This window comes from Carassius auratus, chromosome 24 (genome assembly GCF_003368295.1).
Source record: "Carassius auratus strain Wakin chromosome 24, ASM336829v1, whole genome shotgun sequence".
Lineage (NCBI taxonomy): Eukaryota > Metazoa > Chordata > Actinopteri > Cypriniformes > Cyprinidae > Carassius > Carassius auratus.
The window spans coordinates 1,539,795-1,676,366 of record NC_039266.1 but is presented as its reverse complement, the minus strand read 5'-3'; the positions used below and the strand labels follow the sequence as shown (position 1 = coordinate 1,676,366).

General features: G+C 37.3%; 3 long non-coding RNA genes and 24 gene segments (V, D, J or C); 7 read left to right on the top strand and 20 right to left on the bottom strand.

Moving 5' to 3' along the window:
* Positions 1-3,217, bottom strand: part of LOC113042040 (Ig kappa chain V region 3547-like) — a 15,416-nt gene extending 12,199 nt beyond the window's left edge. Inside the window, 1 exon segment of the V gene segment in view lies at positions 3,049-3,217. Coding sequence covers positions 3,049-3,100 — 52 coding nt within the window.
* Positions 3,218-5,740: 2,523 nt separating this feature from the next.
* On the top strand, positions 5,741-7,174 carry LOC113041811 (Ig lambda chain C region-like). The segment is given in 3 exon segments: positions 5,741-5,749; positions 5,839-5,890; positions 6,685-7,174. Coding segments are annotated over 3 exon segments (378 nt in total).
* A 5,805-nt stretch (positions 7,175-12,979) lies between these two features.
* Positions 12,980-13,829, bottom strand: LOC113042017 (Ig kappa chain V region 3547-like). The segment is given in 2 exon segments: positions 12,980-13,317; positions 13,424-13,829. Coding segments are annotated over 2 exon segments (435 nt in total).
* A 4,756-nt stretch (positions 13,830-18,585) lies between these two features.
* LOC113042729 (Ig kappa chain V region 3547-like) lies at positions 18,586-19,421 on the bottom strand. The segment is given in 2 exon segments: positions 18,586-19,126; positions 19,216-19,421. Coding segments are annotated over 2 exon segments (384 nt in total).
* Positions 19,422-21,402: 1,981 nt separating this feature from the next.
* Positions 21,403-21,926, bottom strand: LOC113041810 (immunoglobulin kappa variable 1D-13-like). The segment is given in 2 exon segments: positions 21,403-21,749; positions 21,829-21,926. Coding segments are annotated over 2 exon segments (396 nt in total).
* Positions 21,927-22,463: 537 nt separating this feature from the next.
* LOC113041977 (uncharacterized) lies at positions 22,464-24,404 on the top strand. Its single transcript, XR_003275498.1, has 2 exons — positions 22,464-22,635; positions 23,945-24,404. It is a non-coding gene; the product is annotated as an uncharacterized LOC113041977 (long non-coding RNA).
* Positions 24,405-29,756: 5,352 nt separating this feature from the next.
* On the bottom strand, positions 29,757-30,261 carry LOC113041973 (Ig kappa chain V region 3547-like). The segment is given in 2 exon segments: positions 29,757-30,122; positions 30,212-30,261. Coding segments are annotated over 2 exon segments (387 nt in total).
* Positions 30,262-30,681: 420 nt separating this feature from the next.
* LOC113041809 (Ig lambda chain C region-like) lies at positions 30,682-32,044 on the top strand. The segment is given in 3 exon segments: positions 30,682-30,690; positions 30,780-30,831; positions 31,626-32,044. Coding segments are annotated over 3 exon segments (378 nt in total).
* Positions 32,045-32,575: 531 nt separating this feature from the next.
* Positions 32,576-33,274, bottom strand: LOC113041972 (Ig kappa chain V-III region VH-like). The segment is given in 2 exon segments: positions 32,576-33,071; positions 33,152-33,274. Coding segments are annotated over 2 exon segments (396 nt in total).
* Positions 33,275-35,096: 1,822 nt separating this feature from the next.
* On the bottom strand, positions 35,097-35,619 carry LOC113041808 (immunoglobulin kappa variable 1-8-like). The segment is given in 2 exon segments: positions 35,097-35,422; positions 35,517-35,619. Coding segments are annotated over 2 exon segments (381 nt in total).
* A 6,431-nt stretch (positions 35,620-42,050) lies between these two features.
* Positions 42,051-42,514, bottom strand: LOC113041807 (Ig kappa chain V region S211-like). The segment is given in 2 exon segments: positions 42,051-42,376; positions 42,466-42,514. Coding segments are annotated over 2 exon segments (375 nt in total).
* Positions 42,515-42,764: 250 nt separating this feature from the next.
* Positions 42,765-44,065, top strand: LOC113041979 (uncharacterized). 2 transcript variants are annotated; one of them, XR_003275501.1, is made up of 3 exons: positions 42,765-42,780; positions 42,867-43,173; positions 43,637-44,065. It is a non-coding gene; the product is annotated as an uncharacterized LOC113041979 (long non-coding RNA). The 2 variants fall into 2 exon arrangements; XR_003275500.1 differs by lacking the exon at positions 42,765-42,780 and having other exon boundaries at positions 42,788-43,173.
* An 836-nt stretch (positions 44,066-44,901) lies between these two features.
* Positions 44,902-45,385, bottom strand: LOC113041974 (Ig kappa chain V region 3547-like). The segment is given in 2 exon segments: positions 44,902-45,236; positions 45,326-45,385. Coding segments are annotated over 2 exon segments (384 nt in total).
* Positions 45,386-50,437: 5,052 nt separating this feature from the next.
* On the bottom strand, positions 50,438-51,139 carry LOC113041806 (Ig kappa chain V region K-25-like). The segment is given in 2 exon segments: positions 50,438-50,769; positions 50,874-51,139. Coding segments are annotated over 2 exon segments (384 nt in total).
* A 6,135-nt stretch (positions 51,140-57,274) lies between these two features.
* On the top strand, positions 57,275-58,684 carry LOC113041978 (uncharacterized). Its single transcript, XR_003275499.1, has 3 exons — positions 57,275-57,310; positions 57,511-57,609; positions 58,500-58,684. It is a non-coding gene; the product is annotated as an uncharacterized LOC113041978 (long non-coding RNA).
* Positions 58,685-59,578: 894 nt separating this feature from the next.
* LOC113041976 (Ig kappa chain V-III region PC 2485/PC 4039-like) lies at positions 59,579-60,051 on the bottom strand. The segment is given in 2 exon segments: positions 59,579-59,913; positions 60,003-60,051. Coding segments are annotated over 2 exon segments (384 nt in total).
* A 5,890-nt stretch (positions 60,052-65,941) lies between these two features.
* Positions 65,942-66,593, bottom strand: LOC113041975 (Ig kappa chain V region 3547-like). The segment is given in 2 exon segments: positions 65,942-66,309; positions 66,399-66,593. Coding segments are annotated over 2 exon segments (384 nt in total).
* Positions 66,594-81,022: 14,429 nt separating this feature from the next.
* Positions 81,023-81,483, bottom strand: LOC113041804 (immunoglobulin kappa variable 4-1-like). The segment is given in 2 exon segments: positions 81,023-81,345; positions 81,435-81,483. Coding segments are annotated over 2 exon segments (372 nt in total).
* Positions 81,484-84,551: 3,068 nt separating this feature from the next.
* On the bottom strand, positions 84,552-85,018 carry LOC113041803 (immunoglobulin kappa variable 4-1-like). The segment is given in 2 exon segments: positions 84,552-84,880; positions 84,970-85,018. Coding segments are annotated over 2 exon segments (378 nt in total).
* Positions 85,019-85,563: 545 nt separating this feature from the next.
* LOC113041802 (Ig lambda chain C region-like) lies at positions 85,564-87,093 on the top strand. The segment is given in 3 exon segments: positions 85,564-85,572; positions 85,662-85,713; positions 86,578-87,093. Coding segments are annotated over 3 exon segments (378 nt in total).
* Positions 87,094-97,741: 10,648 nt separating this feature from the next.
* On the bottom strand, positions 97,742-98,382 carry LOC113042728 (immunoglobulin kappa variable 1-27-like). The segment is given in 2 exon segments: positions 97,742-98,244; positions 98,334-98,382. Coding segments are annotated over 2 exon segments (402 nt in total).
* Positions 98,383-103,127: 4,745 nt separating this feature from the next.
* Positions 103,128-103,911, bottom strand: LOC113041801 (Ig kappa chain V region BS-5-like). The segment is given in 2 exon segments: positions 103,128-103,453; positions 103,557-103,911. Coding segments are annotated over 2 exon segments (378 nt in total).
* Positions 103,912-106,648: 2,737 nt separating this feature from the next.
* Positions 106,649-107,210, bottom strand: LOC113041958 (immunoglobulin kappa variable 1D-13-like). The segment is given in 2 exon segments: positions 106,649-107,019; positions 107,099-107,210. Coding segments are annotated over 2 exon segments (396 nt in total).
* A 2,896-nt stretch (positions 107,211-110,106) lies between these two features.
* LOC113041961 (Ig kappa chain V region 3547-like) lies at positions 110,107-110,672 on the bottom strand. The segment is given in 2 exon segments: positions 110,107-110,524; positions 110,614-110,672. Coding segments are annotated over 2 exon segments (384 nt in total).
* Positions 110,673-131,214: 20,542 nt separating this feature from the next.
* LOC113041800 (immunoglobulin kappa variable 2-29-like) lies at positions 131,215-132,050 on the bottom strand. The segment is given in 2 exon segments: positions 131,215-131,543; positions 131,638-132,050. Coding segments are annotated over 2 exon segments (384 nt in total).
* Positions 132,051-132,142: 92 nt separating this feature from the next.
* Positions 132,143-133,585, top strand: LOC113041799 (Ig lambda chain C region-like). The segment is given in 3 exon segments: positions 132,143-132,151; positions 132,241-132,292; positions 133,167-133,585. Coding segments are annotated over 3 exon segments (378 nt in total).
* Positions 133,586-136,154: 2,569 nt separating this feature from the next.
* Positions 136,155-136,572, bottom strand: part of LOC113041960 (immunoglobulin kappa variable 3-20-like) — a 6,086-nt gene continuing 5,668 nt past the window's right edge. The window contains 1 exon segment of the V gene segment in view: positions 136,155-136,201. Coding sequence covers positions 136,155-136,201 — 47 coding nt within the window.

The window sequence follows — 136,572 nt, the reverse complement described above, 5'->3', positions numbered from 1 at the left end:
TCAACCGGTTTATTAAATCGAACTCTCTGAAAGAACCGGTTTGCGGAAAAGAACCGAACTTCCCATCGCTAAAAAGGAAGAAGTAAAACAACAATAACATTATGATATAACATTGTAACATCTTTAAAAAACATTTTTAAAAAAAGGTCTTTCCAGCATTATGGTAATAGCATTACTGTTTTTTTTTTTATCATCTTGTCCAAGATATAAATTTGCAGGGTGCGATTTGCCGGGAGGGATGCGTGAGATTTCTCCCTTTCTGGTCAATGTGGCCTGCTTCTGCTTATTTTGATCTAATATAAATTTATCCCCCCCTCAAAGTGATCAGAGCTACTACACAATTGGCGAGACGGATCACAAAACTTATCACGGATCCATGGTTTGATTAAAGTCAATTTTATTTTGAAATGCGCTACTTTGGCTGGCGCGCATCCTCGCTGTATTCACCACTCTGCAGACTTGTCCCGCCCACGGCGCTATCTGATTGGTTACACCTCATGAGTAATAGCCTATCAACACTTGCGAGACGGTTGAAGCGGGGTCCGCTGGTCAGTGGAGTTGCTAAGTTGGCGACTAGCGACAAATCTAGCGACTTTTTGGACAATCATTATTTAATCTCTGAGACTCTCTGGTGCTGCCACACGAGTGCGAGGTCTCTCTTTCCCAGTGCGAGCCTCTCTCTCTGTATCTGCTGTGTCTAGCGAGCGCAGAGAGGAAGAGCACTTTCAGTAAAAAAACAAAAAAACTAACAAATATATATATATATATATATATATTCTGTTGCTTCTAACTCTATTTTACAAGCAAGTATAGCCGACATCAGTCACGACACAACCACTGACTTTATCGTATATGTATTTGATTTCATTAGTGCAGATTAATGTTTGAGAGCTGGTTGTGTAGTCTTAATGGATTTTTAGTCCATATGCTATCGCCCAGCCCTAAAAGCAAGTAAAGAAGGCTTCATTTAAAATCACTTAAGTTGACAATTAATGAAGCTCTTTTTTTCATTGTGTGCATTTTGCTGATTATAAAGAGAGAACTTGAGTTTAATCGTGAGGACGTTTTATTAATCCATCCATTCTTTAGAGTTTCAAAGATTTAGTTAATCGTGCAGGTTTAAAATATAAGCACAGGCTCAGGCACAGGCTTGACATTTAACGCTTGAATTTGTTCTAAAAAATGCACATAACTTTATAAGTACCAAACTTTCATCTGTGAATATTAAATATTAAATGTATTAAATATTTTAACTATAGTGTTTTTCATTCATTTTCCCTGACTGAAGCCGTCAAATGTAACACATCAGTGAGGCAAAACTGACGTCTATTTGCGAAAATGTGCTTTGATGCGCTTGTTTGATAACTTGTAGTTAAAGCGCCACTCAGCGGTCAAAAGTTGCAAAAGCACTTTACAAACGCCGCAGCGGCGGTACCCACGGCAGTAAAAGGGGCGTTTTGGATGCCCCCCTTCTGTACAAGAGCACTTCTTCTGAATATCAGACCAACAGCATGATTGTGAATGTGATATTGCTTTTATACATTTATTAAACAAAAAGTTACTACTGATTAATTTACTTTTTAGTGAATGAGTCATCTGGTGAATTAACTGAATAAATTGGAATATCTCATGACTGTCAATAAATTGGTCACTGATAAAATTAGAAAAAATAATTTTGGTGAAAGGATTTGATAAAGATTGGAGTCACTTTGATGAATCAAAACCGCCAGAATAGAGTTGAGTTTGTTGCATCGGAACTGATTTGTCCGATTTCTGTTTGCTACAAACAAACAAACAAACAAGCTAAAAAATTCTGTTAACTGAGACAAATGGATCTACTTTACTAGATTTAGAGTGGAAGTCAAGATTTCTCTAATTCAATTCTGTATAGGCCACTCACACATGGATTCAGAAGTCATAAGTCATGTGAACTACTTTTATGAAGCTTTTTTTCAGTTTAGAGTTTGACATCCAGAGTCATCAACTGCCTTTGTGTGGAAAATATGAGAAGCTTGAACTTCCTGCTAAACTGCTAAAATATTAAACCACAACACTATTTGTGTTCCCCACAGGCATGGGTTTGGAGTGATATAAGACAAATTATTATTTAACTGTCACTCAACCTGCAGTCTACATTTTTCATATTGAAATCACCAAATTATTCCAAGTTACATCAAAGCAAAGATAATTTTTGTTAGATTTACGATAACTTTATACGTTACGTTAACAATACCTCCAATCCAAACTAATTGTCAATCATCTTTGCCAATAGCGGTTCTGGCACGCTGAAATAATGTGCCATAAGACAAAAATCAGGCCCATTTTGTTTGTATACAGATATGTTTGCTCTAGTGGATTGTGATGGAAGAGAAAACTTTTGAAATCTCTCCCTGTGTGTGTGTCTCTCTCTCTCTCTCTGTGTGTGTGTGTGTGTGTGTGTGTGTGTCTCTGTGTGTGTGTGTGTGTGTGTGTGTGTGTGTCTCTGTGTGTGTGTGTGTGTGTGTGTGTGTGTGTGTGTGTGTGTGAGAGAGAGTGACGGTGTATGATCAGCTGCAGCATCAGTTCAGTCACTGTGACTCTGACTGACACAGGTTTTTGTACGACTCTTTATCACTGTGTGAACACTCGTTGACTGTTGATCCAGTGGTAACTCTGACAGTAATAATGTCCAGCATCTTCAGTCTGGACTCCACTGATGGTCAGAGTGAAATCACTGTTAGATCCACTGCCACTGAATCTAGATGGAGTTCCTGACTCAAGATTGTTTGCAGCATAAATCAGGAGTTTAGGAGCTTCTCCAGGTTTCTGTAAATACCAGGATAGAGGCTGAAAACTGTAACCCTGGTAAACTTCAGGACTGGTTTTACAGGACATAGTAACTGTGTCTCCTGGTTGAACAGGTTTCACTGCAGGCGTCTGAGTGACTGTCACTTCACCTGCTGATTCTATATCAAGAAAATGAACAAACATTCAGAATACAATATTTGTTGAATGAAAGTATTTCCAGCACAGATGATCCGTTAGAAAAGAGCATGTCTATCTCCTCACCTGTGAAACAGCAGCTAGTGAAGATCCAGATGAAGATGGTGATGAAGCTCATGGTTGCTGTTGGTTCAGATTCTCAGAGTTCAGACTCACAGAGATATAAAACCTGCTGAAGCTTGTGCTGCGATGCAAATCATCTCGATGTAAATCTGTGTACGAGATACAGCTGATAATAACATACGCACATAAATCATAACAGTGTTTAGGATCTCTTCTCCTGTTATGAGTCAAAAACATGGAGTCAAGTGTCTGAAGCTTCAGGCTTTTTGGTGATTCAAACAATTGAGTTGCAAACAAAAATCTATTATTAAACCTGCTTTAATTATTACCAATGCATTGAGAAATGCATGATCATTTAGAAACCAAAGTAAAGACACCTTTATTTCTATAGCACTTTTAACAATGCAGACAGTTTTAGAGTATTAAAAAGGAAAAACAGTGTGTGATAATGCAAACAGTAAACATTCAATTTTCAGTTTAAGTCAGTTCATTATTGATTTAGTGATGTCATCATCCAGCTCAGTTCAGTTCGTTTAGTATCTGTGCAATCAAGTTGACAAGCAGTTTAATTCTAAGCAGCAGCGAAGTCAGATTGTGCAGAGGACTCGACTGGTTCCCGTGGTCTTGTGCCGATGGCCGTCTAGGTGACGTGGTCTTAGATGGGGGTGTCTCTCTGGGGCTTATCTAGTTGTCCTGGTCTCTAAGCTTAGGATGTCTAATGAAAATGTGATTAATAGATAAATTTTAATTTTAATTTACTTTTTTTTATTTTATTTAGAATGAACTAATGTTCATGCATCAAGAGACATTTAAAATGAGGCTGTTTTTGTAAAAGAGCTGGACGCTGGACGGGTCAGAGGTCACCGAGGGGGTTCAGACCAGCGCAGAGAGCGAGCGGGACGGACGCTACAGCCGCAGCAGCGTCCTGAGCCTCAGCAAAGCACGCTGGGAAGCCGGCGAGCGCTTCGTCTGCAGAGTAACACATGACGGAGCTGATCACGAGACCTCGTTCCTCAAGAGCTCCGAGTGCTGATGTTTCTCCAGTGAAGAGCAGCAGGATTCACAGCAGTCTCCTGATTTACAGCTCAATACTCAAGCAGTCTTTCAATGTGCTGCCATTGCTGTTCATTCAATAAAGCTTCTGAACGCCTTCCATTTGTGTTCGACTGCATCATTGATCAGTGTGTCCTTCCTTCACTAAAGTTTCAGCTGCTGCTGATGGATTGTAATAGTTGAGAACAGCTGTGTTTAGCAGTAAATGTGAACTGAAGCTCTTGGGGTTTGAACATGGTCTCTGGAGACGGAGCTGCTCTATTCTGAGACCATCAGAATCACTAAAGCTGTCAATGCAAATCTGATTTCAGCTCAAACTCACAGTTTCACTGTTTGATCGGTTCAACGCTCTGAACTGAAACACTTTCACTTCTGCTCATGCACTGATGAGACAGTTATGAAGATTGAGTGATAGTTTCATAACATAAAGCAGTTTATCAGTATGATTGTAAGTACTAAAAAAAACATAAAACTAACAAACTGTAAGAGAGAAAACATTTGTGTGTTTTTGGATTGATTTGATATCAATTCATCACAAAATCAAAGCATAATTGAGTCAAACCCGTCTGTCCCAGGACAGATCTGAGTCTAATAGAGCTGATGTGAGTCCTAACTCAGTTGTGAGCTCATGTGTAGTTCTGTGTTTGGTCTCTGTGTGTCAGTAGTGAGTGATAGTGTTTGATCAGCTGCAGCATCAGTTCAGTCACTGTGACTCTGACTGACACAGGTTTTTGTAACACTCACAATCACTGTGTGAACAGCCTAGTGCTACCCGGCCAGTGGAAACTCTGACAGTAATAATGTCCAGCATCTTCAGTCTGGACTCCACTGATGGTCAGAGTGAAATCACTGTTAGATCCACTGCCACTGAATCTAGATGGAGTTCCTGACTGGAGGGTGCTTGCTTCATAAATCAGGCGTTTAGGAGCTTCTCCAGGTTTCTGTAAGTACCAGCTAAGAAAGTGTGTCCCAAAGAGATTCCTGTACACATCTGTGCTGGTTCTACAGTTGATCTTCACTGTTTCTCCTGGTTGAGCTGCTGTCGTTGAGGGACTCTGAGTGACGCTGATCTGTCCTCTACACTCTGAAACACACAACAAGAAGAAAATCAACTCAAAACTTTGTCAATATACTTGAAGAAATGAATTGATATCAAACTTGTGCTCCAAAACCTTGAGCAAACGCTGTGAGAGTCCAGATGAAGATGATGATGAAGGTCATGTTGATGAAGATTGTTGTGTGTGTCAGTGATGAAGTGTTAAACTCACAGCACTATAAACACTCTCAGAGCACTGAAGCATCTGATCAATATGCAAACACACTCACATCATTTACCTGGAGACAGTCGCTCATTAACAGACACAAAATACAATTACTATTAATTTTCTCCTGTAAGACTCTGAGAATATTTTTGACTGTAGTTTGATAGAAACATGATTAATGTTAATTCATTAATTTGATGTCAAATCCGTGGATGTTGTGCAGGTTTTTCCAGACATGAGGATCATCACACGTGTCTCTGTCAATCACTGAATCAACTGAGTTTGATTGTGAGTCACGTCACACTTGATATAAAAGTGAATTTCTTTCAATAATTGAGGTTGATGTTTTAGTAATAAGACAGATGAAGTAAATGCAGGTGATGTGTGCTGTGAGTGTGTGTTTGTTGGAGACTCAGTTGATGTGTGTTTGTTCAGTTAGTGAAGCGTTCAGGAGGTTTTTGTTCAGCTGCTCTATTAGTTTGTATCACTGTGGTGGACTTTCGGCAGCGGCACCAAACTGGATGTTGGCAGTAAGTCAATCATCATTTCATTATTAATACAACAACTGACTGACAAACACTTTGTTACGCTATAGAAATTATGCATGCTTTTGTATTTTTATATTTATATATATTTGTATTTTTAGTTCACACAATGTTTAACATTGTAAAGATGGTTTTGATTGTCATGGCATTTTTGTTTTCATCCATTGAACTATAATCATTTCTGTTATTTCAACTTAATCTGATGACTTTTCAGAGCTTCAGCTCTTTTTTCTTCTTTGTTAATTAAATTCTAAATGTTAAAAATTAGTTTGTCATTATGACACAATTTTCATTTTACTTGAACATTTCTGACCGTAATTAAACTTATATTTTCAGATTAGTGTGCTGATTTTCAAGTAAAGCCTGCAGATATTTTCAATCTGGAAATTATTTTTACTTTAATTTATTTTTAATATTTGTTAAATTAAATACCAAAACTTTAAATTTTGTACCCAATTTTCTCATCCTGCCATCAAAAATTTACGATTTTCTATTCTGTTTTCTCCACATCTGATCTTTAATGATTTTAATCAAAGGGACCGTCATTGAAGTTGTGTCTCTGTGAAAGAATGTGTCTTTAAATCAATATATTTCACCAAACTTTCATTGCTTTACTGATCACAATTTTGTAAAAATTTATTCAGTTGACTTGCAGTTTAATATTGCTAAAATGACTAATAAAATCATCACTGTATTAATTGTTCATATATATTTTCTATGAATCTGAAAGTAGAGAAAAGCTTTGTTCCTGACTGAGGTGAGTGTTGTGTGTTTGTCAGGCGTCACTCGTCCTAAAGTGAGCGTCCTGCCGCCCTCCAGTGCAGAGATCTCCTCAAAGAAGACAGCGACACTGGTGTGTGTGGCCAGCAAGGGCTTCCCGTCAGACTGGAGCCTGAGCTGGAAGGTGGACGGGAGCAGCAGGTCTCAGGAGAGCAGCGCTGGGCTCCTGGAGAAGGACGGTCTGTACAGCTGGAGCAGCAGCCTGACTCTCTCTGAGCAGGAGTGGATGGAGAGCGTCTCAGTGAGCTGTGAGGCCACACGGAGCGGTCAGCCTGCGCTCACTGGACACGTGACGAGACAGCAGTGTTCAGAGTAGATCTGCTGCTCTTCTCACTCATGTCTCACATGGAGACTAAAAGCACATGAGCGACTCCTTCATTCTCCACATCCAGCTTCAGTCGCTCGCATCTGCATCTGCTCTGCTTTGTGTGCTTCATACAAGAACAGATGTGTCTGCTTTATCATTCAGTTATGATGCTATTAAAATTGACTCAATAAATAAAATACAACAGAAACTTTAATCTTTGTGTTCTATTTTGTTATTTTTGTTTCAGGTCTTTCTTTTGATCAGTGCTTTAACTCACATTTAAATAAAAAACTGAAAAACTTAACTCAACGGACCGTGAAAAAACACCAGCAGATAGACGATGAAACAACATGAACTTAGACACATTTAATAAGATTAAGTGGGTTAGATTAAGTGTAAAACTGAATAATTTCTTTATATATTTTATTTAATATCCATTAAAATTCAAACTCACAGTTTCACTGTTTGATCGGTTCATCTCTCTGAACTGAAACAGTTTCACTTCTGCTCATGCACTGATGAGACAGTTATGAAGATTGAGTCGTAGTTTTATTAGACAAGTTCTGAGCTCATGAGGAAGTTTCTCAGTATGATTGTAAGTACACATAAAAACATAAAAACTACCTAACTGTAACAGAGAAACATTTGTGTGTTTTTGGATTGATTTGATATCAATTCATCACAAAATCAGAGCATAGTTGAGTTAAACCCGTCCGTCACAGATCTGAGTCTAGTAGAGCTGATGTGAGTCCTAACTCAGTTGTGAGCTCATGTGTAGTTCTGTGTTTGGTCTCTGTGTGTCAGTAGTGAGTGATAGTGTTTGATCAGCTGCAGCATCAGTTCAGTCACTGTGACTCTGACTGACACAGGTTTTTGTACCACTCACAATCACTGTGTGAACACATTAACACTGTTGATGACATGTACACTCTGACAGTAATAATGTCCAGCATCTTCAGTCTGGACTCCACTGATGGTCAGAGTGAAATCTCTCCCAGATGATCTACTGCCTGTGAATCTAGATGGAGTTCCTGATCGCTGATTGATTGATGCATAAATCAAGAGTTTAGGAGCTTCTCCAGGTTTATGTAAGAGCCAGCTAAGAAAATGGTTTCCATTATTACAGCAGTCTGCATCTCTGTTAAATGTACAGGTCACAGTGACTGATTGTCCAGTTTGAGCGAGCAGCACTGAGGGAGTTTGAGTCACTGTCACCTGCCCAATAGATTCTGTCAAATGAGAAAGATCAGAAATCACAAACACTTTTACAATCATATATCTTCACTACATTAAAAATATCAAATATATCTTTCCAGACACAAACCTCTACATAATACAGTCAGAGTCCAGATCAATATGGTGATGAAAGTCATTTTTGTTGGTTGTAGGTTCAGTTCTAGTGAGAAACAGTTGTTGATCATGTTTGATGTTTGTCAGAGTTATAAACACATGCAGAGCACTGAAGTGTGTGTCGCTCATGTAAAACACACTCTCTATGCAAACACTGCAGGAGAATTTCAACAAGTTGAAGTTGGTTTATTGTGCTGAGACTTAAGAAAATATTTAACGAGTTCACATGTTAATATTATCAGTTATTGATATTCATATTGAAATATGATTTTCACACACATTCTCCTTTCACATACATATTTTCTTTCTTTCACACACTTTCATTCTTCTCACACATGCACACATTTTTACTCTTACACACACATACACTCTCCTTTCACATACATATACAATTATACATATATAGAATATAGAAGAGAAGAATGTATGTATGTTTGAGAGAGAGTATAGTAGAAACTGAAGACTTTTAGTTGAAACGGAAGGTGTTTAGTTGAACTAAAATTACTAAAAATAACTTTAAAAAGGTGTGTGAACTTGCAAGCACGATGTCAGACACTGTAATATGCTCTGGTCCCCTCCCTGCTTACCGTGGTGATGAGATGCATAGCAGATTGTCATCACTCAATGGCTGGATGTCTAAGTGGTGCCCACAGAATAACATAGGTTTCATAGACAATTGGACGAGCTTTTGGGGCAGACCTGACCTGTTGAAAAGAGATGGTCTTCATCCCTCCTGGGGTGGCGCCACTCTTCTCTCTACAAATATGGCACATAGTCTTAGTGTTTATACACTGTAAAAAAATTCCTGTAGAAATTACAGTAACTTACTGGCAGCAGTTTGCCAGTAACTTACTGTAAATTAAACTTACAGTAAAAATACTGTATTCATATTTACAGTACCATTTAACTTGCTGTAAATGTATTTGCAGTAATATATTTTTTTACTGTAAAACACAATTATGTTTTTTTTCTCCTTTTATATATTTTAATACAATAAAATATTACTTTACACTGTGAAATTTACTGTAATTGGTTCACTTTTATTATGTATTGTAAAACTTTACAAATTATTGTATTTCAACAGGTCTCATGTCTCAGTAGTAAAAACTATAAAAAGAAACAAAAGACTGTTTAACTTCTTTTATTGGTTTAATAGTTAAATTGTAATACTTGAAATAACATTTTAATATTCTTGCAGATTGTATTTTCAGTTTTCCAAAAACTTGAATACATTTCATTTATACATAAAAGTTTCATATTAAGAGCATTTTAAAACAACAGACATGAACAGATTCAGTCATAAGAACAATCTTACAAATTTACTAATTCAGAAAACTCCTGTGTATAATGTATTTGCTCTTAGTAGCTTAATAGTTTTGCCAGCTGAAATCCAGAAACTCCTTAAAGGGATAGTTCACCCAAAAATCTGAATTAGGTCATTAATAACTTACCCTCATGTCGTTCCAAACCCGTGAGACTTCCGTTTATCTTCAGAACACAGTTTAAGATATTTTAGATTTAGTCCAAGAGCTCTCAGAGTTCCATCATCAAAGTAGTCCATGTGACATCAGAGGGTCGGTTAGAATTTTTTGAAGCGTCGAAAATACATTTTGGTCCAAAAATAGCAAAAACTACGACTTTATTCAGCATTGTCTTCTCTTCCGGGTCTGTTGTGACACAGTTCAAAACAAAGCAGTTTGTGATATCCAGTTCATGAATCATTCGATGTAACCGAATCTTTTTGAACCAGTTCACCAAATCAAACTGAATCGTTTTATACTGTTCGCGTCTCCAGTACGCATTAATTCACAAATTACTTAAGCTGTTAACTTTTTTAATGTGGCTGACTCGTGAACTAGTCAGTATTTTGTTCGTTATCTGGCTCGGCTCGGTGTTCATCTTCAGTTCTCTCCTCACAGCAGTTCAGTCAGTGTACTTTTTGAGTAAATGAATTACTCCGGGATATTGGTTTGTTCGAACTCAGAAGTGTCAGCCACATAAAAAAAAGTTAACAGTTTAAGTAATTTGTGGATTAATGCGTATTAGAGATGCGAACCGTTTAAAAGGATTCAGTTCGATTTGGTGAACTGGTTCAAAAGGATCCAATTACATGGAGTGATTCGTTCGCGAATCGGATATCACAAACTGCTTTGTTTTGAACTCTCTCTCACAACAGACACGGAAGAGAAGACAATGCTGAATAAAGTCGTAGTTTTTGCTATTTTTGGACCAAAATGTATTTTCGATGCTTCAAAAAATTCTAACTGACCCTCTGATGTCACATGGACTACTTTGATGATGTTTTTCTTACCTTTCTGGACATGGACAGCAGACCGAACACACAGCTTCAATGGAGGGACAGAGGAGATAAATGGAGGTCTCACGGGTTTGGAACGACATGAAGGTGAGTTATTAATGGGTGAATTAATTTTTTGGGTGAACTATCCCTTTAATGAAGGAGGATACATGAGGGTTCAGACCAGAGTTCTTCCTTTGCACCATCTTCCCACTTCTTTTGATGACGTGGAACTTTGAAGAGCACTTGCTGTTGTCAGGGTTAACATTTAACCTTTACATAACAGAAAAAAAAGTTAGATCATTTGATGTGAAAAATGTCTAACAAAACAACCAGATACTCACAACACAACCAAATACAGAAATGCACTGCAAATGGCACAGAACACAACGGAAATATTTCCAGGGGACCCAATATGTGACGAACCCGGATGGAGCATGTTTAGTACTCAACGTCTACTTTTGTTTTCTTGCAAAAAATACAGAGATTACATGTTTATGACATACAACTTTATATACAATATACAAAATGTAAAAAGAACATGAGGGTGAGATATTAATCTATACATTAGTAACATTGTAAAAAAAATTGTAATGTTATGTTTAAATAAGTTTCATAGGTAAGAAATGTAAGGTAATGTAGGGTCCAAAGATGAAAAAGCTAATTTTAAAGTTGAGACACACACAGATAAATAAAGCATATTACGAAAACTTTTTTTGTATAAAATGTATTTATTTGCAACAGTTATATTAACAGCAAAAATAAGACATTTATGTCCTAAGTACAGCTATTAAACTGATAGACACCATGCTGCTTTGTCACGAGAACATCCCAGGTTAAAATAATGAGGAAATTACGTTGGCTAAATCCGAAATCGCCCCCTTAACACTCATTCACTAATTTCTACATTAGTCCACTAATACGGTTCACTTGAAGCTGTGAATGAATTCGGACAGCCGTTGATCGCGCATTGGATGTACACAGTCGGGTTCGTCACTTATTGGGGTCCCCTGAAAACATTTCCATTGTGTTCTGTGCCATTTGCGGCCCATTTTCGCGAACGAGATTATGTTATTCTCCCGATGCTGATGTACAGAACAAATGTTACATTTGAAGTAGACATATTTTTCTCTTGGTTGTTTAGTTTCCTTAACTTTATGTGTTTGCGGTAACGTTAAATGTGAGACTGAGGGACGGAGAGGCTTTGGAAAGTGTATGAGCATTCAGGAACTGCACACGAAAACCTTAAATTCGCCGTGTTTTTATGCCCTTTGGCATGATTAATAAAAGCGTATAATGTTTCCACAGAGACGCCAGTGTTTGCACACGACACGAACATTGCGGGTTTTACTCTAGCACTACAAGCATGACGTGCATTTATATGGGGTAATCAGTTAACAGCAAGCGATAATAGCGGGAAAAAATCCGACTGACTTTAAGCTAAATCCACGAAAGCTTTGTTGTTCGGCTAACAGTTCACATGAACACTCACCAGCTCCTGGAGTGGTCAAACCCAAGGCAGAGACCCGTTAATGTCCATATTTTGACGGTGAAACGTTCAGAAAAGGGAAAGAAAGGAAAGAAATATGAATGTTTGCACAGTGTCACCACAACTCTCTCTAGCTCTCTTCACAGCATATTGAGCATAAATGTGAGGTGACTGCGCGCCGTTCAGTGGCAGCGTTTTTTTATTTATATTTTTGTTTTAGTTAAACCAAAGATATAATATATTTAAAGTAAAAGAAGTAATATTTGTACCCACCTTTGCATCTGACTGGTTCTTTTCGCATCTGTGTATCTTGTTTTCTTCTTTCTCCAAGTGGGAAATAAAACTTGATCTGTGATTGGTCAGGTTTCGCGCTCATTTTCTCTTTACTGTATTTAGATTTACAGTAAATTAAAAATACTGTAATTTAGTGTCGCCAAGAGGGTATTCCCCAAAATGTAACTTTAAAATACAGTAATATGCTGTATAACTGTCCTACAGTAAAATACAGTTCATTTTACAGTTAAATACTGTTAAATTTACAGACATTTCTAACAGTGTAGACTATCTTCGCTGAGGAGCATGCTGTGTGGTCAGGAGAACTGGTCCAAAGTTGACTTTAGCGATGCGAGCAAAACAAGTTTAGTATATTTTGCAATGATAGGAAACTTGTTCACCGTCACACTGGAGAATAGCTGAATCAGAGCTGATGTGAGTCCTAACTCAGTTGTGAGCTCATGTGTAGTTCTGTGTTTGGTCTCTGTGTGTCAGTAGTGAGTGATAGTGTTTGATCAGCTGCAGCATCAGTTCAGTCACTGTGACTCTGACTGACACAGGTTTTTGTACCACTCACAATCACTGTGTGAACACATAACTACTACTGATATAGTGAGCACTCTGACAGTAATAATGTCCAGCATCTTCAGTCTGGACTCCACTGATGGTCAGAGTGAAATCACTGTTAGATCCACTGCCACTGAATCTAGATGGAGTTCCTGACTGGAGGCTGCTTGTTCCATAAATCAGGAGTTTAGGAGCTTCTCCAGGTTTCTGTAAGTACCAGCTGAGACACTGCTTTCCACTACAACAGCAGGTAGGATCACTGCTGGATTTACAGGTCACAGTGACTGATTGTCCAGTTTGAGCGAGCAGCACTGAGGGAGTTTGAGTCACTGTCACCTGCCCAATAGATTCTGTCAAATGAGAAAGATCAGAAATCACAAACACTTTTACGAACATAAATCTTCACAACATAGAAATAACAAGTTAAAAACACAATAAATCCTTCCAGACACAAACCTCTACATAAAACAGTCAGAGTCCAGATCAATATGGTGATGAAAGTCATTTTTGTTGGTTGTAGGTTCAGTTCTAGTGAGAAACAGTTGTTGATCATGTTTGATGTTTGTCAGAGTTATAAACACATGCAGAGCACTGAAGTGTGTGTCGCTCATGTAAAACACACTCTCTATGCAAACACTGCAGCAGTGAACAGGTGTAAGTTGGTTTAATGATCACTGAAACCTCACTGATAGATGTGCTCTCGTGTTCACAATATAACTGATTGCAGTTTTTAATACTTTATAATGACTAATCCAAGGAATCATAGTAATCATATGAAAGGCACAAGTTGTAAGAAATAGAAAATGTGCATCACATGTGATGTCAAACTAACTTACTACATGCTATGATTGTGTGTGTGGACAATTGGGGAAGTTGAGCAATGTGATGTAGGAACTATTTTAGACCAGGGCTGCAGGGTTTCTATTAACTACAGATGTGCCTTTTTACAGTACAGTTTATTAACACCGTACTGACCCGTTAGGATCCACTCGGACCACAGGATGAGCTCCACCTGCTGTCCTCTCTAACATCTCTTCCAGCAGAAACCTGGTCTTCTCTGAAGGTCTCACATCCAGATACAGATCAGACTCAACTCTGCTGAGCTTCAGTGTGTGTGCAGGAGAAAGCTTGTGTAGCAGGACTCCTCGAGCATCACAAATACATCTGACCCAGAGCTTTCCAGAAACAGACACTGATGGACTTCAGCTGTTGCTCTCGACTGATGGTTTGACCTCAGTGATTATTAAGAATGACCGATTTATTTAGATGATTTTATTTCAGATGAATTTGTGATGATGAGTTTAACCCTCTTCATTTCACTGTTTGACTCTTTATTCTGTGAAATTAATCAGTTTGACTAATAGAGAGACAAGTGGTTGTGGATAAGTACAACTAAACATGTAACAGTTCATGGTAAAACTGTAAATAAAAATTCTTATCTTGTCCTTATCAGTTAAAGACACCTTGATAACAGTTTGATGAGCTCATGTGACAATGTTTAACAGCTTTAAAGTGGAAAAATGGCTACTGTTTTACGTACTGTTTCAAAAACTGCATTGTCTTCTGTGAATATCGAACTCTAACAACAGGAAGCAGCTCACTGTGATTCCTGTAGTGAATCACTCATATTGGCAGAGGTCAGAGGTCATCTCAGAGGTCACAGGTCAAGCTGGAGCTGTGATAGTGCTTGTATCTGAAGGCTCTGTAGACACAATCATGAATTATACAGAATCAGATCTCATTTGGTGATTCTGCATTTCCAGAAGCATCACACCTCTGTCTCTAGATACACATTTTTGTGCCTTTATTGCCTCTTGATTAGATTTTTTCACAGTGTTATGAAAATGAATGTCTGTTATTAATAAAAAATATATATAATAATAAAAAACTGGAATAAGTCAGATCTCACTCGTGTCTCTAATCTATAAAAGCACAAAATCTCAAAGCTGTGCAGATTCAATCAGTCCAGTTTCCAATATACTTTTATTCTCTCTACAGAGAGTATGAATATGAGGAAATAATATAAACACACAATTTTAAAGTGTGAGAGAAGTAAAGGACAAAATAATAATCAAAGACCAACACGGCTGAGTCTGTGTGTTTGTGTGTCTGATAGAGACTCTACAGAAACACTGATGGACTTGTGTCTAGATGTTTCTCTTGACTAATGCTTTGACCTCTGACCTCCATTATTAAGAGTGAAGGATTCATTTTATTTTCAGATGCATGTGTTATGATGTTGTTTCAGATCCTCCTTTGATCAGCTGCAGCATCAGTTCAGTCACTGTGACTCTGACTGACACAGGTTTTTGTACGACTCACAATCACTGTGTGAACACACTTTTACTATTGATATAGTGATAACTCAGACAGTAATAATGTCCAGCATCTTCAGTCTGGACTCCACTGATGCTCAGAGTGAAATCACTGTTAGATCCACTGCCACTGAATCTAGATGGAGTTCCTGACTGGAGGAGGTTTGTATAATAAATCAGGCGTTTAGGAGCTTCTCCAGGTTTCTGTAAGTACCAGGCTAAACGATTACCACTGTACACATCTCTGCTGGTTCTACAGCTGATCTTGACTGTTTCTCCTGGTTGAGCTGCTGTCGTTGAGGGACTCTGAGTGACGCTGATCTGTCCTCTACACTCTGAAACACACAACAAGAAGAAAATCAACTCAAAACTTTGACAATATACTTGAAGAAATGAATTGATATCAAACTTGTGCTCCACAAACCTTGAGCTAACGCTGTGAGAGTCCAGATGAAGATGATGATGAAGGTCATGTTGATGAAGATTGTTGTGTGTGTCAGTGATGAAGTGTTAAACTCACAGCACTATAAACACTCTCAGAGCACTGAAGCATCTGATCAATATGCAAACACACTCACATCATTTACCTGCAGACAGCAGATACATCATTTACTGTTTAATATCCTTCTAATAAATTATTTCTATTGCATTTTCACAAACAGACACTTTTATTTCAGGTCGAGCTTCTCTCTCCAAACACTGTTTTATGTTAAGTTTCAGTCAGTTTTTCACGCTGAGATCATTTAATACCTGTGTTACAGATTTGATGTCATCCATGATAGGTCTAGTATGATACTGTATAACAGGTCAAAGGTCATTCAAGGGAATCACCTTCTAAATCTTGGTCATCACAAAGCTTTAAATAACAGGTGTTTTGTAAATATGATGATTTTTGGGACTGATTATGAAACAAATGATTTGATTTTAGCCTTAATGTAATAACAATAATTAATTATTAAAGATGAAGATTTTGTGCTGTTTTTTATAATAATTGCTGAGTGCTGTTGAGAAGAGCTGCTGTTGAGTCTGATATCAGTGTGTGAGTCTCTTCTCTCTTTCTCTGCTGGAGTTTGTGTTTATTTGAGTGTGACGGAGGTTTTTGTACGACGCTTTCACTAGAATGAAGCACTGTGGTACACTTTTGGTGGAGGAACTAAACTGACCATCGGTAAGTCTCTTCAATTCTGTCATTAAAATATATGATATTTGATTCATTCATTTTAATTCATTTTTAGATTATTTCTGCAAAAACATTTTAAAATTAGTCCTTTTATTATAAAAAAAATGTGTTTTTAAAGTTTCTTTAATAATTGCAATATTGAATTTATTTCATCATTTACTTAAGTTGTATATTTCGTATGGTTTTTAAATCTTATTTATCATTTTACATGAATAATTTAACTCATTATCAGTAAAAGAATATTTTATCTTTACATGACATGATATATAGTCAATTAATTCTTGATATATATTATTTTGACTACAATTAATGGTAAATATAACAATTAGGATGTTTTTAGATCCATGAAAAAGTCTGATAATACTAAATGTAATTGTGTAGACGTCGTCACCAGACAAAGAGAAATGTAGTTAATGAACATGTTCAGAATCAAGTTTGCGTCTGCTGCTGATCATTTAAAAACAACAACATCATAACATACATTTACAATTACACTGAAAATTATAATTCATTGTTAGTGTCATATAAGAATAATAGTTTTAAAATACAAATAATATTGCAATTAATATGTTTTCCATACCTTTTGACAAAATCACAATATACTAATTATTTTTCAATTGGACAGTATTTTTTTATTAGATTGAGATTAAAAGTTAAAAGTTCACATGATCTGTAACTTACTATTTCTGAAATTAATCTTATTAGTGTATTTTTTGCATTTATTTCATCCCTTGTTTACATTTTATAATATAACATTATTTTTAAACTTTATTTTTCCATATTTTGATATGATTTTGTCTAAAATCTTGGCACATTTAACAATAAAGTGTTTGTCATCAGACAACAAGGAACTTGAAGAGCATTTAGAAAATTAATCATTTAAACTATTTAAACTCTCAAGTTTGCTGATATTCATGATTGTGAGTCTGAATAGCGTGAATATTTCAAAAGTACCATTAATAATGAAATGAAGATTTTTTTTCTGAGTCATATAGCGACATCATAATATAAACATACATTTTCTTGAATAATGTTTTTTCAAAATTCTGAAGATTGTTTCATATGTATCTTATAAAATTAAACTCCACTGATCAGTTTTTCATTTATCTTTCTGTGTGTGTGTGTGTGTGTGTGTGTGTGTGTCTCTGTGTGTGTGTGTGTGTGTGTGTGTGTGTGTGTGTGTGTGTGTGCGTGTGTGTGTGTGTGTGCGTGTGTGTGTGCGTGTGTGTGTGTGTGTGTGTGTGTTGCAGCTGGTCCCGCAGTGAAGCCCTCCGTGTCTCTGCTGCCTCCCTCTTCTCTGCAGATCTCTGGAGACTCAGCCGCACTGCTCTGTCTGCTCAGCTCTTACTCTCCACAGGGGGCGCAGGTGAGCTGGACGCTGGACGGGTCAGAGGTCACCGAGGGGGTTCAGACCAGCGCAGAGAGCGAGCGGGACGGACGCTACAGCCGCAGCAGCGTCCTGAGCCTCAGCAAAGCACGCTGGGAAGCCGGCGAGCGCTTCGTCTGCAGAGTAACACATGACGGAGCTGATCACGAGACCTCGTTCCTCAAGAGCTCCGAGTGCTGATGTTTCTCCAGTGAAGAGCAGCAGGATTCACAGCAGTCTCCTGATTTACAGCTCAATACTCAAGCAGTCTTTCAATGTGCTGCCATTGCTGTTCATTCAATAAAGCTTCTGAACGCCTTCCATTTGTGTTCGACTGCATCATTGATCAGTGTGTCCTTCCTTCACTAAAGTTTCAGCTGCTGTTGATGGATTGTAATAGTTGAGAACAGCTGTGTTTAGCAGTAAATGTGAACTGAAGCTCTTGGGGTTTGAACATGGTCTCTGGAGACGGAGCTGCTCTATTCTGAGATCATCAGAATCACTAAAGCTGTCAATGCAAATCTGATTTCAGCTCAAACTCACAGTTTCACTGTTTGATCGGTTCAACGCTCTGAACTGAGACACTTTCACTTCTGCTCATGCACTGATGAGACACTTATGAAGTTTGAGTGATAGTTTTATGAGGAAGTTTATCATTATGATTGTAAGTACACATAAAAACATAAAAACTACCAAACTGTAACAGCGATAACATTTGTATGTTTTTGGATTGATTTGATATCAATTTATCACAAAATCAGAGCATAACTGAGTCAAACCCGTCTGTCCCAGGACAGATCTGAGTCTAATAGAGCTGATGTGAGTCCTAACTCAGTTGTGAGCTCATGTGTAGTTCTGTGTTTGGTCTCTGTGTGTCAGTAGTGAGTGATAGTGTTTGATCAGCTGCAGCATCAGTTCAGTCACTGTGACTCTGACTGACACAGGTTTTTGTACGACTCACAATCACTGTGTGAACACCCAGCTACTACTGATATAGTGAGCACTCTGACAGTAATAATGTCCAGTATCTTCAGACTGGACTCCACTGATGGTCAGAGTGAAATCACTGTTAGATCCACTGCCACTGAATCTAGATGGAGTTCCTGACTGGAGGTAGTTTGTATAATAAATCAGGAGTTTAGGAGCTTCTCCAGGTTTCTGTAAGTACCAGGCTAAAAGATGAGCTGAACCACTCTGTAGAACATCTCTGCTGGTTCTACAGCTGATCTTGACTGTTTCTCCTGGTTGAGCTGCTGTCGTTGAGGGACTCTGAGTGACGCTGATCTGTCCTCTACACTCTGAAACACACAACAAGAAGAAAATCAACTCAAAACTTTGACAATATACTTGAAGAAATGAATTGATATCAAACTTGTGCTCCACAAACCTTGAGCAAACGCTGTGAGAGTCCAGATGAAGATGATGATGAAGGTCATGTTGATGAAGATTGTTGTGTGTGTCAGTGATGAAGTGTTAAACTCACAGCACTATAAACACTCTCAGAGCACTGAAGCATCTGATCAATATGCAAATGAACTGATGCTGTATTTAAATGAGCTTCTAAATGAAGATTGCTCGTTCATTTCATCCTGTCCATCATTGCAGCTGCACATCAAACTGTTTAATCTTTGTTTTGTATAATTATGTTGACTGGTGTTTCATCATCTGTCAGTTTATTAAGGATTGACTATGATTATGGATATATTAAAATGTTCAACATTTTGATCATTCATGGTTTTTGTACATGAATTAAACACATGTATTGTGTTAAGAAACATCACTACAGTGTTACACCCCGTCTAGGGTAAAGGCGTATCATGAAAGAGTTTCTTATTGAAAAGCAGGACATGAGGCTGGAGCAGGAAGTGATGAAGGAGGCCTTTATAAGCAGCTAGGAGTCAGCTGACCAGGCAGAGCGTGTCACTAATTAGACTGCAGGAACCAATCAGTCTTCTTCCTGGACAGAGACACACAAACTCCTCCCAAAGCAAAAGAAAACACTTGAAAAAGGGACACAACAACAGACAGCAGTGATGCACACTGGCTTTCATGGTGCATTGTGGGAATGTTTTGGGCATGAGCATTATGTGATCCCTGAGCAGTGCACTGACTAGTGAACTAAGGAACTGACTGAGACACACTCTTACTGACTGAATGATGATTGATGCACAAATCATGGTTTATAAATAAGAGTGAACTTTAAACATTTAAACATTTACAACCAATTGAAACCACATGAAATGAGAATAAATGTTCTGATAAATAGTGGTAAATATCTGTTTAAAGATGATGTCTAATGCTATTTCATGCATTCTGACTTATTTATTCTGCTAAAGAGTTGGATTATCATGCTAAAGAGATGAAAAATGAAAATTCAGTCATTAATTACTCACCCTCATGTCGTTCCTCACCCATAAGATCTTTATTCATCTTAGGATCATAAATTAAGATATTTTTGATGAACTCCGAGAGCTTTCTGACCAACCATAGACAACAAGGATCCTACCACGATCAAGACTCAGAAACACAGCAAGAACATTGTTAAAATAATCCATGGAACATCAGTGGTTCAACTGTAATTTTAAGAAGCTATGAGAATCATGTTTGTGCACAAAGAAAAGAAAAATAATGAATTTGTTCAACAATTTGTCTCCTCAGTGTAACCCTGGTATCATTTTGGTCTCATGATGTAAAGTATAGTGTGCATTATCCTGAACATAAAGTATGTGTGTGCTGCTGCTGCCACAGAAACAGTTTACGTTCAGATCAAAGCAGACGCATACGTCGAGATACCATAATGGTGCCATGGTGATGTGGAGGAGACAAATTGTTGAATAAAGGTTTGTTTTTGTTTTTTTGCACAAAAATGATTCCCATAGCTTCTTTAGATGAGACCAATTAACAAGTATTGTTGTTGCCAATAGAGTTCAGTGGAGCTTGTGACCAAAGTAAGCTGATGATGGTTTTGGGAAACATACCCCAGAGTGTCTGTGCATCAACACGTATCATATGGGTTACGAAAGTTATTTCTGGATGGAATATATTATGACTGGATATGATTTTTGGCCATAGTTAATTTTAATCAATAAAGTTTCCATTCCTGTTTTATTTACGTCGGTGTCACAGCTTGCAGACGATTGCAATTGAAATGCTTTGTACGCTCGTGACTATTTAGCTCCGCTCACAGCACGCCTTCAGGAGAGAAATGGTAAAGCTGTATTTGTGTTTTATAAATCTGATAAAACAGCTTTAAATCCCTGGTAATACAAAAAGAGGGTTAAAAAATATATTCTTAACAAAACACAAAAACTACAACACTGGAACGGAGAAATATGGCACCATTCTTTTTTGTTTGATTTTATATCACTTCTGAGCATAACTGAGTCAAACCCGTCTGTCCCAGGACAGATCTGAGTCTAATAGAGCTGATGTGAGTCCTAACTCAGTTGTGAGCTCATGTGTAGTTCTGTGTTTGGTCTCTGTGTGTCAGTAGTGAGTGATAGTGTTTGATCAGCTGCAGCATCAGTTCAGTCACTGTGACTCTGACTGACACAGGTTTTTGTACCACTCACAATCACTGTGTGAACACATCACCACCCACACAATCACCAACAGAATTTTGTCTGCAGTTAAAACCCATACAGTAATAATGTCCGGCATCTTCAGTCTGGACTCCTCTGATGGTCAGACTGAAATCAGTCCCATCTCGTACTCCATTCCCACTGAATCGTCTGAAACTCTTATCATAGAGTTCATTTATTTTTTTAATGATGAGTTTGGTGGCTTCTCCAGGTTTCTGCTGATACCAAGCTAAAGCATCGCCATATATTCCAGGATCAGTTTTACACGCTATAGTGACGTCTCGTCCTTCAGAAACAGTCAGAACTTCAGGCTGAGTCACAGTGATTCCTCTGGATGCTGCTGACAACAACATTATATGAGTTAATCAAATTAAATCAACAATAAAGAGTCAGAAATGAGCATCTTTCTCTTCTGTTACCTGGAAGAAAAGCTGTCAGAATCCAGATGAAGCTGCTGAAGAGATTCATTGTGTTTGCTGGTTTTGTACCGTGGTAAACAGCAGTGTGTTATAAAGTGTGTGAGTCTGAACGCTATAAACACTCGGAGCGATGAAGCTTGTGCTGATGCAAAGTGACTCTGTGTGTGTGGAAAAACCCTCCTGGAGGAAAACAGACATGACATACACATGGAAACAGTTCCTGTTTTTGTGGCCTTTAAATGTTTTTAAGTCTCATGATCCAATGATGAGTGTTTCACTACTTTAAAAATCTGGAAATCATTTATTTATCATTCTGTGTGAGTCTCTGGTTCAGACTGCAGGCTTTCTGATGATTCAGTGACAGAGTTGAATCATTCAGAGAATCAAGTTTGTCTCTGTGAACTCAATGAGAGGGCAAAGGTCATTCCAGAGGTCACAGGTCATCAAAACATATTAAAATTGCTTTGAGAATTATGTATAATCTTATATAGAAGCCAAATTAAGACGTGTAAAGAAAATGTATCATAATAGAGACTTTCTGTTTATATTATTTATTTAGATTTAATTCCTAGTTAAGAGACATTTAGAGATGATGAAGCTGTTTTTGTGAAAGTCTCTTTAGTTCAATAATTGCTGAGTGCTGTTGAGAAGAGCTGCTGTTGAGTCTGATATCAGTGTGTGAGTCTCTTCTCTCTTTCTCTGCTGGAGTTTGTGTTTATTTGAGTGTGACGGAGGTTTTTGTACGACGCTTTCACTAGAATGAAGCACTGTGGTACACTTTTGGTGGAGGAACTAAACTGACCATCGGTAAGTCTCTTCAATTCTGTCATTAAAATATATGATATTTGATTCATTCATTTTCATTCATTTTTAGATTATTTCTGCAAAAAATTTTTTAAATTAGTCCTTTTATTATAAAAAAATGTTTTTGTAAAGTTTCTTTAATAATTGCAATATTTAATTTATTTCATCATTTACTTAAGTTGTATATATTTTTCATATTTTTTTTAAATCTCATTTATCATTTTACATGAATAATTTAACTCATTATCAGTACAAAAATATTGTATCTTTAGATGACATGATATATAGTCAGTTAATTCTTGATATATATAATTTTGACAATAATTAATGGTAAATATAGAAATTAGGATGTTTTTAGATCCATGAAAAAGTCTGATAATACTAAATGTAATTGTGTAGACGTCGTCACCAGACAAAGAGAAATGTAGTTAATGAACATGTTCAGAATCAAGTTTGCGTCTGCTGCTGATCATTTAAAAACAACAACATCATAACATACATTTACAATTACATTGAAAAGTACAATTCATTGTTAGTGTCATATAAGAATAATATTTTTAAAGTAAAATTAATATTGCAATTAATTTGTTTTCCATACCTTTTGACAAAATCACAATATACTGATTATTTTTCATGTGGGCAGTGTTTTTATTAGATTGGGATTAAAAGTTAAAAGTTCACATGTTCTGTAACTTACTATTTCTGAAATAAATATTATTAGTGTATTTTTTGAATTTATTTCATCCTTATTTACATTTTATAATTATAAATTCTTTTTAAATGTTATTTTTTATTTCTATGATTAATTACATGCAATTACATGTATTGATAGCAGTACTTTAAAATCTATTTAATTATTTCTTGATATGATTTTGTCTAAAATCTTGGCACATTTAACAATAAAGTGTTTGTCATCAGACAACAAGGAACTTGAAGAGCATTTAGAAAATTAATCATTTAAACTATTTAAACTCTCAAGTTTGCTGATATTCATGATTGTGAGTCTGAATAGCATGAATATTTCAAAAGTATCATTAATAATGAAATGTTGATCTTTTTTTCTAAGTCATATAGCGACATCATAATATAAACATACATTTTCTTGAATAATGTTTTTTCAAAATTCTGAAGATTGTTTCATATGTATCTTATAAAATTAAACTCCACTGATCAGTTTTTCATTTCTTCTGCTTGTGTGCGTGTGTGTGTGTGTGTGTGTTTCTGTGTGTGTGTGTGTGTGTGTGTGTGTGTGTGTGTGTGTGTGTGTGTGTGTGCGTGTGTGTGTGTGTGTGTGTGTGTGTGTGTGTTGCAGCTGGTCCCGCAGTGAAGCCCTCCGTGTCTCTGCTGCCTCCCTCTTCTCTGCAGATCTCTGGAGACTCAGCCGCACTGCTCTGTCTGCTCAGCTCTTACTCTCCACAGGGGGCGCAGGTGAGCTGGACGCTGGACGGGTCAGAGGTCACCGAGGGGGTTCAGACCAGCGCAGAGAGCGAGCGGGACGGACGCTACAGCCGCAGCAGCGTCCTGAGCCTCAGCAAAGCACGCTGGGAAGCCGGCGAGCGCTTCGTCTGCAGAGTAACACATGACGGAGCTGATCACGAGACCTCGTTCCTCAAGAGCTCCGAGTGCTGATGTTTCTCCAGTGAAGAGCAGCAGGATTCACAGCAGTCTCCTGATTTACAGCTCAATACTCAAGCAGTCTTTCAATGTGCTGCCATTGCTGTTCATTCAATAAAGCTTCTGAACGCCTTCCATTTGTGTTCGACTGCATCATTGATCAGTGTGTCCTTCCTTCACTAAAGTTTCAGCTGCTGTTGATGGATTGTAATCGTTGAGAACAGCTGTGATTCTATGAAACCACATGTCTTTCATATACTGTATATTCACAGATATATAGTGTTTCACATGTACGCGAGTGTTTCAATGGGTTTCATCTCAAACGGCCTCCCATACAGTTAGCCTAATTCACACAAGGTCTCTCTCTCTCTCTTTCTCTCTCTCTGTGTGTGTGTGTGTGTGTGTGTGTGTGTTTCTGTCCCTCTACCTCTCTTTCTAATAACTTAATTAATAACTGCATTAGAATGCTATCAATGGCTCAAGCCTCCACTATTAGCTTTAAAATTATGTTTTGGTACTAGCAAAAGAGGCATTGGATGAGACACGAAAGAAATAATCCTACTCACAATAGCGATTTAAGTACAAAAACTGGACGAATCCCTTTAAATATATCATCTGATTGATGTCTTGAGGTGTGGTAAACGTAGTATAAGCAGAATAATTGACTCCGGCCAGTTGAAAATTAGAAAAATCATTTGCGTTGTGGCCGCATCACCACCGCGGGTGTGCATTATTTTTCTAATAATTCAACGGCCCGTCGTCAATTATTCCTTACATACATTGCTGTATATTGAAACATTTTTCACAAGTTTCCAAATATATCGAAATGTATTATGCAATATATTAGCATTATATTTTGTTCTGTAAGGGGTTTTCAGTCATCTGCTCTGCTTTTTCCATTTCAAACAAGACTGTATGTCAATTCACCTTTATTTATATAGCGCTTTAAACAAAAAGATTGTGTCAAAGCAACTGAACAATATTATTTAGGAAAAAAGTGTGTCGATAATGCAAAATGACAGTTAATGTAATCGTTTTGAAGAATAAACATGCGTGACAGACACATATCATTCATCTCTCACTGTTCTGATGTTTAATGGTTATTTGAAGTGTTTCTGGTGTTACAGGAACATCAAACTCCTCTGAAGATGATGAAGATCTGCTCTATTCTGAGAGGAACATCACTCACTGTTTCACTCTTTATTCTGTGAAAGGGTCAGTTTGACAAACAGAGAGACCAGGTTTGCTCATATTCATCAGTTTACAGCTTTATCTTCTTATCATCAAATACTGGTTTGTATACTTTCTTATAGTTTTAGGAATAAGTTCAACAAAAATGGCTAAAAGTTCTGGTAAAACTGTAAACTACAATTCTTGTCTTGTTCTTATCAGTTAAAGACACGATGATGACAGTTTGATGAGCTCATGTGACACTGTTTGGCACTATAATAATGATAATAATAGTAATAAAAATCTGTCCTGATTTATAAAATCACATAATCTCTAAAAGCTACACAGATTCGATCATTCAAATTTCCAAAAATTTTCATTCTCCTTACAAAGATGAAGATGAAAACAATATTAACAGCTGAGTCTGTGTTTTTGGGTCTGATAGAAACTCTGCAGAGACACTGATGGACTTGTGTCTAGATGTTTCTCTCGACTAATGCTTTGACCTCTGACCTCCATTAATAAGAATGATAGAATCATTTATATGTTTTTATTTCAGATGCATGTGTGAAGATGTTGTTTCAGATCCTCCTTTGATCAGCTGCAGCATCAGTTCAGTCACTGTGACTCTGACTGATGGAGGTTTTTGTACCACTCACAATCACTGTGTGAACACAACATCACCTGCACAAACACCATGAGAATCTGTTCTGCAGTGTAAACTCAGACAGTAATAATGTCCAGCATCTTCAGTCTGGACTCCACTGATGCTCAGAGTGAAATCACTGTTAGATCCACTGCCACTGAATCTAGATGGAGTTCCTGACTGGAGGCTGCTTGTTCCATAAATCAGGAGTTTAGGAGCTTCTCCAGGTTTCTGTAAGTACCAGCTGAGACACTGCTTTCCACTACAACAGCAGTCTGCATCTCTGTTAAATGTACAGGTCACAGTGACTGATTGTCCAGTTTGAGCGAGCAGCACTGAGGGAGTTTGAGTCACTGTCACCTGCCCAATAGATTCTGTCAAATGAGAAAGATCAGAAATCACAAACACTTTTACGAACATAAATCTTCACTACATAAAATAAGTTAATAACACAATAAATCCTTCCAGACACAAACCTCTACATAATACAGTCAGAGTCCAGATCAATATGGTGATGAAAGTCATTTCTGTTGGTTGTAGGTTCAGTTCTAGTGAGAAACAGTTGTTGATCATGTTTGATGTTTGTCAGAGTTATAAACACATGCAGAGCACTGAAGTGTGTGTCGCTCATGTAAAACACACTCTCTATGCAAACACTGCAGCAGTGAACAGGTGTAAGTTGGTTTAATGTGCTGTTTCACCGAGACTTAAGAAAATATTTAATGAGTTCACATTTTAATATTATCCATTATTGGTATAAATCAACAGCACACATACAGTCGGTTGACAACCAAAATGGGTATTACCGCGGTGCTAACTGCAAGTCAGTCACGTCTTAAAATCATTCACGAACTACCGCCAGGTGGCACAAAGGAACGGATTGCAAAATGAATGTAATTGTAAAATGAGATAAAAGGATTAGTGATGTTTGATTCGCTAACAAATCATTCGATTTAACCGGTTCTTCTTGGTGAACTGAATCATTTGAAACGGTTCACATCTCCAATAAGCATTAATCCACAAATGACTTAAGCTGTTAACTTTTTTTATGTGACTGACACTCCCTCTGAGTCAAAATAAACCAATATCCGATGAACCGGTTGCATCGGTTTTCGGATCATCAGTACACTGAACCATAAACCGTTTCTGTCAGACGCGTCCAATTTGAGACCCGAGGAGCTGATGATACTGCGCAGCGTGATTCAGCATGAATCAGACTGACGTGGGCAAACCGAAGGCTTGAATGAAGCGCAAGCTGGCTAAAGTTAAGATTACTGACTTTATATATTTGAATGTTTGATAGACTTGACGCCATTACATCATTGCCAATGACGTCATTACGTAGAGCGTAAAAGAACCGGTGAACCATTTTTTTCAACCGGTTTATTAAATCGAACTCTCTGAAAGAACCGGTTTGCGGAAAAGAACCGAACTTCCCATTGCTAAAAGGGAAGAAGTAAAACAACAATAACATTATGATATAACATTGTAACATCTTTAAAAAACATTTTTAAAAAAAAGGTATTTCCAGCATTACGGTAATAACATTACTGTTTTTTTTTTTTTTTATCATCTTGTCCAAGATATAAATTTGCAGGGTGCGATTTGCCGGGAGGGATGCGTGAGATTTCTCCCTTTCTGGTCAATGTGGCCTGCCTCTGCTTATTTTGATCTAATATAAATTTATCCCCCCTCAAAGTGATCAGAGCTACGACACAATTGGCGAGACGGATCACAAAACTTATCACGGATCCATGGTTTGATTAAAGTCAATTTTATTTTAAAATGCGCTACTTTGGCTGGCGCGCATCCTCGCTGTATTCACCACTCTGCAGACTTGTCCCGCCCACGGCGCTATCTGATTGGTTACACCTCATGAGTAATAGCCTATCAACACTTGTGAGACGGTTGAAGCGGGGTCCGCTGGTCAGTGGAGTTGCTAAGTTGGCGACTTTGTCGCTATATTAAAAAAAAAAGTGACTAGCGACAAATCTAGCGACTTTTTGGACAATCATTATTTAATCTCTGAGACTCTCTGGTGCTGCCACACGAGTGCGAGGTCTCTCTTTCCCAGTGCGAGCCTCTCTCTCTGTATCTGCTGCGTCTAGCGAACGCAGAGAGGAAGAGCACTTTCAGTAAAAAAACAAAAAAACTAACAAATATATATATATATATATATATATATATATATATATATATATATATATATATATATATATATATATATATATATATATTCTGTTGCTTCTAACTCTATTTTACAAGCAAGTATAGCCGACATCAGTCACGACACAACCACTGACTTTATCGTATATGTATTTTGATTTCATTAGTGCAGATTAATGTTTGAGAGCTGGTTTTGTAGTCTTAATGGACCGCGTTTCAGTCATTGTAATATTCATTATGTTGTCTGACTGTTGTCTGCAGTATGTGAGCATAGGGAAGCAATACAATACGACGCACTTACGTCATAAATATGCTAATTAGCGCATGACTAACTGACGTCTATTTGCGAAAATGTGCTTTGATGCGCTTGTTTGATAACTTGTAGTTAAAGCGCCACTCAGCGGTCAAAAGCTGCAAAAGCACTTTACAAACGCCGCAGCGGCGGTACCCGCGGCAGTAAAAGGGGCGTTTTGGATGCCCCCCTACTGTTCAAGAGCACTTCTTCTGAATATCAGACCAACAGCATGATTGTGAATGTGATATTGCTTTTATACATTTATTAAACAAAAAGTTACTACTGATTAATTTACTTTTTAGTGAATGAGTCATCTGGTGAATTAACTGAATAAATTGGAATATCTCATGACTGTCAATAAATTGGTCACTGATAAAATTAGAAAAAATAATTTTGGTGAAAGGATTTGATAAAGATTGGAGTCACTTTGATGAATCAAAACCGCCAGAATAGAGTTGAGTTTGTTGCATCAGAACTGATTTGTCCGATTTCTGTTTGCTACAAACAAACAAGCTAAAAAATTCTGTTAACTGAGACAAATGGATCTACTTTACTAGATGTAGAGTGGAAGTCAAGATTTCTCTAATTCAATTCTGTATAGGCCACTCACACATGGATTCAGAAGTCATAAGTCATGTGAACTACTTTTATGAAGCTTTTTTTTCAGTTTAGAGTTTGACATCCAGAGTCATCAACTGCCTTTGTGTGGAAAATATGAGAAGCTTGAACTTTCTACTAAACTGCTAAACTATTAAACCACAACACTATTTGTGTTCCCCACAGGCATGGGTTTGGAGTGATATAAGACAAATTATTATTTAACTGTCACTCAACCTGCAGTCTACATTTTTCATATTGAAATCACCAAATTATTCCAAGTTACATCAAAGCAAAGATACTTTTTGTTAGATTTACGATAACTTTATACGTTACGTTAACAATACCTCCAATCCAAACTAATTGTCAATCATCTTTGCCAATAGCGGTTCTGGCACGCTGAAATAATGTGCCATAAGACAAAAATCAGGCCCATTTTGTTTGTATACAGATATGTTTGCTCTAGTGGATTGTGATGGAAGAGAAAACTTTTGAAATCTCTCCCTGTGTGTGTGTGTGTGTGTGTCTCTCTCTCTGTGTGTGTGTGTGTGTGTGTGTGTGTGTGTGTGTGTGTGAGAGAGAGAGAGTGACGGTGTATGATCAGCTGCAGCATCAGTTCAGTCACTGTGACTCTGACTGACACAGGTTTTTGTACCACTCACAATCACTGTGTGAACAGCCTAGTGCTACCCGGCCAGTGGAAACTCTGACAGTAATAATGTCCAGCATCTTCAGTCTGGACTCCACTGATGGTCAGAGTGAAATCACTGTTAGATCCACTGCCACTGAATCTAGATGGAGTTCCTGACTGGAGGCTGCTTGCTTCATAAATCAGGCGTTTAGGAGCTTCTCCAGGTTTCTGTAAGTACCAGCTAAGAAAGTGTGTCCCAAAGAGATTCCTGTACACATCTGTGCTGGTTCTACAGCTGATCTTCACTGTTTCTCCTGGTTGAGCTGCTGTCGTTGAGGGACTCTGAGTGACGCTGATCTGTCCTCTACACTCTGAAACACACAACAAGAAGAAAATCAACTCAAAACTTTGACAATATACTTGAAGAAATGAATTGATATCAAACTTGTGCTCCACAAACCTTGAGCAAACGCTGTGAGAGTCCAGATGAAGATGATGATGAAGGTCATGTTGATGAAGATTGTTGTGTGTGTCAGTGATGAAGTGTTAAACTCACAGCACTATAAACACTCTCAGAGCACTGAAGCATCTGATCAATATGCAAACACACTCACATCATTTACCTGGAGACAGTCGCTCAATAACAGACACAAAATACAATTACTATTAATTTTCTCCTGTGAGACTGTGAGAATATTTTCGACTGTAGTTTGATAGAAACATGATTAATGTTAATTCATTAATTTGATGTCAAATCCGTGGATGTTGTGCAGGTTTTTACAGACATGAGGATCATCACACGTGTCTCTGTCAATCACTGAATCAACTGAGTTTGATTGTGAGTCACGTCACACTTGATATAAAAGTGAATTTCTTTCAATAATTGAGGTTGATGTTTTAGTAATAAGACAGATGAAGTAAATGCAGGTGATGTGTGCTGTGAGTGTGTGTTTGTTGGAGACTCAGTTGATGTGTGTTTGTTCAGTTAGTGAAGCGTTCAGGAGGTTTTTGTTCAGCTGCTCTATTAGTTTGTATCACTGTGGTGGACTTTCGGCAGCGGCACCAAACTGGATGTTGGCAGTAAGTCAATCATCATTTCATTATTAATACAACAACTGACTGACAAACACTTTGTTACGCTATAGAAATTATGCATGCTTATGTATTTTTATATTTATATATATTTGTATTTTTAGTTCACACAATGTTTAACATTGTAAAGATGGTTTTGATTGTCATGGCATTTTTGTTTTCATCCATTGAACTATAATAATTTCTGTTATTTCAACTTAATTTGATGACTTTTCAGAGCTTCAGCTCTTTTTTCTTCTTTGTTAATTAAATTCTAAATGTTAAAAATTAGTTTGTCATTATGACACAATTTTCATTTTACTTGAACATTTCTGACCGTAATTAAACGTATATTTTCAGATTAGTGTGCTGATTTTCAAGTAAAGCCTGCAGATATTTTCAATCTGGAAATTATTTTTACTTTAATTTATTTTTAATATTTGTTAAATTAAATACCAAAACTTAAAATTTTGTACCCAATTTTCTCATGCTGCCATCAAAAATGTAAGATTTTCTATTCTGTTTTCTCCACATCTGATCTTTAATGATTTTAATCAAAGGGACCGTCATTGAAGTTGTGTCTCTGTGAAAGAATGTGTCTTTAAATCAATATATTTCACCAAACTTTCATTGCTTTACTGATCACAATTTTGTAAAAATTTATTCAGTTGACTTGCAGTTTAATATTGCTAAAATGACTAATAAAATCATCACTGTATTAATTGTTCATATATATTTTCTATGAATCTGAAAGTAGAGAAAAGCTTTGTTCCTGACTGAGGTGAGTGTTGTGTGTTTGTCAGGCGTCACTCGTCCTAAAGTGAGCGTCCTGCCGCCCTCCAGTGCAGAGATCTCCTCAAAGAAGACAGCGACACTGGTGTGTGTGGCCAGCAAGGGCTTCCCGTCAGACTGGAGCCTGAGCTGGAAGGTGGACGGGAGCAGCAGGTCTCAGGAGAGCAGCGCTGGGCTCCTGGAGAAGGACGGTCTGTACAGCTGGAGCAGCAGCCTGACTCTCTCTGAGCAGGAGTGGATGGAGAGCGTCTCAGTGAGCTGTGAGGCCACACGGAGCGGTCAGCCTGCGCTCACTGGACACGTGACGAGACAGCAGTGTTCAGAGTAGATCTGCTGCTCTTCTCACTCATGTCTCACATGGAGACTAACAGCACATGAGCGACTCCTTCATTCTCCACATCCAGCTTCAGTCGCTCGCATCTGCATCTGCTCTGCTTTGTGTGCTTCATACAAGAACATGTGTGTCTGCTTTATCATTCAGTTATGATTCTGTTACAATTCAGTCAATAAATAAAATACAATTGTAACTTTATGCCTTTGTGTTCTTTTTTTCATTTATGTTTTGGGTGTTTCTTTGGTTTAGGGCTTTATCTCACATAAAAAAAAAAAAAAATGGAAACTTAACTCAATGAAGCATGAAAAAACACCTGCAGATAGACGATGAAACTTCACAAAACTTCACAAATATTAGACACATTTAATATGTTTAAATGGGTTAGATTAACATTTAGCAAGTGTAAAACTGAATAAATGCTTTACATATATAAATATATTTTTTATATCCATGAAAATGAAAGCTCAGAAACACAGTTTCACTGTTTGATCGGTTCAACGCTCTGAACTGGATCAGTTTCACTTCTGCTCATGCACTGATGAGACAGTTTTAGAGTTTGAGAGATAGTTTTATAAGACTTACACAACTTATGAATTAACTGGTTGGGGAAAGATCAGACGGAAGATGATAAAAATACATTTAATAATCTTAAAAAAGAATGATGGAGCTCAACATTGTGTTTCTTCTCTGTAGAGTGTGTGATAGTGTTTGATCAGCTGCAGCATCAGTTCAGTCACTGTGACTCTGACTGACACAGGTTTTTGTACGACACACAATCACTGTGTGAACACACGATCACCCACACAACCACCATAAGAATTTGTTCTGCAATGAAAACTCTGACAGTAATAATGTCCAGCATCTTCAGTCTGGACTCCACTGATGCTCAGAGTGAAATCTGTTCCACCTCCTGCTCCATTCCCACTGAATCGACTGAAACTGTTACCATAGCGATCGTTTACTCCAGTAATCATGAGTTTAGGAGTTTCTCCAGGTTTCTGCTGATACCAAGCTAAACCCCAGCCAGCTATTCCAGGATCAGTTTTACACTCTATAGTGACGTCTCGTCCTTCAGAAACAGTCAGAACTTCAGGCTGAGTCACAGTGATTCCTCTGGATGCTGCTGATAACAACATTATAAGTGTTTCCTCAAATTAAATCAACAATAAAGATTCAGAAATGAGTATCTTTCTCTTCTGTTACCTGGAAGAAAAGCTGTCAGAATCCAGATGAAGCTGCTGAAGAGATTCATTGTGTTTGCTGGTTTTGTACCGTGGTAAACAGCAGTGTGTTATAAAGTGTGTGAGTCTGAACGATATAAACACTCGGAGCGATGAAGCTTGTGCTGATGCAAAGTGACTCTCGCTGTGGAAAAACCCTCCTTCAGTCGGTCCATTTCTTTCTTCATACGACTCTCATCATCAACACATTATACAGAAAATGCCCACCTACAGATGAAAACTGATTTGTTTTTGTTTTTGTGATTTTAATTGTGTTTAATGCTAAAATTAATTTTATTCTACATCAGTCTCTGGTGTCTAAAGAGTTTTTGTGATGTGTTGCAAATAAGGTTTGCAAAAAAGGTAAAAAATTTTTTTAAAAAAGGTATTTTAATGAAGTATAGATTCATTGCATATTTTTGCAAATGTCATTTATGAATTCTCTTCAACACCAAATAATAATCAAACCTGAGCATGCTAATCAGTGTCTTCAGGATGATTCGAAAATCACAGGAGGATGAGTTTGATCAAAGTTTAATGAGCCAGGTTCGAGGATCCCTGATACAGGCGGATATGCTTTTCAGAGACAGTTAAAAAATGCTCATTTCAGCCGAGTCCTCCTGATTCTGAAGCTGAGCGTGAGATAAAGATGTGGATGCAGAATTCAAGAGACAGAGACGTGAACGAAAGGAGCGCTGTCAGCGTCCGCTGAGACTCAGGAGAAGAGAGAGCGTCACCAGTGAATACTTTAGCACATCAAAACACATTTCCAGCAGAGGTCAATGTAATCATTTCATATTTTTTATTTTTAAGTTAATTTGTAGTATTTTTATATTTGTATAGATAATACGTAGTCCCTTTCACAGTGTTAAATTAGCTGTTTTAACCTGAATTGAATGTTTTCTATTTTGTGTTTAATAAATCCTTTCCCATTTGAAATTCTTTTGACTACTGTATTGACAATACAGACATTAGTTATGGTGACTGCATCCTTTACAGATGTATAATAACTGTTTTCCCAAAGAAAAGTATTTATAATGAAATAGATTTATTGTAGTACATTAATAGTGTGGGCCTAGTGAGGGTTTCCTGGGGGTTAAGTGAGGGCTGCCCGTGTAGGGTCAGTGCTGAAGAGCCAATGTTTTGCCAATGAGCAAAAATCTCTGCGCTGGCAGCCTGCTGGGGCCCTTAGACTTGCCCTTAGAGGGCCCATAATGGGCCACTGCAGGCTTGTTTGCGGGGATATGTTTATCTCCTCCCCTGTGAAACAGCAGCTAGTGAAGATCCAGATGAAGATGGTGATGAGTTCAGACTCACAGAGATATAAAACCTGCTGAAGCTTGTGCTGCGATGCAGTGTCACTCTGATCTCCGTGAGGGGCCAAAGGTCATTTCAGAGGTTACAGATAATCAAAACTTATTAAAATTACATGAACAATTAAAAATGCATTAAGAATAAAAAAAAAAAAATTAAAAAGGGGAAACAATTAATACAAATGTGACCAATATATATTTTTTTGATTCATTAGTTATAAGAAAAGATTAATGATTAATAATGTCATTATTAACTTGAGATGAAAAAGATACTTGAGAAACTGCTCAAGAACATCTTTATGTTGCTGTATGATAATATATGAGTGTAGTGTACAAAAGGATAAAAAAAGAGGAAAAATTTATCGTTTGTTTGATTTTATATCAATTTACAAACACAGTTTTCTCTGATTCTGAAAATATTTGAGTCAAACCCGTCTGTCCCAGGACAGATCTGAGTCTAATAGAGCTGATGTGAGTCCTAACTCAGTTGTGAGCTCATGTGTAGTTCTGTGTTTGGTCTCTGTGTGTCAGTAGTGAGTGATAGTGTTTGATCAGCTGCAGCATCAGTTCAGTCACTGTGACTCTGACTGACACAGGTTTTTGTACCACTCACAATCACTGTGTGAACACACCACTACCACTGCTGTGATAACTCTGACAGTAATAATGTCCAGCATCTTCAGTCTGGACTCCACTGATGGTCAGAGTGAAATCACTGTTAGATCCACTGCCACTGAATCTAGATGGAGTTCCTGACTTGAGACTTTTGGTCAAATAAATCAGGAGTTTAGGAGCTTCTCCAGGTTTCTGTAAGTACCAGGACACACAGGGTGGGCTGCAGGATGGAGCAGAACTAAATCTACAGCTCATCTCTACATTTTCTCCTGGTGTGACAGGTTTCACTGAAGGAGTCTGAGTGACTGTGATCTGAGCTTTACACCCTGAAACACAAACATTTATAAGTCCATAAAATATTTATCTGACATATTTTAAAACAATTTTGTTTAATATTAATTCAAAATATTCACTATTTACCTTGTAGTATAAAGCAGTATGAAAGTGTCCAGATGAAGATGATGATGAAGGTCATGTTGATGAAGATTGTTGTGTGTGTCAGTGATGAAGTGTTAAACTCACAGCACTATAAACACTCTCAGAGCACTGAAGCATCTGATCAATATGCAAACACACTCACATCATTTACCTGGAGACAGCAGATGCATCATTTACAATATAATATCCTTCTAATAAATTATTATTTTTCCATTTTCAGAAACAAACACTCATGATTTATCGCATGTTATTTAATTATTTATTTCAGGCCGAGCTTCTCTCTCCAAACACTGTTTTATGTTAAGTTTCAGTCAGTTTTTCACGCTGAGATCATTTAATAACTGTGTTACAGATTTGATGTCATCCATGATAGGTCTAGTATGATACTGTATAACAGGTCAAAGGTCATTCAAGGGAGTCACCTTCTAAATCTTGGTCATCACAAAGCTTTAAAAAACAGGTGTTTTGTAAATATGATGAATTTTGGGACTGATTATGAAACAAATGATTTGATTTTAGCCTTAATGTAATAACAAGGATTAACTAGATAAAAAAGTTCGTCAAGACAAACTTTAAGTTGGCTTGAGAAAGCCTGACCAGAAAGTCTGAAAAAGTTTGAAAAGTTTGAAAAGTTTGAAAAGATTGAAAAGTTTAAGTTTAAAAAGTTTTAAGTTTGATGGTTTTCAGTCTGAGATATATAGATAGATAGACAGATAGACAGATAGATAGATAGATAGATAGACACAGTCAGAAGATAGATAGATAGCTAGATAGATATATAGATAGATAGAGAGATAGATAGAAAGATAGATAGATAGATAGACAGTCAGAAGATAGATAGATAGTTAGATAGATATATAGGTAGATAGATAGTTTGAAAATGTGAAAAGTTTAAAAAGTTTAAAAAGATTTAAGTTTAAGAAGTATAAAAATGACAGTGATTAACATATTGTTAGCATTACAAGCAAGTGACTATCATGTGACAAGCATGTACTTAGCATGATTAGCAAGGTATCTAGCATGTCGCTAGCATAATTAGCAAGTGACTAGCCATGTCGTTAGCATGATTAGCAAGTTACTAGCATGTCGCTAGCATGATTAGCAAGTTACTAGCATGTCGCTAGCATGATGTTAACATGATTAGCATGTTTCTAGCATGCGACTAGCATGTTGCTAACATGATTTTAACATGATTAGCATGCGACTAGCATGTTGCTAGCATTATTTTAGCATGATTAGCATGTTGCTAGCATGATTTTAGCATGATTAGCATGCGACTAGCATGTTGCTAGCATGATTTTAGCATGATTAGCATGTTGCTAGCATGATTTTAGCATGATTAGCATGTTGCTAGCATGATTTTAGCATGATTAGCATGCGACTAGCATGTTGCTAGCATGATTTTAGCATGATTAGCATGTTGCTAGCATGATTTTAGCATGATTAGCAGGCGACTAGCATTTTGCTAGCATGATTTTAGCATGATTAGCATGTTGCTAGCATGATTTTAGCATGATTAGCATGCGACTAACATGTTGCTAGCATGATTTTAGCATGATTAGCATGTTGCTAGCATGATTTTAGCATGATTAGCATGTTGCTAGCATGATTTTAGCATGATTAGCATGTTGCTAGCATGATTTTAGCATGATTAGCATGCGACTAGCATGTTGCTAGCATGATTTTTAGCATGACTAGCATGTTGCTAGCATGATTTTAGCATGATTAGCATGCGACTAGCATGTTGCTAGCATGATTTTAGCATGATTAGCATGTTGCTAGCATGATTTTAGCATGATTAGCATGTTGCTAGCATGATTTTAGCATGATTAGCATGCGACTAGCATGTTGCTAGCATGATTTTAGCATGATTAGCATGTTGCTAGCATGATTTTAGCATGATTAGCATGCGACTAGCATGTTGCTAGCATGATTTTAGCATGATTAGCATGTTGCTAGCATGATTTTAGCATGATTAGCATGTTGCTAGCATGATTTTAGCATGATTAGCATGCGACTAGCATGTTGCTAGCATGATTTTTAGCATGACTAGCACGTTGCTAGCATGATTTTAGCATGATTAGCATGCGACTAGCATATTGCTAGCATGATTTTAGCATGATTAGCATGTTTTTAGCATGATTAGCATGTTGCTAGCATGATTTTAGCATGATTAGCATGTTGCTAGCATGATTTTAGCATGATTAGCATGTTGCTAGCATGATTTTAGCATGATTAGCAGGTGACTAGCATGTTGTTAGCATGATTTTAGCATGATTAGCATGTTGCTAGCATGATTTTAGCATGATTAGCATGCGACTAGCATGTTGCTAGCATGATTTTTAGCATGACTAGCATGTTGCTAGCATGATTTTAGCATGATTAGCATGTTGCTAGCATGATTTTAGCATGATTAGCATGCGACTAGCATGTTGCTAGCATGATTTTTAGCATGACTAGCATGTTGTTAGGATAGATAGATAGATAAGTTTGAATAGATAGATAGATAGATAGATAGATAGATAGATAGATAGATAGATAGATGAGTTTGAATATAGATAGATAGATAGATGAGTTTGAATATAGATAGATAGATAGATAGATAGATAGATAGATAGATAGATAGATAGATAGATGAGTTTGAATATAGATAGATAGATAGATAGATAGATAGATAGATAGATAGATAGATAGATAGATAGATAGATAGATAGATAGATAGATAGATAGATAGATGAGTTTGATGATAGATAGATAGATAGATAGATAGATAGATAGATAGATAGATAGATAGATAGATAGATAGATAGATAGATAGATAGATTAGTTTTAATATAGATAGAGAAGTTTGATAGATAGATAGATAGATAGATAGATAGATAGATAGATAGATAGATAGATAGATAGATAGATAGATAGATAGATAGATTAGTTTTAATATAAATAGATAGATGAGTTTGAATATAGATAGATAGATAGATGAGTTTGATTATAGATAGATGAGTTTGATTATAGATAGATAGATAGATAGATAGATAGATAGATAGATAGATAGATAGATAGATAGATAGATAGATAGATAGATAGATAGATAGATAGATAGATGAGTTTGATTATAGATAGATAGAAACAGTTAGATAGATAGATAGATAGATAGAGTTTGATTATAGATAGATAGATAGATAGATAGATAGATAGATAGATAGATAGATAGATAGATAGATAGATAGATAGATAGATAGATAGATAGATAGATTAGTTTTAATATAAATAGATAGATGAGTTTGAATATAGATAGATAAATAGATGAGTTTGATTATAGATAGATGAGTTTGATTATAGATAGATAGATAGATAGATAGATAGATAGATAGATAGATAGATAGATAGATAGATAGATAGATAGATAGATAGATAGATAGATGAGTTTGATTATAGATAGATAGAAACAGTTAGATAGATAGATAGATAGAGTTTGATTATAGATAGATAGATAGATAGATAGATAGATAGATAGATAGATAGATAGATAGATAGATAGATAGATAGATAGATAGATAGATGAATATATATGATATGATAGATGAGTTTGAATGGGTTAGTAATAGTACATACAATATGTACATAGTACATAGACTATGAGTTTAATGGGCTTCAGTGTGTTTAGATTTGAATTTTTGACAGTTGGAGTTTGACGGAATGTTCAGTTGAGCAGAGGCTTTTCAATGTAAGTCTATGGGAGTTTTTATGATTTTTAATCTTCAGTTTTATGAAAAGTCTAAGTCCGATCAGTCTAAAAAGATATAGCAACTAACTTCAGATCAGTCTGAAGAGCTGGGCTGAGTTTGGAGTTTGTAGAGTTAAAGCTCTAGGAGGAGTAGCAGTCAAAAGTTTTAGTCTCAGAAGAATAATAATAAGAAGTTTAAATACAATATCAGTAAGTTGGCTCTCTCAAGCCAACTTAATTATTAAAGATGAAGATTTTGTGCTGTTTTTTATAATAATTGCTGAGTGCTGTTGAGAAGAGCTGCTGTTGAGTCTGATATCAGTGTGTGAGTCTCTTCTCTCTTTCTCTGCTGGAGTTTGTGTTTATTTGAGTGTGACGGAGGTTTTTGTACGACGCTTTCACTAGAATGAAGCACTGTGGTACACTTTTGGTGGAGGAACTAAACTGACCATCGGTAAGTCTCTTCAATTCTGTCATTAAAATATATGATATTTGATTCATGCATTTTAATTCATTTTTAGATTATTTCTGCAAAAACATTTTAAAATTAGTCCTTTTATTATAAAAAATGTTTTTGTAAAGTTTATTTAATAATTGCAATATTGAATTTATTTCATCATTTACTTAAGTTGTATATTTCGTATTGTTTTTAAATCTCATTTATCATTTTAGATGAATAATTTAACTCATTATCAGTAAAAAAAATATTGTATCTTTAGGTGACATGATATATAGTCAATTAATTCTTGATATATATAATTTTGACTACAATTCATGGTAAATTTAACAATTAGGATGTTTTTAGATGCATGACAAAGTCTGATAATACTAAATGTAATTGTGTAGACGTCGTCACCAGACAAAGAGAAATGTAGTTAATGAACATGTTCAGAATCAAGTTTGCATCTGCTGCTGATCATTTAAAAACAACAACATCATAACATACATTTACAATTACACTGAAAATTATAATTCATTGTTAGTGTCTTATAAGAATAATAGTTTTAAAATACAAATAATATTGCAATTATTTAAATTTGTTTTCCATACCTTTTGACAAAATCACAATATACTAATTATTTTTCATGTGGGCAGTATTTTTTTATTAGATTGAGATTAAAAGTTAAAAGTTCACATGTTCTGTAACTTACTATTTCTGAAATAAATCTTATTAGTGTATTTTTTGCATTTATTTCATCCTTGTTTACATTTTATAATTTAAAATTCTTTTTAAATGTTATTTTTTATTTCTATGATTAATTACATGCAATTACATGTATTGATAGCAGAACTTTAAAATCTATTTAATTATTTCTTGATATGATTTTGTCTAAAATCTTGGCACATTTAACAATAAAGTGTTTGTCATCAGACAACAAGGAACTTGAAGAGCATTTAGAAAATTAATCATTTAAACTATTTTAACTCTCAAGTTTGCTGATATTCATGAGTGTGAGTCTGAATAGCATGAATATTTCAAAAGTACCATTAATAATGAAATTTGGATTTTTATCATAATATAAACATACATTTTCTTGAATAATGTTTTTTCAAAATTCTGAAGATTGTTTCATATGTATCTTATAAAATTAAACTCCACTGAATAGTTTTTCATTTCTGCTTCTGCTGTGTGTGTGTGTGCATGTGTGCGTGTGCGTGTGTGTGTGTGCGTTTGTGTGTGTGTGTGCGTTTGTGTGTGTGTGTGTTGCAGCTGGTCCCGCAGTGAAGCCCTCCGTGTCTCTGCTGCCTCCCTCTTCTCTGCAGATCTCTGGAGACTCAGCCGCACTGCTCTGTCTGCTCAGCTCTTACTCTCCACAGGGGGCGCAGGTGAGCTGGACGCTGGACGGGTCAGAGGTCACCGAGGGGGTTCAGACCAGCGCAGAGAGCGAGCGGGACGGACGCTACAGCCGCAGCAGCGTCCTGAGCCTCAGCAAAGCACGCTGGGAAGCCGGCGAGCGCTTCGTCTGCAGAGTAACACATGACGGAGCTGATCACGAGACCTCGTTCCTCAAGAGCTCCGAGTGCTGATGTTTCTCCAGTGAAGAGCAGCAGGATTCACAGCAGTCTCCTGATTTACAGCTCAATACTCAAGCAGTCTTTCAATGTGCTGCCATTGCTGTTCATTCAATAAAGCTTCTGAACGCCTTCCATTTGTGTTCGACTGCATCATTGATCAGTGTGTCCTTCCTTCACTAAAGTTTCAGCTGCTGTTGATGGATTGTAATAGTTGAGAACAGCTGTGTTTAGCAGTAAATGTGAACTGAAGCTCTTGGGGTTTGAACATGGTCTCTGGAGACGGAGCTGCTCTATTCTGAGACCATCAGAATCACTAAAGCTGTCAATGCAAATCTGATTTCAGCTCAAACTCACAGTTTCACTGTTTGATCGGTTCAACGCTCTGAACTGAAACACTTTCACTTCTGCTCATGCACTGATGAGACAGTTATGAAGATTGAGTTATAGTTTCATAAGGCAGTTTATCAGTATGATTGTAAGTACACATAAAAACATAAAAACTATCAAACTGTAACAGAGAAACATTTGTGCTTTTTTGGATTGATATGATATCAATTTATCACAAAATCTGAGTATAACTGATTTAAACCCGTCTGTCACAGGACAGATCTGAGTCTAATAGAGCTGATGTGAGTCCTAACTCAGTTGTGAGCTCATGTGTAGTTCTGTGTTTGGTCTCTGTGTGTCAGTAGTGAGTGATAGTGTTTGATCAGCTGCAGCATCAGTTCAGTCACTGTGACTCTGACTGACACAGGTTTTTGTACCACTCACAATCACTGTGTGAACACATTACCACTGTGATAACTCTGACAGTAATAATGTCCAGCATCTTCAGTCTGGACTCCACTGATGGTCAGAGTGAAATCACTGTTAGATCCACTGCCACTGAATCTAGATGGAGTTCCTGACTGGAGGCTGCTTGTTCTATAAATCAGGAGTTTAGGAGCTTCTCCAGGTTTCTGTAAGTACCAGGCTAACAAATAATAAGCACCATTGTAAAACACATTTGTGCTGGTTCTGCAACTGATCTTCACTGTTTCTCCTGGTTGAGCTGCTGTCGTTGAGGGACTCTGAGTGACGCTGATCTGTCCTCTACACTCTGAAACACACAACAAGAAGAAAATCAACTCAAAACTTTGACAATATACTTGAAGAAATGAATTGAAATCAAACTTGTGCTCCACAAACCTTGAGCAAACGCTGTGAGAGTCCAGATGAAGATGATGATGAAGGTCATGTTGATGAAGATTGTTGTGTGTGTCAGTGATGAAGTGTTAAACTCACAGCACTATAAACACTCTCAGAGCACTGAAGCATCTGATCAATATGCAAACACACTCACATCATTTACCTGGAGACAGTCGCTCATTAACAGACACAAAATACTGTTACTAATTAATCTTTCAATATTAGATCTTCTAATAGCCATTCTGTTATAAATGTATCACTTCTGAATAAATCTTCAACAACTTTAGTATTTGATCCTGACTCTCTCCTGAGACTGTGAGAATATTTTTGACTGTAGTTTGATAGAAACATGATTAATGTTAATTCATTAATTTGATGTCAAATCCGTGGATGTTGTGCAGGTTTTTACAGACATGAGGATCATCACACGTGTCTCTGTCAATCACTGAATCAACTGAGTTTGATTGTGAGTCACGTCACACTTGATATAAAAGTGAATTTCTTTCAATAATTGAGGTTGATGTTTTAGTAATAAGACAGATGAAGTAAATGCAGGTGATGTGTGCTGTGAGTGTGTGTTTGTTGGAGACTCAGTTGATGTGTGTTTGTTCAGTTAGTGAAGCGTTCAGGAGGTTTTTGTTCAGCTGCTCTATTAGTTTGTATCACTGTGGTGGACTTTCGGCAGCGGCACCAAACTGGATGTTGGCAGTAAGTCAATCATCATTTCATTATTAATACAACAACTGACTGACAAACACTTTCTTGCTCTAGAGAAACGAAGCACTTTTACACTTAAGTGTTTTCATTTTATTTTTTGTTCACATTGGATAGGGTAATAATTAATAGTAGGCATGCAAGACATAAATTATAATTTTTATTTTTTTTAAACAAACTTTTGTACCTAATCTTCTCATGCTGCCATCAACAATTGTAATGAATTCCTGCAGTTATTATGTTTATTCACATCAGATCTATGATGCGTGACTAACATTGAGGTTTATAATGAAAATGGTTCTTCAAATCATTATAATTCACCAAACTTTCTTTCCTTTGCTGATCACAAGCTTTGAAAAAAATAATTCAGGTGACTTGCAGTGTAATGTTGCTAAAATGACTAAATATATAATTGTATTAAAAATGTCTGTTGATATATTTTCTATGAATCTGAAAGTAGAGAAAAGCTTTGTTCTTGACTGAGGTGAGCGTCCTGCCGCCCTCCAGTGCAGAGATCTCCTCAAAGAAGACAGCGACACTGGTGTGTGTGGCCAGCAAGGGCTTCCCGTCAGACTGGAGCCTGAGCTGGAAGGTGGACGGGAGCAGCAGGTCTCAGGAGAGCAGCGCTGGGCTCCTGGAGAAGGACGGTCTGTACAGCTGGAGCAGCAGCCTGACTCTCTCTGAGCAGGAGTGGATGGAGAGCGTCTCAGTGAGCTGTGAGGCCACACGGAGCGGTCAGCCTGCGCTCACTGGACAAGTGACGAGACAGCAGTGTTCAGAGTAGATCTGCTGCTCTTCTCACTCATGTCTCACATGGAGACTAACAGCACATGAGCGACTCCTTCATTCTCCACATCCAGCTTCAGTCGCTCGCATCTGCATCTGCTCTGCTTTCTGTGCTTCATACAAGAACATATGTGTGTGCTTTATCATTCAGTTATGATGCTATTACAATTCAGTCAATAAATAAAATACAATTGTAACTTTATGCCTTTGTGTCCTTTTTTTTTCATTTTTGTTTTGGGTGTTTCTTTGGTTTAAGGCTTTATCTCACATTTAAAAAAAAAAAAATGCAAACTTAACTCAATGAAGCATGAAAAAACACCTGCAGACAGACGATGAAACGAAATGAACTTCACAAATATTAAACACATTTAATAAGATTAAGTGAGTTAGATTAACATTTAGCAAGTGCAAAACTTGTATATATGTTTTTTTTTTTGTTTGTTTGTTTTATCCGTGAAAATTCAAACTTCAAACTCACAGTTTCTCTGTTTGATCGGTTAAAGGCTCTGAACTGGATCAGTTTCACTTCTGCTCATGCACTGATGAGACAGTTTTAGAGTTTGAGAGATAGTTTTATAAGACACAACTTATGAATTAACTGTTTGGGGAGAGATCAGATGGAAGATGATAAATAAACTATTCAGGAGCTGCATCTTTATGTCCTGCTGATTATGGTTATATAATTAGAAAGAAGAAAGAAATTTTGCATCATAAAAATACGTCATGGATTGAAAAATTTGTGAGTGGAAAGTAGTATAGATAAACCATAAAAGATAAAAATTGTTTTTATAAAATACATATAATAATCTTAAAAAAAAATGATGGAGCTCAACATTGTGTTTCTTCTCTGTAGAGTGAGTGATAGTGTTTGATCAGCTGCAGCATCAGTTCAGTCACTGTGACTCTGACTGACACAGGTTTTTGTACGACACACAATCACTGTGTGAACACACTTTTACTATTGATATAGTGATAACTCTGACAGTAATAATGTCCAGCATCTTCAGTCTGGACTCCACTGATGGTCAGAGTGAAATCACTGTTAGATCCACTGCCACTGAATCTAGATGGAGTTCCTGACTGGAGGCTGCTTGCATAATAAATCAGGAGTTTAGGAGCTTCTCCAGGTTTCTGTAAGTACCAGGCTAAACAATGATCTGAACCACTCAAGTACACATCTGTGCTGGTTCTACAGCTGATCTTCACTGTTTCTCCTGGTTGAGCTGCTGTCGTTGAGGGACTCTGAGTGACGCTGATCTGTCCTCTACACTCTGAAACACACAACAAGAAGAAAATCAACTCAAAACTTTGACAATATACTTGAAGAAATGAATTGATATCAAACTTGTGCTCCACAAACCTTGAGCAAACGCTGTGAGAGTCCAGATGAAGATGATGATGAAGGTCATGTTGATGAAGATTGTTGTGTGTGTCAGTGATGAAGTGTTAAACTCACAGCACTATAAACACTCTCAGAGCACTGAAGCATCTGATCAATATGCAAACACACTCACATCATTTACCTGCAGACGGCAGATTCATCATTTACTATTTACAGTGTTGGGGAGTAACTAGTTACATGTAAGGGCGTTACGTAATTTAATTACAAAATTAATGTAACTGTAATTAGTTACAGTTACTAAGAAAAAATGAGTAATTAAATTACAGTTACTTATGAATTTTTTAACGATTACAAAGGGGATTACATTTGAATATTTACACACATCCACATACAGATTTAACTGATTTCTTTCCCAAATTGCACTGACTATTCTAAGACATACGCCCTAGTAATTTCCGGGATGCGGAAACACAGTCTGGTTCGTAGAATCCAGTCAGAAAAATGGAATGCCTAACGCGGACGGAATATGCCACATTTTGGATGACTAAATAAAAACTAGGTCAGTACACTTGAATCAAAATATGACATGGACTGGTGTCTGTGAATATCAAGCCCCCAAAATGCAATATATGACTCCTGCACGTTCTGCGTGTCAGTTGAAATCACGCGCGGACTGGACACCGGGAGAACCGGGACAATTCCCGGTGGCCTGCCAGCTTCCTCAGTCTTCCTCAACTTGTCCCAATATTTTAATATCATTATTGTATAATTGCCTGCCGAATGTACTAAAGCGATCATTTGCGAATCCGCCATTTGATAATTAAATCTCTAATAAATCTGTTAGTCGCGACTCGCGCGCTCTCCGCGCCTCCGCCAAACGGTTTGGATCAGACTCCAAGTAATCAATGCGAAAGAGAGATAAAAGAGTGGACTGTGGAAGAGCACAGCTGGAACAGAGAAGCAGAACTACTGTTCAGGGTTTCAGGTCAGTTTCATCTGTAAAGATGCTTTTTTGACACAACCCTTGCGAAAATTAACATTTTTTTATTTTACTATAAATCCAGTGAAAATGGTTACTATTGTTTAACTGTGGTAACCAAACATTTAAAATTAAATAAATAAATACGAATCCATTTGCAAAACAAAAAACCATACAAGGTTATTGTACTTTTATATAGGCTAATAAAAGCATGGTAAATTTTTGTAAGGGAAAAACATGACTCGTGTACAGTATTAGGATTTTTCTATAAATATATTGTAGTATTGTATTGTAAAGTACAGTTTTGTTCAATCTTGAGTATTAAGATGGATAAGGGGGCAAAATAATGAGACTGAAGAGAAAAATGGAAGTGAAGGTGCCGTTCAGGAGAGAACTTTTAATTATTTGACATGTCCCCATATTAAAGATTTAAACCTTTTTTATGCCAGGTCCATACAAAAAATAGTATTGTCCATGAATTTGTTTGTATGAGTTTGAATTTTTCATTCTGATTTTTTTTTCCCAGTCTGCCCCTCCTGTAAATTAATGGCAAAGACATGCAGTTTCATTTACTACACATAGGCCTACTGAAGCTCGCAGTGTTTTCAACCTCTGCCGTCTCAATATACTGTATGAGTACACGAGCACATACACATAATTTCTAGAACTGCTCTGTCACTTCATGCATTTTACTTATTTTGAGAAAACTATCATCATATCATATATAAAGAGACAGCAGTTAAAAAAAAAAACACCAATGTTTCAGGAGTTTATTAAACAGCATATGACACATGCTTATTAGATAACTGTATTTGAGTTGATATATATGCTTTTATTTATTATAATGTTCACAAATTTAGAAAAGTAATCAAAAAGTACTCAAAAGTAATTAGTTACATTACTTTAATAAAGTAATTGAAAACGTTACACTACTATTACATTTTAAACAGGGTAACTTGTAATCTGTAACCTATTACATTTCCAAAGTAACCTTCCCAACACTGACTATTTAATATCTTTTCTAATGAATTACTTTTATCCATTTTCAGAAACAAACACTCATGATTTATCGCATATTATTTAATTATTTATTTCAGGCCGAGCTTCTCTCTCCAAACACTGTTTTATGTTAAGTTTCAGTCAGTTTTTCACGCTGAGATCATTTAATAACTGTGTTACAGATTTGATGTCATCCATGATAGGTCTAGTATGATACTGTATAACAGGTCAAAGGTCATTCAAGGGAGTCACCTTCTAAATCTTGGTCATCACAAAGCTTTAAATAACAGGTGTTTTGTAAATATGATGAATTTTGGGACTGATTATGAAACAAATTATTTGATTTTAGCCTTAATGTAATAACAAGGATTAATTATTAAAGATGAAGATTTTGTGCTGTTTTTTATAATAATTGCTGAGTGCTGTTGAGAAGAGCTGCTGTTGAGTCTGATATCAGTGTGTGAGTCTCTTCTCTCTTTCTCTGCTGGAGTTTGTGTTTATTTGAGTGTGACGGAGGTTTTTGTACGACGCTTTCACTAGAATGAAGCACTGTGGTACACTTTTGGTGGAGGAACTAAACTGACCATCGGTAAGTCTCTTCAATTCTGTCATTAAAATATATGATATTTGATTCATTCATTTTAATTCATTTTTAGATTATTTCTGCAAAAATATTTTACAATTAGTCATTTTATTATAATTTTTTTGTTGTTGTAAATTTTCTTTAATAATTGCAATATTTAATTTATTTAATAATCTACTTAAGTTGTATATTTCGTATTGTTTTTAAATCTCATTTATCATTTAACATACAATAAATAATTTAACTCATTATCAGTACAAAAATATTGTATCTTTAGATGACATGATATATAGTCAATTAATTCTTGATATATATAATGTTGACTATAATTAATGGTAAATATAACAATTAGGATGTTTTTAGATGCATGTAAAAGTCTGATAATACTAAATGTAATTGTGTAGACGTCGTCACCAGACAAAGAGAAATGTAGTTAATGAACATGTTCAAAATCAAGTTTGCGTCTGCTGCTGATCATTTAAAAACAACAACATCATAACATACATTTACAATTACACTGAAAATTACAATTACTTGTTAGTGTCATATAAGAATAATAGTTTTAGAACACAAAAAATATTACAATTATTTAAATTTGTTTTCCATACCTTTTGACAAAATCACAATATACTAATTATTTTTCATGTGGGCAGTGTTTTTTTATTAGATTGAGATTAAAAGCTAAAAGTTTACTTGTTCTGTAACTTACTATTTCTGAAATAAATCTTATTAGTGTATTTTTTTTGCATTTATTTCATCCCTTATTTACATTATATAATTAAAAATTATTTTTAAATGTTATTTTTTATTTATATGATTAATTACATGCATTTACATGTATTGATAGCAGTACTTTAAAATCTATTTAATTATTTCTTGATATTATTTTGTCTAAAATCTTGGCACATTTAACAATAAAGTGTTTGTCATCAGACAACAAGGAACTTGAAGAGCATTTAGAAAATTAATCATTTAAACTATTTAAACTCTCAAGTTTGCTGATATTCATGATTGTGAGTCTGAATAGCGTGAATATTTCAAAAGTACCATTAATAATGAAATTATGAGTTTTTTTTCTGAGTCATATAGCGACATCATAATATAAACATACATTTTCTTGAATTATGTTTTTTTCAAAATTCTGTATCTTATAAAATTAAACTCCACTGGTCAGTTTTTCACTTCTGCTTCTCTCTCTCTTTGTGTGTGTGTGTGTGTGTGTGTGTGTGCATGTGTGTGTGTGTGTGTGCGTGTGTGTGTGTGTGTGTGTGTGTGTGTGTGTGCGTGTGTGTGTGTGTGTGTGTGTGCGTGTGTGTGTGTGTGTGCGTGTGTGTGTGTGTGTGTGTGTCTCTGTGTGTGTGTGTGTGTGTGTGTGTGTGTGTGTGTGTGCGTGTATGTGTGTGTGTGTGTGTGTGTCTCTGTGTGTGTGTGTGTGTGTGTGTGTGTGTCTCTGTGTGTGTGTGTGTGTGTGTGTGTGTTGCAGCTGGTCCCGCAGTGAAGCCCTCCGTGTCTCTGCTGCCTCCCTCTTCTCTGCAGATCTCTGGAGACTCAGCCGCACTGCTCTGTCTGCTCAGCTCTTACTCTCCACAGGGGGCGCAGGTGAGCTGGACGCTGGACGGGTCAGAGGTCACCGAGGGGGTTCAGACCAGCGCAGAGAGCGAGCGGGACGGACGCTACAGCCGCAGCAGCGTCCTGAGCCTCAGCAAAGCACGCTGGGAAGCCGGCGAGCGCTTCGTCTGCAGAGTAACACATGACGGAGCTGATCACGAGACCTCGTTCCTCAAGAGCTCCGAGTGCTGATGTTTCTCCAGTGAAGAGCAGCAGGATTCACAGCAGTCTCCTGATTTACAGCTCAATACTCAAGCAGTCTTTCAATGTGCTGCCATTGCTGTTCATTCAATAAAGCTTCTGAACGCCTTCCATTTGTGTTCGACTGCATCATTGATCAGTGTGTCCTTCCTTCACTAAAGTTTCAGCTGCTGTTGATGGATTGTAATAGTTGAGAACAGCTGTGTTTAGCAGTAAATGTGAACTGAAGCTCTTGGGGTTTGAACATGGTCTCTGGAGACGGAGCTGCTCTATTCTGAGACCATCAGAATCACTAAAGCTGTCAATGCAAATCTGATTTCAGCTCAAACTCACAGTTTCACTGTTTGATCGGTTCAACGCTCTGAACTGAAACACTTTCACTTCTGCTCATGCACTGATGAGACAGTTATGAAGTTTGAGTCGTAGTTTCATAACATAAGGCAGTTTATCAGTATGATTGTAAGTACAACCTAAAAAAACACAAAAACTAACAAACTGTAACAGAAAAACTTTTGTGTGTTTTTGGATTGATTTGATATCAATTCATCACAAAATCAGAGCATAACTGAGTCAAACCCGTCTGTCCCAGGACAGATCTGAGTCTAATAGAGCTGATGTGAGTCCTAACTCAGTTGTGAGCTCATGTGTAGTTCTGTGTTTGGTCTCTGTGTGTCAGTAGTGAGTGATAGTGTTTGATCAGCTGCAGCATCAGTTCAGTCACTGTGACTCTGACTGACACAGGTTTTTGTATCACTCACAATCACTGTGTGAACACATAACTACTGATATAGTGAAAACTCTGACAGTAATAATGTCCAGCATCTTCAGTCTGGACTCCACTGATGGTCAGAGTAAAATCAGTTTTAGATCCACTGCCACTGAATCTAGATGGAGTTCCTGACTGGAGGAGCTTTGCAGCATAAATCAGGAGTTTAGGAGCTTCTCCAGGTTTCTGTAAGTACCAGGATAAAGGATCATAACCCCAACCCTGGTAAACTTCAGGACTGGTTTTACAGGACATAGTAACTGTGTCTCCTGGTTGAACAGGTTTCTCTGCAGGCGTCTGAGTGACTGTCACTCCAGATACTGATTCTACATTTTAAAAAATGAATAAACATTCATAATTTAATATCAGTTGGAGGACAATATTTCCAGCACAGATGATCAGTTAGAACAGAGTATGTCTATCTCCTCACCTGTGAAACAGCAGCTAGTGAAGATCCAGATGAAGATGGTGATGAAGCTCATGGTTGCTGTTGGTTCAGATTCTCAGAGTTCAGACTCACAGAGATATAAAACCTGCTGAAGCTTGTGCTGCGATGCAAATCATCTCGATGTAAATCTGTGTACGAGTTACAGATGATGATGCATGTAAAACATAACAGTGTAATTCCTTGTCAAATCAGCCACATTTAAAAAATTCCCTGGCTTTCTGAAGAAAGACAGACATGTATAATGATGAAAGCCAAAATATTAAATGTTATGGGTTAATATTTACTGAGTAATCCACTATTTTGTAGAGGAGGATATAAAATGGCATTTTTTACTTGAGGTTCATAGATTTTCTTTCAAAGAGGAATGTCTGAAAAACAAATAATGTTGAAACTAGATATGTATCTCCTTTACTTCTGTCAAAATAACTGCATTGAACATAACTGTCAGAGTGCCATAGATGTAATTTTTTTCAAAAGTTTGCGTGCCTAGAACTCAATACGTATTAACAGGGACGGACTGGGACTAAAAAATGGCCCTGGACTTTGACTAGGCCCGGCCCAAAGCAATCGACGCACGTAAGCTCAACCTGAATAAACAATGATGGAATGGATTTTTTTTTTTAAACAGGTTTTATTCCAAGATGGCAAGGAATAGTTTATATAATATGCTGTTATAACATTATATTTTACAATATATTCCATGCCGTCTTAAAATGAATTTGTTACTTAATAATCTTAATTTATGCAGTTATTAATTAATTAATCTTACTGCACAGATAATAATACCACATCTAAATGAAAATACACCATTACAAATTTAACTTCTGTATTCAAAATCTTCAAAGTTTGTAAGCATTAACTGTAATGTTACTAACATTTTTAAAAGTAAAAGCACAACATATTTCTTAATATTAGCTACTGCATGTGACATTTTACAGCTACAATGTTGAAGTTTAGCTGTTTTAACTACTGTGATCATTAAAAATGTAGCAACCTGAATATCACTTCTTAACATCATCTCTAGCAAGTAACTCTCTTTCTCCTCTCATGTTCCATACTTGGATCTAGATCTGCCTGTGGAACCAGCTCATCTTTCTGTCCCTCATCATCACTGATGGCATGGTGTTGTCTTGCTCACTTCTTCACTGCTGCTAATATTTAACTGTGAGGTGCTGCTGCTGGAAAATATTGCTATATATTTCAGTTAGTTTGGGAAATTTAGCGGCTTCAGTATCTAAATTCCGCTTTTTCTTTCTCTCGCCTTCTCAGCCCCACCCTTTTCTTTCCGTTTTTTTTTTTAACCCCCGGCCGCGTTATGCACATTGTTTGTTTGTTTCTATGCTTCTTCTATCTAACCTTAATGTAATTTCTTCCTACTCTTCCACTTCTTATTCTTACTTGGCGGCCACGGCCAGTGCAGCTGGCCTACAACTTAAAGGTGTATTACTGCCACCTACAGTACTGGAGGGTAAAACAGATTAGCGGGGGGGAGAAAAAACAGGTGATGATGACTGCGTGCGTGGCTGGTGGTGGCCCGGCCCGCCGGCCGTCCTGGAGTACTGGCCGTTCTGTGATTCTCCAGATCACACAGATGGCCAGTCCGCCCCTGCTGTAGAGGAAGAAATACTCTAGTACATCCGTCTAGTTGCAAATTGTAGTCTACTAGATTCTGTGTACTGTTTTTGGTCCAGTAATTAATATCTCTGTCTTATCCGAATTTAACAGGAGAAAATTATTGGTCATCCAATCTTTTACATTTTTAACAGGACAGATCTGAGTCTAATAGAGCTGATGTGAGTCCTAACTCAGTTGTGAGCTCATGTGTAGTTCTGTGTTTGGTCTCTGTGTGTCAGTAGTGAGTGATAGTGTTTGATCAGCTGCAGCATCAGTTCAGTCACTGTGACTCTGACTGACACAGGTTTTTGTACCACTCACAATCACTGTGTGAACACTGGACCACTGTGATAACTCAGACAGTAATAATGTCCAGCATCTTCAGTCTGGACTCCACTGATGGTCAGAGTGAAATCTCTCCCAGATGATCTACTGCCTCTGAATCTAGATGGAGTTCCTGACTGGAGAGTGTTTGTTGCATAAATCAGGAATTTAGTTGCTTCTCCAGGTTTCTTTAGATACCAGTTATGCAGAGCATATACCAATATGCTCTGGTCCCCTGCCTGCTTACCGTGGTGACGAGATGCATAGCAGATTGTCATCACTCAATGGCTGGATGTCTAAGTGGTGCCCACAGAATAACATAGGTTTCATAGACAATTGGACGAGCTTTTGGGGCAGACCTGACCTGTTTAAAAGAGATGGTCTTCATCCCTCCTGGGGTGGTGCTGCTCTTCTCTCTAGAAATATGGCACATAGTCTTAGTGTTTATACTTGACTAACTGGGGCCCAGGTCAGGAAGCAGACAGACTGGCTAAACCGACCGTCTGCTAGCTGCCTCCCGTCACAGAGGTCAGTTAATTCTCAGCACATAGAGACTCTTTCACCTAGATATCACACTATAGAGACTGTGTCTGTTCCCCGAACTAGAAAATACAAAAAACGTCCAAACCAAATTAAGGCTAACAATTTAATTGAGGTTCAACAAATAAAAAACAAATGCAATATGGATAAACTAATGTTAAAGCTTGGCTTATTGAATATCAGATCAATTTCTACGAAAACACTTTTTGTAAATAATATGATAACTGATCATAATATAGATGTGCTCTGTTTGACAGAAACCTGGCTAAAACCTGATGATTACATTATTTTAAATGAGTCCACCCCCCAAGATTACTGTTATAAACACGAGCCGCGTCTAAAAGGCAAAGGGGGAGGAGTTGCTTCAATTTATAATAACGTTTTCAGGATTTCTCAGAGGGCAGGCTTCAAGTATAACTCGTTTGAAGTAATGGTGCTTCATATAACATTATCCAGAGAAACCAATGTTAATGATAAATCCCCTGTTATGTTTGTACTGGCTACTGTATACAGGCCACCAGGGCACCATACAGACTTTATTAAAGAGTTTGGGGATTTTACATCCGAGTTAGTTCTGGCTGCAGATAAAGTCTTAATAGCTGGTGATTTAAATATCCATGTCGATAATGAAAAAGATGCATTGGGATCAGCATTTATAGACATTCTGAACTCTATTGGTGTTAGACAACATGTTTCAGGACCTACTCATTGTCGAAATCATACTCTAGATTTAATACTGTCACATGGAATTGATGTTGATAGTGTTGAAATTATTCAGCCAAGTGATGATATCTCAGATCATTATTTAGTTCTATGCAAACTTCATATAGCCAAAATTGTAAATTCTACTTCTTGTTACAAGTATGGAAGAACCATCACTTCTACCACAAAAGACTGCTTTTTAAGTCATCTTCCTGATGTACTCGAATTCCTTAGCAAATCCAAAACCTCAGAACAACTTGATGATGTAACAGAAACTATGGACTCTCTCTTTTCTAGCACTTTAAATACAGTTGCTCCTTTACGCTTAAGGAAGGTTAAGGAAAACAGTTTGACACCATGGTATAATGAGCATACTCGCACCCTAAAGAGAGCAGCCCGAAAAATGAAGCACAGCTGGAGGAAAACAAAACTAGAGGTATTTCGTATTGCTTGGCAGGAATGTAGCATATACTACAGAAAAGCATTAAAAACTGCTAGATCTGATTACTTTTCTTCTCTTTTAGAAGAAAACAAACATAACCCCAGGTATTTATTCAATACAGTGGGTAAATTAACGGAAAATAAAGCCTCAACAAGTGTTGACATTTCCCAACACCACAACAGTAATGACTTTATGAACTACTTTACTTCTAAAATCGATACTATTAGAGATAAAATTGCAACCATTCGGCCGTCAGCTACATTATCACATCAAACAGTGCACTATAGACCCCCTGAGACCAATCTCGAATCTCCCTTTTCTGTCCAAGATACTAGAAAAGGTGGTATCCTCACAATTATATTCCTTCTTAGAGAAAATGGTATATGTGAGGATTTCCAGTCAGGATTTAGACCGTATCATAGTACTGAGACTGCTCTCCTTAGAGTTACAAATGATCTGCTCTTATCATCTGATCGTGGGTGTATCTCTCTATTAGTTTTATTGGATCTTAGTGCTGCGTTTGACACAATTGACCACAGCATTCTTTTGCATAGACTTGAACATTTTGTTGGCATCAGTGGAAGTGCATTAGCATGGTTTAAATCGTACTTATATGACCGCCATCAGTTCGTAGCAGTGAATAAAGTTTTGTATCATATCGATCACAAGGGCAGTATGGAGTACCTCAAGGCTCAGTACTAGGGCCGCTACTCTTCACGCTTTATATGTTACCCTTGGGAGATATCATCAGGAAACATGGTGTTAGTTTTCACTGTTATGCTGATGATACGCAGCTCTATATTTCCTCGCAGCCTGGTGAAACACGCCAATTTGAAAAACTAATGGAATGCATAGTCGATATAAAAAATTGGATGACGAGTAATTTCTAATTGCTAAATTCAGAAAAAACAGAGGTGTTAATTATAGGGCCTAAAAACTCTGCTTGTAATAACCTAGAACACTGTCTAAGACTTGATGGTTGCTCTGTCAATTCTTCGTCATCAGTTAGGAACCTAGGTGTGCTACTTGATCGCAATCTTTCCTTAGAAAGCCACGTTTCTAGTATTTGTAAAACTGCATTTTTCCATCTCAAAAATATATCTAAATTACGGCCTATGCTCTAAATGTCAAATGCAGAAATGTTAATCCATGCATTTATGACTTCAAGGTTAGACTATTGTAATGCTTTACTGGGTGGCTGTTCTGCACGCTTGGTAAACAAACTACAGCTAGTCCAAAATGCAGCAGCAAGAGTTCTTGCTAGAACCAGGAAGTATGACCATATTAGCCCGGTCCTGTCCACACTGCACTGGCTCCCTATCAAACATCGTATAGATTTTAAAATATTGCTTATTACTTATAAAGCCCTGAATGGTTTAGCACCTCAGTATTTGAATAATCTCCTTTTACATTATATTCCTCTACGTCCGCTACGTTCTCAAAACTCAGGCAATTTGATAATACCTAGAATATCAAAATCAACTGCGGGCGGCTGATCCTTTTCCTATTTGGCACCTAAACTCTGGAATAACCTACCTAACATTGTTTGGGAGGCAGACACACTCTTACAGTTTAAATCTAAATTAAAGACCCATCTCTTTAACCTGGCTTACACATAACATACTAATATGCTTTTAATATCCAAATCCGTTAAAGGATTTTTAGGCTGCATTAATTAGGTAAACCGGAACCGGAAACACTTCCCATAACACCCTATGTACTTGCTACATCATTAGAAGAATGGCATCTACGCTAATATTTGTCTGTTTCTCTCTTGTTCCGAGGTCACCGTGGCCACCAGATCCAGTCTGTATCCAGATCAGAGGGTCACTGCAGTCACCCGGATCCAGGACGTATCCAGACCAGATGGTGGATCAGCATCTAGAAAGGACCTCTACTGCCCAGAAAGACAGCGGAGACCAGGACAACTAGAGCCCAGATACAGATCCCCTGTAAAGACCTTGTCTCAGAGGAGCACCAGGACAAGACCACAGGAAACAGATGATTCTTCTGCACAATCTGACTTTGCTGCAGCCTGGAATTGAACTACTGGTTTCGTCTGGTCAGAGGAGAACTGACCCCAACTGAGCCTGGTTTCTCCCAAGGTTTTTTTCTCCATTCTGTCACCGATGGAGGTTCGGTTCCTTGCCGCCGTTGCCTCTGGCTTGCTTAGTTGGGGTCACTTCATCTACAGCGATATCATTGACTTGACATTGCAAATAAATGCACAGACACTATTTAAACTGAACAGATATGTCAAAACTGAATTCAATGATGAACTGCCTTTAACTATCATTTTGCATTATTGACACACTGTTTTCCAAATGAATGTTATTCAGTGCTTTGACGCAATGTATTTTGTTTAAAGTGCTATATAAATAAAGATGATTGATTGATTGATTGATTGATTTTAGTACAATCTACAAAAACTAAAATGGAACTGAAAAAAATGCATGTGTTTTCTGTCACAGGACAGATCTGAGTCTAATAGAGCTGATGTGAGTCCTAACTCAGTTCTGAGCTCATGTGTAGTTCTGTGTTTGGTCTCTCTGTGTGCGACACTCATGATTTATCGCATGTTATTTAATTATTTATTTCGAGTTATGTCGAGCTTCTCTCTCCAAACACTGTTTTATGTTAAGTTTCAGTCAGTTTTTCACGCTGAGATCATTTAATAACTGTGTTACAGATTTGATGTCATCCATGATAGGTCTAGTATGATACTGTATAACAGGTCAAAGGTCATTCAAGGGAGTCACCTTCTAAATCTCGGTCATCACAAAGCTTTAAATAACAGGTGTTTTGTAAATATGATGATTTTTGGGACTGATTATGAAACAAATGATTTGATTTTAGTCTTAATGTAATAACAAGGATTAATTATTAAAGATGAACAGTTTGTGCTGTTTTTTATAATAATTGCTGAGTGCTGTTGAGAAGAGCTGCTGTTGAGTCTGATATCAGTGTGTGAGTCTCTTCTCTCTTTCTCTGCAGGAGTTTGTGTTTATTTGAGTGTGACGGAGGTTTTTGTACGACGCTTTCACTAGAATGAAGCACTGTGGTACACTTTTGGTGGAGGAACTGAACTGACCATCGGTAAGTCTCTTCAATTCTGTCATTAAAATATATGATATTTGATTCATTCATTTTAATTCATTTTTAGATTATTTCTGCAAAAATATTTGAAAATTAGTCCTTTTATTATAAAAAAATGTTTTTGTAAAGTTTCTTTGATAATTGCAATATTTAATTTATTTCATCATTTACTTAAGTTGTATATTTTTTTCGTATTCTTTTTAAATCTCATTTATCATTTTACATGAATAACTTAACTCGAACTTTTATTAGAAGTTAAAAGTTCACATGTTCTGTAACTTACAATTTCTGAAATAAATCTTATTAGTGTATTTTTTTTTTTTGCATTTATTTCATCCCTTATTTACATTTTATAATTTAAAATTCTTTTTAAATGTTATTTTTTATTTATATGATTAATTACATGCATTTACATGTATTGATAGCAGTACTTTAAAATCTATGTAATTATTTCTTGATATGATTTTGTCTAAAATCTTGGCACATTTAACAATAAAGTGTTTGTCATCAGACAACAAGGAAATTGAAGAGCATTTAGAAAATTAATCATTTAAACTATTTAAACTCTCAAGTTTGCTGATATTCATGATTGTGAATCTGAATAGCATGAATATTTCAAAAATACCATTAATAATGAAATGATAATCTTTTTTTCTAAGTCATATAGCGACATCATAATATAAACATACATTTTCTTGAATTATGTTTTTTTTTTCAAAATTCTGAAGATTGTTTCATATGTATCTTATAAAATTAAACTCCACTGATCAGTTTTTCACTTCTGCTTCTGTGTGTGTGTGTGTGTGTGTGTGTGTGTGTGTGTGTGTGTGTGTGTGTGTGTGTGTGTGCGTGTCTGTGTGTGTGTGTGTGTGTGTGTGTGTGTGTTGCAGCTGGTCCCGCAGTGAAGCCCTCCGTGTCTCTGCTGCCTCCCTCTTCTCTGCAGATCTCTGGAGACTCAGCCGCACTGCTCTGTCTGCTCAGCTCTTACTCTCCACAGGGGGCGCAGGTGAGCTGGACGCTGGACGGGTCAGAGGTCACCGAGGGGGTTCAGACCAGCGCAGAGAGCGAGCGGGACGGACGCTACAGCCGCAGCAGCGTCCTGAGCCTCAGCAAAGCACGCTGGGAAGCCGGCGAGCGCTTCGTCTGCAGAGTAACACATGACGGAGCTGATCACGAGACCTCGTTCCTCAAGAGCTCCGAGTGCTGATGTTTCTCCAGTGAAGAGCAGCAGGATTCACAGCAGTCTCCTGATTTACAGCTCAATACTCAAGCAGTCTTTCAATGTGCTGCCATTGCTGTTCATTCAATAAAGCTTCTGAACGCCTTCCATTTGTGTTCGACTGCATCATTGATCAGTGTGTCCTTCCTTCACTAAAGTTTCAGCTGCTGTTGATGGATTGTAATAGTTGAGAACAGCTGTGTTTAGCAGTAAATGTGAACTGAAGCTCTTGGGGTTTGAACATGGTCTCTGGAGACGGAGCTGCTCTATTCTGAGACCATCAGAATCACTAAAGCTGTCAATGCAAATCTGATTTCAGCTCAAACTCACAGTTTCACTGTTTGATCGGTTCAACGCTCTGAACTGAAACAGTTTCACTTCTGCTCATGCACTGATGAGACAGTTATGAAGTTTGAGTGATAGTTTCATAAAGCACCTTTATCAGTAAGATTGTAAGTACAACCTAAAAACATAAAACTATCAAACTGTAACAGAGAAACATTTGTGTGTTTTTGGATTGATTTGATATCAATTCATCACAAAATCAGAGCATAAATGAGTCAAACCCGTCTGTCCCAGGACAGATCTGAGTCTAATAGAGCTGATGTGAGTCCTAACTCAGTTGTGAGCTCATGTGTAGTTCTGTGTTTGGTCTCTGTGTGTCAGTAGTGAGTGATAGTGTTTGATCAGCTGCAGCATCAGTTCAGTCACTGTGACTCTGACTGACACAGGTTTTTGTACCACTCACAATCACTGTGTGAACACCCAGTTACTGTTGATTTCATGTATACTCTGACAGTAATAATGTCCAGCATCTTCAGTCTGGACTCCACTGATGGTCAGAGTGAAATCACTGTTAGATCCACTGCCACTGAATCTAGATGGAGTTCCTGACTGGAGACTGTTTGCTAAATAAATCAGGAGTTTAGGAGCTTCTCCAGGTTTCTGTAAGTACCAGGCTAAATAATAATAAGCACCATTGTAATACACATCTGTGCTGGTTCTACAGTTGATCTTCACTGTTTCTCCTGGTTGAGCTGCTGTCGTTGAGGGACTCTGAGTGACGCTGATCTGTCCTCTACACTCTGAAACACACAACAAGAAGAAAATCAACTCAAAACTTTGACGATATACTTGAAGAAATGAATTGATATCAAACTTGTGCTCCACAAACCTTGAGCAAACGCTGTGAGAGTCCAGATGAAGATGATGATGAAGGTCATGTTGATGAAGATTGTTGTGTGTGTCAGTGATGAAGTGTTAAACTCACAGCACTATAAACACTCTCAGAGCACTGAAGCATCTGATCAATATTCAAATGAACTGATGCTGTATTTAAATGAGCTTCTAAATGAAGATTGCTCGTTCATTTCATCCTGTCCATCATTGTAACTGCACATCAAACTGTTTAATCTTTGTTTTGTACAATTATGTTGACTGGTGTTTCATCATCTGTCAGTTTATTAAGGATTGACTATGATTATGGATATATTAAAATGTTCAACATTTTGATCATTCATGGTTTTTGTATATGAATTAAACACATGTATTTCAGCTCAGTTGGTTTGTGGTACCTTAAGAAACATCACTACAGTGTTACACCCCGTCTAGGGTAAAGGCGTATCATGAAAGAGTTTCTTATTGAAAAGCAGGACATGAGGCTGGAGCAGGAAGTGATGAAGGAGGCCTTTATAAGCAGCTAGGAGTCAGCTGACCAGGCAGAGTGTGTCACTAATTAGACTGCAGGAACCAATCAGTCTTCTTCCTGGACAGAGACACACAAACTCCTCCCAAAGCAAAAGAAAACACTTGAAAAAAGGGACACAACAACAGACAGCAGTGATGCACACTGGCTTTCATGGTGCATTGTGGGAATGTTTTGAGCATGAGCATTATGTGATCCCTGAGCAGTGCACTGACTAGTGAACTAAGGGACTGACTGAGACACACTCTTACTGACTGAATGATGACTGATGCACAAATCATGGTTTATAAATAAGAGTGAACTTTAAACATTTAAACATTTACAACCAATTGAAACCACATGAAATGAGAATAAATGTTCTGATAAATAGTGGTAAATATCTATTTAAAGATGATGTCTAATGCTATTTCATGCATTCTGACTTATTTATTCTGCTAAAGAGTTGGATTTACATGCTAAAGAGCTGAAAAATGAAAATTCAGTCATTAATTACTCACCCTCATGTCGTTCCAAACCTGTAAGATCTTTGTTCATCTTAGGATCATAAATTAAGATATTTTTGATGAACTCCGAGAGCTTTCTGACCATCCATAGACAACAAGGATCCTACCACGATCAAGACTCAGAAACACAGCAAGAACATTGTTAAAATAATCCATGGAACATCAGTGGTTCAACTGTAATTTTAAGAAGCTATGAGAATCATTTTTGTGCACAAAGAAAGGAAAAATAATGACTTTGTTCAACAATTTGTCTCCTCCGTGTAACCCTGGTATCTTTTTGGTCTCATGATGTAAAGTATAGTGTGCATTATCCTGAACATGAAGTATGTGTGTGCTGCTGCTGACACAGAAACAGTTTACGTTCAGATCAAAGCAGACGCATACGTCGTGATACCATAATGGTGCCATGGTGATGTGGAGGAGACGAATTGTTGAATAAAGGTTTGTTTTTGTTTTTGTTTTTTTGCACAAAATATATTCCCATAGCTTCTTTAGATGAGACCAATTAACAAGTATTGTTGTTGCCAATAGAGTTTAGTGGAGCTTGTGACCAAAGTAAGCTGATGATGGTTTTGGGAAACATACCCCAGAGTGTCTCTGCATCAACACGTATCATATGGGTTACGAAAGTTAATTCTGGATGGAATATATTATGACTGGATCTGATTTTTGGCCATAGTTAATTTTAATCAATAAAGTTTCCATTCCTGTTTTATTTATGTCGGTGTCACAGCTTGCAGATGATTGCAATTGAAATGCTTTGTACGCTCCTGACTATTTAGCTCCGCTCACAGCACGCCTCCAGGAGAGAAATGTTAAAGCTGTATTTATGTTTTATAAATCTGATAAAACTAAAGATTCTTCGGAAACTGTGTAATGTCCACTTTAATTGTTTGATCAAAGTTTTTTTTAGGGACAATTTAGTAGTCGCTGTATATTGGCAGCTTGAGATGAATAAACTACTTGAGAAACTGCTCAAGAACAGCTTTAGGTCCTTGGTAATACAAAATGAGGGTTAAATAATATATTCTTAACAAAACACAAAAACTATAACACTGAAACTGAGAAATATGGCACCATTGTTTTTTGTTTGATTTGATATCACTTTACATACTTTAGTTTTTCTGATTCTGAGTTTAATTGAGTCAAACCCGTCTGTCCCAGGACAGATCTGAGTCTAATAGAGCTGATGTGAGTCCTAACTCAGTTGTGAGCTCATGTGTAGTTCTGTGTTTGGTCTCTGTGTGTCAGTAGTGAGTGATAGTGTTTGATCAGCTGCAGCATCAGTTCAGTCACTGTGACTCTGACTGACACAGGTTTTTGTACCACTCACAATCACTGTGTGAACACCCAGTTACTGTTGATTTCATGTAAACTCTTACAGTAATAATGTCCAGCATCTTCAGTCTGGACTCCACTGATGGTCAGAGTGAAATCAGTCGCAGATGAACTCATGCCACTGAATCTAAATGGAGTTCCTGAATGAAGAGCGTCTGCGAAATAAATCAGGAGTTTAGGAGCTTCTCCAGGTTTCTGTAAGTACCAGCTTAAAAAGTAACGTGCTGTACTATATACATGCACATTTCTGCTGGTTCTACAGCTGATCTTCACTGTTTCTCCTGGTTGAGCTGCTGTCGTTGAGGGACTCTGAGTGACGCTGATCTGTCCTCTACACTCTGAAACACACAACAAGAAGAAAATCAACTCAAAACTTTGACAATATACTTGAAGAAATGAATTGATATCAAACTTGTGCTCCACAAACCTTGAGCAAACGCTGTGAGAGTCCAGATGAAGATGATGATGAAGGTCATGTTGATGAAGATTGTTGTGTGTGTCAGTGATGAAGTGTTAAACTCACAGCACTATAAACACTCTCAGAGCACTGAAGCATCTGATCAATATGCAAACACACTCACATCATTTACCTGGAGACAGCAGATTCATCCATTTACTGTTTATTATATTTTCTAATAAATTCCTTTTTTTTTTCATTTTCAGAAACAAACACTCACGATTTGCTTAAAGTTATTTAATTATTTATTTCAGGTCGAGCTTCTCTCTCCAAACACTGTTTTATGTTAAGTTTCAGTCAGTTTTTCACGCTGAGATCATTTAATACCTGTGTTACAGATTTGATGTCATCCATGATAGGTCTAGTATGATACTGTATAACAGGTCAAAGGTCATTCAGAGGAGTCACCTTCTAAATCTTGGTCATCACAAAGCTTTAAATAACAGGTGTTTTGTAAATATGATGATTTTTGGGACTGATTATGAAACAAATGATTTGATTTTAGCCTTAATGTAATAACAAGGATTAATTATTAAAGATGAAGATTTTGTGCTGTTTTTTATAATAATTGCTGAGTGCTGTTGAGAAGAGCTGCTGTTGAGTCTGATATCAGTGTGTGAGTCTCTTCTCTCTTTCTCTGCTGGAGTTTGTGTTTATTTGAGTGTGACGGAGGTTTTTGTACGACGCTTTCACTAGAATGAAGCACTGTGGTACACTTTTGGTGGAGGAACTAAACTGACCATCGGTAAGTCTCTTCAATTCTGTCATTAAAATATATGATATTTGATTCATTCATTTTCATTCATTTTTAGATTATTTCTGCAAAAAATTTTTTAAATTAGTCCTTTTATTATAAAAAAATGTTTTTGTAAAGTTTCTTTAATAATTGCAATATTTAATTTATTTCATGATTTACTTAAGTTGTATATTTTTTTCATATTTTTTTTAAATCTCATTTATCATTTTACATGAATAATTTAACTCATTATCAGTACAAAAATATTGTATCTTTAGATGACATGATATATAGTCAGTTAATTCTTGATATATATAATTTTGACAATAATTAATGGTAAATATAGAAATTAGGATGTTTTTAGATGCATGACAAAGTCTGATAATACTAAATGTAATTGTGTAGACGTCGTCACCAGACAAAGAGAAATGTAGTTAATGAACATGTTCAGAATCAAGTTTGCATCTGCTGCTGATCATTTAAAAACAACAACATCATAACATACATTTACAATTACATTGAAAAGTACAATTCATTGTTAGTGTCATATAAGAATAATATTTTTAAAGTAAAATTAATATTGCAATTAATATGTTTTCCATACCTTTTGACAAAATCACAATATACTGATTATTTTTCATGTGGGCAGTGTTTTTATTAGATTGGGATTAAAAGTTAAAAGTTCACATGTTCTGTAACTTACTATTTCTGAAATAAATCTTATTAGAGCATTTTTTGCATTTATTTCATCCTTATTTACTTTTTTGAATTCAAAAAAACTTTTTTAAATGTTATTTTTTATTTATATGATTAATTACATGCAATTACATGTATTGATAGCAGAACTTTAAAATCTATTTAATTATTTCTTGATATGATTTTGTCTAAAATCTTGGCACATTTAACAATAAAGTGTTTGTCATCAGACAACAAGGAACTTGAAGAGCATTTAGAAAATTAATCATTTAAACTATTTAAACTCTCAAGTTTGCTGATATTCATGATTGTGAGTCTGAATAGCATGAATATTTCAAAAGTACCATTAATAATGAAATGATGATTTTTTTTCTGAGTCATATAGCGACATCATAATATAAACATACATTTTCTTGAATAATGATTTTTTTTTTTTCAAAATTCTGAAGATAGTTTCATATCTTATAAAATTAAACTCCACTGATCAGTTTTTCATTTCTGCTTCTCTCTCTGTGTGTGTGTGTGTGTGTGTGTGTGTGTGTGTGTGTGTGTGTGTGTGTGTGTGTGTGTGTGTGTGTGTGCGTGTGCGTGCGTGTGTTGTGTGTGTGTGTGTGTGTGTGTGTGTGTTTCAGCTGGTCCCGCAGTGAAGCCCTCCGTGTCTCTGCTGCCTCCCTCTTCTCTGCAGATCTCTGGAGACTCAGCCGCACTGCTCTGTCTGCTCAGCTCTTACTCTCCACAGGGGGCGCAGGTGAGCTGGACGCTGGACGGGTCAGAGGTCACCGAGGGGGTTCAGACCAGCGCAGAGAGCGAGCGGGACGGACGCTACAGCCGCAGCAGCGTCCTGAGCCTCAGCAAAGCACGCTGGGAAGCCGGCGAGCGCTTCGTCTGCAGAGTAACACATGACGGAGCTGATCACGAGACCTCGTTCCTCAAGAGCTCCGAGTGCTGATGTTTCTCCAGTGAAGAGCAGCAGGATTCACAGCAGTCTCCTGATTTACAGCTCAATACTCAAGCAGTCTTTCAATGTGCTGCCATTGCTGTTCATTCAATAAAGCTTCTGAACGCCTTCCATTTGTGTTCGACTGCATCATTGATCAGTGTGTCCTTCCTTCACTAAAGTTTCAGCTGCTGTTGATGGATTGTAATAGTTGAGAACAGCTGTGTTTAGCAGTAAATGTGAACTGAAGCTCTTGGGGTTTGAACATGGTCTCTGGAGACGGAGCTGCTCTATTCTGAGACCATCAGAATCACTAAAGCTGTCAATGCAAATCTGATTTCAGCTCAAACTCACAGTTTCACTGTTTGATCGGTTCAACGCTCTGAACTGAAACACTTTCACTTCTGCTCATGCACTGATGAGACAGTTATGAAGTTTGAGTGATAGTTTCATAAAGCACCTTTATCAGTAAGATTGTAAGTACAACCTAAAAACATAAAACTATCAAACTGTAACAGAGAAACATTTGTGTGTTTTTGGATTGATTTGATATCAATTCATCACAAAATCAGAGCATAAATGAGTCAAACCCGTCTGTCCCAGGACAGATCTGAGTCTAATAGAGCTGATGTGAGTCCTAACTCAGTTGTGAGCTCATGTGTAGTTCTGTGTTTGGTCTCTGTGTGTCAGTAGTGAGTGATAGTGTTTGATCAGCTGCAGCATCAGTTCAGTCACTGTGACTCTGACTGACACAGGTTTTTGTACCACTCACAATCACTGTGTGAACACCCAGCTACCACTGATGACGTGAGCACTCTGACAGTAATAATGTCCAGCATCTTCAGTCTGGACTCCACTGATGGTCAGAGTGAAATCACTGTTAGATCCACTGCCACTGAATCTAGATGGAGTTCCTGACTGGAGACTGTTTGCTAAATAAATCAGGAGTTTAGGAGCTTCTCCAGGTTTCTGTAAGTACCAGGCTAAATAATCAGATCCACTATATCTGTACACATCTGTGCTGGTTCTACAGTTGATCTTCACTGTTTCTCCTGGTTGAGCTGCTGTCGTTGAGGGACTCTGAGTGACGCTGATCTGTCCTCTACACTCTGAAACACACAACAAGAAGAAAATCAACTCAAAACTTTGACGATATACTTGAAGAAATGAATTGATATCAAACTTGTGCTCCACAAACCTTGAGCAAACGCTGTGAGAGTCCAGATGAAGATGATGATGAAGGTCATGTTGATGAAGATTGTTGTGTGTGTCAGTGATGAAGTGTTAAACTCACAGCACTATAAACACTCTCAGAGCACTGAAGCATCTGATCAATATGCAAATGAACTGATGCTGTATTTAAATGAGCTTCTAAATGAAGATTGCTCGTTCATTTCATCCTGTCTTTCATTATACCTGCACATCAAACTGTTTAATCTTTGTTTTGTATAATTATGTTGACTGGTGTTTCATCATCTGTCAGTTTATTAAGGATTGACTATGATTATGGATATTTTAAAATGTTCAACATATTGATCATTCATGTTTTTTGTATATGAATTAAACACATGTATTTCAGCTCAGCTGGTTTGTGGTACCTTAAGAAACATCACTACAGTGTTACACCCCATCTAGGGTAAAGGCGAATCATGAAAGAGTTTCTTATTGAAAAGCAGGACATGAGGCTGGAGCAGGAAGTGATGAAGGAGCTTTATAAGCAGCTAGGAGTCAGCTGACCAGGCAGAGCGTGTCACTAATTAGACTGCAGGAACCAATCAGTCTTCTTCCTGGACAGAGACACACAAACTCCTCCCAAAGCAAAAGAAAACACTTGAAAATAGGGACATAACAACAGACAGCAGTGATGCATACTGGCTTTCATGATGCATTGTGGGAATGTTTTGGGCATGAGCATTATGTGATCCCTGAGCAGTGCACTGACTAGTGAACTAAGGGACTGACTGAGACACACTCTTACTGACTGACTGATGATTGATGCACAAATCATGGTTTATCAATAAGAGTGAACTTAAAAAAAAAAATAGCATAACATTTACAATCAATTCAAACCACATGAAATGAGAGTAAATATTCTAATAAATAATGGTAAATATATATTTATGTCTAAATAGATGTTTAATGCTAATCCATGCATTCTGACTTTTTTATGCTAAAGAGTTGGATTTTCATGCTAAAGGGATAGCTCACCCAAAAATGAAAATTCAGTCATTAATTACTCACCCTCATGTCGTTCAACACCAGTAAGATGTTCGTTCATTTTAGGAACACAAATTAAGATATTTTTGATAAATTCCGAGAGCTTTCTGACGATCCATAGACAACAAGGATCCTACCACGATCAAGACTCAGAAACACAGCAAGAACATTGTTAAAGTAATCCATGTAACATCAGTGGTTCAACAGTAATTTTAAAAAGCTATTAGAATATTTTTTGTGCACAAAGAAAAAAAAAATTATGACTTTATTCAATAATTCATCTCCTCCGTGTAACCCTGGTACCCTTTTGGTCTCATGATGTAAAGTATGTGTGTGCATTAACCTGAACATAAAGTATGTGTGTGCTGCTGCTGCCACAGAAACAGTATACGTTGTTAACGTTCAGATCAAAGCAGATGCATATGTCAAGATACCCAAATGGTGCCATGTTGATGTGGAGGAGATGAATTATTGAATTTTTTTTTTTTTTGCACAAAAATTATTCCCATAGCTTCTTTAGATGAGACCAATTAACAAGTATTGTTGTTGCCAATAGAGTTCAGTGGAACTTGTGACCAAAGTAAGCTGATGATGGTTTTGGGAAACATACCCCAGAGTGTCTGTGCATCAACACGTATCATATGGGTTACGAAAGTTAATTCTGGATGGAAGATATTATGGCTGGATCTGATTTTCGGCCATAGTTCATTTTAATCAATAAAGTTTCCATTTCTGTTTTATTTATGTCGGTGTCACAGCTCGCAGTCGATTGCTATGCAAATGCTTTGCACACTCGTGACTATTTAGCTCTGCTCACAGCAAGCCTCCAGGAGAAAAATAGTAAAGCTGTATTTATCTTCTATAAACCTGATAAAATGTCTAAGGTGGGCGAGACATCATAGGCGGGTGACGTCAGAGACCAGGAAGCATAAAAGCATGAGCGGCGAAGCCGGTAACCAGCCTCAAAGGATGAAGCAAGCAGCAGCCCTAGATGCCGGAAGTGTGGCACTCCGACGCAGCGTCACGTTCCTTCGAGGAACCAGGGTTACATACATAACCTTAGACGTTCCTCTTCAGCAACTCGAGCTGCGTCGAGGACACTTTGGGGAACGAGAATGCCCATGCCGCCAGACTTTCACATCTCTGCCTAGTGTGGAAGAGCACAGCTAAAGCAAGAGAAGGAGACAGGAGCCTGACAGTAATTGGGGACAACCCGTCCAATGGCCAAACTTTCCACCATGGAAGAAACATGTAACCAGAGGGTCTCTGCCCACTAACTGGCCACCGAGAGGGATGCGGTAGGCTGCCTTGGCCACCATGTAGACTTTCAGGGTGGAGTCGGTCAACCCTGCGGAGAGCCTGCAGGAACTCCGGCACTGTACCAAATGGACAGTTAACTGAGTCGAGCTGCGGTCTCTGCAAAGAGAAGTTAAAAGCTTCCACTTCAAGGCACACAGTTTCCTCATTAAGGGAGCTCTGGATTGGAGAACAGTCTCAACAACCTCGGTGGATAGACCAGAAGCTAAAAGTTGTGCCTCTTCAGAGACCACACCTACAGCCTCTAAGCTTCAAGCGGGGGTGCACCCTCCGCCTGCAAGAGGAGATCTCTCCTGACAGGACCCTTCCGTGGAGTGCCGTCAAAAAGAGAAATCAGGCCCAGGGAACCATACCCGGCCCAGCCAGAACAGGGCTACTAACAGCAGCCAGAATCCATCCCGGCGCACTCTCTCCAGAACTCCCAGGAGCAGAGCAATCGAGGGGAAAAATGTACAGATGAAACATTGGCCACGTCTGTACCGTGGCGTCCAGCCCCAGTGGAGCAGGATGAGTCAGAGGCCAGAGGGGACAGTGTGATGTCTCTCGAGTCACAAACTGATCCACCCGAGTCTGACCCCTGCCTCAACAGGATGTCTGCTCCCATATTAAGATCCCCAGGAATGTGGACTGCTCTCAGTAAAAGGAGTTCACCCTGGGACCACACAAGGATCTGGTATGCTGTTTTGTATAAACGGCGTGAGCGCAGAAGTCCTTGGTGGTTGATGTAAGAGACCACTGCTGTGTTGTCAGTGCGCAGCAACACATGGTGACCTCTTAAGTCTGGGAGAAAATGATGTAGTGCTCGAAGCATGGCCAGCATTCTCGGGCAGATGATATGCCATGTTGGATTGTGGCCACTCCACAGACCGCGGGCAGGGTGGCTACTCATGACCGCACCCCAGCCGAAGAGGGATGCGTCTGTCACTAGCATTACGCGGTGACAAGGGGCTCCCAGCACTGGGCCCTGAGACAAGAACCAAGGTCTTCTCCACATGTCTAAGGCACGTAGGCACCGCCGCGTAACCTTTAGCATGAAAAGTGGGTTTCCCCTTGGGGAGAACCCCTTGGTCTTGAGCCACCACTGTAGGGGTCTCATGTACAGAAGGCCAATAGTATTCACATTGGACGTAGCTGCCATCAGACCCCAGTAATCTCCGAGACTGCTTGACAGTGAGTGACCAGCCTTCTCTTATGCTCGCGACTGCAGTGAGGATCGACTCGATCTGAGCAGGTGACATACGTGCCTGCTTCGTGCTCAAATCACACACCAAGCCCAGATAAGTGGTTCTCTGTACTAGAGAAAGCACACTTTTATTGGCGTTTAGTCTTATCCCCAGCTCTTTCATGTGAGCGAAAATGACACCTCAATGCCGAACTGTCAACTGCTCTGATTGAGCTAATATCAACCAATCGTCAATGTGGTTGAGTCGTGAAAGTGTGGGGTGAGTGTGCAAGGCCAGAGGAAGATCCGTATTGGTAGGCTTTTGCCCCTAAAACCAAACCTCAGGAACTTCCGATAAAGAAGGATGGAGATAAGTGCATCTTTTGATAGATCGTGACACACCAGTCGTCAGACTTGGCCTGTGCAAGCATGCTGAACTTCAGTCCCCTGACTGAGCGGTATAAAAAGTGCATATCTGAAAAAGGACACAACACCTCATAACCTCATTCCGCATAACCGCTTTCCACTAGAAGCCTTCAGCCTGGGAGCGCCACTTTGACTCTAGCATCTGTGGTGAATAAAGTGAATAAAGTAAAAGTGAAGTGACATTCAGCCAAGTATGGTGACCCATACTCAGAATTTGTGCTCTGCATTTAACCCATCCGAAATGCACACACACAGAGCAGTGAACACACACACACACACACACTGTGAGCACACACCCGGAGCAGTGGGCAGCCATTTATGCTGCGGCGCCCGGGGAGCAGTTGGGGGTTCAATGCCTTGCTCAAGGGCACCTAAGTCGTGGTATTGAAGGTGGAGAGAGAACTGTACATGCACTCCCCCCACCCACAATTCCGTCCGGCCCGAGACTAGAACCCACAACCCTTCGATTGGGAGTCCAACCCTCTAACCATTAGGCCACGAATTCCCCCAAAAAGTGCAAAAGTGCAAAAGTGCAAAAGTGATATCCGCTCCGCTCAGCAGCCCCTGACTGCCTCAACCTCCTCAGAGCAAGAGAGGTAAACATGTATTCTCACACAAGATATTACATCCCAAGAGCCCCTGTCCATCTAACTTCACATAGTCAGATAAATATGTCATTTTATTCCCCAGAATTAAATGTAGTCAACAACCCCATGAGTCAACATGGGCTGGTGTAAAAAACTCACATAAAAATGAAACAATGTAATACACGCATTGCCTTGTTGCTTTTTTTTTTGCCACTCAGTCACACATACAACATCAATCTCCTCAGAGAAAGATGAATGATGCAGCGAGCTTTCCCTCCGAGGGTGAAGAAACCGCAGCGTGGGTTTCCAAGCCTTGAGACCTAGCTCTAGATCTAGTGAACAACCAGTTCGCCAGATCATGTGCGATTCCCGCTATCGCAGTCACTGACCTGCCTCAGATGCAGTGTGACCGCAACCGCAAGATTGCATGCACAGAAACACTCCTCGAAGCGTGCCCGGAGAGAGGGGAGCGCTTAACAGCGAGGAAAGAACAGTCAGCCCCCTGAGAGATGACTGCGCAAGCTCCATTCCTCATTAATGCTGTAATATTAGGCATAATACAGGTCCTTCTCAAAAAATTAGCATATTGTGATAAAGTTCATTATTTTCCATAATGTAATGATAAAAATTTAACTTTCATATATTTTAGATTCATTGCACACAAACTGAAATATTTCAGGTCTTTTATTGTTTTAATACTGATGATTTTGGCATACAGCTCATGAAAACCCAAAATTCCTATCTCAGAAAATTAGCATATCATGAAAAGGTTCTCTAAACGAGCTATTAACCTAATCATCTGAATCAACTAATTAACTCTAAACACCTGCAAAAGATTCCTGAGGCTTTTAAAAACTCCCAGCCTGGTTCATTACTCAAAACCACAATCATGGGTAAGACTGCCGACCTGACTGCTGTCCAGAAGGCCATCATTGACACCCTCAAGCGAGAGGGTAAGACACAGAAAGAAATTTCTGAATGAATAGGCTGTTCCCAGAGTGCTGTATCAAGGCACCTCAGTGGGAAGTCTGTTGGAAGGAAAAAGTGTGGCAAAAAACGCTGCACAACGAGAAGAGGTGACCGGACCCTGAGGAAGATTGTGGAGAAGGACCGATTCCAGACCTTGGGGAACCTGCGGAAGCAGTGGACTGAGTCTGGAGTAGAAACATCCAGAGCCACCGTGCACAGGTGTGTGCAGGAAATGGGCTACAGAGACGCAGCACTGGACTGTTGCTCAGTGGTCCAAAGTACTTTTTTCGGATGAAAGCAAATTTTGCATGTCATTCGGAAATCAAGGTGCCAGAGTCTGGAGGAAGACTGGGGAGAAGGAAATGCCAAAATGCCTGAAGTCCAGTGTCAAGTACCCACAGTCAGTGATGGACTGGGGTGCCATGTCAGCTGCTGGTGTTGGTCCACTGTGTTTTATCAAGGGCAGGGTCAATGCAGCTAGTTATAAGGAGATTTTGGAGCACTTCATGCTTCCATCTGCTGAAAAACTTTATGGTGATGAAGATTTCGTTTTTTCAGCACGACCTGGCACCTGCTCACAGTGCCAAAACCACTGGTAAATGGTTTACTGAGCATGGTATTACTGTGCTCAATTGACCTGCCAACTCTCCTGACCTGAACCCCATAGAGAATCTGTGGGATATTGTGAAGAGAAAGGTGAGAAACGCAAGACCCAACACTCTGGATGAGCTTAAGGCTGCTATCGAAGCATCTTGGGCCTCCATAACACCTCAGCAGTGCCACAGGCTGATTGCCTCCATGCTACGCCACACTGAAGCAGTCGTTTCTGCAAAAGGATTCCCGACCAAGTATTGAGTGCATAACGGTTGACTTTTTTTGTATTAAAAACACTTTTCTTTTATTGGTCGGATAAAATATATTCATATTTTTTGAGATAGGAATTTTGGGTTTTCATGAGCTGTATGCCAAAATCATCAATATTAAAACAATAAAAGACCTGAAATATTTCAGTTGGTGTGCAATGAATCTAAAATATATGAAAGTTGAATTTTTATCATTACATTATGGAAAATAATGAACTTATCACAATATGCTAATTTTTTTAAAAGGACCTGTATGCTTGCGTAACTGGTGCTTGTGCAACTTGCAAGCTCATCGACGCCTTCCACATCAATCTCCTCAGAGAAAGACAAGCAGTGTGTCACGCCCTCTCACTGGGGAGAAAGTACCGCAAACGCGGACTTCCGAAACCCTGAGAGTGGACGCCGGATCTGGTGAATAAGGAAGAAGATAGGGACTTGCCCGTCTACATTCCTTCCAGCAGATCCAAAAGCGAAACAAGCGAGCACAACCACCGTTTCCGCCTTGGCGAAAGTGGGGCTGGCACCGCGAGAAACGCCAGTGAAGGCTCCCTCCTCAAAGAGAGCCTTCTGAGAGTGAAGCAAATTGTTCACATCACAGCCGTCAACTAACTCGAGAGATGATACAGCGCGCTTCACACTCAAGCAGACAACACACGAGCTGCATGTGTCCCTACGGTTTTTTTTTTTTTTTTTTTTTTTTGCTGGCAGGGAAAACACACAGCCTGAATACTGCCTGCTCTCACCCAAAACTTCTCTTGATTGAAGCTTTGACAGATGGAGTTTATCAATGGACAAACCACACTAAATAAAACTCACAAGCAGATCTCGACTGACATACACACAAAGCGCTTGCTGAAAACAGAAGGCTGGTTAACGGCTTCGCCGCACATCCTTTTATGCTTCCTGGTCTCTGACGTCACCTGCCTATGACGTCACTCTCGCCCATCCATTGGAATGATTACACACGTTATTCAGAGACATCACGCTGGAGGCATTCCCCAAAGCGTCCTCGACACAGCTCGAGTTCCTGAAGAGGAACTAAAGACTCTTCGGAGGTATGAAGGATGCAATACTACTCTATAGATTCTCAAGATCAACATGAGATTGGCAAAAACTGTGTGTTATGTCCAGTTTAATTGTCAATTTAGTAGTCGCTGTATATTGGCAGCTTGAGATGAATAAACTACTTGAGAAACTGCTCAAGAACAGCTTTGGGTCACTGGTAATACAAAATGAGAGTTAAAACAATTTATTCTTAACAAAATACAAAGTGTCAGTAGTGAGTGATAGTGTTTGATCAGCTGCAGCATCAGTTCAGTCACTGTGACTCTGACTGACACAGGTTTTTGTACCACTCACAATCACTGTGAGAACACATTACCACTGTGATAACTCTGACAGTAATAATGTCCAGCATCTTCAGTCTGGACTCCACTGATGGTCAGAGTGAAATCACTGTTAGATCCACTGCCACTGAATCTAGACAGAGTTCCTGACTGGAGGGTGCTTGTATAATAAATCAGGAGTTTAGGAGCTTCTCCAGGTTTATGTAAGTACCAGGATAAATAATCAACACCCTCCCTGTACACATTTGTGCTGGTTCTACAGCTGATCTTCACTGTTTCTCCTGGTTGAGCTGCTGTCGTTGAGGGACTCTGAGTGACGCTGATCTGTCCTCTACACTCTGAAACACACAACAAGAAGAAAATCAACTCAAAACTTTGACAATATACTTGAAGAAATGAATTGATATCAAACTTGTGCTCCACAAACCTTGAGCAAACGCTGTGAGAGTCCAGATGAAGATGATGATGAAGGTCATGTTGATGAAGATTGTTGTGTGTGTCAGTGATGAAGTGTTAAACTCACAGCACTATAAACACTCTCAGAGCACTGAAGCATCTGATCAATATGCAAACACACTCACATCATTTACCTGCAGACGGCAGATTCATCCATTTACTGTTTAATATCCTTCTAATAATTTTGTTTTTTCACCATTTTCAGAAACAGACACTCATGATTTATCGCATGTTATTTAATTATTTATTTCAGGTCGAGCTTCTCTCTCCAAACACTGTTTTATGTTAAGTTTCAGTCAGTTTTTCACGCTGATATCATTTAATAACTGTGTTACAGATTTGATGTCATCCATGATAGGTCTAGTATGATACTGTATAACAGGTCAAAGGTCATTCAAGGGAGTCACCTTCTAAATCTTGGTCATCACAAAGCTTTAAATAACAGGTGTTTTGTAAATATGATGATTTTTGGGTCTGATGATGAAACAAATGATTTGATTTTAGCCTTAATGTAATAACAAGGATTTATTATTAAAGATGAACATTTTGTGCTGTTTTTTATAATAATTGCTGAGTGCTGTTGAGAAGAGCTGCTGTTGAGTCTGATATCAGTGTGTGAGTCTCTTCTCTCTTTCTCTGCTGGAGTTTGTGTTTATTTGAGTGTGACGGAGGTTTTTGTACGACGCTTTCACTAGAATGAAGCACTGTGGTACACTTTTGGTGGAGGAACTAAACTGACCATCGGTAAGTCTCTTCAATTCTGTCATTAAAATATATGATATTTGATTCATTCATTTTAATTCAATTTTAGATTATTTCTGCAAAAACATTTTAAAATTAGTCATTTTATTATAACATTTTTTTTTGTAAAGTTTCTTTAATAATTGCAATATTTAATGTATTTCATCATTTACTTAAGTTGTATATTTCGTATGGTTTTTAAATCTCATTTATCATTTTACATGAATAATTTAACTCATTATCAGTAAAAAAATATTGAATCTTTAGATGACATGATATATAGTCAATTAATTCATGATATAATTTTGACTACAACTAATGGTAAATATAACAATTAGGACGTTTTTAGATGCATGAAAAAGTCTGATAATACTAAATGTAATTGTGTAGACGTCGTCACCAGACAAAGAGAAATGTAGTTAATGAACATGTTCAGAATCAAGTTTGCATCTGCTGCTGATCATTTAAAAACAACAACATCATAACATACATTTACAATTACACTGAAAATTACTATTCATTGTTAGTGTCATATAAGAATAATATTTTTAAAATACAAATAATATTGAAATTATTTAAATTTGTTTTCCATACCTTTTGACAAAATCACAATATACTAATTATTTTTCATTTGGACAGTATTTTTTTTATTAGATTGAGATTAAAAGTTAAAAGTTCACATGTTCTGTAACTCACTATTTCTGAAATAAATCTTATTAGTGTATTTTTTGCATTTATTTCATCCTTATTTACATTTTATAATTTTAAATTCTTTTTAAATGTTATTTTTTATTGATATGATTAATTACATGCATTTACATGTATTGATAGCAGTACTTTAAAATCTATTTAATTATTTCTTGATATGATTTTGTCTAAAATCTTGGCACATTTAACAATAAAGTGTTTGTCAGACATTTAGAAAATTAATCATTTAAACTATTTAAACTCTCAAGTTTGCTGATATTCATGATTGTGAGTCTGAATAGCATGAATATTTAAAAAGTACCATTAATAATGAAATGATGATTTTTTTTCTGAGTCATATAGCCACATCATAATATAAACATCAATTTTCTTAATAATAATGTTTTTTCAAAGTTGTGAAGATTGTTTCATATGTGTCTTATAAAATTAAACTCCACTGATCAGTTTTTCTTTTCTGCTTCTGCTGTGTGTGTGTGTTGTGCGCGTGTGTGTGTGTGTGTGTGCGTGTGTGTGTGTGTGTGTGTGTGTGTGTGTGTGTGTGTGCGTGTGTGTCTCTGTGTGTGTGTGTGTGTGTGTGTGCGTGTGTGTGTGTGTGTGTGTGTGTGTGTGTCTCTGTGTGTGTGTGTGTGTGTGTGTGTGTGTGTGTGTGTGTGTGTGTGTGTGTGTGTGTGTTGCAGCTGGTCCCGCAGTGAAGCCCTCCGTGTCTCTGCTGCCTCCCTCTTCTCTGCAGATCTCTGGAGACTCAGCCGCACTGCTCTGTCTGCTCAGCTCTTACTCTCCACAGGGGGCGCAGGTGAGCTGGACGCTGGACGGGTCAGAGGTCACCGAGGGGGTTCAGACCAGCGCAGAGAGCGAGCGGGACGGACGCTACAGCCGCAGCAGCGTCCTGAGCCTCAGCAAAGCACGCTGGGAAGCCGGCGAGCGCTTCGTCTGCAGAGTAACACATGACGGAGCTGATCACGAGACCTCGTTCCTCAAGAGCTCCGAGTGCTGATGTTTCTCCAGTGAAGAGCAGCAGGATTCACAGCAGTCTCCTGATTTACAGCTCAATACTCAAGCAGTCTTTCAATGTGCTGCCATTGCTGTTCATTCAATAAAGCTTCTGAACGCCTTCCATTTGTGTTCGACTGCATCATTGATCAGTGTGTCCTTCCTTCACTAAAGTTTCAGCTGCTGTTGATGGATTGTAATAGTTGAGAACAGCTGTGTTTAGCAGTAAATGTGAACTGAAGCTCTTGGGGTTTGAACATGGTCTCTGGAGACGGAGCTGCTCTATTCTGAGACCATCAGAATCACTAAAGCTGTCAATGCAAATCTGATTTCAGCTCAAACTCACAGTTTCACTGTTTGATCGGTTCAACGCTCTGAACTGAGACACTTTCACTTCTGCTCATGCACTGATGAGACACTTATGAAGTTTGAGTGATAGTTTCATAAAGCAGTAAATATTAATAAGTAAATAAGTAAATATTTGTGTGTTTTTGGATTGATTTGATATCAATTCATCACAAAATCAGAGCATAACTAAGTCAAACTGTCCCAGGACAGATCTGAGTCTAATAGAGCTGATGTGAGTCCTAACTCAGTTGTGAGCTCATGTGTAGTTCTGTGTTTGGTCTCTGTGTGTCAGTAGTGAGTGATAGTGTTTGATCAGCTGCAGCATCAGTTCAGTCACTGTGACTCTGACTGACACAGGTTTTTGTACGACTCACAATCACTGTGTGAACACATAAACACCACTGATGCTGTGGAAACTCTGACAGTAATAATGTCCAGCATCTTCAGTCTGGACTCCACTGATGGTCAGAGTGAAATCACTGTTAGATCCACTGCCACTGAATCTAGATGGAGTTCCTGACTGGAGGGTGCTTGTTCCATAAATCAGGCGTTTAGGAGCTTCTCCAGGTTTCTGTAAGTACCAGCTGAGACACTGCTTTCCACTACAACAGCAGTCTGGAGCTCTGTTAAATGTACAGGTCACAGTGACTGATTGTCCAGTTTGAGCGAGCAGCACTGAGGGACTTTGAGTCACTGTCACCTGCCCAATAGATTCTGTCAAATGAGAAAGATCAGAAATCACAAACACTTATACAAACATATCTTCACAACATAAAAATAACAAGTTAATAACACAATTAATCTTTCCAGACACAAACCTCTACATAATACAGTCAGAGTGCAGATCAATATGGTGATGAAAGTCATTTTTGTTGGTTGTAGGTTCAGTTCTAGTGAGAAACAGTTGTTGATCATGTTTGATGTTTGTCAGAGTTATAAACACATGCAGAGCACTGAAGTGTGTGTCGCTCATGTAAAACACACTCTCTATGCAAACACTGCAGCAGTGAACAGGTGTAAGTTGGTTTAATGGACAGAACAATATAACTGATCACAGTTTTTAACGCTTTGTAACGAATGATCCAACGAATCTTAGCAATCATATGAAAGGCACGGATTGATTCAGTAATATGTGACAATATTCAGAATATGAGTGTTTGCTTGTGTTTTCTAATGTAATGTCAAGTGGTTTCACTCAAGTTTTAAGAATTAAAGTGATGTGAAACACTAACTTCTTGTAATGGTTGTGTGTGGAGGGGGATTGGGGGGAAGATGGGTCATGTGATGTAGGGACCACCATTTTACACCAGAATTACACCCCTATCTTTCTGAGAAAGACTCTGGGGTTTATATAAACCACACATTAGCTTTTTTCAGTACAATCTATTAGCAGTAACACCATGTCTACACCGGACAAAACACTATAGATATTATAATCAGTGATTCTGTCTACACCGGACGCGGCACAACACAACAAATCCCTGACAGAAAACTGGATCCACTCGGACCACAGGAAGAGCTCCATCTGCTGTCCTCTCTAACATCTCTTCCAGCAGAAACCTGGTCTTCTCTGAAGGTCTCACATCCAGATACAGACCAGACTCAACCCTGCTGAGCTTCAGTGTGTGTGCAGGAGAAAGCTTGTGTAGCAGGATTCCTCGAGCATCACAAATACATCTGGCCCAGAGCTTTCCAGAAATAAACACTGATGGACATTTAATCTAGTTTGTTGCTCTCGACTGATGGTTTGACCTTTATGAATATAAAGAATGACCAGTTTATGCAGATGATTTTATTTCAGATGCATTTCGTGTACGAAAAAATATGTTTATTCAAGTCTGCTATTAGTATACTTCTTTTAAACTAAAATAGGAAAGTATGCTTTTAGTTTACTTTGTGTGTACTCTTTAGAAATATAATTAAAATGACATTTAAGTATTTACTTGACTTATACTTACAAACACTCAAAATATATTTGAGCTATACTTGTGCTCCTAGAATCCGTGTTTTCATTGTTATACAGTAGAGGGCGCTAGTACACATCTTCTGTACAGAATTCCCAAAAAAACACAAGTGAAGAAAAAAAAGAAACAACAGATACTAACACACGTAATCTAACATTATCATCTGATGTGAAACAGCATCAAAACTGTAACGTAGGAATAAAATATTGATCAATTAAGAGGTAATAATTATTATACATCTACGTTTTGATTATCATCCTTGAGTATTTTTTCAGCTTTTTGTTCAAAATGTTATTTCTTTATTTTTTATGAAAATTACTCACATTAAAGTGTTTTAATAAAGAATACATGAAGCTATAATAAAATGTTTTGGTTTACAAACAGATACCCTGTTCTTTCTTTGGATGTTTTGTTCAGATATTTATACAACAAAATATATACAAGTTTAAACCTAAATAGGGACATGGTATTATACTTAAAGGATGATGTAAAGTTATACTTGTTTAGTAGTATAAAACTACTAAATTAGTAGTTTACTGACACTAAACTTCAAAGTGTACAAAGTATTTAATTAGTTAACTCTTAGTGTACATATAAGTTCACTTTTAGTATGATTGCAGTATAAACTACAAACATCGAGGTAAACTAGTTGTGTACTCAAAGTTTGCTGCTGTTATACTTAAAGTGTACTTAAAAGTATACGTTTATATACTAGAAAGTGGGCCAATTTAGTCCCGTCAGGACTAGGAGTATTGAAGGAGTATTGGAACAGTACACTTACAAGTATACTACTAGAACACTGATATTTGTATACTTGCTACATAAAGTATATTAAAAATACACTTGAACTTTACTTAAGTATACTTAATAAAATAAACTTGAAGTATACTCCTTTTTGGTAAGGGTTGTGATGAGCTCATGTGACAATGTTTAACAGCTTTAAAGTGGAAAAATGGCTACTGTTTTACGTACTGTTTCAAAAACTGCATTGTCTTCTGTGAATATCGAACTCTAACAAGGAAGCTGCTCACTGTGATTCCTGTAGTGAATCACTCATATTGGCAGAGGTCAGAGGTCATCTCAGAGGTCACAGGTCAAGCTGGAGCTGTTATAGTGCTTGTATCTGAAGGCTCTGTAATCACAATCATAAATCATACAAAATAATTATGATTTTGTGCAAGGCCATCACATCTATGTCTCTAGATACATTTATGTGTCTTTATTGCCTCTTGATTTGACTTTTTCCACAGTCTTATGAAAATGAATGTCTGTCATTAATAAAAATAAAATAAAAAAATGGACAAACTGAAATCACTCAGCTCTCACTTGTGTCTCTAATAAACAAAAGCACAAAATCTCAAAGCTGTGCAGATTCAATCAGTCCAGTTTCCAATATATCTTTATTCTCCCTACAGAGAGTATGAATATGAGGAAATAATATAAACACACAATTTCAACATGTGCGATAATTAAAAAACAACATAATAATTAAAGTCAGTGTGTTTGTGAGTCTGATAGAGACTCTGCAGAGACACTGATGGACTTGTGTCTAAATTTTCTCTCGACTAATGCTCTGATCTCTATGATTATTAAGAGTGACGGATTCATTTAGATTATTTATTTCAGAAGTATGTGTGACAATGTTGTTTCAGATCCTCCTTTGATCAGCTGCAGCATCAGTTCAGTCACTGTGACTCTGACTGACACAGGTTTTTGTACGACTCACAATCACTGTGTGAACACATTACCACTGTGATAACTCTGACAGTAATAATGTCCAGCATCTTCAGTCTGGACTCCACTGATGGTCAGAGTGAAATCACTGTTAGATCCACTGCCACTGAATCTAGATGGAGTTCCTGACTGGAGGCTTTTGGTCCAATAAATCAGGAGTTTAGGAGCTTCTCCAGGTTTCTGTAAGTACCAGGCTAAAAGATAAGCACCACTGTAATACACATTTGTGCTGGTTCTACAGTTGATCTTAACTGTTTCTCCTGGTTGAGCTGCTGTCGTTGAGGGACTCTGAGTGACGCTGATCTGTCCTCTACACTCTGAAACACACAACAAGAAGAAAATCGACTCAAAACTTTGACAATATACTTGAAGAAATGAATTGATATCAAACTTGTGCTCCACAAACCTTGAGCAAACGCTGTGAGAGTCCAGATGAAGATGATGATGAAGGTCATGTTGATGAAGATTGTTGTGTGTGTCAGTGATGAAGTGTTAAACTCACAGCACTATAAACACTCTCAGAGCACTGAAGCATCTGATCAATATGCAAACACACTCACATCATTTACCTGCAGACAGCAGATTCATCATTTACTATTTCATATCCTTCTAATAAATTACTTTTATCCATTTTCAGAAACAAACATTCATGATTTGCTTAAAGTTATTTAATTATTTATTTCAGGTCGAGCTTCTCTCTCCAAACACTGTTTTATGTTAAGTTTCAGTCAGTTTTTCACGCTGAGATCATTTAATAACTGTGTTACAGATTTGATGTCATCCATGATAGGTCTAGTATGATACTGTATAACAGGTCAAAGGTCATTCAAGGGAATCACCTTCTAAATCTTGGTCATCACAAAGCTTTAAATAACAGGTGTTTTGTAAATATGATGAATTTTGGGACTGATTATGAAACAAATGATTTGATTTTAGTCTTAATGTAATAACAAGGATTAATTATTAAAGATGAAGATTTTGTGCTGTTTTTTATAATAATTGCTGAGTGCTGTTGAGAAGAGCTGCTGTTGAGTCTGATATCAGTGTGTGAGTCTCTTCTCTCTTTCTCTGCTGGAGTTTGTGTTTATTTGAGTGTGACGGAGGTTTTTGTACGACGCTTTCACTAGAATGAAGCACTGTGGTACACTTTTGGTGGAGGAACTAAAATGACCATCGGTAAGTCTCTTCAATTCTGTCATTAAAATATATGATATTTGATTCATTCATTTGAATTCATTTTTAGATTATTTCTGCAATTTTTTTTTAAAATTTGTCCTTTTATCATAAAAAAAATATTTTTGTAAAGTTTCTTTAATAATTGCAATATTTAATTTATTTCATCATTTACTTAAGTTGTATATATTTTTCATATATTTTTTTAAATCTCATTTATCATTTTACATGAATAATTTAACTCATTATCAGTACAAAAATATTGTATCTTTACATGACATGATATATAGTCAATTAATTCTTGATATATATAATTTTGACTATAATTAATGGTAAATATAACAATTAGGACGTTTTTAGATGCATGAAAAAGTCTGATAATACTAAATGTAATTGTGTAGACGTCGTCACCAGACAAAGAGAAATGTAGTTAATGAACATGTTCAGAATCAAGTTTGCATCTGCTGCTGATCATTTAAAAACAACAACATCATAACATACATTTACAATTACACTGAAAATTACTATTCATTATTAGTGTCTTATAAGAATAATATTTTTAGAACACAAAAAATATTACAATTATTTAAATTTGTTTTCCATACCTTTTGACAAAATCACAATATACTAATTATTTTTCATATGGGCAGTGTTTTTTTATTAGATTGAGATTAAAAGCTAAAAGTTTACTTGTTCTGTAACTTACTATTTCTGAAATAAATCTTATTAGTGTATTTTTTTTGCATTTATTTCATCCCTTATTTACATTTTATAATTTAAAATTCTTTTTAAATGTTATTTTTTATTTCTATGATTAATTACATGCATTTACATGTATTGATAGCAGAACTTTAAAATCTATTTAATTATTTCTTGATATGATTTTGTCTAAAATCTTGGCACATTTAACAATAAAGTGTTTGTCATCAGACAACAAGGAACTTGAAGAGCATTTAGAAAATTAATCATTTAAACTATTTAAACTCTCAAGTTTGCTGATATTCATGATTGTGAGTCTGAATAGCATGAATATTTCAAAAGTACCATTAATAATGAAATGATGATCTTTTTTTCTAAGTCATATAGCGACATCATAATATAAACATACATTTTCTTGAATAATGTTTTTTTCAAAATTCTGAGGATTATTTCAAATGTATTTTATAAAACTAAACTCCACTGATCAGTTTTTCATTTCTGCTTCTGCTGTGTGTGTTTGTGTGTGTGTGTGTGTGTGTGTGTGTGTGTGTGTGTGTGTGTGTGTGTGTTGCAGCTGGTCCCGCAGTGAAGCCCTCCGTGTCTCTGCTGCCTCCCTCTTCTCTGCAGATCTCTGGAGACTCAGCCGCACTGCTCTGTCTGCTCAGCTCTTACTCTCCACAGGGGGCGCAGGTGAGCTGGACGCTGGACGGGTCAGAGGTCACCGAGGGGGTTCAGACCAGCGCAGAGAGCGAGCGGGACGGACGCTACAGCCGCAGCAGCGTCCTGAGCCTCAGCAAAGCACGCTGGGAAGCCGGCGAGCGCTTCGTCTGCAGAGTAACACATGACGGAGCTGATCACGAGACCTCGTTCCTCAAGAGCTCCGAGTGCTGATGTTTCTCCAGTGAAGAGCAGCAGGATTCACAGCAGTCTCCTGATTTACAGCTCAATACTCAAGCAGTCTTTCAATGTGCTGCCATTGCTGTTCATTCAATAAAGCTTCTGAACGCCTTCCATTTGTGTTCGACTGCATCATTGATCAGTGTGTCCTTCCTTCACTAAAGTTTCAGCTGCTGTTGATGGATTGTAATAGTTGAGAACAGCTGTGTTTAGCAGTAAATGTGAACTGAAGCTCTTGGGGTTTGAACATGGTCTCTGGAGACGGAGCTGCTCTATTCTGAGACCATCAGAATCACTAAAGCTGTCAATGCAAATCTGATTTCAGCTCAAACTCACAGTTTCACTGTTTGATCGGTTCAACGCTCTGAACTGAAACACTTTCACTTCTGCTCATGCACTGATGAGACAGTTATGAAGTTTGAGTTGTAGTTTCATGAGGCAGTTTATCAGTATGATTGTAAGTACACATAAAAACATAAAAACTACCAAACTGTAACAGAGAAACATTTGTGCGTTTTTGGATTGATTTGATATCGATTCATCACAAATCAGAGTATAACTGAGTCAAACCCGTCTGTCCCAGGACAGATCTGAGTCTAATAGAGCTGATGTGAGTCCTAACTCAGTTGTGAGCTCATGTGTAGTTCTGTGTTTGGTCTCTGTGTGTCAGTAGTGAGTGATAGTGTTTGATCAGCTGCAGCATCAGTTCAGTCACTGTGACTCTGACTGACACAGGTTTTTGTACCACTCACAATCACTGTGTGAACACATTACCACTGTGATAACTCTGACAGTAATAATGTCCAGCATCTTCAGTCTGGACTCCACTGATGGTCAGAGTGAAATCACTGTTAGATCCACTGCCACTGAATCTAGATGGAGTTCCTGACTGGAGGCTTTTGGTCCAATAAATCAGGAGTTTAGGAGCTTCTCCAGGTTTCTGTAAGTACCAGCTAAGAAAGTGTGTCCCAAAGAGATTCCTGTACACATTTGTGCTGGTTCTACAGTTGATCTTCACTGTTTCTCCTGGTTGAGCTGCTGTCGTTGAGGGACTCTGAGTGACGCTGATCTGTCCTCTACACTCTGAAACACACAACAAGAAGAAAATCAACTCAAAACTTTGACAATATACTTGAAGAAATGAATTGATATCAAACTTGTGCTCCACAAACCTTGAGCAAACGCTGTGAGAGTCCAGATGAAGATGATGATGAAGGTCATGTTGATGAAGATTGTTGTGTGTGTCAGTGATGAAGTGTTAAACTCACAGCACTATAAACACTCTCAGAGCACTGAAGCATCTGATCAATATGCAAACACACTCACATCATTTACCTGCAGACAGCAGATTCATCATTTACCTGCAGACAGTCGCTCAGTCTCAGTCAAAGGCCTGAAATAAAAAACAATTACTGAACGTCTTCTATTAGCCAAACTATAAAAAACTGTATCATTCACTTTAATTCTGAAAACATCTTCAAGACCAGCTTTAGTACATTAACCTTACTCTTTTCCATGAGACTTTGAGAATATTTTTGACTGTAGTTTGATAGAAACATGATTAATGTTAATTCATTAATTTGATGTCAAATCCGTGGATGTTGTGCAGGTTTTTACAGACATGAGGATCATCACACGTGTCTCTGTCAATCACTGAATCAACTGAGTTTGATTGTGAGTCACGTCACACTTGATATAAAAGTGAATTTCTTTCAATAATTGAGGTTGATGTTTTAGTAATAAGACAGATGAAGTAAATGCAGGTGATGTGTGCTGTGAGTGTGTGTTTGTTGGAGACTCAGTTGATGTGTGTTTGTTCAGTTAGTGAAGCGTTCAGGAGGTTTTTGTTCAGCTGCTCTATTAGTTTGTATCACTGTGGTGGACTTTCGGCAGCGGCACCAAACTGGATGTTGGCAGTAAGTCAATCATCATTTCATTATTAATACAACAACTGACTGACAAACACTTTGTTACGCTATAGAAATGATGCATGCTTATGTATTTTTGTATTTATATATATTTGTAATTTTAGTTCACACTGAATGTTTAACATTGTAAAGATGGTTTTGATTATCATGGCATCTTTGTTTTCATCCAGTGAACTATAATCATTTCTGTTATTTCAACCTAATTTAATGAGTTTTCAGAGCTTCAGCTCTTTTTTCTTCTTTGATAATTAAATTCTAAATGTTAAAAAAGGTGCACTGAAATAAAATTTACATTAGTTTGTCATTATGACATCATTTTCATTTTACTTGAAAATTTCTGACAGTAATTGAACTTATATTTTCAGATTAGTGTGCTGATTTTTAAGTAAAGCCTGCAGATATTTTCATTCTTGAAATTATGGTTGCTTTATTATGTTTTTAATATTTGTTAGATTAAGAAGTTACAGTAGACATACCAGATAAAAGGTTTATTCTACTTTTTGTTTTTTTTTACAAAATTTTGTACCCAATTTTTCATGCTGCCTTCAAAAATGTACGATTTTCTATTCTGTTTTCTCCACATCTGATCTTTAATGATTTTAATCAAAGGGACCGTCATTGAAGTTGTGTCTCTGTGAAGGAATGTGTCTTTAAATCAATATATTTCACCAAACTTTCATTGCTTTACTGATCACAGGCTTTGTAAAAATTTATTCAGGTGACTGGCAGTTAAATGTTGCTAAAATGACTAAGAAAACTATCACTGTATTAATTGCTCATATATATTTTTATGAAGCTGAAAGGAAGGAAATGCTTTGTTTTTGACTGAGGTGAGTGTTGTGTGTTTGTCAGGCGTCACTCGTCCTAAAGTGAGCGTCCTGCCGCCCTCCAGTGCAGAGATCTCCTCAAAGAAGACAGCGACACTGGTGTGTGTGGCCAGCAAGGGCTTCCCGTCAGACTGGAGCCTGAGCTGGAAGGTGGACGGGAGCAGCAGGTCTCAGGAGAGCAGCGCTGGGCTCCTGGAGAAGGACGGTCTGTACAGCTGGAGCAGCAGCCTGACTCTCTCTGAGCAGGAGTGGATGGAGAGCGTCTCAGTGAGCTGTGAGGCCACACGGAGCGGTCAGCCTGCGCTCACTGGACACGTGACGAGACAGCAGTGTTCAGAGTAGATCTGCTGCTCTTCTCACTCATGTCTCACATGGAGACTAACAGCACATGAGCGACTCCTTCATTCTCCACATCCAGCTTCAGTCGCTCGCATCTGCATCTGCTCTGCTTTGTGTGCTTCATACAAGAACATATGTGTCTGCTTTATCATTCAGTTATGATGCTATTACAATTCAGTCAATAAATAAAATACAATAGTAACTTTAATCTTTGTGTTCTATTTTGTTATTTTTGTTTCAGGTCTTTCTTTTGATCAGTGCTTTAACTCACATTTAAATAAAAAACTGAAAAACTTAACTCAACGGACCGTGAAAAAACACCAGCAGATAGACGATGAAACAACATGAACTTAGACACATTTAATAAGATTAAGTGGGTTAGATTAAGTGTAAAACTGAATAATTTCTTTATATATTTTATTTAATATCCATTAAAATTCAAACTCACAGTTTCACTGTTTGATCGGTTCATCTGAACTGAAACAGTTTCACTTCTGCTCATGCACTGATGAGACAGTTATGAAGACTGAGTCGTAGTTTTATTAGACAAGTTCTGAGCTCATGAGGAAGTTTCTCAGTATGATTGTAAGTACACATAAAAACATAAAAACTACCTAACTGTAACAGAGAAACATTTGTGTGTTTTTGGATTGATTTGATATCAATTCATCACAAATCAGAGCATAACTGAGTCAAACCCGTCTGTCCCAGGACAGATCTGAGTCTAATAGAGCTGATGTGAGTCCTAACTCAGTTGTGAGCTCATGTGTAGTTCTGTGTTTGGTCTCTGTGTGTCAGTAGTGAGTGATAGTGTTTGATCAGCTGCAGCATCAGTTCAGTCACTGTGACTCTGACTGACACAGGTTTTTGTACGACTCACAATCACTGTGTGAACACATTAACTCTGTTGATGACATGTACACTCTGACAGTAATAATGTCCAGCATCTTCAGTCTGGACTCCACTGATGCTCAGAGTGAAATCTCTCCCAGATGATCTACTGCCTGTGAATCTAGATGGAGTTCCTGATCGCTGATTGATTGATGCATAAATCAAGAGTTTAGGAGCTTGTCCAGGTTTCTGTAAGAGCCAGCTAAGAAAATGGTTTCCATTATTACAGCAGTCTGCATCTCTGTTAAATGTACAGGTCACAGTGACTGATTGTCCAGTTTGAGCGAGCAGCACTGAGGGAGTTTGAGTCACTGTCACCTGCCCAATAGATTCTGTCAAATGAGAAAGATCAGAAATCAACAACATATATCTTCACTACATTAAAAATAACAAATATATTTTTCCAGACACAAACCTCTACATAAAACAGTCAGAGTCCAGATCAATATGGTGATGAAAGTCATTTTTGTTGGTTGTAGGTTCAGTTCTAGTGAGAAACAGTTGTTGATCATGTTTGATGTTTGTCAGAGTTATAAACACATGCAGAGCACTGAAGTGTGTGTCGCTCATGTAAAACACACTCTCTATGCAAACACTGCAGGAGAATTTCAACAAGTTGAAGTTGGTTTATTGTGCTGAGACTTAAGAAAATATTTAACGAGTTCACATGTTAATATTATCAGTTATTGATATTCATATTGAAATATGATTTTCACACACATTCTCCTTTCACATACATATTTTCTTTCTTTCACACACTTTCATTCTTCTCACACATGCACACATTTTTACTCTTACACACACATACATACTCCTTTCATATGCATATATTTTTGCTTTCACGCACACATACATTCTCCTCACACATACATATATTTCTACTCTCACACACATACACTCTCCTTTCACATACATATACAATCATACATATATAGAATATAGAAGAGAAGAATGTATGTATGTTTGAGAGAGAGTATAGTAGAAACTGAAGACTTTTAGTTGAAACGGAAGGTGTTTAGTTGAACTAAAATTACTAAAAATAACTTTAAAGAGGTGTGTGAACTTGCAAGCACGATGTCAGACACTGTAATATGCTCTGGTCCCCTCCCTGCTTACCGTGGTGACGAGATGCATAGCAGATTGTCATCACTCAATGGCTGGATGTCTAAGTGGTGCCCACAGAATAACATAGGTTTCATAGACAATTGGACGAGCTTTTGGGGCAGACCTGACCTATTGAAAAGAGATGGTCTTCATCCCTCCTGGGGTGGCGCCACTCTTCTCTCTAGAAATATGGCACATAGTCTTAGTGTTTATACTTGACTAACTGGTGCCCTGGTCAGGAAGCAGACAGACTGGCTAAACCGACCGTCTGCTAGCTGCCTCCCGTCACAGAGGTCAGTTAATTCTCAGCACATAGAGACTCTTTCACCTAGATATCACACTATAGAGACTGTGTCTGTTCCCCGAACTAGAAAATACAAAAAACGTCCAAACCAAGTTAAGGTTAACAATTTAATTGAGGTTCAACAAATAAAAAACAAATGCAATATGGATAAACTAATGTTAAAGCTTGGCTTATTGAATATCAGATCCCTTTCTACGAAAACACTTTTTGTAAATAATATGATAACTGATCATAATATAGATGTGCTCTGTTTGACAGAAACCTGGCTAAAACCTGATGATTACATTATTTTAAATGAGTCCACCCCCCAAGATTACTGTTATAAACACGAGCCGCGTCTAAAAGGCAAAGGGGGAGGAGTTGCTTCAATTTATAATAACGTTTTCAGGATTTCTCAGAGGGCAGGCTTCAAGTATAACTCGTTTGAAGAAATGGTGCTTCATATAACATTATCCAGAGAAACCAATGTTAATGATAAATCCCCTGTTATGTTTGTACTGGCTACTGTATACAGGCCACCAGGGCACCATACAGACTTTATTAAAGAGTTTGGGGATTTTACATCCGAGTTAGTTCTGGCTGCAGATAAAGTTTTAATAGTTGGTGATTTAAATATCCATGTCGATAATGAAAAAGATGCATTGGGATCAGCATTTATAGACATTCTGAACTCTATTGGTGTTAGACAACATGTTTCAGGACCTACTCATTGTCGAAATCATACTCTAGATTTAATACTGTCACATGGAATTGATGTTGATAGTGTTGAATATATTCAGCCAAGTGATGATATCTCAGATCATTATTTAGTTCTATGCAAACTTCATATAGCCAAAATTGTAAATTCTACTTCTTGTTACAAGTATGGAAGAACCATCACTTCTACCACAAAAGAGTGCTTTTTAAGTCATCTTCCTGATGTATCCGAATTCCTTAGCAAATCCAAAACCTCAGAACAACTTGATGATGTAACAGAAACTATGGACTCTCTCTTTTCTAGCACTTTAAATACAGTTGCTCCTTTACGCTTAAGGAAGGTTAAGGAAAACAGTTTGACACCATGGTATAATGAGCATACTCGCACCCTAAAGAGAGCAGCCCGAAAAATGGAGCGCAGCTGGAGGAAAACAAAACTAGAGGTATTTCGTATTGCTTGGCAGGAATGTAGCATATACTACAGAAAAGCATTAAAAACTGCTAGATCTGATTACTTTTCTTCTCTTTTAGAAGAAAACAAACATAACCCCAGGTATTTATTCAATACAGTGGGTAAATTAACGGAAAATAAAGCCTCAACAAGTGTTGACATTTCCCAACACCACAACAGTAATGACTTTATGAACTACTTTACTTCTAAAATCGATACTATTAGAGATAAAATTGCAACCATTCGGCCGTCAGCTACATTATCACATCAGACAGTGCACTATAGACCCCCTGAGACCAATCTCGAATCTCCCTTTTCTGTCCAAGATACTAGAAAAGGTGGTATCCTCACAATTATATTCCTTCTTAGAGAAAATGGTATATGTGAGGATTTCCAGTCAGGATTTAGACCGTATCATAGTACTGAGACTGCTCTCCTTAGAGTTACAAATGATCTGCTCTTATCATCTGATCGTGGGTGTATCTCTCTATTAGTTTTATTGGATCTTAGTGCTGCGTTTGACACAATTGACCACAGCATTCTTTTGCATAGACTTGAACATTTTGTTGGCATCAGTGGAAGTGCATTAGCATGGTTTAAATCGTACTTATATGACCGCCATCAGTTCGTAGCAGTGAATAAAGTTTTGTATCATATCGATCACAAGGGCAGTATGGAGTACCTCAAGGCTCAGTACTAGGGCCGCTACTCTTCACGCTTTATATGTTACCCTTGGGAGATATCATCAGGAAACATGGTGTTAGCTTTCACTGTTAGGCTGATGATACTCAGCTCTATATTTCTTCGCGGCCCGGTGAAACACGCCAATTTGAAAAACTAATGGAATGCATAGTCGATATAAAAAATTGGATGACGAGTAATTTCTAATTGCTAAATTCAGAAAAAACAGAGGTGTTAATTATAGGGCCTAAAAACTCTGCTTGTAATAACCTAGAACACTGTCTAAGACTTGATGGCTGCTCTGTCAAATCTTCGTCATCTGTAAGGAACCTAGGTGTGCTACTTGATCGCAATCTTTCCTTAGAAAGCCACGTTTCTAGTATTTGTAAAACTGCATTTTTCCATCTCAAAAATATATCTAAATTACGGCCTATGCTCTAAATGTCAAATGCAGAAATGTTAATCCATGCATTTATGACTTCAAGGTTAGACTATTGTAATGCTTTATTGGGTGGCTGTTCTGCACGCTTCGTAAACAAACTACAGCTAGTCCAAAATGCAGCAGCAAGAGTTCTTGCTAGAACCAGGAAGTATGACCATATTAGCCCGGTCCTGTCCACACTGCACTGGCTCCCTATCAAACATCGTATAGATTTTAAAATATTGCTTATTACTTATAAAGCCCTGAATGGTTTAGCACCTCAGTATTTGAATGAGCTCCTTTTACATTATAATCCTCTACGTCCGCTACGTTCTCAAAACTCAGGCAATTTGATAATACCTAGAATATCAAAATCAACTGCGGGCGGCAGATCCTTTTCCTATTTGGCGCCTAAACTCTGGAATAACCTACCTAACATTGTTTGGGAGGCAGACACACTCTTACAGTTTAAATCTAAATTAAAGACCCATCTCTTTAACCTGGCTTACACATAACATACTAATATGCTTTTAATATCCAAATCCGTTAAAGGATTTTTAGGCTGCATTAATTAGGTAAACCGGAACCGGAAACACTTCCCATAACACCCTATGTACTTGCTACATCATTAGAAGAATGGCATCTACGCTAATATTTGTCTGTTTCTCTCTTGTTCCGAGGTCACCGTGGCCACCAGATCCAGTCTGTGTCCAGATCAGAGGGTCACTGCAGTCACCCGGATCCAGGACGTATCCAGACCAGATGGTGGATCAGCACCTAGAAAGGACCTCTACATCCCTGAAAGACAGCGGAGACCAGGACAACTAGAGCCCAGATACAGATCCCCTGTAAAGACCTTGTCTCAGAGGAGCACCAGGACAAGACCACAGGAAACAGATGATTCTTCTGCACAATCTGACTTTGCTGCAGCCTGGAATTGAACTACTGGTTTTCGTCTGGTCAGAGGAGAACTGACCCCAACTGAGCCTGGTTTCTCCCAAGGTTTTTTTCTCCATTCTGTCACCGATGGAGGTTCGGTTCCTTGCCGCCGTTGCCTCTGGCTTGCTTAGTTGGGGTCACTTCATCTACAGCGATATCATTGACTTGACATTGCAAATAAATGCACAGACACTATTTAAACTGAACAGATATGTCAAAACTGAATTCAATGATGAACTGCCTTTAACTATCATTTTGCATTATTGACACACTGTTTTCCAAATGAATGTTATTCAGTGCTTTGACGCAATGTATTTTGTTTAAAGTGCTATATAAATAAAGATGATTGATTGATTGATTGATTGATTTTAGTACAATCTACAAAAACTAAAATGGAACTGAAAAAAATGCATGTGTTTTCTGTCACAGGACAGATCTGAGTCTAATAGAGCTGATGTGAGTCCTAACTCAGTTCTGAGCTCATGTGTAGTTCTGTGTTTGGTCTCTCTGTGTGCGACACTCATGATTTATCGCATGTTATTTAATTATTTATTTCGAGTTATGTCGAGCTTCTCTCTCCAAACACTGTTTTATGTTAAGTTTCAGTCAGTTTTTCACGCTGAGATCATTTAATAACTGTGTTACAGATTTGATGTCATCCATGATAGGTCTAGTATGATACTGTATAACAGGTCAAAGGTCATTCAAGGGAGTCACCTTCTAAATCTCGGTCATCACAAAGCTTTAAATAACAGGTGTTTTGTAAATATGATGATTTTTGGGACTGATTATGAAACAAATGATTTGATTTTAGTCTTAATGTAATAACAAGGATTAATTATTAAAGATGAAGATTTTGTGCTGTTTTTTATAATAATTGCTGAGTGCTGTTGAGAAGAGCTGCTGTTGAGTCTGATATCAGTGTGTGAGTCTCTTCTCTCTTTCTCTGCTGGAGTTTGTGTTTATTTGAGTGTGACGGAGGTTTTTGTACGACGCTTTCACTAGAATGAAGCACTGTGGTACACTTTTGGTGGAGGAACTGAACTGACCATCGGTAAGTCTCTTCAATTCTGTCATTAAAATATATGATATTTGATTCATTCATTTTCATTCATTTTTAGATTATTTCTGCAAAAATATTTGAAAATTAGTCCTTTTATTATAAAAAAATGTTTTTGTAAAGTTTCTTTGATAATTGCAATATTTCATTTATTTCATCATTTACTTAAGTTGTATATTTTTTTCGTATTCTTTTTAAATCTCATTTATCATTTTACATGAATAACTTAACTCGAACTTTTATTAGAAGTTAAAAGTTCACATGTTCTGTAACTTACAATTTCTGAAATAAATCTTATTAGTGTATTTTTTTTTTTTGCATTTATTTCATCCTTATTTACATTTTATAATTTAAAATTCTTTTTAAATGTTATTTTTTTTATATATGATTAATTACGTGCATTTAAATGTATTGATAGCAGTACTTTAAAATCTATGTAATTATTTCTTGATATGATTTTGTCTAAAATCTTGGCACATTTAACAATAAAGTGTTTGTCATCAGACAACAAGGAACTTGAAGAGCATTTAGAAAATTAATCATTTAAACTATTTTAACTCTCAAGTTTGCTGATATTCATGATTGTGAATCTGAATAGCATGAATATTTCAAAAATACCATTAATAATGAAATGATAATCTTTTTTTCTAAGTCATATAGCGACATCATAATATAAACATACATTTTCTTGAATTATGTTTTTTTTTTCAAAATTCTGAGGATTGTTTCATATGTATCTTATAAAATTAAACTCCACTGATCAGTTTTTCACTTCTGCTTCTCTGTGTGTGTGTGTGTGTGTGTGTGTGTGTGTGTGTGTGTGTGTGTGTGTGTGTGTGTGTGTGTGTGTGTGTGTGTGTGCGTGCGTGTGTGTGTGTGTGTGTGTGTGCGTGTGTGTGTGTCCGTTTGTGTGTGTGTGTGTGTGTGCGTTTGTGTGTGTGTGTGTGTGTGTTGCAGCTGGTCCCGCAGTGAAGCCCTCCGTGTCTCTGCTGCCTCCCTCTTCTCTGCAGATCTCTGGAGACTCAGCCGCACTGCTCTGTCTGCTCAGCTCTTACTCTCCACAGGGGGCGCAGGTGAGCTGGACGCTGGACGGGTCAGAGGTCAGCGAGGGGGTTCAGACCAGCGCAGAGAGCGAGCGGGACGGACGCTACAGCCGCAGCAGCGTCCTGAGCCTCAGCAAAGCACGCTGGGAAGCCGGCGAGCGCTTCGTCTGCAGAGTAACACATGACGGAGCTGATCACGAGACCTCGTTCCTCAAGAGCTCCGAGTGCTGATGTTTCTCCAGTGAAGAGCAGCAGGATTCACAGCAGTCTCCTGATTTACAGCTCAATACTCAAGCAGTCTTTCAATGTGCTGCCATTGCTGTTCATTCAATAAAGCTTCTGAACGCCTTCCATTTGTGTTCGACTGCATCATTGATCAGTGTGTCCTTCCTTCACTAAAGTTTCAGCTGCTGTTGATGGATTGTAATAGTTGAGAACAGCTGTGTTTAGCAGTAAATGTGAACTGAAGCTCTTGGGGTTTGAACATGGTCTCTGGAGACGGAGCTGCTCTATTCTGAGACCATCAGAATCACTAAAGCTGTCAATGCAAATCTGATTTCAGCTCAAACTCACAGTTTCACTGTTTGATCGGTTCAACGCTCTGAACTGAAACACTTTCACTTCTGCTCATGCACTGATGAGACAGTTATGAAGTTTGTGTCGTAGTTTCATGAGGAAGTTTATCAAGGAATGGGATACTTTTATGATTGTAATAAAATCAACAAAAACAAAAGAAAAACTGCAATACTGGAATTGAGAATGGACTTGTTTGATTTGATATCAGTTCATAAGTCTAATAGAGCTGATGTGAGTCCTAACTCAGTTGTGAGCTCATGTGTAGTTCTGTGTTTGGTCTCTGTGTGTCAGTAGTGAGTGATAGTGTTTGATCAGCTGCAGCATCAGTTCAGTCACTGTGACTCTGACTGACACAGGTTTTTGTACCACTCACAATCACTGTGTGAACACTGGACCACTGTTTTCACTCTGACAGTAATAATGTCCAGCATCTTCAGTCTGGACTCCACTGATGGTCAGAGTGAAATCACTGTTAGATCCACTGCCACTGAATCTAGATGGAGTTCCTGACTGGAGGCTGCTTATTCCATAAATCAGGAGTTTAGGAGCTTCTCCAGGTTTCTGTAAGTACCAGCTGAGTACCACTGCTTTCCACTACAACAGCAGTCTGGAGCTGTGTTAAATGTACAGGTCACAGTGACTGATTGTCCAGTTTGAGCGAGCAGCACTGAGGGAGTTTGAGTCACTGTCACCTGCCCAATAGATTCTGTCAAATGAGAAAGATTAGAAATCACAAACACTTTAACAAACATATATCTTCACTACATTAAAAATAACAAATATATCTTTCCAGACACAAACCTCTACATAATACAGTCAGAGTCCAGATCAATATGGTGATGAAAGTCATTTTTGTTGGTTGTAGGTTCAGTTCTAGTGAGAAACAGTTGTTGATCATGTTTGATGTTTGTCAGAGTTATAAACACACGCAGAGCACTGAAGTGTGTGTCGCTCATGTAAAACACACTCTCTATGCAAACACTGCAGCAGTGAACAGGTGTAAGTTGGTTTAATGGACAGAACAATATAACTGATCACAGTTTTTAACGCTTTGTAACGAATGATCCAACGAATCTTAGCAATCATATGAAAGGCACAGATTGATTCAGTAATATGTGACAATATTCAGAATATGAGTGTTTGCTTGTGTATGACCTTAATGTAATGTCAAGTGGTTTCACACAAGTTGTAAGAATTAAAGTGATGTGAAACACTAACTTCTTGTAATGGTTGTGTGTGGAGGGGGACTGGGGGGAAGATGGGTCATGTGATGTAGGGACCACCATTTTACACCAGAATTACACCCCTATCTTTCTGAGAAAGACTCTGGGGTTTATATTAACCACACATTAGCTTTTTTACAGTACAATCTATTAGCAGTAACACCATGTCTACACCGGACAAAACACTATAGATATTGTAGTCAGTGATTCTGTCTACACCGGACGCGGCACAACACAACAAATCCCCGACAGAAAACTGGAACACTCGGACCACAGGAAGAGCTCCATCTGCTGTCCTCTCTAACATCTCTTCCAGCAGAAACCTGGTCTTCTCTGAAGGTCTCACATCCAGATACAGACCAGACTCAACCCTGCTGAGCTTCAGTGTGTGTGCAGGAGAAAGCTTGTGTAGCAGGACTCCTCGAGCATCACAAATACATCTGGCCCAGAGCTTTCCAGAAACAGACACTGATGGACATTTAATCTAGTTTGTTGCTCTCGACTGATGGTTTGACCTTTATGAATATTAAGAATGACCAGATTATGAAGATGATTTTATTTCAGATGCATTTCGTGTACGAAAAAATATGTTTATTCAAGTCTGCTATTAGTATACTTCTTTTAAACTAAAATAGGAAAGTATGCTTTTAGTTTACTTTGTATGTACTCTTTAGAAATATAATTAAAATGACATTTAAGTATTTACTTGACTTATACTTACAAACACTCAAAATATATTTGAGCTATACTTGTGCTCCTAGAATCCGTGTTTTCATTGTTATACAGTAGAGGGCGCTAGTACACATCTTCTGTACAGAATTCCCAAAAAAACACAAGTGAAGAAAAAAAAGAAACAACAGATACTAACACATGTAATCTAACATTATCATCTGATGTGAAACAGCATCAAAACTGTAACGTAGGAATAAAATATTGATCAATTAAGAGGTAATAATTATTATACATCTACGTTTTGATTATCATCCTGAGTCTTTTTTCAGCTTTTTGTTCAAAATGTTATTTCTTCATTTTTTATGAAACTTACCCACATTAAAGTGTTTTAATAAAGAATACCTGAAGCTAGAATAAAATGTTTTTGTTTACAAGCAGATACCCTGTTCTTTCTTTGGATGTTTTGTATGTTCAGGTTTTGTATGTTCAGATATTTATACAACAAAATATACACAAGTTAAAAACTAAATAGTGACATAGTAGTATACTTAAAGGATGATGTAAAGTTATACTTGTTTAGTATTGTAAAACTCAGTATACATATAAGTTCACTTTTTGTATAATTGCAGTAAAAACAACAAACATCGAGGTAAACTAGTTGTGCACTCAAAGTTTGCTGCTTTTATACTTAAAGTGTACTTAAAAGTATACGTTTATATACTAGAAAGTGGGCCAATGTGGTCCCAATGGACTTGTGTCTAGATGTTTCTCTCGACTAATGCTCTGATCTCTATGATCATTAAGAGTGACAGATTCATTTAGATGATTTTATTTCAGATGCATGTGTTATGATGTTGTTTCATATCCTCCTTTGATCAGCTGCAGCATCAGTTCAGTCACTGTGACTCTGACTGACACAGGTTTTTGTACCACTCACAATCACTGTGTGAACACATAGTCACCCGCACAATTAACACCACTAGTTCTGCAGTGGAAACTCTGACAGTAATAATGTCCAGCATCTTCAGTCTGGACTCCACTGATGGTCAGAGTGAAATCACTGTTAGATCCACTGCCACTGAATCTAGATGGAGTTCCTGACTGGAGCCGGTTTGCATAATAAATCAGGAGTTTAGGAGCTTCTCCAGGTTTCTGTAAGTACCAGGCTAAATAATCAGATCCACTATATCTGTACACATCTTTGCTGGTTTTACAGCTGATCTTCACTGTTTCTCCTGGTTGAGCTGCTGTCGTTGAGGGACTCTGAGTGACGCTGATCTGTCCTCTACACTCTGAAACACACAACAAGAAGAAAATCAACTCAAAACTTTGACAATATACTTGAAGAAATGAATTGATATCAAACTTGTGCTCCACAAACCTTGAGCAAACGCTGTGAGAGTCCAGATGAAGATGATGATGAAGGTCATGTTGATGAAGATTGTTGTGTGTGTCAGTGATGAAGTGTTAAACTCACAGCACTATAAACACTCTCAGAGCACTGAAGCATCTGATCAATATGCAAACACACTCACATCATTTACCTGGAGACAGCAGATTCATCATTTACTGTTTAATATCTTTTCTAATAAATTATTTCTATTACATTTTCAGAAACAGACACTTTTATTTTGGGCCGAGCTTCTCTCTCCAAACACTGTTTTATGTGAAGTTTCAGTCAGTTTTTCACGCTGAGATCATTTAATAACTGTGTTACAGATTTGATGGCATCCATGATAGGTCTAGTATGATACTGTATAACAGGTCAAAGGTCATTCAAGGGAATCACCTTCTAAATCTTGGTCATCACAAAGCTTTAAATAACAAGTGTTTTGTAAATATGATGAGTTTTGTGACTAATTATGAAACAAATGATTTGATTTTAGCCTTAATGTAATAACAAGGATTAATTATTAAAGATGAAGATTTTGTGCTGTTTTTTATAATAATTGCTGAGTTCTGTTGAGAAGAGCTGCTGTTGAGTCTGATATCAGTGTGTGAGTCTCTTCTCTCTTTCTCTGCTGGAGTTTGTGTTTATTTGAGTGTGACGGAGGTTTTTGTACGACGCTTTCACTAGAATGAAGCACTGTGGTACACTTTTGGTGGAGGAACTGAACTGACCATCAGAAGTGAGTCTTTCTTAAATTATCTAACATCAATATATAACGTGTGTGTGTTTTAAAAGGAGGTTTAAGTTTATTTAAGAACATTTTGCAACAATATTTATAATTTTATTGTACATTTTCATTCTGTTTTATTGATGGATTTCACCCATTCATGTATTTAATTATTACATTTTCTCTGCTATATTATGTACAAGTCATATTTGGTGATATTCAATACTTTTCAATCTCAAGCCATAGTTTATATTTGTACTTAATATTTTACATTAGTAATTTCACATTTTTGTATGCTAACAGTTTGATATATTTTAATTAATGGCAATTTTTTTTATGAATTTTCAGTTATTTCTTAAAATATTTGGTAACACTTTATTTTGATAGTCCACTTTAGACACTCTACTAGCAGTAAGTAACTTTGCATCTACATGTCAGTTAGTAGAGTATTAGTAGACTGTCCGCTTAATATCTTCTAACACTTTCTTTGTCAACTTATTGTCAACTTATACTAAGCCTAAACCTACCCCTAACAGTTAGTAGACATGTAGTTGCAAATTTCTGAGATTGAGTTGATATGTAGTTGACATGTAGTTACAAAGTTATTTATAGTCAGTACAAGGTCTAAAGTGGACTATCGAAATAAAGTGTGACCAAATATTTTAATTTGTGCATGACCAAAGCTGAATGATATAGACAGAATATATTTAATTTGGTGAGTCAAAAAGAAATGTATCCCATAAGCATGTTAAATGTATTATTTAAACTATAAATTTACTTATAATTATCTTAATGAGAAAATGTCTTTAATGTTGATTATTTTCAAAATAGTTCAATTTGTTTCCTAAATCTTAAAACAGTACCACAAAAAAAAATTATGAATTTGCACTTGGTCAGAGATGTTTTATAAAATCTTTTTAAAAATGTTACTTAATTCAGAAACAAATAGCATATATTTGACAGTATATCATGTTTGATTAAGAGAACTGATTTATATTTCTACAGTATGTTGTGCTTGATACACTGTAAATATTATAGTAAAAAAAACAGCAGCAGATCGTCAGATTTGTTCTTTCACTTTCAAAAACTGCATTCAATATTTTACTGTAAAATAACATGAAATGTCCTGTTAGATTTACTACAGTTTTTCACTCTATGTAGTGAAATATAGAACTGTTTAGGACTTTTCCCATAACATTTTACAGTCTTTTGCTATTAAAATTATGACCGTTTTTGTAGTGTACATTTCTTAACAGTACATTTAATTGTTAATAGCTGATGGAGAATATTTTCAGTCTTCATTCAGGATATTTGTGTTATATGAAGGACAGCAGTGATGTGGAGTTACAGTAAAGATGAACTGATGGTGATTTTGTCTGCATTATCTCGTCTGCTCCAGTGAATATTGTAGCTGCAGATGTGAAGAAGTGTGTGTGTGTGTGTGTTGCAGCTGGTCCCGCAGTGAAGCCCTCCGTGTCTCTGCTGCCTCCCTCTTCTCTGCAGATCTCTGGAGACTCAGCCGCACTGCTCTGTCTGCTCAGCTCTTACTCTCCACAGGGGGCGCAGGTGAGCTGGACGCTGGACGGGTCAGAGGTCACCGAGGGGGTTCAGACCAGCGCAGAGAGCGAGCGGGACGGACGCTACAGCCGCAGCAGCGTCCTGAGCCTCAGCAAAGCACGCTGGGAAGCCGGCGAGCGCTTCGTCTGCAGAGTAACACATGACGGAGCTGATCACGAGACCTCGTTCCTCAAGAGCTCCGAGTGCTGATGTTTCTCCAGTGAAGAGCAGCAGGATTCACAGCAGTCTCCTGATTTACAGCTCAATACTCAAGCAGTCTTTCAATGTGCTGCCATTGCTGTTCATTCAATAAAGCTTCTGAACGCCTTCCATTTGTGTTCGACTGCATCATTGATCAGTGTGTCCTTCCTTCACTAAAGTTTCAGCTGCTGTTGATGGATTGTAATAGTTGAGAACAGCTGTGTTTAGCAGTAAATGTGAACTGAAGCTCTTGGGGTTTGAACATGGTCTCTGGAGACGGAGCTGCTCTATTCTGAGACCATCAGAATCACTAAAGCTGTCAATGCAAATCTGATTTCAGCTCAAACTCACAGTTTCACTGTTTGATCGGTTCAACGCTCTGAACTGAAACACTTTCACTTCTGCTCATGCACTGATGAGACAGTTATGAAGTTTGCGTGATAGTTTCGTAAGGCAGTTTATCAGTATGACTGTAGCAAAACATTAAAAAAAACATAAAAACTATCAAACTGTAACAGAGATAACATTTGTGTGTTTTTGGATTAATTTGATATCAATTCATCACAAAATCAGAGCATAACTGAGTCAAACCCGTCTGTCCCAGGACAGATCTGAGTCTAATAGAGCTGATGTGAGTCCTAACTCAGTTGTGAGCTCATGTGTAGTTCTGTGTTTGGTCTCTGTGTGTCAGTAGTGAGTGATAGTGTTTGATCAGCTGCAGCATCAGTTCAGTCACTGTGACTCTGACTGACACAGGTTTTTGTACCACTCACAATCATTGTGTGAACACATAACCACCACTGACGCTGTGTTCACCCTGACATATGGAATAAAATCACTTTCAAAAATAATCGTACGTAATTCAAAATATTTGGGTGTAATTTTAATATACTCGTGCGTAATTTAAAACTATTGTATGTAATTCTGTTTTTTGTCAGAGTTGGATTCCAAAATCTACGGCCACGACAGTTTACAGATACGTGATTTTGTGTGTTTTTTAGAGTACAACTCTAAAATGTACGACTGTGACAGTTTACAGACACGGCGCTTGTTTTCACAATAGCTCTGTTACACACACGACATGCGAAATTACGACCACGAAATGCAGTGTGCGAAACGGCTGTCAAAAATACGTCATCAAGGTCACAGGCATTACAATCCGAGGGAAGATGAATCGATTCAACGAAGTGCGCATGCGCCCCACCAAAGTTTTAAACCACTGACGCCGAAATGGCGGATCAGCAGCCAAGCGCTCACACCTCGTCTCAGGTAAGTTAATTATTATTATTATTTAATCTGAAATGTTTAAGCAGGGGTCATCAAACTTGTTCCAGGCGGTCATGAGGTCGGAGCTAAACTCTGAAGGACACGGGCCCTCCAGGACCGAACTTGACGACACCTGTGTTTAAGGGTTAACGTTAGTTATAACTAATAACAGAGAGTATCAATATTACAGAGATAGTAATCGTTTGTTAACATGGACAAATGGTGCATAGTCTAATTAAATATGTGCTAATTTGCATAAATACCACAACAGATCTAAACATTGGGTCTAGCCAGGTGAAAATGTCTTGTTAAATTTTGTTGACAAATAACAGTAAAATACTTAATATTAAGATCTGAGTGGAACCCATTTAGGCTACCCATGAGCATTAATACAGAGAGGCAGGAAGAAGTACTTTGGTTCCTACTTAGGCTGGTTCTTTTATTAATTTTTAAGAGATTATATTTGGGGCTGTTTCTGGGGGACGAGTCTGAGGCAAGAACATGAGACAATAGTAAGGAGAATGCAGAAGACAAAAGGTAGGCAAAATAAAAAGTAAATTTCCAGAAACAGTCCCACGGACCAAACTAATAAAGGCTGGTTTCTAAAGTACTTCTTCCTGCCTCTGTATTAATGCTCATGATGTACATGATAATATGATATGTAATTGAACTGTGAGTTTCTGTTATTGAGTTGAAGTATAATTTAGTCATCATTACAGGATCTGTAGATGTGCGACTGAATGCAGCTGTATTAGTGTTTGTAAGATGAGCTTCAATCTCATCATGTGACGGATCTATGAGAATCAATGAATCAAATAAAAACCTCAAAGCTGAGCAGATTCAATCAGTCCAGTTTCCAGCATTACTCTTTTCCCTACAGAGAGTCAGAATATGAGGAGAAAATTAAAAAACAAGGCATGATAGAGAGAGAGAGAGAGAGAGAGAGAGAGAGTTTCATATCCTCCTTTGATCAGCTGCAGCATCAGTTCAGTCACTGTGACTCTGACTGACACAGGTTTTTGTACCACTCACAATCACTGTGTGAACACACTACCACTGTGATAACTCTGACAGTAATAATGTCCAGCATCTTCAGTCTGGACTCCACTGATGGTCAGAGTGAAATCACTGTTAGATCCACTGCCACTGAATCTAGATGGAGTTCCTGACTCAAGATTGTCTGCAGCATAAATCAGGAGTTTAGGAGCTTCTCCGGGTTTCTGTAAGTACCAGGATAGAGGCTGAAAACTGTAACCCTGGTAAACTTCAGGACTGGTTTTACAGGACATAGTAACTGTGTCTCCTGGTTGAACAGGTTTCACTGCAGGCGTCTGAGTGACTGTCACTTCACCTGCTGATTCTATATCAAGAAAATGAACAAACAATCAGAATTCAGTATTTGTTGAAGGACAGTATTTCCAGCACAGATGATCAGTTAGAACAGAGCATGTCTATCTCCTCACCTGTGAAACAGCAGCTAGTGAAGATCCAGATGAAGATGGTGATGAAGCTCATGGTTGCTGTTGGTTCAGATTCTCGGAGTTCAGACTCACAGAGATATAAAACCTGCTGAAGCTTGTGCTGCGATGCAAATCATCTCGATGTAAATCTGTACGAGATACAGCTGATGCACATAATACATAACAGTGTTTAGGATCTTTCTCATGTAATGAGTCAAAAACTTTGATTCATGTATCTGAAGCTTCAGGTTTTCTGATTATTCAAATGAAAGTTGCATCAAGAAACAAGTATGTTACTATGAGCTCCATGAGAGGGCAAAGGTCAGGTCAGAGGTCATGCCAACAAAACATCCTTTAAAAGCTACCAAAAATTATCCAAAATGAATATGTCAGATAAAAATGTGATTAATACATGCATTTCCTGAATAATGCAATTGAATTATTTACTTTAAAAAAGAAAAACAAATTTTAGACCTTAAGAAACCAAAGCGATGCATACTTGCATTTATCGTGCATTGTGGGAATTTTTTGAGTGTGATTATTATGAGACACACTCTTAATAAAAACCCTTTCACACTGCACGTCAGACCCGGTAAATTGCCAGAACATTGCTGGATCGCCTTCTGTGTGAAAGCAAACACGTCACGGGATTGATTCCAGGACTGATCCTGGGTCGGGGACCTAGTGACATTGCTGGGTTCAGTGCCGGAACGAGCGCTGTGTGAACAAAAGCCAGAACTGATGTCACGTGCTGTTACGGAACCTTTACGGGTTGTGTGTGAAAGCACGCACATATCCCGGGTAATCACTGGCAGTGTGAAAGTGCTAAATCTAACGACCCGGCAACAACTACCGGGACACATTACCCGTGTATTTGCCGGAATCGCAGTTTGAAAGGGGCTTAATTTACTCACGTGTGAACATTTTCATGCACCATCTGTTACTGTGGACTTCTGTGGAGGTCTAATGCTATTTCATGCATTCCTATAATTTTATACGGATTGGGCGCGGTACACATGTAGTGTGAATGCTAAATGTATCCGAGTGCTGAACTGGAAACATGCAGCACACACGTCGCAACAGCTTGACTCCCAGTCTTGCAGACTTACAGTTGCCACCGTATGTGCGTGTCCATGAAGTCCACGAGTCCATAGATTGTCCCATTCATCATTTTGGCTTCTAGAAGGGTGCGTATGAGTGCCCCTTTTGCAGCCACTATGCACGCTTCTCTCGACTCCGCACCGAGGTGAGCTCTGCGGCAGACTTCTACCGACAGTCAGAGTGGCATTACATCACAGCAGTGTGGACTCAGAGGAAGACTGCGAGGGTCTAGGGTGTGATTTGGGATAGGGCTGCTGTCTACACTAGACACAACAATGCTACTGTTGCAAATTATTTGATCTTTGTGTCAGTACGTCATAAATAGAGCGAGGCAGTAGTTTACTGTCTGGGGTTATAGGCTATATTGTGAGAGTAATGAACATCGACTATTTGAAGCTTAGGAGAACCGTTCATCCAATCATCTTCACGAGGGAGTTCAGTGTCGCATTTGGTGCAATATAGATGGACACGCGAGTCGCAACACATTCAGAATTAATTAACATTTAGTAAACTACAGTCAGAACAGCGCGAGCGGGAAGCGGCGCACCTCACGCGGGCAGGGCTTATGCTCCAAGAACGGACACTGCACTAGTGATATAAAACGCACACACACACAGGTCTTTTAAATTAAGCAATACTTTTAAGGTAGTCTAATATTTTTCTGACTAACAAATTGGCACAGTAAGGGTAGATTTAAATAAAGAAAAACGAAATTTAAATAAAGAAAAAAAGAAATTTAAATAAAGAAAAAAAATGAAATTTAAATAAAGAAAAACGAAAAAAAAAACGATATTTTAAAAAAACGATATTTTAAAAAAAACGTAATTTAAATAAAGAAAAACGAAATTTAAATAAAGAAAAAACTAAATTAAGTTAAATTAAAAACGAGATTAATTTAGATTGATAATAACGGGTAAAAATGCTAATACATTATTATATTTTCCACAATGTCAAAGCAAGAAAACACAAGCTCAGACAAGCACTTTGGTCAATACAAACTCCGCTGTTCTGAGCTCTAGCCAGAGAACACTCCCGTTGCTGGAACACGCGTAGGTTCTATTTCTAGCATGCACCCGTTTTCCGCGTGGCTCGAACGTGCCTGAGACGCGTGTCTCAGTGTGCAAACTCCCATCTGTTAAATATGGAAGCCGAAATAAAAAATGGACACATCACGCAGCTGAGACGCTCACGCAGTGTGTCGCCGGCCTTATTCAAGGGGGAATGAGAACGTTTCGCGGGCTATCCAATGTGTGCAAAAAAATAAATAAAAAAATAATAAAAAATTCTTCGAATGTCAAATTTTCAAATCGAATACCAACCCACCGAACGAATATTCGGGTCCGTTCCGTTCCATATTTATTCATTTTTAAATCTAATGAAAAAAAAGCAAATGAGGCACACAGGTACAGCATTTCTAACAGTACATGAATACGTACTTAAAAGTCCATTCTTCATTAAAACTATGGTTCTCTGAATCAACTTTTCGCTTAAGGCTCTTTGAGAGTGCCATTTTTCATTCAAATATATTCAGAAGGCCTTTCTTCTAGTGTTCTCCACAAACTACGACCTGCATGCATAGACAGTAAAAGAAAGCCTGCATGTGACAGTGATGGACAATTGACATCCTTACAAATATGAAGCCTAAAATCTCGCTATCGCCCCCTGGTGGCTTTCTGCAGTACAGGTAATATGTAAAAAAATAACATAAATTTGGAATTAGAATTAGTATATCAAATAATAACATATTAGGGTACAATTCGAATTTTTTATTTTATATTACGAGTATCTGGCCTTTACAGTGTCTGCCGAGAAAAATTCTGGCCCTTTGACAAATATAGTTGATGACCCCTGGTGTACACCCTAATAGAGCTGATGTGAGTCCTAACTCAGTTGTGAGCTCATGTGTAGTTCTGTGTTTGGTCTCTGTGTGTCAGTAGTGAGTGATAGTGTTTGATCAGCTGCAGCATCAGTTCAGTCACTGTGACTCTGACTGACACAGGTTTTTGTACGAATCACAATCACTGTGTGAACACATCACCACCCACACAATCACCAACAGAATTTTGTCTGCAGTTAAAACCCATACAGTAATAATGTCCGGCATCTTCAGTCTGGACTCCTCTGATGGTCAGAGTGAAATCAGTCCCATCTCGTACTCCATTCCCACTGAATCGTCTGAAACTCTTATCATAGAGTTCATTTATTTTTTTAATGATGAGTTTAGGAGTTTCTCCAGATTTCTGCTGATACCAAGCTAAAGCATCGCCATATATTCCAGGATCAGTTTTACACTCTATAGTGACGTCTCGTCCTTCAGAAACAGTCAGAACTTCAGGCTGAGTCACAGTGTTTCCTCTGGATGCTGCTGACAACAACATTATATGAGTTAATCAAATTAAATCAACAATAAAGATTCAGAAATGAGTATCTTTCTCTTCTGTTACCTGGAAGAAAAGCTGTCACAATCCAGATGAAGCTGCTGAAGAGATTCATTGTGTTTGCTGGTTGTGTACCGTGGTAAACAGCAGTGTGTTATAAAGTGTGTGAGTCTGAACGATATAAACACTCGGAGCGATGAAGCTTGTGCTGATGCAAAGTGACTCTGTGTGTGGAAAAACCCTCCTGGAGGAAAACAGACATGACATACACATGGAAACAGTTCCTGTTTTTGTGGCCTTTAAATGTTTTTAAGTCTCATGATCCAATGATGAGTGTTTCACTACTTTAAAAATCTGGAAATCATTTATTTATCATTCTGTGTGAGTCTCTGGTTCAGACTGCAGGCTTTCTGATGATTCAGTGACAGAGTTGAATCATTCAGAGAATCAAGTTTGTCTCTGTGAACTCAATGAGAGGGCAAAGGTCATTCCAGAGGTCACAGGTCATCAAAACATATTAAAATTGCTTTGAGAATTATGTATAATCTTATATAGAAGCCAAATTAAGACGTGTAAAGAAAATGCATCATAATAGAGACTTTCTGTTTATATTATTTATTTAGATTTAATTCCTAGTTAAGAGACATTTAGAGATGATGAAGCTGTTTTTGTGAAAGTCTCTTTAGTTCAATAATTGCTGAGTGCTGTTGAGAAGAGCTGCTGTTGAGTCTGATATCAGTGTGTGAGTCTCTTCTCTCTTTCTCTGCTGGAGTTTGTGTTTATTTGAGTGTGACGGAGGTTTTTGTACGACGCTTTCACTAGAATGAAGCACTGTGGTACACTTTTGGTGGAGGAACTAAACTGACCATCGGTAAGTCTCTTCAATTCTGTCATTAAAATATATGATATTTGATTCATTCATTTCAATTCATTTTTAGATTATGTCTGCAAAAACATTTTAAAATTAGTCCTTTTATTATAAAAATTGTTTTTGTAAAGTTTCTTTAATAATTGCAATATTTAATTTATTTCATCATTTACTTAAGTTGTATATTTCATATTTTTTTTTAAATCTCATTTATCATTTTACATGAATAATTTAACTCATTATCAGTAAAAGAATATTGTATCTTTAGATGACATGATTTATAGTCAGTTAATTCTTGATATATATAATTTTGACTATAATTAATGGTAAATATAACAATTAGGATGTTTTTAGATGCATGAAAAAGTCTGATAATACTAAATGTAATTGTGTAGACGTCGTCACCAGACAAAGAGAAATGTAGTTAATGAACATGTTCAGAATCAAGTTTGCATCTGCTGCTGATCATTTAAAAACAACAACATCATAACATACATTTACAATTACACTGAAAATTACTATTCATTGTTAGTGTCATATAAGAATAATATTTTTAAAACACAAAAAATATTACAATTATTTAAATTTGTTTTCCATACCTTTTGACAAAATCACAATATACTAATTATTTTTCATGTGGGCAGTGTTTTTTTATTAGATTGAGATTAAAAGTTAAAAGTTCACTTGTTCTGTAACTTACTATTTCTGAAATAAATCTTATTAGTGTATTTTTTGCATTTATTCCATAATAATTTAAAATTATTTTTAAAATTTATTTTTTATTTATATGATTAATTACATGCATTTACATGTATTGATAGCAGTACTCTAAAATCTATTTAATTATTTCTTGATATGATTTTGTCTAAAATCTTGGCACATTTAACAATAAAGTGTTTGTCATCAGACAACAAGGAACTTGAAGAGCATTTAGAAAATTAATCATTTAAACTATTTAAACTCTCAAGTTTGCTGATATTCATGATTGTGAGTCTGAATAGCATGAATATTTCAAAAGTACCATTAATAATGAAATTTGGATTTTTATCATAATATAAACATACATTTTCTTGAATAATGTTTTTTCAAAATTCTGAAGATTGTTTCATATGTATCTTATAAAATTAAACTCCACTGAATAGTTTTTAATTTCTGCTTCTGCTGTGTGTGTGTGTGTGTGTGCATGTGTGTGTGTGTGTGTGTGTTGCAGCTGGTCCCGCAGTGAAGCCCTCCGTGTCTCTGCTGCCTCCCTCTTCTCTGCAGATCTCTGGAGACTCAGCCGCACTGCTCTGTCTGCTCAGCTCTTACTCTCCACAGGGGGCGCAGGTGAGCTGGACGCTGGACGGGTCAGAGGTCACCGAGGGGGTTCAGACCAGCGCAGAGAGCGAGCGGGACGGACGCTACAGCCGCAGCAGCGTCCTGAGCCTCAGCAAAGCACGCTGGGAAGCCGGCGAGCGCTTCGTCTGCAGAGTAACACATGACGGAGCTGATCACGAGACCTCGTTCCTCAAGAGCTCCGAGTGCTGATGTTTCTCCAGTGAAGAGCAGCAGGATTCACAGCAGTCTCCTGATTTACAGCTCAATACTCAAGCAGTCTTTCAATGTGCTGCCATTGCTGTTCATTCAATAAAGCTTCTGAACGCCTTCCATTTGTGTTCGACTGCATCATTGATCAGTGTGTCCTTCCTTCACTAAAGTTTCAGCTGCTGTTGATGGATTGTAATAGTTGAGAACAGCTGTGTTTAGCAGTAAATGTGAACTGAAGCTCTTGGGGTTTGAACATGGTCTCTGGAGACGGAGCTGCTCTATTCTGAGACCATCAGAATCACTAAAGCTGTCAATGCAAATCTGATTTCAGCTCAAACTCACAGTTTCACTGTTTGATCGGTTCAACGCTCTGAACTGGAACACTTTCACTTCTGCTCATGCACTGATGAGACAGTTATGAAGTTTGAGTGATAGTTTCATAAAGCACCTTTATCAGTAAGATTGTAAGTACAACCTAAAAACATAAAACTATCAAACTGTAACAGAGAAACATTTGTGTGTTTTTGGATTGATTTGATATCAATTCATCACAAAATCAGAGCATAAATGAGTCAAACCCGTCTGTCCCAGGACAGATCTGAGTCTAATAGAGCTGATGTGAGTCCTAACTCAGTTGTGAGCTCATGTGTAGTTCTGTGTTTGGTCTCTGTGTGTCAGTAGTGAGTGATAGTGTTTGATCAGCTGCAGCATCAGTTCAGTCACTGTGACTCTGACTGACACAGGTTTTTGTACGACTCACAATCACTGTGTGAACACCCAGTTACTGTTGATTTCATGTATACTCTGACAGTAATAATGTCCAGCATCTTCAGTCTGGACTCCACTGATGGTCAGAGTGAAATCACTGTTAGATCCACTGCCACTGAATCTAGATGGAGTTCCTGACTGGAGACTGTTTGCTAAATAAATCAGGAGTTTAGGAGCTTCTCCAGGTTTCTGTAAGTACCAGGCTAAAAAATAATAAGCACCATTGTAATACACATCTGTGCTGGTTCTACAGTTGATCTTCACTGTTTCTCCTGGTTGAGCTGCTGTCGTTGAGGGACTCTGAGTGACGCTGATCTGTCCTCTACACTCTGAAACACACAACAAGAAGAAAATCAACTCAAAACTTTGACAATATACTTGAAGAAATGAATTGATATCAAACTTGTGCTCCACAAACCTTGAGCAAACGCTGTGAGAGTCCAGATGAAGATGATGATGAAGGTCATGTTGATGAAGATTGTTGTGTGTGTCAGTGATGAAGTGTTAAACTCACAGCACTATAAACACTCTCAGAGCACTGAAGCATCTGATCAATATGCAAATGAACTGATGATGTATTTAAATGAGCTTCTAAATGAAGATTGCTCGTTCATTAGGGCTCAAGCCCAAAGGGCGAGAGGCCTATTGTTTTCCTTAGGATTATTTTTTATTAGGGCTCAAGCCTGGAGGGCGAGAGCCCTATTGTTTTCCTTAGGATTATTTTTTTTTTTTTTTTTTTTTATTCTTCTAATTTTTTTCCAAGGTTTCGGGGGCTTTTGGGGTCCTTAACATACTCAAAAACTCTTGAAAATTGGCACACACCTTGGAACCTGCGGCCATTAGGGCCGGGCAGAGTCTGATACACGGGCGTGGCACAGGGGCTCTACAGCGCCCCCTGTAGTACTGAGGGCCATATTTCATGCATACTTGCACGTATACATATAAAACTTGGTACATATATATAACTCATCAAACCAAACAACTTTCACACTGCATGTCATAAGCTCCGCCCAACAGGAAGTTGGCTATTTAGGGTTTTATGAAAAACACATGCTCTGGAATTTGATATACTCCTCTGAGGAACTCCACCCGTTCACCACAAAACTCGGTGAACACGATCTCAAGACATTGGGGATGCTAAATTGCGAAGAGATTTTTGATATCTCGAACGGTTTGCCCGTGGCGAGGCGTTGAAATTATGGCGAGAAATGAGAAACAGGAAATGTCTAATAACATCCACATACATTTCCTGAATTTGATCAAACTTAATTTGTTTGTTCGTTGTATGATACCGATCGTATATATGTGACTATTAGGAGTCAAAGTTATAGCGCCACCAACTGGCAGCAGGAAGTGAATCATTTTCAAAACTCTTTGAATTCAGCATCTTATTTTTACTCGATTTGCTTCAAACTTCATCAGAATAATGACAAAACACGGCCGAAGAAAATCTGTTGTGGGGATATTGATATCTAATATAGTGTTGCCATGGCAACGTGTCAAACTTGAATGTTCTGTTCTGATGATTTTTAGGCAGACAACAAGCTCAGATTTACATGAAACTCGAAACAGATATCAGTATTAAAGATAGCTAAACCATGGCAAAAGCTTTGAAAAGGGCGTGGAAGAGGCACTCTATAGCGCCACCTTTTGTCAAAAGTGGGGGGGTTAGTTTTAGCTACAGACACCAAACTTGGTACATAAATTGTTCTTATCAAGACGGACAACTTTCTAATTCACAGTCATAAGCTACGATCAACAGGAAATCGGCTATTTTGATTTGAATGTGTATTTTTGAGATTTTACAGTTTTAAAATCAATGAATACTCCTCACAGGGGAAGTACACTATACACACAAAACTTTGTCTACATGAAGAAAAAACATCGAGGAACTTAAATTGCGAACAGATTTTGGTTAGCTTGAACGGTTTTGTCGTGGTGATTTTTTGAAATGACAGTAAAAAGTGAAACATTAATCGTCTTCTATTTTTAAATTGCAGCTTCCAAACCTTTAAAAAACATTTTTCATTTAGAAAACCAGTGATTCTGAGGAAATATGCATAGTTTCATGACTTTACAGCGCTGTATGATTAAAAGAAAATTAAAAAACTGTCAGACATCTGATCTCACTCTGTCACTCTGTGTGCTGACTCTGTGTGTGTGTGTGAGTGTGAGTGGGGGAGGGGTGTGAGCTGAGTGGCAGACAGACAGAGAGAGAGAGAGAGAGAGAGAGAGAGAGAGAGAGACTTAAACATCTCTTTAATCACCAGAAAAAAAAAACTGTTTTTTAAATTGTTATTTTTTTGTTGTTGTTGCTAATTGTGCTGTTTTCATTACAGCTTAAGAAATATCTTAGGCCTTATCCTTTTCTGACAGTTTCAGGGATTAAAAAAAATCCTAAAAAACCTTATTTGTGCTGCAAATAATAATTTCAAACTCATTTGATACTGACCTCTGACACCCTGTGACATGACATTTATTTGAATTTACATAATCTCAAGGATGTAACAGTAAAACTGTTCAGCTCACAGATGAAGACTAAGCTGTAATGCAAGCAGAACTATTTCACAAATGCTTATAGGTTAATGAAATCATAACAAAACACTTTTAAATTATTTAAGGATTTGGTAACACTTTAAAATAATGTCTCAATTGTTAACATTAGTAAATGCATTGGTAACACTTCATAATAGCTGCAATTCTTAGCTAAGCATTAGTAAATAGTCAGTTCATGCTTTATATAGCCTTCTCCCAAAATTAATATTTTAGTAAGCATTTTATAAATACAGCTATAATTTAATTGTTCATGGTTTATATGCACATTTATTTTGAGGAGATTAAAGGCTGTAATCTTCCTAAAAAAATGTAAAATAAAAAATAAAATAAATAAAATAAACAAACACAGAACTCATAAATATTTATTTCAAGATGCAATAAAAGAAAACTGTATACTTGAATTTTTATATATATATATATATATATATATATATATATATATATATATACACACACACACACACACACACAATTGCATAAGTTTATATTGAACATTTTTTATCAAGTGTACAGCTAATAATAGTAATAATAATAATGCATTTTATTTAGTTTTAGCTACAGACACCAAACTTGGTACATAAATTGTTCTTATCAAGACGGACAACTTTCTAATTCACAGTCATAAGCTACAACCAACAGGAAGTCCACTATTTTGATTTGAATATGGATTTTTGGGAAGATTATTTTGTGAATTAATGAATGCTCCTCACAGGGGAAGTACACTATACACACCAAACTTTTTCTACATGAAGAAAAAACATTGAGGAACTTAAATTGCGAACAGATTTTGGTTAGCTTGAACTGTTTTGTCGTGGTGATTTTTTGAAATGACAGTAAAAAGGGAAACATTAATTGTCTTGTATGTTTAAATTGCAGCTTCCAAACACTTCAAAGCATTTGTCCATACAGAGATCAAATCATTCTGAGGAAATATGCATAGTTTCACGACTTTACAACACTGTATGGATAAAAGAAAATGTGAAAACTGTCAGACTTCTCAACTGACATGATCTCACTCTGGCCACTCTGTCTGTGTGAGGAAAGGGAGGGGGAGAGGGAGGGGGAGTGTGAGGGGGTTGGTGACTGTGAATTTTTGGTGATTGACAGTGTATGTGGACTGTAGGGAGGGGCTGTCTGGCAGAGAGAGAGAGAGAGAGAGAGAGAGAGAGACCTAATCATCCCTTTAATAATCAGGAAAAAAAATCTGTATTTTAAATTGTTATTGTTTTTGTTGTTGCTAATGGTGGCGTTTTTTTCCTTTCATTACAGGTTAAGAAATCTCTTAGGCCTTATCTTTTTCTGACAGTTTTAGGGATTTAAAAACATCCTAATAATCCTTATTTGTGCTGCAAATAATAATTTCAAACTCATTTGATACTGACCTATGACATTCTGTGACATGACATTTATTAATCTCATGGATGTAACAGTAAAACTCTTCAACTGACAGATAAAGCTGCAATGCAAGCAAAACTATTTCACAAATGCTTATAGGTAATTAAAATCATTACAAAACACTAATAAATTATTTAAGGATTTGGTAACACTGTAAAATAATGTCTAATTTGTTAACATTAGTAAATGCATTGGTAACACTTTATAATAACTGCACTCATTAGCTAAGCATTAGTAAATAGTTCATGATTATAAATCCTTTTCCCTTAATAATAGTCATTCTTAAGCAGTAATACATCTATAAATAAATTGTTCTTGGTTTAATTAAAAGCACATATATTACAAAGGAGATTAAAGTCTCAGTTGTCTCATAAAATAAATAAATAAACCCAACCCAGTTTGATTCAGAATTCAGAAATATTTATTTCAAGATGCAATAAAATGAAACTGTACACTTAAATAGCTTTTGAGCGATTCTTGAAGGATTAGCATCACCTCCTCTTGTACGATGGTTTGAGGAATATATCTTCCAGATAGTACAACCACTCCCTATATGCAGAGTATGCAGTCTTCGTAGGGCACCAACTCCCAGAGGGGGCACCATCCCAGTTGCTTTAAAAAAAAAAAAAAAAAAACATGCGCCACTCTCCCATCCGCGCTCGCGACCGCTCACACCTCATGTTTGCGGCTGAATGTTCGTAATTGATGGATGGACATCTATGCCTGGGTATAGGACATCAGCAATCCGACACAGAGAAAAGAAAACTAAAAAAAAAAAAAAAAAAAAAGGCATAAAGCTGTCTTGACAGTGGACATTCAAGAGTCTCAAATTTAGGGACGGTCTCTAAAGTTACATGTGATATTGTTATACACTTTTCTAACGTCAGTAGCATTTGAAGAGAATTACTTACAAAAACAACTGTAATTGTTCATCTAGGTGACAGCTATAATGCACAATTAATTTGAATGTTTGATATTTATTACAACAAACTGTAAGTCATATGTAAATTTGCTACTTTTTCACATGGGCTCAAATGCAAATTTGAAGCTCAATAGCATTTGAGAAGAAAGACTTGCAGTCACAAAACAATTGTTTCATATAGGTGTCAGCTATAATGCACACCTTATACATTTTTTTTAAATATAAAAATAATGTGTTACTAAAGTTATATAAATTGTTCTGTGTATGTGATTTCAAAGTCTAGATTGGTCGGATTAACCCTTTAACTGCCGCATTCCTTAAAACTTGATTGTCAGAGGGTTACTGTAAATGCTTATGCCCGCTGGGCACAGTTTTCCCGATGCCACCGGGGTGGCATTGCACTGATGGCTTGAGCCCGACATCGCTGCTTGCAGCTATATTTATTATTATTATTATTATTATTATTTTTTTTTTCCAACGTCTCGGGGGCTTTTGGGGCCCTTAACGTGCTTAAAAAGTCTTGAAAATTGGCACACAGATTGGAACCTGCGGCCATTAGGGCCGGGCAGAGACTGATACACGGGCGTGGCACAGGGGCTCTACAGCGCCCCCTGGAATATGGAGGGCCATATATCATACACTCTTGCTCGTAGACGTATGAAACTCGGTACACATATAAATCTCATCAATCCAAACAACTTTTGTATTGCATATCATAGGCTCCGCCAAACAGGAAGTTGGCTATTTAGGGTTTAGTATTCAAATTTTTCGTCAAAGTTGTGGGTGCTTTTGGGGTCCCTAACATACTCAAAAACTCTTGAAAATTTGCGCACACTTTGGAATCTGTGGCCTTTAGGAGCCTGCAGAGGCTGGGACACGGGCGTGGCACAGGGGCTCTACAGCGCCCCCTGGAACACAGTCATAAATGTTGATGTATAGCTCACACATACTTGCACGTATTAATATGAAACTCAGTACACATATAGATCTCATCGTGCCGAACAACTTGCGTATTGCATGTCATAGGCTCCGCCCAACAGGAAGTCAGCTATTTAGAGTTATGTAAAAAGCGCATGCTCTGGAATTTGAAATACTTGTCATAGGTTTTTTACTCGATTGCCGCCAAACTCGGTCAACATGATCTCAAGACACTGGGGATGAAAAATTGCCAGGGGATTTTTGATATCTCAAACGGTTTGCTCGTGGCGAGGCGTTGAAATTATGGCGAGAAATGAGAAACAGGAAGTGTCTAATACCATCCACATACATTTCCTGATTTTAATCAAACTTCATCAGATTATTCTTTGTATGATGTCGATCGCATATATGTGACTATTAGGAGTCAAAGTTATAGCGCCACCAACTGGCAGCAGGAAGTGTGTCATTTTCAAAATGCTTTGTATTCAGCATCTTATTTTTACTCGATTTGCTTCAAACTTCATCAGAATAATGTTAAAACACAGCCTATATTAATCTGCTAGGGGGATATTGATATCTAAAAATATTGTTGCCGTGGCAACATGTCAAACTTGAATACTTCTCAGGTGATTTTAAGGCATATAACATACTTAGAATTTCATGAAATTCAGAACACATATCAGTATTTATGATAACTAGACACTGGCAAAAGTTCATAAGAGGGCGTGGAAGAGGCACTCTATAGCGCCACCTTTTGTCAAAAGTGGGGGGGTTAGTTTTAGCTACAAACACCAAACTCGGTACAAAAATTGTTCTTATCAAGACGGACAACTTTCTAATTCACAGTCATCAGCTACGATCAACAGGAAGTCAGCTATTTTGATTTGAATGTGGATTTTTTTTTACATTTAGCTGTGAATTAATGCATACTGCACAGAGGAGAGTAACACTATACACACCAAACTTTGTCTACATGATGCCAAAACATTTTAAACAACTTAAATTGCCAAAGGATTTTGGATAGCTTGAACGGTTTTGTCGTGGTGATTTTTTTAAATGACAGTAAAAATGGAATTATTAATTGTCCTGCATTTTTAAATTCCAAACACTTCAAAACCTTTTTTCATACAGAAAAAAAGTCATTCTGAGTAAATATGGATAGTTTCACGACTTTACAACACTGTATGGATAACAGAAAATTAAAAAACTGTCAGACATCTCATCTCACTCTGTCCATCTGTTTGAGTATTATGTGCTGAGACTTACATTGTCTGAGAGAAAATGCGCCCCTACAGGTGCAATTCCTGAAAGGGAAATTCGACTGAAAGGGAGGAGACTCTCTTTTAGTTTCATTTTTAAATCGGTTAAAATACAAATAAATACTTAGATTTAATTCACACTGACAAGCTAAACCAACATATATGATTATTACCGGGTCAGGGCTCATTAATAATTGATGTGTGGTCAGTGATACGTGAGAAACACGAGAGATGAATCACGCTCTGAGCAGGAGCGTGTGGAATGATGAGCTCAGAAAAAACGAGTTTATTCTTGTTTTATAGCTTTTAAAATTAAAATATTAAAGCGATATTACACAATTCACCAATTAGAACACACCAGGAGCTAAATTCAGATGTTTTTGAACTGTTTGTTTGAAAATGAAATATTCGCGGCTGCCTATGTGAAATCACTGCCTCCGATCAGCGCGCACAGTGTCACAAGTTCAAAACAAACGAATTTATTCTTGTTTAAGAGCTTTTTCAAATAAAATATTGTCATAAATGCACACAATACACCCATTATAACACAACATGAGCTAAATGCAGGTGTTTGTGACCCGTTTAAGTGTGCAAGACTATTTGAAAGCGCGACTGGCAGAATAACATATCTCTCGAGCTGCAGGATTCTGCCTTTCGTCGTAAGAACGAACACATCACGGACAAGATTATTTCAAAATACATAATAGCTTGGCTAATATAAACGAAAACAGCCACGTGAACATAAACTGTTGAGAAATAAATCTGAAGTGGATATACTGGATTTTAATATTAAGTGACCGCATATACCAGCTGCTTCTGTCTTCAATTTTAATCTATATAAAAAATTAAACTCATTCATCTTGGCGGCTTTTTTAATGTGTGTACGTATTTATTTATTATTTTGCTCTAACAAGAATTAATCTATATTTAATTAAATCAATTACATTTTATTTTACATTTGATTTGTCCATTTCTGCATCTAAACGCCTAAAAACCTAAAACATGCTCTATTATACTATTGTTAGCAATTTCTTTATCGTCCAATTTATCTGGTGTACACACTTTTATTTTCATAATAAACTCGTTTGTTAGATTATACACAGTTATAGTGGTCTATAATAAATATTGACAGGTTTTATTCAAGCTGTTTAGAATGATTGCCGTAGGCTAATTTTTTAAAATGTAAATCCAAAAAACAAAATAAAAAAATAAATAAAATAAAAAATAAATAAATAAAAAACACTGGAAAAGAATAACTTGTACTTTTTTATACATTTTGTATAGTTTCATAGTTTATGCATTATAGTTATAAAAACTAACAAATTTAGCCACTCACATAGAAATCTTAGGCCTTATCCTTTTCTGACAGTTTTAGGAATTTTTAAAAATCCTAAAAAACCTTATTTGTGCTGCAAATAATAATTTCAAACTAATTTAAAACTGACCTCTTACATCCTGTGACATGATATTTATTTGAATTTACATAATCTCATGGATGTAACAGTAAATCTGTTCAGCTCACAGATCAAGACTAAGCTGTAATGCAAGCAGAACTTTCACAAATGCTTGTAGGTCAATAAAATCATTACAAAACACTTACAAATCATTTAAGGGATTTGATAACACTGTAAAATAATGTCTAATTTGTTAACATTAGCAAATGCATTGATAACACTTTATAATAACTGCACTCATTAGTAAATAGTCAGTTCATGCTTCATAAAGCCTTGTCCCAATATTAATAGTCAGTAGTAAGCAGTTTATAAATACAGCTATAAATAGCTCATTTATTAAAAAGGAGAGTAAAGGGTCAGTTATCTTCCTATGAAAAATAAAAAAAATAAAAATAAACAAACAACAACACTGATTGATACAGAAATCAGAAATGTTATTGTGGATTTATGATAAACTCAGCCTGTAAATGAATTCATTCTCTTCCAAGAAGACACAAGTAGTTCACACCAAACTTTTTTTAAAATGAAGCCATATACTGAAGATGTTAAATTGCAAATGGGTTTAGGATACCTTAAATGGTGTGGCCATAGAGATTTATTAAAGTAACATAAAAAAAATACAATAGTTATTTTACTATATCTTTAAAAATTTTAATTCCAACTCTTCATATTTTTTATATACGTAGAAGTCATCATTTGAAGGAAGCACAGTAAGTTTCACAGCTTTATCATTTTCAAGAGCCAGCATAAAATTAAAACTATCATAACATATAAATCAAGCTTGCAATTCTTAGTACCAATAATGGCCACCAGATGGAGCTATAGGATCACTTTTAAATAATTATTGTAGAAACAAGTATGATTTAAATCATTTATAGAAATCTTTCAAAGAAAAATAATATGAATTGTATGTATTTTACTGATAAAATGACCCTCACTTTATTAGAATAACAAACTGAAGTATTGTGAACTGTATATTAAGAATAATTCTTTATAGGCTTTATGGACAGATAAGTTTTGAGTGACTCTTGAAGGATCAGCACCACATCCTCTTTTCCCACTGTTTAAAGAATGTATCTTACAGTACAGGTGCGGATGAATTTTGAATAGCTTGAATGGTTTTGTCGTGGTGATTTTTTGAAATAACAGTAAAAAAGTAACCAGTAAATGTCTTTTATTTTTTTAAGTGCAGCTTCTAAACACTTCAAAAAAATGTACACATAGAAGACAAGTCATTCTGAGGAAATATGCATAGTTTCATGACTATACAACACTATATGGATGATAGAAAATTAAAAAACTATCATACATCTGATGTCACTCTGTCCCTCTGTCACAGTGGGTAATGTGTGTGTGTGTGTGTATGTGTGTGTGTGTGTGTGTGTGTGTGTGTGTGTGTGTGTGTGCGTGTGTGTGTTAAGTGAATTAGGTGTGAAACTATCAGGGAGCATTTAGTCTCCATCGCCAACATTTTACAGAACTGCCACTTTCCTGGAGTCTCAGAATTACAATGTGTCAGGTTCTGAGAAATCAAAAATTCCAAAAAATGATTTAATTAGAATACCATGAAGTATTGTGAAATACTATATATTAAGACTTTATATATAGGCTTCATGAACAGATTAGAGTGACTCGTGAAGGACCAGCACCACCTCCTCTTGTCCAATGGTTTGAGGAATATATCTTCCAGAATCCGGGATTAAGATTTAGGAGCTCATTTTTATTCCACCTCCTTTCCTGAAAGTCTGTCTTGCAGAATTGACTAAAAATTAATCTTCACATTAATTCCTAATTATTTTGCAATTATTTTTGTCAGTTCTTCTTGACCTGTTTTTTTTCTTCTTCTTCTTTTCTGACCTCATGACCCAGTCAGCATTTTTGTACAATGGTCAAGTCTTAACTTATCAATTTCTGTATTGCATTTGTGTTTGATAGTTCTCATGGGTATTTCATAATTTTCGACTTTGAGTTAAAACAGTTTGAGTTAAAACTCTTTTTTATAGCACATTTCATCTGTAAAAGAAAACATGCCTAATGATTCTGCACACATGAATATAAGGAGTTTTTCTCTTCCAGCTTTCCTGGACTATTGTATAGCACTCATAAATGATTAAATAAAAAATAATGGTAGTTATTAAGATTGATATGGTTTGGAATTGGTAAAATGTGCTTGGAAAAAAACCACAATAAAACAATGTTTTAATGTTTAAGTTTGGAATATTAACTGACATGAATGAATGCTATATAAATATTGTTCATGTTAACATAATGTTTATAATTGAAATCTTATTGTAAAGTGTTACCAAATATATATATATATATATATATATATATATATATATATATATATATATATATATATATATATATATATATATATATATATATATATATTGTTCTGTGAATGTGATTTTAAAGTCTAGATGATTTGGATTAACCCTTTAACCGCCATATCCTTTAAAACCTCACTGCCAGAGGGATATTGTGAATGCATGTGCCCACTGGACACAGTTTACCTGATGCCACCGGGGTGGTGATGGCATTGGTGGCTTGAGCCCGCCATCGCTGCTTGCAGCTATATTTTCATCCTGTCTTTCATTATACCTGCACATCAAACTGTTTAATCTTTGTTTTGTACAATTATGTTGACTGGTGTTTCATCATCTGTCAGTTTATTAAGGATTGACTATGATTATGGATATATTAAAATGTTCAACATTTTGATCATTCATGGTTTTTGTATATGAATTAAACACATGTATTTCAGCTCAGCTGGTTTGTGGTACCTTAAGAAACATCACTACAGTGTTACACCCCGTCTAGGGTAAAGGCGTATCATGAAAGAGTTTCTTATTGAAAAGCAGGACATGAGGCTGGAGCAGGAAGTGATGAAGGAGGCCTTTATAAGCAGCTAGGAGTCAGCTGACCAGGCAGAGAGTGTCACTAATTAGACTGCAGGAACCAATCAGTCTTCTTCCTGGACAGAGACACACAAACTCCTCCCAAAGCAAAAGAAAACACTTGAAAAAAGGGACATAACAACAGACAGCAGTGATGCACACTGGCTTTCATGATGCATTGTGGGAATGTTTTGAGCATGAGCATTATGTGATCCCTGAGCAGTGCACTGACTAGTGAACTAAGGGACTGACTGAGACACACTCTTACTGACTGACTGATGACTGATGCACAAATCATGGTTTATCAATAAGAGTGAACTTTAAAAAAAATGCATAACATTTACAACCAATTCAAACCACATGAAATGAGAGTAAATGTTCTGATAAATAGTGGTAAATATCTATTTAAAGATGATGTCTAATGCTATTTCATGCATTCTGACTTATTTATTCTGCTAAAGAGTTGGATTTACATGCTAAAGAGATGAAAAATTAAAATTCAGTCATTAATTACTCACCCTCATGTCGTTCCAAACCTGTAAGATCTTTGTTCATCTTAGGATCACAAATTAAGATATTTTTGATGAACTCCGAGAGCTTTCTGACCATCCATAGACAACAAGGATCCTACCACGATCAAGACTCAGAAACACAGCAAGAACATTGTTAAAATAATCCATGTAACATCAGTGGTTCAACTGTAATTTTAAGAAGCTATGAGAATCATTTTTGTGCACAAAGAAAAGAAAAATAATGACTTTGTTCAACAATTTGTCTCCTCCGTGTAACGCTGGTATCTTTTTGGTCTCATGATGTAAAGTATAGTGTGCATTATCCTGAACATAAAGTATGTGTGTGCTGCTGCTGCCACAGAAACAGTTTACGTTCAGATCAAAGCAGACGCATACGTCGTGATACCATAATGCTGCCATGGTGATGTGGAGGAGACGAATTGTTGAATAAAGGTTTTATTTATTTATTTATTTTGCACAAAAATCCCATAGCTTCTTTAGATGAGACCAATTAACAAGTATTGTTGTTGCCAATAGAGTTCAGTGGAACTTGTGACCAAAGTAAGCTGATGATGGTTTTGGGAAACATACCCCAGAGTGTCTGTGCATCAACACGTATCATATGGGTTACGAAAGTTAATTCTGGATGGAAGATATTATGGCTGGATCTGATTTTCGGCCATAGTTCATTTTAATCAATAAAGTTTCCATTCCTGTTTTATTTATGTCGGTGTCACAGCTTGCAGATGATAGCAATTGAAATGCTTTGTGCGCTCGTGACTACACTCTAAAAACGGCTGGGTTATTTTTTAACCCAAAATGCTGGGTTGAGTCTGTTGGGTCATTTTGTTGGGTTATTTAATTTCTTTTTAAACACTTTTGGGTAGTTTCAGTTTACCAGGTGTTGGGTTAAACCTGCTGGGTTGCGTCGCTGGGTTGTTTCAGGCCAGCGCTGGGTTATTTAACGCGCCTTGAAGATGTTTAAATCGCTCCCCAACTGTCATTTTGGAAGAACAACGGGGCAAAGCCACGGTTTTCAACTGTTTTAAGGTAAGTTTATTTAATGTTTTCAATAATAATTATTTTAAATTGGCAGAATTATAACTTTTTTTTGCAGCAACAATACTGTTAAACGTCTACAGGCCAACATTATTTACGTTAAATGATGAACAGTTTACCTCAAACGGCCAACCTACCTTACGCGACTCGCATAATCGTGTTAAGGTAACGTTATCTGAGACGACAGATTAATAAAGTTTTATTAGGTTTCAGAAAGTGACTGATGGCTGAAATATGCGAATACCTGTGAAAATAGAGGAAAAAGTAGTTTCTGACACTGAAAAGCGAATTTGATATTTAAGTGAGTCAAATGAGTTCAAAAAGTGAATACGACTTTCTGCTCTAATGTAAACGCCTGCAGTTGTCCATATCGACATTTAAATCATACAAATTACGTACAATATAGTCGGACCGCAGGTCTAAAAGAACCGACGATCCAGTTCAAGTAAACCGGTTCAGTAATTCTCGAACAAAGTGATTCCCGGAAGAGAATCGACGTCTCAGGGCATTTCAAAGTGCGCGCACGCACAGCAAGTGACGCTGGCCGCGTTAGTGAGGTGATTTGATGCTTTTGTGGTTTATAAAGTCTTTTTACATACAAATTATAATTCAAAATGTGTTTTTTTCCTGTCAGAAAAGCGCATGGATACATTTGTGAGAGAAAAACTGGTCGAGTGCAGTCTTATTGAGGCGTCTAACGGTAAGTTCTTGTTTATTATACATTTTACATAATTGTTTGTCTGTGATAATCAACTAACGTTAACCCTCACGTAACTTAAACGCACATATATTTTTATTTCGTGCTATAGTTAAAGCTGCACCAGAATGTACCTAATTTATTAATTTTCCAGATCGTGTTTTTGACTTGTCCTTATCACTTTGCTACATCTATAAGTTTTTATATATGGACTGTTTTACCTTCGTGACTTGTCATAGAAATGTCTGTGTGCGCACATGCAGTGTGATCTCCCTTATCTGTGCCAGTGACTGTGTGTGTTTGATATAGCCAGCATATTAACATAAAACTGTGATTTATAATGACTGGAACATCCCATTGATTAGACAGTTTGAAAGCACACCTTTCAGCCAATCACTATATCATATTCTGCTTCTGTAGACCAACTCATAGGTGAATTTAACTCATAATCATGATGGGTCAATTTCATGATTAACTTCACACAGTTAATTGAACTGAATCACTGTTATTAAAACAATTTGTATTTTTTCTTTTTTTTTTCAACTTTATTTTAAAGGTTGGAACAAACATGAAATTCCTTAACTGAGCAGAGTCCACAAAACCCCATCCAGTTGTCATGGCGATTTAAAAATGCCAGCAGATCTCTCAGGCATTGATCATAATCAATGGACAGGTAAGGATATTCTGAACTATTTTCAAAAGGAATTGCAAATTGTATATTTAATTGTATTTTTCCACATGTGGACATATACATTGTGAAATAGTCCAAACTCAATTGAAAAGCATTTGTATTTCAGATGCCTTACACAGAAAGCTGTCAATTTGTGTCAAGGGTGGGACTATACTATGGGGCGTGTTTGTATTGGGAGATATTTTGTAGTTTTTACCCCAAATCTCTCACTGTTTGCACTCTGATGCACGTCAGCAAACAACATTGCAGTTCTACTCTCATTTACCTATTTGCATCTTACCCTATATTTTATGCCTCCGGTGAAAAGCATTTGGTTAATGATGAATATTGACCAATAGTACCATGTGGATCTAACTGTTAGCAGGGGATAGTAGCTGCATTTGGGGTAAAATGACAGAATTATTTATTGTGTGAGGTGCCAAGAATATAGGGAGATCCGGGTTGCACTGTCTGTTCTTTATCACGCATCTCTCGGAGCGGCAGCTGCCTTTAGTAGTGCCTTAACCTCCATTGTTCAAAGAATTTTGCACAGTTGTCTTTGAGTGACGTCACCTCCCAATACAAACACTCTCCATAGTATGGTCCCACCTCTGACAAAAATTGACAGTTTTCAATGTGAGGCATTGGAAATTCAGATGCTAAAGATTCCATTTGAGTTTTGGCAGGTAACATGTGCGACACAGTGAAAAAACAGACATGGTAATTCATAAAACCTCATGTACTTGTTCTTATGTTGCATCTATGCTAACATTAGTCTGTTTCTCTCTTATTCCAAGGTCACCGTAGCCACCCGTATCCAGTACGTATCCAGACCAGATGGAGATCATCATCTAGAAAGGACCTCTACATCCCTGAAAGACAGCGGAGACCAGGACAACTAGAGCCCAGATACAGATCCCCTGTAAAGACCTTGTCTCAGAGGAGCACCAGGACAAGACCACAGGAAACAGATGATTCTTCTGCACAATCTGACTTTGCTGCAGCCTGGAATTTAACTACTGGTTTTCGTCTGGTCAGAGGAGAACTGACCCCCAACTGAGCCTGGTTTCTCCCAAGGTTTTTTTCTCCATTCTGTCACCGATGGAGTTTTTGTTCCTTGTTTTTCTTTAGTTGGGGACAATTAATATCAAGCGATATCATCCACTTGATTGCACAGAGGGACGATACATCACTGAATCAATGATGAACTGACTTTAACTGAAAACTGAGTGTTTACTTTTGTCCCTTTGCATTATTACACACTATTTTCCTACTCAATACTGTAAAGCTGCTATGATGCAGTATTTGATCGATATGACAGGCTTATTACTCATAATACATGGAAAATACAGCTACAAACTGACTTTGTTTTTCCATTTGAAATTTGGCAGTCACTAAACTGAAACCGTAATTTTTGTTCAGTGTTTTTGAAACAGTGTTTTTGTTCAAGATTTGCAATTGTGTTTGGATTGTCACTATTTGTCACAATCCAAATGTGGAAAACGCAATTGAAAATATAATTAGCAATTCCTTTTGAAAATTGTCCTTCCATAGACAGGCTCTATAATGGAGTACACTGCTCTGAGGTGTAGATCTTTGCTTCAGAGCTTAAGTGTTTGACAATAGTTCACCCAAAAATGAAAATTGTCACTAATTATTCACCCTGGTCTGAAAGCTCTCGAATATCAACGAAAATATCTTAACTTGTGTTCTGAAGATGAAGGAAGGTCTTACGGGTTTGTAACGACATGAAGTTGAGTAATAAATGACAGAATTTTCATTTTTGGGTGAACTATATGTTGAACTACCCTAAGCAGTGCACATCTACCTACGTAGGAGTCTTTATATACTTGATATAAATTTAAGGACATCTTTAAATGATTTTACATTTAAATTTAAAGAATGTTAATTGTCAATGTCATTTCACTGTGTATTTAAATAGCTAAAAATCTCAAAATGTAATAGTTAAACAGCTAGACACAGGTCATTCAGAAATAATTTTCTTATTTATTGCAACTGTATTTCTGTGATTTTTATTTATTTATTTTGCATTTGCTGGAAACAAAAAAAGGGAAAATTCCATGTTGTTTGTCATTGGTAAAACAATTTTGAATGTCAGATGGCATTAAAAATATTTTTTAACAGTCTAAATAACCTGTATTCTTCATTATTTATTAATCCATGATTGCTTTGTTAAGCAAAAGTGAAATTATGAGAATAACCCAGCAAGAATAACCCAGAATCATAAAAATGCAAACCCACAAATGGTAAAAATGACTCTATCTTGGGTTTTCTCAATAACCCAGCATGCTGGGTTAAAATGTGTAAACCAGCATGCTGGGTTACTTTAACCCAGCATGTGTTCTGTCCAATATTTACCCAGTGCTGGGTTGCCAATTGGGTTATTTTTAACCCAGCCATTTTTAGAGTGTATTTAGCTCCGCTCACAACACTCCTCCAGGAGAGAAATGGTAAAGCTGTAATTGTGTTTTATAAATCTGATATAACAGCTTTATATCCCTGGTAATACAAAAAGAGGGTTAAAAATATATATTCTTAACAAAACACAAAAACTACAACACTCACTCTAAAAATGGCTGGGTTAAAAATAACCCAATTGGCAACCCAGCACTGGGTAAATATTGGACAGAACACATGCTGGGTTAAAGTAACCCAGCATGCTGGTTTACACATTTTAACCCAGCATGCTGGGTTATTGAGAAAACCCAATTTAGAGTCATTTTTACCATTTGTGGGTTTGCATTTTTATGATTCTGGGTTATTCTTGCTGGGTTATTCTCATAATTTCACTTTTGCTTAACAAAGCAATCATGGATTAATAAATAATGAAGAATACAGGTTATTTAGACTGTTAAAAAATATTTTTAATGCCATCTGATGTGTACCAATGACAAACAACATGGAATTTTCCCTTTTTTTGTTTCCAGCAAATGCAAAAAAAATTAATAAAATAAAAATCTCAGAATTACAGTTGCAATAAATAAGAAAATTATTTCTAAATGACCTGTGTCTAGCTGTTTAACTATTACATTTTGACATGTTTAGCTATTTAAATACACAGTGAAATGACATTGACAATTAACATTCTTTAAATTTAAATGTAAAACAATTTAAAGATGTCCTTAAATTTATATCAAGTATAGAAAGACTCCTATGTAGGTAGATGTGCACTGCTTAGGGTAGTTCAACATATATAGTTCACCCAAAAATGAAAATTCAAAGATCTACTCAAAGATCACCTGAGAGCAGTGTACTCCGTTATAGAGCCTGTCAATGGAAGGACAATTTTCAAAAGGAATTGCAAATTATGTTTTCAATTGCGTTTTCCACATGTGACAAATTGTGACAAAATCCAAACACAATTGCAAATCTTGAACAAAAACACTTTCAGAAACAACGAACAAAAATTACCTTTTCAGTTTTCATGAATGCACAGTGACTGCCAAATTTCAAATGGAAAAGCAAAGTCCGTTTGCAGCTGTATTTTCCATTTATTATGAGTAATAAGCCTCTCATTTTGATCAAATACTGCATCATAGCAGCTTTACAGTATTAAATAGGAAAATAGTGTGTAATAATGCAAAGAGACAACAGTAAACACTCAGTTTTCAGTTAAAGTCAGTTCATCATTGATTCAGTGATGTATCGTCCCTCTGTGCGATCAAGTCGATGATATGGCTTGATATTAATTGTCCCAAACTAAGGAAAACCAAAGAACCGAAACTCCATCGGTGACAGAATGGAGAAAAAAACCTTGGGAGAAACCAGGCTCAGTTGGGGTCAGTTCTCCTCTGACCAGACGAAACCAGTAGTTAAATTCCAGACTGCAGCAAAGTCAGATTGTGCAGAAGAATCATCTGTTTCCTGTGGTCTTGTCCTGGTGGTCGTCTGAGACAAGGTCTTTACAGGGGATCTGTATCTGGGCTCTAGTTGTCCTGGTCTCCGCTGTCGTTCAGGGATGTAGAGGTCCTTTCTAGGTGCTGATCCACCATCTGGTCTGGATAAGTGCTGGATCCGGGTGACTGCAGTGACCCTCTGATCTGGACACAGACTGGATCTCGTGGCTACGGTGACCTCGGAACAAGAGAGAAACAGACTAATGTTAGCGTAGATGCAACATAAGAATAAGTACATGAGGTGTTACTAATTACCTGTTATGTCTGTTTTTTCACTGTGTTGCACGTTACCTGCCAAAACTCAAAGGGAATCGCAATTACTTTAGCAATTTACTTTAGCCTCACATGGAAAACTGTCAATTTTTGCTAGAGGTGGTACCATACTATGGAGCCAAATGCTTTGAACAATGGAGGTTAAGGCACTACTAAAGGCAGCTGCCGCTCCGAGAGATGCGTGTTAAAGAACAGACAGTGCAACCCGGATCTCCCTATATTCTTGGCACCTCACACAATAAATATTTCTGTCATTTTTACCCCAAATGCAACTACTATCCCCTGCTAACAGTTAGAGCCACATGGTACTATTGGTCAATATTCACCATTAACCAAATGCTTTTCACCTGAGGAATAAAATATAGGGTAAGATGCAAATAGGTAAATAAGAGTAGAACTGCAATGTTGTTTTGCTGACGAGCATCAGAGTGCATACAGTGAGAGATTAGGGGTAAAACTACAGAATATATCCCAATAAAAACATGCCCCATAGTATAGTCCCACGCTTGACACAAATTGACAGCTTTCTGTGTAAAGCATCTGTAATTCAAATGCTTTTCAATTGCGTTTGGACTATGTCACAATGTATGCGTCCACATGTGGAAAAATGCAATTAAATATACAATTAGCAATTTATTTGGAAAATAGTCCAGAATATCCTTACCTGTCCATTGATTATGATCAATGTCTGAGAGATCTGCTGGCATTTTTAAATCGCCACAACAATTGGATGGGGTTTTGTGGACTCTGCTGGGTTAAGGAATTCCATGTTTGTTCCAACCTTTAAAATAAGGAAAAAAAAAAAATGTTATATATAAACAGAATATGATATAGTGATTGGCTGAAAGGTGTGCTTTCAAACTGTCTAATCAATGGGATGTTCCAGTTATTATAAATCACAGTTTTATGTTAATATGCTAGCTATATCAAACACACACAGTCACTGGCACAGATAAGGGCGATAACACTGCATGCGCGCACACAGACATTTCTATGACAAGTCACGCAGGTACGGGGTTACTCCGCAGCTTTAAAACAGTCAATATATAAACACTTATAGATGTACCAAAGTGATAAGGACAAGTCAAAAACACGAGCTGGAAAACTGGTATAATATGATGTTTACGCTGCTAAATTAGGTAAGTTACATTCTGAACACAAAGTTAGCTTTAACTATAGCACGAAATACAAATATATGTGCGTTTAAGTTACGTAAGGGTTAACGTTAGTTGATTATAACAGACAAGCAATTATGTAAAATGTATAATAAACACGAACTTACCGTTAGACGCATCAATAAGACTGCACTCGACGAGTTATTCTCTCACAAATGTATCCATGTGCTTTTCTGACAGGAAAAAACACATTTTGAATTATAATTTGTATGTAAAAAGACTTTATAAACCACAAAAGCATCAAAACACCTCACTAACGTGTCCTAAGTCAATCGCTGTGCGTGCGCGCACTTTGAAATGCCCTGAGACGTCGATTCTTTTCCGGGAAATTTGTTCGAGAATTACTGAACCGGTTTATTTGAACTGGATCGTCGGTTCTTTTAGACCTGCAGTCCGACTATATTGTACGTAATTTGTATGATTTACATGTCGATATGGACAACTGCAGGCGTTTAAATTAGAGCAGAAGGTCGTATTCACTTTTTGAACTCATTTGACTCACTTAAATGTTAAATTCGCTTTTCAGTGTCAGAAACGACTTTTTCCTCTATTTTCACAGGTATTCGCATATTTCAGCCATCCGTCACTGTCTGAAACTTAATAAAACTATTAATCTGTCGTCTCACGATTATGCGAGTCACGTAACGTAGGTTGGCCGTTTGAGGTAACGTACGTTTAACAGTTCATCATTTAACGTAAATAATGTTGGCCTGTAGACGTTTAACAGTATTGTTGCCCGCAAAAAAAAGTTATAATTCTGCCAATTTAAAATAATTATTAATGAAAACATTAAATAAACTTACCTTAAAACAGTTGAAAACCGTGGCTTTGCCCCGTTGTTCTTCCAAAATGACAGTTGGGGAGCGATTTAAACATCTTCAAGGCGCGTTAAATAACCCAGCGCTGGCCTGAAACAACCCAGCGACGCAACCCAGCAGGTTTAACCCAACACCTGGTAAACTGAAACTACCCAAAAGTGTTTAAAAAGAAATTAAATAACCCAACAAAATGACCCAACAGACTCAACCCAGCATTTTGGGTTAAAAAATAACCCAGCCGTTTTTAGAGTGCTGGAACTGAGAAATATGGCATCATTTCATATCACTTCTGAGCATCACTGAGTCAAACCCGTCTGTCCCAGGACAGATCTGAGTCTAATAGAGCTGATGTGAGTCCTAACTCAGTTGTGAGCTCATGTGTAGTTCTGTGTTTGGTCTCTGTGTGTCAGTAGTGAGTGATAGTGTTTGATCAGCTGCAGCATCAGTTCAGTCACTGTGACTCTGACTGACACAGGTTTTTGTACGACTCACAATCACTGTGTGAACACACTTTTACTATTGATGTAGTGGTAACTCTGACAGTAATAATGTCCAGCATCTTCAGTCTGGACTCCACTGATGGTCAGAGTGAAATCAGTCCCAGATCCACTGCCACTGAATCTAGATGGAGTTCCTGACTGACGGGTGTTAACATAACGAATCAGGAGTTTAGGAGCTTCTCCAGGTTTCTGTAAGTACCAGAACACACAGGGGTTTGGGCTGCAGGGTGCAGGAGTACTGAGTTTACAGCTCATCTCTACATTTTCTCCTGGTGTGACAGGTTTCACTGGAGTCTGAGTGACTGTGATCTGAGCTTTACACCCTGAAACACACACATTTATTAGTCCATAATTATATTTTTATAAAAATAACTTTTTGACATTTAATGTTGTTTATTTGAAATATCCACTATTCACCTTGTAGTATAAAGCAGTATGAAAGAGTCCAGATGAAGATGATGATGAAGGTCATGTTGATGAAGATTGTTGTGTGTGTCAGTGATGAAGTGTTAAACTCACAGCACTATAAACACTCTCAGAGCACTGAAGCATCTGATCAATATGCAAACACACTCACATCATTTACCTGGAGACAGTCGCTCAGTCTCAGTCACAGGCCTGAAACAAAAAACAATTACTGAACATCTTCTATTAGCCAAACTATAGAAAACTGTATCATTCACTTTAATTCTGAAAACATCTTCAAGACCAACTTTCGTACATTAACCTTACTCTTGTGATGTCAAATCCGTGGATGTTGTGCAGGTTTTTACAGACATGAGGATCATCACACGTGTCTCTGTCAATCACTGAATCAACTGAGTTTGATTGTGAGTCATGTCACACTTGATATAAAAGTGAATTTCTTTCAATAATTGAGGTTGATGTTTTAGTAATAAGACAGATGAAGTAAATGCAGGTGATGTGTGCTGTGAGTGTGTGTTTGTTGGAGACTCAGTTGATGTGTGTTTGTTCAGTTAGTGAAGCGTTCAGGAGGTTTTTGTTCAGCTGCTCTATTAGTTTGTATCACTGTGGTGGACTTTCGGCAGCGGCACCAAACTGGATGTTGGCAGTAAGTCAATCATCATTTCATTATTAATACAACAACTGACTGACAAACACTTTGTTACGCTATAGAAATGATGCATGCTTGTTTATTTATTTTTATATTTATATATATTTATATTTTTAGTTCACATTGAGTGTTTAGCAGTCAACATTTTAAAGATGGTTTTGATTGTCATGGCATTTTTTATTTCATCCAGTAAACTATAATAATTTCTGTTAATTTGACATTTATTGATTATTAAATTTTAAATGCACTGAAATCAATGTTATATGATTGTCAGTTAGAAACCACTTTGATTGTAGTAAGTGATAATTAAAAAAATTAATTAAATGATTAGTGTGTGATGATTAATCTGATTAGTGAGTTGAATTTTAAGTAGCCTGCAGATATTTTCAAACTGGAAATGGCTTAATTGCATTTTTTGTTAACAATAATATTTGAATAATTTATTTTGAAAGTTATAATACACATCGGAGACATTTTGATTTATTTTCTATTTTTAAAGCAAAGTTTTGTATCTGATTTTCTCATGCTGTCATCAAAAATTGCAGGTCACATCTGATCTTTCATGCTTTTAATCAAAGTAATATTATATTTGATAATGAAAATGACTCTTTAGTATATTAATATATTTCACAAAACATGCGTTGCTTTGCTGATCACAGACTTTGTAAAAAATTAATTCTGGTGACTTGCTAAAATTAATAATAAAATTTTAATTGTATTTATTGTTCTTATATTGTGTGTGTATATATATATATATATATATATATATATATATATATATATATATATATATATATATATATATATATATATAATCTGAAAGTAGAGAAAGCTTAGTTCTTGACTGAGGTGAGTGTTGTGTGTTTGTCAGGCGTCACTCGTCCTAAAGTGAGCGTCCTGCCGCCCTCCAGTGCAGAGATCTCCTCAAAGAAGACAGCGACACTGGTGTGTGTGGCCAGCAAGGGCTTCCCGTCAGACTGGAGCCTGAGCTGGAAGGTGGACGGGAGCAGCAGGTCTCAGGAGAGCAGCGCTGGGCTCCTGGAGAAGGACGGTCTGTACAGCTGGAGCAGCAGCCTGACTCTCTCTGAGCAGGAGTGGATGGAGAGCGTCTCAGTGAGCTGTGAGGCCACACGGAGCGGTCAGCCTGCGCTCACTGGACACGTGACGAGACAGCAGTGTTCAGAGTAGATCTGCTGCTCTTCTCACTCATGTCTCACATGGAGACTAACAGCACATGAGCGACTCCTTCATTCTCCACATCCAGCTTCAGTCGCTCGCATCTGCATCTGCTCTGCTTTGTGTGCTTCATACAAGAACATGTGTCTGCTTTATCATTCAGTTATGATGCTATTACAATTCAGTCAATAAATAAAATACAATAGTAACTTTAAGTCTTTGTATTCTTTTTTGTTATTTTTGTTTCAGTTCTTTTTTTGGATCAGTGCTTTAACTCACATTTAAATAAAAAATTGAAAAACTTAACTCAACGGACCGTGAAAAAACACCAGCAGACAGATGATGAAACAACATGAACTTAGACACATTTAATAAGGTTAAGTGGGTTAGATTAAGTGTAAAACTGAATAAATCCTTTATATATTTTATTTAATATCCATTAAAAGTCAAACTCACAGTTTCACTGTTTGATCGGTTCAACGCTCTGAACTGAAACAGTTTCACTTCTGCTCATGCACTGATGAGACAGTTATGAAGTTTGAGTGATAGTTTATAAGACTTACACAACTTTTTGACTGCAAGATTTATGCCAATTCATTTTGGAATATGAATCTATAATTAGAAAGAAGAAAGAAATTATGCAATTTACAAATGAGTGAGTAGAAAGAAGAAGAGATAAACCATAAAATATCAAAAAACAAAACAGGCAACATGGTGTCTAAAACACAAGTCTCTCAATAATACTTCTAGTTTATTGAGTTGTTGTAAAAAATCTATATCACATTTGTATATGGTAATTTTTGGCAAAAAAGGCACTCTTTCTTGTGAAATTTATTAAATATATGAAGTGGTACAAATATGTTTAATTCAATTCAATTACAGTTTATTTGTCTAGTGCTCTTTACTATACAAATCATTGTAAAGCAACTTTACAGAAAATTAAGTTTCTACAATATTTAGTAGTAGCTTGTAAGTGGTGATCAGTTTATGTGCAAATGAAAATTGAAATAAAAATGTATACAAGACATAGTGAACCAGACGATGAACATTATTATCAGCAATTATAATTTGATTGAATAGTAAATAGTAGGGGTGTAACGATACGCGTATTCGTATTGAACCGTTCGGTACGACGCTTTCGGTTCGGTACGCGGTACGCATTATGTATACCGAACGGTTCGTTGGAGTAATTAATTATATTTGAAAAAAAAAAAAAAAGAGAGAGAGAGAGAGAAATATAATGATATGCGTTCAACAAGGTAGCCCAATAACCCAAACAACGTAACAGGCAACGCCCCTGACACTCCCGAAGAAGAAAAAAACACCATCTTATATGTTTATGTTAGGCTACTCAGCAGGCGCTCGCTCACTCAGTACACGCTGAAGGCTCGTTGCAAAATAGCCAATGCGTTTAACAGACTAGAAATGAGAAGATCCCCCAATAACCAACAGGTCTGGTGTTTGGGTGCACTTTGGATTCCCTTTAAGCTATAATGGTGATGGCAAGAGAGTGGTGGATAAAAAAACAACGGTATGTCGCATCTGCAACATGACAGGGTAGCTACACCAGCGGGATTACAAAAAAAAAAAAAAAACACCAGCGGGAATATCTGGGATATATGCGTCAGTACTATCTGGGAAAAGACGAAAAAAAGGAGAAACATGCACGCAGCAAACTATCCCTGCAGCATTTAGAAACTATAGCTTACAGGGAATCCAACCCAAACACCAGACCTGTTGGTTATTTTAGGATCTTATATTTCTGGTCTGTTAAAGGCATTCGACATTTTGCAACGAGCCTTCAGCGCGTGCTGAGTGAGCGAGCGCCTTAGGGGCCGTTCACATATCGTGCCTAAAAACGCATGGAAAACGCTAAGCGCGTCTTTCTCCTCCTTTCCAAAGCGCTCGGGCAGAAGCGCTCATGAGGCGTCTGTCTTTGCTAAGCAACAATGACGTGCTCTCTCCATGAGACGCGGAAATTTCAGCGAAGGATAAATGGATTTGCAGCTCTAAAAATCGCTTGCAGTAGCTCTGCTACTAAATTTATTTCAAAATTGCAATTCATATACCATAAACCGTTACACCCCTAGTAAATAGCAATATTTGTTAGTTCTGTTTGTTGATCCAGGGTCAGCATCATCTCTTCTCAGGTGTTCTAACTTCTTGATCCAGACTGGAGCTTCAGAGAAAAAAATAGAGACATCATTAGTGTAGATGCTGTTCCAACAAAGATAAATTAATTCGTTTAACCCAAGCTAAAGAATAAGAATGCACATTTTGTGACCTTAGGGAGTGTGATGGATTGTAACGTGGTAGAAGACAAGTTGCTGACTAATATAACACACAGATTTTTGACTGTAGAGGAAGAAATACTGTAGTACATCCGTCTAGTTGCAACTTGTAGTCTACTAGATTCTGTGTACGGTTTTTGGTCCAGTAATTAATATCTCTGTCTTATCCGAATTTAACAGGAGAAAATTATTGGTCATCCAATCTTTTAAATTTTTAACAGGACAGATCTGAGTCTAATAGAGCTGATGTGAGTCCTAACTCAGTTGTGAGCTCATGTGTAGTTCTGTGTTTGGTCTCTGTGTGTCAGTAGTGAGTGATAGTGTTTGATCAGCTGCAGCATCAGTTCAGTCACTGTGACTCTGACTGACACAGGTTTTTGTACCACTCACAATCACTGTGTGAACACACCACCACTGTGATAACTCTGACAGTAATAATGTCCAGCATCTTCAGTCTGGACTCCACTGATGGTCAGAGTGAAATCACTGTTAGATCCACTGCCGCTGAATCTAGATGGAGTTCCTGACTGGAGGTGGCGTATTCCATAAATCAGGAGTTTAGGAGCTTCTCCAGGTTTCTGTAAGTACCAGTGTAAATAATGATCCCGATTAGCCCATACAAACACATCTCTGCTGGTTCTACAGCTGATCTTCACTGTTTCTCCTGGTTGAGCTGCTGTCGTTGAGGGACTCTGAGTGACGCTGATCTGTCCTCTACACTCTGAAACACACAACAAGAAGAAAATCACCAGATTAAATCAATGATCTTTACCCACACAAGCATGAAAATGCAGTAAAAGTGAGTCTGAC